At 37.5% G+C, this 144,179-nt stretch overlaps 2 protein-coding genes across 2 annotated transcripts; both read left to right on the forward strand.

The window, feature by feature from the left end:
• Window positions 1-13,670: 13,670 nt before the first annotated feature.
• Window positions 13,671-103,654, forward strand: LOC128502662 (vascular endothelial growth factor receptor kdr-like). The gene is made up of 30 exons (XM_053472539.1): window positions 13,671-14,291; window positions 35,565-35,664; window positions 37,227-37,453; window positions 39,648-39,775; window positions 47,758-47,911; window positions 49,085-49,221; window positions 50,720-50,879; window positions 52,472-52,589; window positions 52,707-52,882; window positions 63,738-63,888; window positions 66,722-66,860; window positions 70,753-70,864; window positions 74,502-74,792; window positions 77,572-77,718; window positions 78,383-78,511; window positions 78,674-78,780; window positions 79,150-79,285; window positions 80,537-80,641; window positions 82,140-82,253; window positions 84,939-85,027; window positions 87,114-87,267; window positions 88,617-88,714; window positions 89,670-89,792; window positions 91,566-91,677; window positions 94,870-94,969; window positions 95,105-95,210; window positions 95,317-95,441; window positions 99,221-99,299; window positions 100,506-100,618; window positions 103,134-103,654. The coding sequence occupies exons 1-30, from the start codon at window positions 14,234-14,236 to the stop codon at window positions 103,342-103,344; spliced, it is 3,999 nt and encodes a 1,332-aa protein (XP_053328514.1). The 5' UTR covers window positions 13,671-14,233; the 3' UTR covers window positions 103,345-103,654.
• A 35,399-nt stretch (window positions 103,655-139,053) lies between these two features.
• Window positions 139,054-143,709, forward strand: LOC128503840 (homeobox protein CHOX-CAD-like). Its single transcript, XM_053474034.1, has 3 exons — window positions 139,054-139,489; window positions 143,098-143,243; window positions 143,470-143,709. Exons 1-3 carry the CDS (start codon window positions 139,054-139,056, stop codon window positions 143,707-143,709), a joined length of 822 nt encoding a protein of 273 aa, XP_053330009.1.
• The last annotated feature ends 470 nt before the right edge of the window (window positions 143,710-144,179 follow it).

Raw genomic sequence — 144,179 nt, forward strand, 5'->3', positions numbered from 1 at the left:
TATAGGATTGTCTGAATGGGTTGGATTTTAGTAATTAAAGTTAGAATGAGTAAGAGAGTCTGCAGAATGAGGTGCAGGATTGGTAGGATCATTAAGACGAGTGGTAGAAAGTGAACAGTTGAAGAGAGACTTGTGGGCAGAGCGAAGAGGATGGTTAGGAGAATATTTGGAGAAGAGCAGATAATACCGTAGTTATACAATGAAACCTATGCATCATTATCTCTCCAGTCTTAATAAAAAACATGACTGCTTAGGCCTGGAGCCTATACCTATTACCTCTACCCAAACCCCATAAATAAAGACAGGCACCAATATGTGGGTAGGGCATTGGCCACAGCTTTATTGTCCCATGCCAGCATACACAACCAACACAAACATTAATCAACAACCAGCCAGCTGCAGGGACTTGCCAAGAGTCTTAATCCAGCAGGTGCCATGAGCCGCCCTCGTTGGTATAAGAATGCAATCAGAGAGCTTCTGTAGGCATCTTTCACTTTAAGTAACCTTATGCAAACTTTCTGTTGTTTTATTGCATACATGCTATATTTGTCTGCATGTTCTTCAAGTAAAATTGTAATTGCTGTAATTATTTTATAATTTCATAATAAATGGTTATGGTTTATTGTTTTTTTATGTATATTTTTCACTTTTGTTGACCTTTTGGGTTTATCACAAGGTGATTAAGTAAATGCTATAATAGATTTGAACTGTGATCATCAGTGATCAAATAAATACCAATGAGTCTTCTACTAGGTGGCCAGATTCTCAAAGTAATGTTAGTATATGTCACATAAATGTCATCATGTATGCTAAATGTGATACAATTCCCTGTTTTGATCTTTAACATTCTATTTATGTTTACCTGACCTTCAACTCCAGAACTCCAGGAGTGTTTTAAAATATATCATTATGGTTAAACTACACCCATTTCCTTTTAAGGCTATAGTATGACCAAATGTTGGATTCAGTAAAATAAAAAAAATGTATTTATAGAATAACCCATTACTACCCTACTTGTATTATAAAAAGGGTGATTTAACTTAATTATTTTAGGCTGAGGAGTTTATGTTTACGACCTAAAAGCCTAACTGCCTCTGTTTGGGTAAAATACTATATAACATTTTATACTTCTTCACAGCGTGTTTCACTGGGCTCTCTTCTGAAGATTTCGGACGACATCATTAGATTTCAGATGTTTTCCCAATGAATCAAAAGTGAGGATTGACAGATCTACAGGCATCACAAATGAGGGCTACGCCAAGGTGGATGGTGGCAGGGAGCTGAGGAGAGGGTCGCCATTCACTGCATTGAAAATGGGGTGAGAAAAACAAACAGAGGCCTTCTCAGAGGATAACCCTTAGAGAATCGATGTATTGTATCTTCAAACCTCGAAGACATTCATTGAAATTCTACAAATTCTGATGAGCTAGTGCTTTACTTGGGGGAATCTTGTTGTGCTAGAAGTTTCATCGGAGCTGGACAACTCTAAAATCTCTCAATCGGTCAACGCAAGACTTACCAGAGTTTCAGGGCAGATTGGCTAAAAAAAAGGCTGGGAGAACAAGCAAGAACACAGGGTAACACAAATACATCTGTGAGGGATCTATTAATCCATTATGCTTAGCATTAAAAAATTATCACCATTCCTTCAGAACCAGGAAATAAATTCATAAAATATCATGAAAAAAAATGGAAAATGCAGACAGATGGTGAGATAGACAGACAGACAGACAGAGAGAATTTTCATAGAACTCCTCCGTAGCCTGGAAGTGAATACCATCTCACATTATAACATTATATAAATATATGCAGGGCCAATATAAAGAGCTCTTCGGTGACCTGTTCATTAACAGAAATATACAAAGAACAAGAGGTCGCCCTCTAAGACTGGAAGAGCGGAGATTTCATAGACAACAAAGGAAGGGATTCTTTACAGTAAGGAAAATAAAGGTATGGAATTCACTGAGAAGGAAGGTGGTTTTATCAAATACATTAGATGCCTTCAAAAGGGCTCTGAATATATTTTTAGAAAGGCATGACATACAGCGCTATAAATAGAATAACATTAATATTTCATCTTGATCCAAGGTAAAATCCTATTACTTTATGGAGTCAAGAAGGAATTTTCCTGTATTGGCAATTTGTTAGATCAAAGCACTATTATACCCTTTCCCCAGTTATGTAAATCCTTTACCCTACCATCATCTGAACTATTTTCTTTTTTGAGGATGAAGAATCTTATTGACCAGGTAGGGATTGATAGAAACCCTGAATTAGAACATTGGTTAACAAAACATAAAAATAAGAAACAAATCTCAAGTTCATCTATACTTCTACTATCATTGCAAAAAGATGAGAAAGATCCACCAGTCCTGAAGTGGGAAAGTGACCTAGGTATTGAGTTCTCCTTGGACCAATGGCGTCAGGCCTTTGTCCATACAAAAAAGTTCGTCCACTCAATAAGTCTAATAGACACTTACATTAAGATAACTTATAGATGGTACCTGGTCCCAACTAGACTTAATAAAATCAGTACTGTACATTCAAATAGATGCTGGCGTTGCTTTTCCCATACGGGCACCTTTGCTCATATCTGGTGGGAATGCCCGCAACTGTTAAATTTAAGAAAAAATCTCTTGCAACTACTTGGATCACTTTTCTACAGTCTGGAACAACTAGACTCACAGGTGTTCCTCTTCCACCTGGGACTTGAGAATTTTTGTTTAAATTATAGAATCTTAATTATACATGTCCTTATGGCCGCAAAGATATGTATAGCTAGGCATTGGAGACAAGCAGGTTTATTTAACTGGAGATTAGTTATTAACCAAATTAACCATCAGTACCTAATGGAAAGAGGATATTACAACAAAATTAATAAACTTGCCAAATTTGACAAAATCTGGCGACCCCTGAAACAATTTTGTGATATCGACTCTCAGAATGTTAGAGATCTTATTTGAGGATTAAGATTTTTATCTCTCTTTCTATACATATATATATATAACTTATTTATTTACCTATTTATTTATTTATTTATTTATTCTCTCTTTTTACCACCCACTGTACCCCTGGGCGGACAATTTATTACGACCCAATTCTTGACCAATAGTTAGCCCCCATATGTCTCTCATCTCCTCCTAAGTATGACTGATGTATGAATGATATATGTGGTATTTGTCATTGATATTTGGCTGCTATATTTATAGCTTATGCAAAATATCCTGTAACTTATTCTTCTGTTGTTTTTTTCTTCCATTCGGTGGGGCCAGAAATATAGCGTCTGTTCGCTTATAAAGTCCTTAAACAAATATATAATTTATTGTAATACTAAATATAGTAATGAATGAGGATTGGACAACCTGTTTTGTTTTGAATAATTGTTTAAATGTATTTAAGGTTATATATTTCTTTGTTGGCAAGAAAGAACCGATATTGCAATACCTTACCGATGTACTCTATATTTGTGTTAAACTGCCTGGAAAATTAAATAAATACAAATATTAAAGAAGGAATTTCCCCCCCTGATGGCAGAATTTGAAGTACCTTAATTAGGCTTTTTTGTCTTCTTTTAGATCAAGAGTAGAAAGGTCAGGTAGAAGGGTTGAACTTAATGGACTTAGGTCTTTTTTCAACCTCATCTACTATGTTACTATGTAACATGCAAGTATGTAAAGTCTTCATATCGTGTGTTCCATCAATCACCTTCTTGTTTCCCATCAAATTTATAAATAACACTGTATCCTTTTTTGGTGCTTGTCACGGGTTCAATCACGTTTTTCCTTCCTTCCTTTTCCAAAGGGACTTATCCAAGAACATATTGGTGTCTTCCTGCCCCATCCTTACCAGTCCTAAATAAAGACACATCCAAAGTCCTTGGAAAGACTGGCCTTCCTGTTTGTTTGCTGAGGTGGATGATCCCAACAATCTGATATTGTTATTTCTTAGTGTTTACTGCAAATAATCCCATACTTGCACTGTTATTGTTGTATAATAAATTACTGAAATCAGCTTTTTTTGTTGGACCCAATAGATACTAATGTTTTAACAGACTGTAAATTGATATAATACCTTGCATCTTCAAATTCTTAGAATATGCTTAATTCACCAAATACCCTGACTGTATTGCTTACACATTTTAAGAAAGAAAGATATTCTAGAGATGTATTTAAGTGGACTATTTAAAAAAAATCTACTTGTTCTTAAAGCTTAGAAAATATCAACGTTAAAGAAAATTTGGTAGCATTAAAAGATATGTAGCTAGTTTTATACCTTGTTATTCTTTAGCCTAGTACTATTGATTTAAAACAGCATTTGTCTCTTTCCGATGCATTGCACAGAATACATTTGCTTTTGTAAATCCCATTTTCAGGCTTAAGCATGTATTTCAGATGGGCAGTTGGATGTACCTAAAGTTGGCAATGGCTTCCTTCACGTAGGGTACTTAAAGTGAACCTTTTCTTTTTTGGGCATTTTATGTATTATTTATTTTTCCCAAGTGTATCTTTTACAATAATGTAATTAATTATTATTATTATTATTATTATTTATTGTTTTACATAGTGCCATCATTTTCCTTAGCTCTGTACAATGGGGTAAGAAGCATGGAGAGCAGTTTGTATATATGAAATGGCTCTCTACATATAAATTTTGAACCAGGACAATTTCCTATTATATATTTTCCTTGAATGTGTCAGAGGAAAGCAATCTGTTTACATGTTACTTATTGTGACTTTGTTGGCTGAATTCATTTGCCTGGTTCACCTCCCAAGCGTCTAAAACAACATGGCCCCAGCCAGTCTCTCTGCCTTGGAGCTCCTGTGTGTGATTAGACTATATTTTATAAATAGAAATCTAGTATTTATGTTGTTTTAGTTTAAGACTTTTATATTTAAAAATATAAAAAACCTTTTATGACAAATATTTCTAGCTTTTCTTCTCAGAGCTCATAAAATATGAATACTCAATGTGAAATACATAAGATGCCTTTAAAGGGGGCCTGGGTACTTTTTTAATGAAGCAGAACATAGAGGGCTATGTATGATAGTATAGGAATTAATATTTATTTAGTGCTTGTTGGTTCACGGAGAAATCTGATTTGGAGTCAAAAAGGAATTTTGAAAGCACAATTCAAAATTGCTGACCTAAAGATTTTTTGCCTTGTTTTGGATCAACAGCGGTAAACATGGAATAGGAAAAGGGTTGAGGCTTGATGGACTCAAGTCTTTTCTCAACCTAAACTACTAAACTACTATAAACTATAAAAGCCTTGTCAGCTTAACCCTACTCAGCTGTTAGTATTTATGAAAATATGCTGTGGAAAAAAAACCAATTCTCGTATAAAGTTTAAAAAGCAGACTCATCACCTTAGCAACCAATGGAATGGCCCAATCAACAGGGACATTTTAAAGGTTGTTATAGTGATAAGGTCACTTTCCAAACATTGCAAGCAAATTAGTCTTTATAGGTAACCCTTATGTCACATATTTTTCCAGTCAGTGCAAGAACAATGTAATAAGGAAGGGACATCATCCATACGCCATGACTGCTAGATGTTTTTATACAGAAAATGTATACAATTCACATAAAATGTTAAATATTAACTTATGCACCTCTACATAGTATTAAGAACATGAAACTGTAATTGTAGGGCATAAATACATGACAGTTCACCATGGGTTTAGGTGGGAGACGAATAAGTAAAGTATTTGCCACAGGAATGTATTATGCTTAATTAGGCTCTTGACATATATGCTAAATACCCAACACCCCCAAGGGCCTAGCTCACACCACATGAGAATGAAACTGGAAATGGCAGCAAAAGTAACTGTAGCAACCCAATGCTACCTTCAAGGGGCCACGCAGGTATCTCACTGGTTGACCAGTTGACCAGTTCTATTCAGGTTTTCTTGTCCTTGAAGCATGAAGCATAGAATACTTTAAAAGAGAAAACTAGTTCATACATGATTTCCCATAAGACACACTAATTGCATTGTTTAATATGGGTGTGGGGATACTGAAGTACAGTATTTTTGTATTTTTAGAGTTAAGTGATTTTATGGTTTTCTTTTTTGGTGGTTAATATATTCCAGCCTTTTAAAATGATCTAAGCTTGCTGTGGGGGCTTACAAAAAATGTTAAGAGGAACAAGAAATGGCAGTAATGGAGACAATGAAAATAGTTACTATTATGACTGGTTACTAGGAGTGATGCTCCTGAAGGATTCTTAGCTTGGTCAGTGGCACTGGAAGACATTGACAGGGGTCCCTAGGTGACTCAAGGAGACAATTCTGCTTAAGACATAAAGCAAAATGGCAGAATGTTGTCATCTTAGGGTATTTACTTATGGCATCAAAATCAAAGAAAAGCCAGCACTCATTGACTGGATGTGTCAACTCTTGGATGGTTAAAATACGTTATTGGGGACAAAGCAAAAAGAGAGGTCATGTTTAGTCCATAGAATTGAGCCCACTTTGATATGACATTTTTTGATAAAAGACAAACTTTGTTAATCTGCCATGTATTAGTTTGAATACAAAGTCTAATGGAACAACATTTATTTTAAACTTATGTAAAAGACCTCGATCTGTTACTAGGTAAGTGGATGCCTTGCGTACCATTGGTAAATACATGTGACAGATAACAGGCTAAATGTCCAGTATCGAGATCTGTTCGATGCACACACGAAAGAGTTTGCATCGAGAGCCTATGTGAGTATGTCAAGGATTCACGCGGTGTGGAAAAAGTTGTCTGAAGCAAGGCTTAAAACTCAGCAAGAGTTTAAAGGACATCAATGTCTTTCCTTGCAACCAAGAAAGAGGCACTTCACCCTATGCACTGCATTTCAATTTTCATGGGACAGCAAAAAGCAAGAAAGGCTCCTGAGCCCCATGGAATTAGCTCTACGATTAGAGACCAAAAATCTCTGGCTTTTTCATTTACTCAAATGGCCAAACGACATCATGTTAAACAGATGAGAATAATTAAGTGGAACACTGAAAGAAAAACAAAACTCATATCTCAGAACTACAAGGCTTGGCCATGTCCATATAGCAGGTTGGACTTTCCCATATGATAAATTATCTTTTCTTTTGCTTATTTTGTGATTAATTATCTGAAGTCTGCCCAGGACTAATTAAACAGAGATGTGTCTGGTCAACCCAGTCTCATAATCTCATGTATGGAAAGCTTTTTTGTAAAATCTTGGCCATGTTCCTTTTTTGCTTTTTTTTTCTTGAAATTTATATAAACACAATGATTAGGGTACATGCTGTTTAATCAGTGCCAAGTACTAAAATGTAATACCTTTCACTTTCCTCTCAAATCGCCATGATTTTTCATGCTCTTGGCTCTGGAATCCAACGGCGATTTACCATGAGCACACAACATACTTGATTCTCTTATCTGTTCGCATAATAAAAGTGGATGCTTTAAATGTCTGGTAAGGCTCCTCTTTGATTTATATTGTTTGGGGAGCAATTTCAAAGGAGGAAAAAAAGTTTCAACTATTCATTTTCATTGGTCTATCATGTGTGACTAGTTTGATGTAGAAGGTGTTCCAGATGTGAACATATTTCCCACCAGTGTTCCGTGAGAGCTGGATAAGTGCCTACTTCAAGTATAGGGTTTGTTCTATTTAAATCCATCTCCCTGTGCTTGGCCAGAGTTTTTTTGTAATTGTGTGGAAGAGATGTGTGTATGTAGCTATGTCACAAATTCCCAGAAGCTTCCTGTGTAACTCTTTAAACACGCAGTATGCAGGATGCTCTAGACTGCACAAAGGTCAGACTGGCACCAGCCGTTTCTTTGTATTACACACCTACCCTACCTTGAACGCATGTCTCTGTGTTACACGCCAAAAGGGAGTACTTCATCCTGGATTATTTAATGCGTCTCAGACAGACAAACCCATCCGGTCACATTAATAAATTCAATCCTACGATTTCTTTCTGCCAGTGCAGGAAACCATTTTGGTTTCCTACTACTTGTAAGAGCAAAATGGAAATTTTATTATGGGATAATATTACCTTCACCTTATAAAAAGTATTACGTGTCAACAGTGGACCCAAACATAGTTATTTTAATTGAGTAGAGTTACGTTTATAAATATTAAGAATTCCCATGTTAAAAAAGTACCATTTTGCAAGAGTGGCAGATAATAATAATTTCTCCCTGTGTTAGGGGCTTTACTTGACAGTATATAGCTACCTCATTTGTGCTGCCTTTGTGAGTTGTGTTGCTTTAAGTGAAGAACTGGTTCAGTATGTGCTCCTTAATGATATAATTTAAGATAGATCACATTTTATTGAAATGTTACCAGCATTTATCAGTATAACTGAATCATTGACTGTTTTCCAATAGTGATTTTCGACGGTGGACCAGGGCAGATCGGGCAGGGCAGAAATGTCATGAACTGACTTGCTGTAAAGGCCGCATCCTATGACAGCGTCACATTCAAACTCACGGAGCACTTCAGTGTGACCCATTTTAATGTTGTTAATGTTTGTCTATAGAGATGGCTCCCTATATGATTGATTTTATACACCTGTTAGCAGTATGGCTCAAATACCTAAACTCAATAATCAGGAGAGGTGTCAAAACAGGGATTGACTTTGGTAACATCAGTTTTTGGGCCATTCCTTGGAGATCTTAATGAATCTGGTTCAAAATATATAAATATTTTGTTATTCATTGAATGAAAACTGTAAAGCTTCATTTTTGTCAAGTAGAAAACCAGAACCCAGTTTGAAATCTCTGGTACTAGTAGGATACTTTGTTTCGCCCAAACTGGATTTAAGGTATAAAGCAGGATATAATTTTAAAATACTGAGATAAAGGTAATGGAACCAATATATTTTCACATTGTCCAAAGTCTCTAAGCTGTTGGAGACAGTGTCAAGAGCCCCAGGACAAATAGGAGTAGGAAATGCTGACTATAGTATCTTGTATCTTTTTAAAGTTAACCAGAGGGCTTTTTCTAAGTACCAATTGGCCATTGGCGCAGTGGCTGACAGGTTCACATACTTACTTTTACTGCTGCTCCAGTGGCAGAGTGTGTATTGTAGCGTGCGACTGTGCATTGTGCAGCTTTCATTCTGATACATGCATGAAATGTTAAAAGGTAGAAGAAACAATCCTGTGTTCCCAGTAAATTTTTTCACTATTTTATCCTCCAGTGATATGCTTTCAGTCAATACATAGTTTGTGGGGGTTTAGGAGTAGTTCCTACATTGTTAAATTGTAAAAACAAAAAAAAAAAGTTTAAGCCACTTTGCATGCTCATGATTTTGGGGTCTTTTGTGACTGTGTAGCAGAAAAGGAAGAACTTCTAAAAAAAAAAAAATACCGGTATATACCCTGCAAACTCAGGGAACCATACCATAGGAAGTGGTAATGTACTGTACATGTTTGCCATGGATGTAGCTATGCATATCACATTTCAGTAAATAATATTTAATAGTGTGTTGTGAATACGTATGAAATACTCCACGCAAGTTCCTCTCTAATGTACCCCGGAGAGCGTTTAATGAAAGGGTGGGTTTCAGAGGTATACCTCATGCGTGAGACACAAATACCACATAAATGAATTGTGTGATCCCAGAATGTGGTCATCACCTATGATGCGACAGGATGTCTCAACTATGTCCAAATATACACCGTGTAGCCAGAGGAGCAAGCAATGAATTGGTCATCCCTGCAGCAACACACTTTGCGTAGTTAACAAAATGTTTACTAATGCTTGACTCAAAAAGGTGTAAACAATAAATAAACTCAATACAATATGCTGTTTAAACCTTACACTGCTAGAAGGTTCAGCACAGCATTTCTTTGATACACAAATAGATGAAATATGGAGAGGCTTGATTAATTAACTCTTCTAAAATGTAGGCTTTTGTTAGCAATTCAACGTCCAGGGAACGAAAATAAAAACAATCGCTAACAGTTAAAAAAAACGTACACATTTTGCAGGTCTAGCTTATAATCATAGAACATCATGCTCTGTTTCCGTGTCTAAACAACTGCGAGTTTTATAAATTTAAAGGAAAAGCTCTAATGAACGTTAGGACTGGTCATTGTCACAGCGTAAGCTCATTGGAGGCAAAGTGTTAAAGCCAAGAGTATGAATGATTTTTTTTATGTCTATTTACCTCTGTGTTGAATGAATATATTTGTTTTTGCCTTTGTAGCTGTTATATATAACGTATAAAACGCCATAGTTAAGTGTTACGAAATGAAATAATTATAATTGTGTCTAATATTGTGATCTGAAGCCACATTACTTTTGAAGGATATGTCCTGGGGACTGTGGAGTATTATATGTGTTTTTATAAGGGTGTTTTAGGTGTGTAAGTGGTATTTCCTTGTGTCTTTTGTCTTATAATTGGAATGTTCCCGCAAGTGGATATGAAAATAATCTCATAGGATTTGGATTAAGTGCATTATTATGTATTACCCAATCGTTTGTTATATTTTTCCGTTTTTTTTTTTTTAATTAAACAAAGTGTAATAATAAATGAATAAATGTAACTTCTAATGCAACATGATATCCTTTAATATAGGCTAGAATAGTGGCTTAATATAGGCTAGAATAGTTACTGGTACACTGTGTTTTTCCTCTCTGCGCATATGCAGGATGGATAATCCCGTTTTTAACCCCTTCATGACAAAGTCTGAACATGTACGGGCTCACAATGCATTGTTTTTAAAGGGTTTAAGGACAACCCATTGTCCTTAAGGGGTTAATAGTGTTTTCAATTTCTTTCAACGAGTTTTGTAGATCCTAGTTTTTTTTTTCTTTCTGTGCGTCTATTCACCAAATAGCCAAATGGTCAGTTAAGATCAGCGTGAACTCAAATGACCAGACTTGACTGAAGTCCCATAGCAACAAACTCGCATTTTTGCCAGATACCATGCGCTCATATCTTAGTGAATAGACCTCTGTGTCTGTAATGTAAAAATATATCAAGTTGTTCTAACACACTTAGTACAAATTGTTTTCTGCTTTTGGTTGTAGTCTAGAATCCACAATCAGTCTAGAATCCACAATGGCTGTTTGGGTTTATTTAGGGGATTGAATCGCAAAGCATGCATATTCAAACATGATTAACACTCCATTAACCTTGATGAATGTTTAAATCGGTCACTGAATTAAGCCCACCATGTGTACTTTTATGTTAGAAATTAATATTTTCCTAAATTTCTGCTATTTCAGCATGTTCAATATCTGGTACGTTTCATATTCGGGAAATTCTGCCATAATAATCTAATTTCCACGCACTTTACTTCAGTGTTTTGGTAATTATGGCTGTTTGTTCCGTGTTAAAAAGTGTATTTGATAAAAACTTTCATAATATTTTCTTTCTGTTACTGCTTCAAATGAAACAAACCCCGTCATGGCTTATATCCCAATGTGATATATTTGGGAATAAGTTTACGAGACAACACACTGATCATGATTCAGTAATGACCTTGTAGTATTCTGCTGTTTGCACAGAACTGTGATATGATCCGGCAATGCAGTCATTAAAACACTAATTTACAAGCCACAAGCAGGTTTCTGAGTCGCACAAAGATATACCATAATAACTATAACTATCAGCATCTAATAGTTTCTTCTGTGAGTCGCAGGGCGCTCGGGTTGGGGAGTATGGATGGAACTGTGGGACACCCAGAGCTGGACTGACGTTGACAGGTGATCCTGGCACTTTAAAGCCAGTGGCCACCTGATGACATAAGTGTGGCCGATGGCTATATATGCACAACCGCATGCTATGTTTTTATGCTCACATACTGTACAGTCAGGCATATCCAGCCATTGGCCCCACACTGCAGCACCCAATCCATTTGCCCATTGTGCCCAATGGCTAGTCTGGATAGTTTATCATCATAGTTAACCATGAAGTGGATTAGGTGTGAAAGTAAGCGGAGTTTGATGTAGTGGGTTGGCAAGAATGGAAATGGAGAAAGGGAAAGAGAAGGGTAAAGGACCCCCTCGGGTTGCTCAGAGGGGATCCCATTAAATTGCATATTTAAAGCAGCACTTTCTCTTGTTCTTTTAAAATACTTCTATCCAACATCCATGCTGGAGTAAGGAGGTCTGGCACTGTAACACATAGTGATACGTGTTACAGCATGAGCATTGAGTATTACGAGTGCAAATAAAATACTTGTGAAATAAGTTGATGTATGCTACTGCGGAGCTCGTGTAAAAAAACATGCAATTAAAAATGAACGTATTTGCATGGAGACGGAATCCATTCATATTGGTCTCCAATGTGTACATCACTATCAATTGAAGGCTTGAATTGGGACTCCTCCTAAATATTTATCCATTTACAATGCAAATCGTTTTGAATGTTTCACAATGCCTGTAACTTTATTCTTGCCAATAACACCTATTTATTAATGACTAGTAAAAGATTCTGCTGCATGTATGGTATGTTTCTTATAACTACAGGGGTGCAAATAAACAGTAATTGGAGAATCAGGTAAGTGAAAAGTATTTAAAAGCGCTGGCCTACTGACAAAACATTAATTGCATCCTCTAAGATGTTAAGCAAACACATTTTATTCCTTACGCTGAAGGTTAAATCGCATAAGAACAAGGTGTGATTTTAGGTATTTTTGAGTTTCTATTGCATCAACCTATCAGTCTTTTTTTAAAAAAACACATGACAGCTATGTTTTTGGTTAAATTATTTCACAGAAGGATTCAGCAAAACTAGCTGTGCCTAACTGCATTATAACCTACATTTGGTAGCGTAGATGGAACAGCAGCTTTAATTGTCATAGTCCAAGTTGCCAGTGTGGGTACGTATTTATCTCCTTTGACTAGACCACCATAGATTTCTTGAGGTACCCGATAACATGTTTTTGCTTGTTTTATTGTTTTAGTAAGTAACCCCACAATGATTAGACACCCTGGCCACTCACTACCTATCTCATGACCCTCTATTGGCATACTGGGCATATCAACCTGAATCGCACCTACTTAATCTGAATTATCACTAGTTCCACGTACCAATCTCTACAATATCACGTGAGGGATGAGTTCCCGGCTATAAATAAAATGTCAGTTTAGTAGCCTAGATTAGAACTGTAGGTGTGTTGCTGAGAAGTGGTGTGAGGCATGAGGGGAGTGGGTGAATGCTGAATATTTGTATTTCTGTGAAATGTGTAGGGGCAGAACATGGCGCACACACCACACACATGCACCTGGCTCTCTGTCGTGTTCCTTAACAAGCCATTACTGATTTATCTAATTCACTTGACTTTTAATGTTCCTCTATATCATATCCACGAACATGAAGGAAGCATTACAAACACCTGGAGTGCCCTGGCACATGAACATTAACCAGCGTTAAAGGAATTAGCAACCTCTCCCAGTCCAAGTATTGTGCACTAGCTGGCTATGGGTGATGAGAGTAGGAGTCCTCAGTAATCAGAAGCTGCCTATCACAGTGAGATTTGACCCAGTAGCAGGAATACTTCTGATGGGTCCAGCAGTGGATGAGTTAAACACCTTGGGGCATCAGTGTGTGTAATCTACCTGTCAGTGATCCATCTGTCTAAGGGCAGAAAGGGCAACGGGGAGGTTTGACCCCCCCCCCCAGCCGTCTTTGAGATCCCAAAGTCTCCAATGCAATCCGAACAATCTTTGGCTTTAAGAAAGTCAGCCTGGAAGGCATTGGTGACATGTGTGGTGTCCTGAGTGCCTCTGACGTACCTCCTTCCTTTCCTTGTGTGTATAAAGAATCTCAGCTCCTTCTTCCATCCCATTACACAGACACCAGGGGAGTGAAACTTGTGCTCATGCTATAGATTACTTTGATTGCTTTGGCTTCCCACTTACTCCTGGGCTTGGCAGCTAGGAATGAAAGGTTCTGCGGGGAGAGGAACATCATATGCTTTCTGAACAACTTGTTCTGTGAGTGTTCTGCTGCGATCGGAGCTCAGCACCTGAAAGCAGGACGTTCTCCCTCTCCCCGCACAAGCTGCAGGCGTCCCTGGATCTTATTATTCGCCTGAACACTTCCAGCCCTCTAGAAAAAAAAAGAAAGACAAATTCTGCTTGCTTGTTAAACCCACTGACCCAGGCAACAAGTTTATGGCCAAATATCCTGGAAGAACAGCAAAGGAATTAAGCAGATCTGTGATTTCTCCATTCTTCACTTTAAAGCTGGAGTCCTAATTCATTGACATCGCTGCTGACAGGAGGCAGAGGGACTGCACGATGCACTGCAGGCTCGTGGTCAGTGTGCTGCTTCTGCAGGGACTGCTCTGCTGCTCAGGTAAGTGGCTCTGCACTCGGGAGGCTCGGCTGTGGCTTTTATTGGATCGGGCTGTGTGTGATCTGCGATTGGTTACCAGTCACTGCAGGTGGATCAGGTGTGGATTTATACATTCACTACAGGGGATAGGTGATCTGAGATGCGTTTGGCAGAAATAACACATTTAAATGCAAACTTTTTACAATGTATCTGTTAAGGCCATCACATTTTGTTAGATTTGTATAAAAATACTTGTTACATGTAACCTGTCCTGCTGATGGGTAAACGATCCACTTGATACACTGATCCAGGATCTAAGAATGACTTGCCTTGGATGTTCATAAAAAGCTGCTGTCTCCTGATTCTCGTTTAGCGCTGAAGTGTTAAAGGATTAATATTTAGATTTTTGGGGGTATTTAATGTAGTAACAAGCAGCAACATGCTAGTGGTTGTTATGGTGACAGCACCACTTTTAAGACTTCTCACCAAATTTGCTCTTTATATAAAAAGGGGAGTTTTGAGCTAATATGTGACTAAAACACAAAATCGTAAATGAAAATATTCCATATGAAGTAACACAATTTTAAATGTATTATACATAAAGTCAAGAATACCATCCTTAATAAACAGTATATGCTACTGTTATATAACAGGTTGTATTGCATGTTGAATTGGGCCCCCCACACAGCTTTAAGGCTGACCCCACTTTTGAAAGCACCCTTGTGTTCCATCTTTGCTGTCATGGTCTTTATGGGACCACCTGCTCATCCTCTTACCTACCTGATATGTACCCTGCCACTCATTTTCTGCATGTATAAAGTGATACCAGCTTTATCAGTACCATTACCTGATAATCAATGGAATGGGCTACCTTTGTAAACTTGTATCAAACCTAAGTAAAACCTCCTTTTCCCCATATAGGGTACATAGCCATAATTTGTAATACTGTTTTGAGATTGGTACCCCCATTGACTTCAGTTTCTTACCTGTGAAGTATTGCTCCCATGACCATACAATTCACGTTTAGAGTATTTTTATTTATTAACCATTTTTTGGGGATCAAATAATTAAAGCCTCCTCTGAAAGATTTCCTCTTACTTAGATTTTACCCTGAGCCGCACATTATATGACATATGTTCAACATACCATTTGCTCCCAGTGGGAATAGCTATTTCTACAACGTTCCACATAGATGACCTTTCAAATACCTTCAGTGATACCCTATATTGTTACGTCATATTATTTGTTTTTGTTATGGAAAGAGATATTTCAGATATGTAATATTTTTAATTACTTGGCTGGTTTATATGGTTGAGTATGCTGGATATGTTTTCAATTACTTTAGTAACTTTACTGGAGTGAGGGGAATTGCAGTTACCCATGTCTGCCACCAGATGTCTCCAAATTGGCTCCTATTAAATGTGCCAGGTGCGGGCTTTAACTCATTATCATACAATTGGAATCGCTTTGTGGCAGTTATAGTGGTTTGCTTTAACAAATACAGATGTTAAACTATATGGTAAATCCACTTTGTACGGGGTTTTTCCATTGATGTAGGGGGTTTAGAGTTCATCAACAAGGTTTAATGAATTATACATATTATTTTAAGGGTAGGTAGGTCAACATAGAAAAAACGTAGGCCACATAAACTTTCAGATGGAAACTACATGGAGACCACAGAGTTCAAGACATATTTGGTGACTATTCACCCTCTACTGTGTTGGACTAATAAAATGCATCCCATTTGACTAAAAGCTCCATCTACTCTTGGGCCAATTTGCTTATTTTTAGGGGTCAAACATATCTTACAACAGTACCAATAGAACAAATTATAAATGGTGTTTGTATTTATCACGATTATTAATAATTTCATGTTGTACTTGGTAATCAAAGTTAGACAAAAGTCTTTTGGTGGACAGTTTAAGAAATGCACTGATTACCTTACATTTTATTACCAATTTATTAAAGGTTCTGGTGGCTTTGTGTAGAGATGCTTTACATACAACTGTTATTAATGATGATAACATTAACATCACAGTTATGCTAATTGTTTTCACTACCATATTTACTTTTTATTATGGAACATCTTTCATGCCTTGACCTTGTAATATATCTGAATAACATCCAGGTTAACAAAATATTAGAGGATTAAGGATTTAAAAAGGATTAAAAAGAACACTACAAGTATCAGCCTACAAGAACATTTTTTTTAATCAATTTATGTAACCGATAGGACATCTATATAAACTCTCACCCTACTTGACCCAACAAGGCATCTGGGGTAAATGATCGTAACTGACCCTTTAATTACAAAACTCTACAATTCATAGCCTGACCCTATTAGACACTTTATGATTCACCTTTAGTGACCTTTTAAAACTTTAGAAGATTAGCCTTTTTAATGCACATAGACCAGCATTATGGTAAGTAAACCATTACATACCGATGGCTGTCTACCTGACAAAGCTCAGTGGTTAGTTCTGATGTTTCGCTACCAATAAAATACAATACCAATTTTGATGGACTGGTTCTATCTAGTACATAGATTGTTAGTTAGTGGAAGTGGAGCTTTTATACAGACAGAATTGTATATTTTCATTTGCTGGATCTAAATGAGATGTTAAAGTTTTTGTTTTTATGAAAACCTTAGGAAAACCTTACAAACATTACCACCTGTAAGATTCCAAAAGTCCTCAAACCCCCTGATAACGCCTTGCATCCAGCTTGTCCTATATTTCCAGCAACAGTCTTTAGTTTGTGATTGGTATTTATCACATTCGATGAGATATGGACAACCAGGATCCCACCATCAGTTTTGGGGCTTAGGTTCCACCTGAAGATGATTTAAACCGTAAAAAAACTCATCACTCCAATAAAGGAGGGTAAAAGGCCATGTAATCCCAATTTACATGGTATGTTTTTTTTGTATGCAGATGTAAATTGGTCAAATGGGCTTATGTATAAGAAAATGGTGATGAGTGGTAAAAGTAAAGCATTATGCTTAAACAACTCAAAGGTATATTATATATATATACTGTATACATATGTTAGCTCCATGAAGTTCCAGAATATCTCTGGTGTCAGCGTGCCCCTGAAAATGCTGTCATCTCCAAAACCAACCATAATCTCTCTTGTTATATAACGTTTACATCAAATAACTTTCTTCATGATACTCTTAGGGAGTGGCACATGATGGAAGGTCCATTTGTTCTAATGGAATCACTTGCATCATGATCTATCACCGTACCACAGAAATAATTTAAGATCCTGAAATCCCATGCACAATTCCTTGTGTTTATAGCATGAATCCATCTCAATATGTCCATATCTGTATACTCTAAGTCAAATAGCGAATAGAATGAAATACCCATGCAGACATGGGAATGTCTTGCAGAGAGGTGAAAACTTAACCATTGAGAATTTTAAATTGAAATTAATTATAAACCAATTATTCATGTCAAAGTGGGAAACAAATTACATGTTGAATTGCTGTAGGGATGCTGTGAATGCTGTGAATGCTGTGAATTATAACCTTGTATTTACAATTTTTCAAAGAGTAGTTAAAGGTTCGTTAAGGTCAATTTTGGGGAGTCCATACATCAGTCTAAGATTATAAATCAGGCATGAAAAGGCTGGTCCCTTGGTGGGCTAAGGCTATGGGTTTCTTATCTGCTGTCAAATACACTTATTTATTGACGGAAGAAGTAAGTGGATAATTTAACAACCTAAATTCTCAATAAACCGTCTCCAGACCATATCCAAGGCACTTTTAGCGTTACGACCTTGAAATTAGGCTTTTATATCCTCTAGAAAATGAGCAGTGTGAGTGCAGAAGTGATACCTATGTGGAAAGAGAAAAAGAGGTGTAAAAGCAGACCTTAATATGTATGTATTTTGACTGTGTTAAACTGTCCAGGTGTCAGTATATGTTTGTATGTATGTTTGCATCTTTTAATAAATCTGTACTATGCAGCTACAGTATATGGTTGATGATTAGACATTCATTTCCACTATTCATGTTAATGTTTAACTGGAGGGGTTTATTTGAGCATAGTTATATATAAAAGGTTCATACTGCATTTTAAAATACAGTAGAGACACAAAGTCCATACAATTTTGTGTGTTTTTTTCTCTACAAAGCAATGATCTGAAAACCCAGGATTTTGAATTTCTTTCTGTTAGGTAGGGATTTTAGCGTCACCGTTTATTTTAGTGAATGACAGACCTTCAAATGCAGGGGACTGTTTGAAGCATTGGGCTGTAATGCATAAAAATATACCAGTTATAGGCATTAGCGGTAATGCTTAAGATGTGCTGAGCTTTTCATATAATTTCATTACTAGTTTATCGTTTGGGCTAAGACCTACTAAGAGCACCTCAAAATATATTTATTTCCCTTGTGCCGTTAAAGAGGAAAAAAGTATTTACGTACTAAGGTTTCCGAATATTTGATTTTGTTGTGCTGTTAACATAAAATGCAGCGCAATGTAGAGTGATGTAGGTTAGCAGTGTCAAAAACCTGGTTTTATTTTGTTTCCTTCCAAATAACCGGCTACTTGCAGACCTAGGCAATAGCTGTAAGTCATGTAATATTTGGGTGACATTCCCTGTCATAGTTTATGGTAAAGCTAATGAAGTCTTTTCCTTTATAGACTTTCATTAGTTAAAATAACTAGCGGCGTGATAAGCCTTAACCATTGCAATTCTTTACCACAAGGAGTCCGGGTGTTTATCTAGTAGATTAGGCTAAGATAGTGGAGCTAGTACTAGTATACAAATAGTTAATATGCAGTTGTGTGAAAAGATTATATTGTCCAAAAACTAGAACTGTTTCAATAAAAAAGCAGTAAAATGTTCTGCAAATGTATTTTCAATCTGATGCTAACAATAAAATAGCATGACAGGAATTCCCTTATATTATTTATTGTTTTATATAGCGCCATCAAATTCCGCAGCGCTGTACAATGGGTATATATATATATATATATATATCCTGTTTCACCCACATTTTGGTCTGTGCCAGCTTCACCTCCACATAAGGAGGAAGCTCCGGGACACCGGAACAGTTTGCAGATTGCTCCTGATAGTAGCTTTTCATAGCCCTTCCTGTGTTTCTGGTTAGTGTGGGAAAGATGCTGTGAAGGAAGTGTACGGGTGTTTGCACAAGCACGCTAGAATTGTTCTCTGTCTCAGGTCACAATAGCGATACTCCTACGATATTGTCCACAGCCAGAAGACATTATGGGGGTTACAAACACAAAAGGAGCTATTTATCATAGGGATCTGCTATAACACATGTGCATAAAAACAACATGGCCATAGAGTCATGATAAATACCAACCCTTTTCCTGCCAAGCTGGCCTAAGAAATATTTAGGGTAATATAGAAAACTACTTCTATTTTAACGTAAAAGGGATGTGTCAAAATTTTTTACTGTACGCTTTCTCTTCTTGCTGGATAACGGTGGAGTTCCTCTTTTTTTTCCTTCCAAAGACAACACATGGAAACCACGTTCATCATTGTGGTATAAATGCAGTACAGATTGTGTGTGTGTTTTTCATAAGTGTTCTCGGTTAAAGTGAAATTGTGGTAAACCCTAATTGATGGCACATGTTCCATTCAGAAGTCAGTGATGCTGAACCAATAACCTATTTGCAGAGCAGGATTACCTCTTGGGCCATATAGCAAAGTGTGATGGGTGCCATGTGACAAATTAACATAAAATTATGCCCCTCGGTTTGAAGGAACTCGTTAGAGTCTCGGGACTCAGGATGTAGTCAACAAAATTATGTAATATAGTTGGATATAGTGACTGTAGTACCTTTACAGGTGTGATGGTGCTATATATAAGGGGTAGTTAGAGAAGCTAGATGACACTGTGAACTCTAGGGTACTCTAGATACTGAAGAACATAGCCCTCCTAGCATATATTGTTGATTTACTGAAGACCAAAATGAGGTAATATCCTTTTAAAGTGAGTAATAACCCCAATGGCTTTGAAAGAATCGAGTCTAGATATAAACATATTATACTCTTGGGAGTGACCTGAAGAATCTTGTGGGTGGTAGTTTTGCCAATGACCAGGGAGAGGGATCTCTGCAGATGCTAATATGACATAAAACATAAAAATCATGATACTCCCTCTAGATTGCAACCTTGATTGAGCAGGCCCCTAATCACCTGATCACCTGTTGTTCTGTAAGTCAATTTGTTATGTTATATACCACTTGTTATGTCTTGTCTACCCATTGTACAGTGCTACGGAATCTGATGGTGCTATATAAACCAGTAAATAATAATAAGGGAAGAGTTAACTCAAACTATTGCTGATAAGTAGTGGAAGAACCACCTGTAGAAAAAAAAAAGATATAAATAATGCATACTTTCATGTATGCGGAAGTTATAAAAAAAAGGTATGAAGGTCGTTTTTTAGACTTCACATTTCAACACGCTACAAACATCTTGAAAATGTTATTGTTGGATTGTGGTCAATTATAAATTCCCAAGAAGTAAATCATAAAGGGAGAGAATTATACTATTCTGTCTACTGTAAAGAGAGAGCTTTGTAAAACAAGACACGGGAGCTACACCTGCAATACTTTAGTTATTGAACGGATGTCTAAAGACAAGTTTACATCAATCCACACAGCTTACAAAAATTCTGCCAAGATTCTGGCTTCATTTTCAAACTGTTCAAAAGATTTCATATTCTTCAGCTTTCCAACCTATATGTCTCAGAGTACATTTTGGAAGTGGAATTGGTATCTAAGCTAATGTCCCTTTACCCTGCTCCATAAAAGTTAGCATATTTTATGGATTAACCATTTAAACTAATTTTATCAACTTTTTAGCATACACCAATCAGCCATAACATTATGAGCACTGACAGGTGAAGTTAATAACACTGATAATCTTGTTATCATGGCACCTGTCAGTGGGTGGGATATATTGGGCAGCAAGCGAACATTTCGTCCTCAAAGTTGATGTGTTAGAAGCAGGAAAAATGTAAGGATCTGATCGAATCACGTTGTGGTGCCAGATACCACAGCACTCCTTCAGAAGTCTAATGGAGTTAATGCCTCAACTGGTCGGGGCTGTTTTGGCTGCAAAAGGGGGACCTACACGATATTAGGCAGTTGATCACAATTTTATGGCGGATTGGTGTATACAGAAGAACAATGATGACAAAGTTAGTGCACCTTTTTGAGGCAACCTACACCTATAGAAGGTTTTGGTTCTTGTGACCAGGCAATGCATTAACTCATTAGGGTGACAATGTACATGATTGATGTGCAGGTTTTTTTTTTAATTCCTTGAGTTCCTTCCCGTTTGAGGTAATGATGAAAGTTTGTGGATCCAGAAAACATTTATATGGTTTACAGCTGTTGATGACAAAAACCTAGAGAGAGCACATACAGGCTGTCAGAAATTATACATGTGCTGACTGTATATGAAAATGTGAAGCATGGGTTTTGTTTTATTTGTTTTTAACAATCTTTAGTTTTGCTTTTAATAAAAGCAAGTTGAGACTTAGATGAAGAAACTTCATTTACAATGTAATCATCCATTTTCTTGCTAAAAAAATAAACCTTAGTGTGATCTGCAGTGGCTTAATTGGACTGCAGCCTCTTGAAGGGTTAACATGATGTGATCTTCATCCTCAATGCAGCAATGACAGACATGTTGCCTGAGGGAACATCTGGCATCTGAGACAACTTCTTACGTGGACCAAAGCTTAAGCAAGGACCCCAAGTGTGCCAATGGAGCGTGTGAAACACTAGCAGAAAAACACTGAATATACTTTACTTAGGTAGCCAGTTTTAAAATTGGAGGAACTGCATGCACTCCAGTTTACACTTGGAAAACCTGTGTGTGTTTTTAACATAGTGAACGTATGTTTATATTTGAAACATATTTCATCGAGATACATGATCTTAGTAAATAAGTCTGCCCTCCTCACCGTAAAGCAGCATACCTGGTCCAATCTCAGCCCTTGATTCTCTGTCTCCAGCATGAATTTCACTTGCGGAGATGCAAAAACCTGCTTTCAATATCTAAATGATTAACGTCCAAGAACTGATTATGTATTCCCAGGGGAGAAGAAGAATTCACCAAATGTTTTCGCCATGGTGTCATTCTCTGATGTGCTGGCTGGGAGCTCCAAAGAAATACTTGTTACTGAATAGGGCAAACCACGCTACGAACGCTTGGTCATAGCTAATTTTACCCATTTAATTCTCAAAGTGCCAGAGGGAGAGACAGTGCATTGCAATAGTGATACAATCTTTGGCGCTAACAGATTTAACACATTCAAAGTGCATTTTTACCTACAATTAAACAGTTTGTCCTGTTCTTATTACTATCACCATTTATGTAGAAGCATAGCCTTGTGTAACTAGCTGTGATAGCCTTCTATTCGTGAGTAGTTTGCTGAATTCACACAATTACATCGTGTGTTGTTTTCCTGCCATCAGTCTACAGCTATAAACAAAAATGTTTGTTAAATAAAAAAGTATGGTTGTTGGGAAAAGTTGCATAGACACGCATGTCTGTGTTTACATATCTTTATGTGCCTTTACATTGTTCAGGTCACAACTGTGTTTGAAAGTCAACATTGTTCAGCACTGCAGAATATGACGGTGCTATCTAAATCAATAAATAATAATAATGACTGCAGAATATTGTCAAACCTAACTACTAAAATGAAAACAACTTCCTTTAGAATATAGTACCCATGTCTGACATAGCCCATTTTATTCTTAGTTGACAGTACTAATACAGTAAGGGAATTTAAACATGCATGGGATAGGCATAAAGTTAATCTAAATGGAGCCATGATCAATGAGTGATTGAAGTCTTACATCAGAAAAAACGGGCAGACTCCCAGAAGTCAGCAACCACAAAAAATGAGGTCAAAGATAAACTGAGGAGCCTGAGAAAGAGAACTGGCATATTGTGTGAAAAAGAATCCTCCTGGTCGCAGGACCGGGGTTCTGGCACGCCACGCTCCAAGACCATTTTCACCTTAAATAGGGAGGGTGCCCAGCGGCGTCAGTGGAAAGGTCCACCAACATCAGTGGGACCAACCACTAATGTAAGTGGGACCACCCGCTGATATAAATGGGACCACCCGCTGATGTAAGTGGGACCACCTGTGACGTCAGCGGGTAATCCTGGTTTTACTGTTATAAATATATACTATGGATTCTGGTTCTAGTTTACTTCTGAATTTGCATTTTGCTTTACTGCATAGAATCTATAGTACATGATACACAGTGTGCTCTTACAACATTAGTACATCACTATGGCACATGATGGTGCTATATAAAACAATACATGTAAAGGCTGTTTTCATCCAGTATTTGTGGAAGGGGTCTCAGGCAGTATTTATACTCCCTTCAGGACCCTCTCCTTCAGAGGGTTTCATTATAACTGTCGGGGCGTTTCGTTAGGACATTTTGTTGGCAGTTGCAGGGTATTCCGTTTGTTGCTTGCGTTTGTGTATTTTGCTTCACCTCGTCTAGTATTGTACCTCCCTGGGCGTTCCTCTCTGTGCTACCATCTACTTCTTAGGCCTGGGTAAGCACTTTCAATTCCTTTCGTCTGATCTTCTCGGCACACGGGCAGGGTAAAGGGGGGGACTTGTTAAGGGATCATATCAACAGCTGCTGCAGCTCTACTCGTTTCATGGGCAGGAAAGAGGGTCTCGATTAGGGGGGGAAGGGGAAGGTATCCAGAGCTGCTCTGCTCGTTTCATGTGCAGGGAGAGTGGTGCTTGTTTAGGGAAATCTATCCAGGGCTGCTCAGCAGCTCTACTCGTTTCATGAGCAGGGAGAGGGGTGCTTGTTTAACGAAATCTATCCAGGGCTGCTCAGCAGCTCTACTCGTTTCATGAGCAGGGAGAGGGGTGCTTGTTTAGGGAAATCTATCCAGGGCTGCTCAGCAGCTCTACTCGTTTCATGAGCAGGTTGAGGAGGATGGGTGGCGGGTTTAAGAGCGCTTAAGAAAAAAGAAAAAAAAAAGGTTCTCCCTAAATTTGGTTCTAACGTTTGACACCTTCTGCCACACTAATCTCAAACTTTCTCCCAACACATAGTGAGCATACAACATAAGGTTTCCCTACTACCCCCAGATAGGCCTAACATGTGTTCATATTTTACCTCTACCTCAAATGTAAGGGCTGTATTTGTGAGAGGGGTCTCAGGGAGAATTTTTACCCCCTTCAGGACCCTCTCCTTCAGGGTGTTTTGTTAGCGATTTATACCCCCCCATTTCACTCTTTCTGCTTCCCTTAGTCTCTATTCTCTATACTCTCTCTTTCCTATCCCTCATCCTTCTCCTTCACATTTGTCTTTTTCTTATTTGTGAAATTGTATTTTTATTATTACTCCAGTTCGTCAGGCTGTTGATGGGTATTATGCTGTACAGAAAGTATATCCTCCCTTCTTTAGCATGCAAGAAAACAATTTGAAATTATCTCTGCACCAAGATTCCCAAGAATAGCTGCAGGCTCAGTATCAGGGAGGAGTTGCTTTATCTTGGTGAGGAGCAAACGGTTTGTTTAAGACTAAGTGGCAAGAAAAAAAATCATTAAATGAAAAGTGCTCCTTAACCCTGTGTTTCCCAGAAGTATAATACACAGCAAAAATGTAACAAAACAACAACAAAATGTTATCCAGCTGTTTAGAACAAAGCAGTACTTATGGATTTTTTCAAACAAAACAACCTGTTTCAAATAGGAATTATTCTTTACATACATAATGATCTCATTTTAATGTTAGCTTTTTTGAGCTTTACATAATCAGTTTTCTAAGAAAATAGTCCAAAGAAAAAGTTGCAGAAGCATACAAACATAGAGTTAAATGGCATGTAACCCATTGGCCCTTCCAACATATACTACTTGCTATGAAGCCTATAACCTTACTTGGTCTTGGGCTTTCTTTTGTTCAATATATATACCGTATTGGCCCGAATATAGGCCGCACTTTTTTCCCCCACTTTAAGTCTTTAAAGTGGGGGTGCAGCCTATATTCGGGGTCTAGCGCCCGACGCCCGGGACATGCAGTTCCGGGGGCACCGGGCAGGCAGCAGGGTTAGGATACAGATCCCCCGCAGCGGTGCAGGGGACCCGTATCCTACTCTCTGATACGCTCAGACAGCCTCCCCTGCCAGCACTTTCTATTACAAAACTTTTTCTTTAAAAAAGCACCAAACTTTTAGGGTGCGGCCTATATTCGGGTGCGGCCAATACGGTATGTATGTTGCATTTATCAGAGGCAGACTGCAATGGCCAGACATCCCTGGCACTTTAAAATGGCGGCCGTCTGATGACATCAATGCGCCCGGCAGCTGGATTTGCTAGTTGGAGCTGCAGTATGTGGTATTGTCGGCCAGCAGCCCACCGGACATTTGCCCAGTGTGCCAGATGGCCAGTCCAGGTCTGCCATGTATGTTTAAACTCCCTCGCTGTATTAAACTCTATGGAAAGAGGTAATGCTAACATCATTATGTAAATCGATTTTTTATTGAAACATTCCCTTTCAATACAAAAATACTATATCAAATGAAAGATCATACATTACAAAGTAGTGTGATACAGCACAGGGAAATCCGAGTACAGTATAAATCCCAATTGTATAGTAATGACAGATAAAATAGAAATACTGAATTTGATGGCAGATAAGAACCATTCAGCCCCTCTAATGTGCCTGTTTTTTCCTGCTAGAAAGACTCAAACTGTATCCAGTCTTTGGTCTCATCTTAAAGTCAGGATAACAATGGGGTAAACAAGACTGTTTAAGAATGTGAGTGGGTCAGAAGGGGAGTGGGACTAGTCCTCAACCTCTATACTGTCCGTCAGAGAGTAGTCCCTTACCAGGGTTTTGGTTTACTGGTCTGGCCTAGTGAACGTAATGGTAAAGAATTTGGGTGACCATTTAACGGAAATTCTAAAGGTAACTTTATTAAAGAAATATTTTCATCTGATACGTCAAAAACAGCCAAATCATAAATAAGTATGTCTGACCCAAAAAAATGTAAATATCATTGTTTTCTATTGTGGCTAGCATTTAGCATAAGCAAATATTAATGTTTTTCTAAGTAAATATAAAAAGGAATTAGCATTTTAGCTGCTCAAGCAAAAACAGTATTATGATTATTGAACTCTGTGGGACTAAATACACAAAATGTCCAAGCACTGAAATGATAATGTTTTGGCAAGAACCCATTTTAAATAAATACAATTATGTGAAAGGTGGCAAGAACTTTGCCAATAGAACTCAGGGTAAACAATAAGCTTGTGGTATATGTAGCTTATTTTTAGTGCCAGGTATTAATCGGTCCAGTAAATATGTCATTCATAATAACATGATCATGTACACATGTTTATTGTGTCTGTGTTAGAATCATTATTGGCAGTGAAATGGACATCATAAAAAAGTACAGTTTTTCTGTAGTCTGAGTCTGGAAGTACATTTTGTTTCATTTTTGATGATGCTGTTTCACTAACTTGGTAAAGCTTCCATCTCTAAATTGCTTTGTCTTCATGTTAAAAAAAAAAAAAGTATATTGTACCGCAGTTTGGATCACATGGTAGGGAGCTCTTGGAATATCTCAAGTCAAACACTCAGAACCTGGGTCTTTACATGAGCCAAAGCTAAAGCTCATTAAGGTCAGATGTTTTACAGCAGGTAGGAAATGGGCAAAACACATTCTTATCAGCAATCAAATCAAATCATTTCTAGAAGTATACTTGCCAAAGGTTCTGCTTTGGCTGGGAAGTCCCAAATGCTGGCATTTATGGATGTCATGGTTCTATATGAGCTTACTGTGTCATGACATCATGACACATGTACATGTAGCATATATAAGGGAAAATATTTAAAAAAAAGTAGCATATTGGCCTACCATTGAAATAGTGTACCATTGTCTGCTTATTTAAGATTCCAATAGCTTTCTCTTTAATGCATAGAGCCTCAGCTGACGTGACCATTTATCAAACCCTATTCTCCATTCTTGAAGGTTACTAAGCTTTTCCTGTCAAGCGTATGAAGTATACTTGACAAAAGTGTTTATAAATTACCTGATTTCTTTCGGAGGCCTTTATTTCGGATTAGAATACTTAGTTTGGCAAGAGCTAAAAAGAGATCTTGTCACTGTATGGACCTCTTAAGCACTCAGGAACACCATGCAGGTTTCTCTCTTTCCCACAGGCTTCATTCTTTCAGATTTCAGTCCAGAAACACTGAGTCATTAAGGAAAAGCACAAACGCTCATGACAAATAGTTGACGTGCGTGCCCAGGGTGACAGAGAGCTGATAAAAGGGATCGCCAGTTCAAACAGTAATAGCCTTTATATGGCTGCATTACTTTCCACTGCATGATTCCATCTTCATCAGTCCTTGCCTAATACCAATGGGTAGATTGAGATGGTTAAATGAATTGAAGGTGTTATTCTTAATGTTCAACTATGATGAGACCATATACTTCCAATGTATAAAGAATTGTATATTATATTAACAGTGTGTGTCTACAAGTTAGTAGTCTGAGGGAAATATTCTAATGAGACCGTTCCTATTTCTATGCTGGGTTCGATTACATATGAAAAGAATGTATCTCTATTTAGATGTGTTTTTCTTATATGATATATTTTTTGTGTATGTTTTATTGACTAATTCTATCGAGCTAGAGGAAATACATATCTATATTTCCATCTATATTGAGATAGGGGCCTTAAGTATATAGCAACCATGTAGAAAATTACTAAAATCTTCTCACGGCACAATATTTTTCTAAAATACAGGTTTTTAAGCCCTCTGATTTTGTTACACTTCGTTATAAATAAATTAAAGGAATATATTTTTCTAAACCTGATTATTTTTTAATAAATGTCTGTGTTGTGTCATTTTTTTATAAGTCTTGTGTTTCTTCATCTTGAGGGGCATGCTCTTCTATATCTGTCCATTATATGCCGAGTGTTATAATTACAGGATTGATTGATTAATGGAGCCAACACAGTGCAGGATGGGGTCAGCGTGGTAGTGCATTAAATCTTTTGAAGATGACTGAGAAAGTCTTCTGGAACAGATCTTAAATGTAGATTTTGAAGAATGTATTTGCATTGTAATTTAGAATATTTGCTTTTAAAAACATTACTTTGAAATAATGCTCCTGGGATAGATAATTGGTTGTTTCCTCGCCTTCAATCTTCTGACTGACAACCCTAACATTGCTTTAATGTATATATAGGGGGGAAGTGGTTTTATTTTGCATCTGTACCTCTGATTATCGATTAGTTGGTACCTTATAAATCAGAGTTATCATAGAGCAAACACAATCTTTTCATCAATATTCTTCTCCGTACGTTGATATTGTGCAGCAGAACCAGTTCACATGCGGTCTGTCTTCGTTATATGTCGCTATGTCTGTCTATGTTATAAACTGCTTCTTATGTGTTGCGTTATATACAGTGCCAGGATGTTTGTTGCCTTAAAGTCATTTTTTTTAGTTTATTCTTGATATCAAGGGAATGATCAAATAAAATGACAGTGGATATTGAACATGTGTTTTTATATACATCTCAATAAAATGGAGGCTTGCTCGCACGTTTAAGGAGCCACCTATCTATATGTTTACTCGCTCTAAAATAAAATATATTTGTAATATTAAAGTAATGGAATTATCAAAATAAATACGAGACTATGTATACATCTTTACTTAACAATGGGCCTCCTTTTATATGCCACTCTGACCTTTTTTATATTCTAAAAAAATATTTCTATGTAAGAGTATGAGCCTCATTCAGGGCCGGACTGGCGATCACATGGTGGCCCTGGCATTTTAAGTCCATGCTACGTTCATGTTTGCCGACTCATTTTCAGCGCTTAGTGTATTATTTGACACTGCTCTGCCTATGGCATGTTGTACCTGCTGTTGCCAATGATTCAGTTGCTTATTGTTGTTCGATGGGTTGTAAACACTCCTGAATATTGTGCTTCCCTTCACGATAGTACCCTCCCAGAAGAGGGAGAGCTCCATGTAGCCTGCCCTGGGAAGTTCCTAGGTATGGATGAGTAAAGAAGCTGTCACTTAGTGCCTACGTAGAAGCTAAAATGAATGAATGAGTGCAGCACATGTTGGCGAAAGCTCTGTACTAAGTGATAGATACAGAGTTAATGCACATCAATGCTTATTATGTGGAAGAAGAAGGCTGGATGAATATTACATTTACACCCATCAGATGTGGAAAAAAAATAATTTTTCCTCTTATTTTGCAACCAATTTCAGTAATTAAACTTAGGGTTTTATGAAATTCATAAAAGTAATTAAATAGATTTCCTCATAACTAACAGGAAAAGCCTTCACATATCCTTACAGTACCTCCTCTTTTCTTTTCTCCAAAGGAATTTCCGAAGTAGTTACAAAGAGGAGGGGGTGAATTTTCATGAATATTTCATTCTTTTAATTTTTAGAATGTGCATTTATACAACTAGCATTCTAGCAGTGTAAGTATCGTGTCTCTAATGTCACATCAAGGCATTGACTGCTTACAATGTTGTAACTGGATAACTGTTTGATACTGGAGATCTTTGTATCTTGTAATGTAGCCATTTAAATCAGCATTGTCATGCCCGAAGTAGGGAAAATGTGACTGACACGAATGCAGAAGTGATGGGGTTTGTTTCGCTGTAATAAGTGACTCATAAGTGACCTCAACAATTTCAAAAATAATTAAAAATGTTCCCCTCTCAATCAGTTCAACCCTGCTGCATCGAATGGATTTGTCAGCTGGCTTAGTTGATATAAAGTGTAGCAAAAGAACTGTTGTTTTGAAGTAATACAGCTAAGAGGATTAAAAATAAATTCTACTATGGTGGTCCTCAAACCTATTTATGTTGCATTGGCTCCTCGTCTTGGCACCTACACACAACATTGCAAAACTGTTATGCCATACATTGTTATAAAATACACCACAAAAATCATTATTCTAACGCAAACAATGTTCGCCGCCACCACAAAAAATAGAAATCCTCTAGGTCCAGCCATGGTGCCCCATCAGGTCACCTTACACATACAAACCTTAAATGCAATCTGTAAACTTGAGTTATCACATTGAGTATGTATACATTTCTATGTTTTGTTGTATTCCACAGAAGGACCTCCACATAGCCAGGGACCATTCCTAGGAACTTGCTTGGTTTCCCCCAGAGTCTCTGGGTGAAGTGCTGCTTTCCCGGGCCCTAGGCTGCCTTATAGATGATCCTCTGATGTTAGCCACAGCAACCACCACATACATTATATTAATGGACCAAGCTATGTTTTTAAAATTCCTATATCTTTATAAAAGATTATAATCACAACTATTAAAATAGGAGAGTGCATTTTTATAGCTATCCAGTTGACAGGGTGTATAAATCAATTTGGACTCCCATATTTAGAGATGGAACTGTGTAAATGTGGCGCAACCACGAAATTCACAGGTTGCCCATATGGCACTAAACATACTACATTTTCCGACATGCCTCATACATTCTTCGAGATTGATAGCCAAGTTGTTTTTAAAGAAATTTCTTCCTCCTAAGGCCAAGTATCATCCTTTTTCCTGTTCCAAATGATGAAGCTTTACACATTTTTCAAGCCTGTTGAGCTTCTCCAAATCACTTAATACTCTCCAGCTGATAAACGATGTTATATGGTTTTACAAAAACATCAGCTGTTCATTTGTTTTATGTCTGTGGTACAGGAAGATAAGTTATGATATGAGGAGCAGGAACTCCACAGCTCTTCATTAATCAGTAGGTTAACTGACACATCTTAGCTTTGATTTCACTGCTACTCTGCCACAAAATTAGATAAAGTAATGGTATATTTCTAAATTCCCTTAAATATGGACCATCCCTCAAAGGATCAAGTGATATTGATATTATATCACTATAATATATATATATACACATTTATATACATACATGCTGGAGCTCATGGTGTCTAGTGATTGGAAGCACACATTCCCAAGCATCGGATTTATTGTTCACCATTTGTTGGGTTCAGTACTCAACCAACCATGCCATCACATTATGGGGGGAAATGCCAAGCAGCTCTAATACGGGGCTCTAAGTCGGGGCCAGGGCTTAAATGTATTTACATTGCTAACAGTCACAAAAAACATATTAATCGTTCCTTTAAACCATCTCTTCCCCAAGATACACTCTTCACTCAGCGAATGTTTCCATTCATCATCAGGCTATTCTCTTAGCAATTTCTTTTGTTAAAGTTCCCCTGAAGCTATTAAAAAAATAACATATCAGTTACATTGTCCCTAAAAGCAGAGAGATTAAATGATTAAATGATCTGAAATCTCTTCAGATGACTACCATTCTAAATGAATGACAGTTCTCATGTAGCTGATACTTTAACTAGATTGCTTTGTCAATTGTTTAATGACGCTTTACTTGACCTGCCCTGTAGATGAGTTACACTTTTGCAGTATGTATAATTAAATTACATTTTCTTTTCATGGCTTACAAAGTAAATTACTTCCCATTATAAATAAGCTTGTAAAAAAAAAACAGTCTTTTTTGTAAATTAGCAAAGATGCCACTTATTTATTTTTACCCTGTGAACTACAGTAAATATTATTGCTAGAAAAAAAATTGCTTTATTGGTAGTTAATATTAATCCACCAGCCATCAGCCTTCTCCTTCCTTGCCTAAGCCCCATCATTTATGGTCTTTGAATGATCAGAGGCACCTTTGCCTCTGGTCTTTTCTTACAATCAGGATAGTGAAATCACAATCCTATGTAAGTTTAAACACCCCTGCTATATTAACCCCTACCACTTTCCACTTATCCATTACCCTTTCGTTAGAGTGAAACACTATATCTAAGCTTCTGACTTTCTAGTTGTGGACTATGACCTCTTTTCCTCCCTCTTGTATAGAAATGTTCTCCAGACTGCGAAGAGTCAAACAAATTCAGTAGCTGCTGCCCCTGGGAACTACATTTTTTGACAATGCAGAGCTCCAAATGTGGGTTACTTTACTCTATTGTAACCCAGACTCTTTCCTGTGCCTGCTACCTTAGAAAACAATTAGATCCCAGCTGGGGACTGAGAACAGCTCCTCTATAGCATCACTGGAGTGACATGAGCCAGGAGGGAATGGCTGTGCTGGAATGTTTATATCAGCCGCACGATAAAAGTTCTTTAATTGTATCTCCAGAATACATATTTACATTAGATTCAACCCAGTTTGTTGTCTTTTCCTCAGAACTGAGACTAATGTTTTCTCTGAGTGTGAACTGATATGAGCTGACATCAGTGTTGTACATTTTAGATACCATGTTCAAAGGTAAGGCGCATATGCAGACCCAAAAAGAATATACAAGAAGATCAGTGCTTGAGTGTATTTGATTGCTTTAACAGAGAGGGAAAAGTGCAATGAGTTGTTTATGCATATTTAATGTACACATAGGTTTTTTACTGTGTATGGGCCGTGCGTTTTGTATATAATGTATGAGTGGTTGGTGTATGCTATTTATGTGGGGTAGGAATAGGGTCCATGTTTTGTGGTAAGAGTCTGAGCCCAGCCATGTCCTTGGTATTTGCAGAAGGACCAATATGTCACTGTGCTTAGTTAAGAAAATATTCTACAGCATAATAATAAAACTGTAGATTTTTTGTAGAGCACTCCATTTGTGGCATTTTTTATTGTATTTATTTTTACTATGGTGTTATTCACCTCAATAGCCTTTTGCTGTAGCTAGTATTTCTGTTTTCTTTTCATAAAACATCCTTCTTCTTGTTCTTGCACAAAGTATAATTTATGACATTTTACAGTTGAGGGTCTTCTCCATACTGTTTGCTGCTGTTTATGTGGGCTACATGGTCAGGGAAGGTACAATCGCATAAGCATAACAAGCAGCTGCTAAGGACCCCAGTGGCCGAAGGGGGTCTTTACAGGTTGATTGGCGGTCATTCCTGTTATGCATTTTCAGTAGAAAGACTTTGTGGTCATGACTAGATTGTAAGCTCGCAAGAGCAGAACCCACTTCTCCTTTTGTACCACTTTTGTTATTGTGTGGGATTTTAAATCATTTTACAGACTGTAACAGCACTACTGAATCTGCTGCCGCTATAAATGTAATATAATAGATACTGGGTTCCATAGTACTTGTGCAATTATGTATTTTTTTTTTACCTGTGTTAAAGATGGGGCTCAGATAAATAGTTTGGCTTAGGGCCCTTTAAAACTTTGTACTCTGTATATGATCAATAACAAACTAGGTACAACTATTTACCAGGCCCAATAAATTCAAATGCCCCACATCAAACTGCAGAAAATACAAATTATTTACTAGGCCGCAAAAGTATCTTACTAAATGTCCCCTATGGTTTACAGCACAATCTGTATGTGTAACGCATAAGGAATAAAAATATAAGTATAGTACACCACATTTTAAATTTATAATTGAAGACTACACACCGAGGGGTTGCTCAGCCATGTAGTGATGAATTGTTTGAAATGTGTGCATATCTGTAGAATGTATTATCATTGTAGACATGTGCATGCAGTGAATACGATAGAGAAAGACAATAGAAAAATGTCTTGGTAGCCAATCAAATACATGTCATCAACAACGTTAGATTCCTGCAGGTCATGGCTACCACTGCTTTGTGCCAAACATAACTGTAGACAGAAACATAGAAGTCAACTGCAAATAAGAATTTGGCCTGTCTAGTCTAGATTTTAGGCCAAATAATTTCACCGAATTCACTTCTTACTTCATTATTCATTGTGAATGGCTAACACTGGCAGGTTTATCTAAAAGATGGACTGAACACACCCTGCATAATTTAATCGGTGAGGAGACTGCAGTAATCTCTCACATTTTACTCTACATTCTAGAGGACCAAATAAGCTATCCTTACAGCAGAAGCTCAATGGAGTTTGTTCTTCAAAATGTATAGTCCACAACCTAAACCACAGACTAAAAGCCTTCCTGTAAGCTTTATCTTTAGTGTTTGGTGCAGGTTTCACTAAAACTGCCATTGTACTATAAAAATATTTCCTTATACAATGTATCAGCTGTCTGACCATCTGGCAAGCTTTCAGGTCTTTATAATCAGCAAACATATAGTCACCTGCATCACCGAATGTCAGGCAAAAACCTTCAAAAGCCCCCCCAACTGGACCAAACAACACCCAGTAAATCCCACACACAGAAATAGGATACGCAAAGGAGTTCTTTATTAAAGTGACAGAGAACATGTGAGAAAGGTTTAACACATTTTGTACTGGCACTTAACTCACAAGCATCCTATTTCTGTGTGTGAGATTTTCCTTTTGAAAAATTGCTGGATGGTTGTAGAGTTGTACTCTAATGGTCACGGTATAGTAGTAGCTACTCAGTTTGTGAGTCTCTTTGTAAAAAATTTAACTAACATAAATTATTTGTAGAACACTTTCCTTGGGTGTGCGAGGGTGATCTTTGCACTTAATTTGGGCGTGAGAGTTAACACGTCAGGCACACCAAAGACTATTGGTGTACTAAACAAACATACCAAAGAAAAGGTTCTTCAACTGGAAAAACATATGTAAGAACTTGACAAATGTCTTTAGCCAGAACAATAGATCTTGCTTAATCAGGAAATGGCTGAACAGTGTTGCTGTATATGATATCCTAAGAATTTACAAAGACAAAATTGTTTTATTACTTAGTTAAATCTTTTCAAAACAAAAAGTATATTTCTTAAGTTTACAAGGCTGAATAAAGGTGCTTATCTGAGCCGAAAATTCAGAATACAACTAGTTCATTGGAATGGTATAACAGCACATAGTTGATGGCAAATGAAGCATCCCATTTTTAATTTGGGTACAGGGCATTGTAGAGTATCCAGAAGTAATGCATTTGATGTAGTCCTACAATATGCACTTTTCATAAGCGCGCCCCATTAAAGGACTCATTCGGTCTAAGAACATTAGCATCGCAAGCCGTAAGAGGGGATATCACATTTATGGGAAGTTATTTTTATTATAACCTCTTGCTACTCTCTGTATATGTTACTGCTCTTATATCCCGAACACTTGAAACCTAAAATAAAGCAGAACCTTATGGAAAGATATTGTCTACTATACCCACTTTTATCCTCAAAACCCTTTTCAGACATTTATGCCATTGTAATTGCGGATGTGAACTGTTCACAGATTAGGAAAGTAGATATCATATATGAAGGTTAGAATTTGGGAAATTGGAAGAATAGACATTATTATTAACCAACTTTTTTTTTTTAATTTTCAGGTCATCGTAGAGATCGTGAGACTTTGCACAAACCTCAACTAAACCCACCAGGAAACCATTTTCAAATCAAAGCAGGGGATTCCTACACTATATCCTGCAAGTAAGTTCTTGGTTAAACTTTGGAGTTACTTAATGTACACCTAGTTAAATATAATTATTTAGACAATTGTAGGTATAATTGACGATTTCAGTAGAATGTCATTATAGTTCAATAATCAATCCTGTATCTATGTAATAACACACCTAGGAGACTATCTGTTCCACGGAATATTGATATTGTGAAATATTAATTGCCAACTAGGGCATCGCAAGAGATAAGCAAAATGTAGGAGCACTTGTATCTTTGTGAAGCTATTTATTAACAGTTGTTGCGTAACATATTGCTCAAAGATAAAAGAACTTGAAATTCAGTCAGATTAAGTGTTCTTTGTTCTGTTAAACGTGGAAAATATGGGCCAAAAACTCACCTATAATATTTGGGGTAATAAAGGCAATGGCGTTGATTGGTTACCTCTATTTGTTGGTGTATGGACGGGTTGTATTGTTATACATTTTCTTGGAAAGGGCATGCTGACTGGCCTTTTATTTAGATTGAAATAACCATACTTCTTGTCAGGAAATCAATTTAATTAAACTCAGTATTTGGAGGAAAGAGATTTAAAAAGCGGAATTGGAAGCAGCTGAGCTTCACCTTGCACTTGGGGTTAGCTGGCTTTGTTGGACTGACTGGGTCATGGAAAATGTGTGAGTTGTTTCTGAATGTCAGAACTTAGCGCAGCCGGTGACCACATCACTCAGTGGCTGGAAGTGTTTTAAGATGATCATCTCCGCAGTGGCATCAGCTTCAGGAAGGCGGCAGGCGGATAGTCTGAGCCAAAAAATACCTTTTTGGGAAGGAACAGGGAGGGAACAAGACCTTCTGTTTATTGCACATAACCCTACAGACTTTAAACCATAATCCATTTATTTAATTGCCTGAGTACAACAGTTTCCTGCATCACTATTGTCTCAGACCCCATGCTTTGGAATGTTCTACTTCCATATTCACTATATCATTTTTTATTTGATTTTAAGATTTACCTTGCATTGCCTAATGTGACCATTTAATTTAACTTAAGGTTGAAATTGTCTTATTGGGCAATATCGTTAATATTAGCTATTATATAAACATTAATGATGATTATATTATATAATGATTTAACTTTAAAAGTTTTTTTAAAGTTATTTCAAGTGTTGTTTTTGTTTTTAAAACAATAATAGTAATAAAAAAAAGCACAAAAGGGACAGAATAATAGTTTGTGGTTAGGGCATGATATTATGATATGACATCATGGCAAGGTTAGGATGGCTTAAGGATACCACATATGACATGTGAAATAAAGAAAGATTGTACAAGGTATCTCTTCACAAATATGTATTTGATGCATATATACTTGACTACCAATTTCACTTGTAAAGCAGAAGTGAAGGCAAAATCAAACACAGAAATATAACAGTAAGATCATATGCATTTGTCCCAAATAAAATAAAGAAAAAATAAATGTAAAAAAAAAATCAGTATTTGCCATTCTCAATTTCAGGGTTATATCCTCAAAAATGACAGTCATACATGAACATAGATACATACACACATATATTCATCCTATTATTTTTGTTTTACAGAGGATCTGCCCCACTCACTTGGCTATGGCAACAGAAACCCTTCTCATCCAACAGCAGGCTGCACGTGTGGGAGCAGCAGTGCCGAGGGCCTGATGAAGGGCATCTCACATGCAGTCAATTAACAATCACAGATGCCCAAGCTGTGGACACTGGCTTCATAACCTGTGCAAACAGCAAGCCCAACAGTAACGTAAAATACAATGCCAAGATCTATATGTATGTCAAAGGTAGGTATCTACAGTCCACAGGTGCTATCATTGTGAGCCAAGAGAATCCAGAATACATCATATAATATGATTGATTTCTGATTTTTTACAGCACAGGTGTTTTTGCTGTATTTATTAGAGGTATACAGCAAAGTATATTGGGACTTCTTCCAAAGCAATATAATTGTGAGCAAAGTTGTTTGAGGTGGGGCCATATATATTTTTTCAAGGTGTTTGCATAAATATATTACCATTTTAACAGTGCGGTCCAACACATTACTTTTTTGGCCCTTGACCAGGCGTGGGTGAAGTAGAATTTAACACTGAAGTTATATACAATTTCTATTCAGGCACTGGCATATTCTGGCTAGGCCAATAAGGCCTACGGTAGCAGGGTGTCCCTATGACTCAATACCAGGTGGTAAGTTGCCATGTTGCGTGGTCAGGTTCCCTAGAGTTAGATTAGAAATTGCTAACTAGCCCTTTACACAATGGAAGACTGTTGCAAGCTTCCACAGCATCTCTTGCCCTGAGCTTTTAAGATGTGATTATGTCATGTCCTGCTGCTCATCACAAAGGTTACCAAATCACCAAAAATGTGTTGTTGTAAAACCAGTGTAATACACACGTAGCTCATATGAAAAGAGACAGCAGTGTTATTGAAGGATAATCCTCCCGCATCTCCATTTCCAATGGCTGTTTGTGTTTCAGTGCAGTTGAATTTGTGCTAAGGAAAAACAGTTAGGATCTGTCAGCAGGTACTATTTTCCTAGTGATGTGTGACCTCTGCAGACAGTTCATGCACACACGTTTAAAAGAATGTCAGTGGTCTCAGATTCAGCGTCAGCCCATAAGCATCTTATAAAAGGAGTTCGCAATTCACTGTCAGGCCCCTGCAGTTGAGTACAAATGATGGTTGGAGTGTCCTTTTAAACAGATAACTAGCACCTCTTTCAGTGCCATTCTTATATTACGCCGAGATATTGTGCTGTATGCAAAAGAATCTCTTTGCCCTTTAAATACAATGCTAAATAAGTGAAAGACATGTATTTAATGAACCACAAGAATAGAACTGTAGGCAATGTTGTTATTAAACCTTAGTAAATCCACAAAATGAGAACAATTTACAGAGCATGTGAAAAGTAAAAAATAACATATCAACAACATAATGTTCCTGCTACGTGGATCATGGTTATTATGTTGATAGAACCACCGAATTTTGCAACTGAATTACTTTTTATACATAAACAGCAAAGTTCCTATGTATCCTCTAACATCAGTCCTCGTGAATACAGTGCCCAAGGAAGAAGCTGGCCTTTTGATGTTGCAGACATATCAAATGAGGAAGGACGCAACACTCACATACTTCTTCTAAGTTGCTTGTTTTTTTTCATCAAGTAGCAGCTGTCATACCTTCCCTACACAGTGTTTTGTAGAAATAATATAATGATACACTGAGAATTAGGGCCTAGTCTAGGGAAACATCAGAGGGGGTAACATCAACATAGCGAAGAGCACTTGAATTCTGTTTATTTCCCTTCATGGTTTCCTTCCAAGTCGTTTGCACAATAGAACGCACGTATGATTTATATAACCCTTTCATGCTTCAGAAGGCTACTGTGATTTAGGAATTAAAAATAATGTATTCGCTATTTAATTTTTTTATAGTTAGTTACCAGATCGCACATCTCTGGGAAATTAATTCAGTTGCACTGAATGCAAAAGCAATTTGATTTCTGTAAGAACTTCCAACAGTTGCTTGACAGCATGTCAGAAGGGAAATGGTACTCTGGATCTTTTACAGCTTTAATGCAATTAGTAGACTTCTTACAGGACCTGATATTATTATGTTATCCATGAAATGCCCTACAAGAAATACTACAGTGTATTAATGACAATTAAAATTACTATTAGCCAAGGCAAGAAACAGCAATTCCACATGGACCACCAACCAGCAGGAGGTCAAAGTGGACCAGTCTGCTGTTAAATCTACTTCCACATGATGAAATTATGATCTATGTTTTTTGCTGGTTAAATCTGATCATTATTGTGTATCTTAAAAGTAAACAGATCAACTCACACTTTTCACTATACAATATGAAGAACATTCCTTGCTTCACCAGTACAGAAAAAGTTAAAATCATGATGTCATAACCCAGATTTAACATGCACATTTTTGGGAATTTAAATCACTAAGACTATATTTGTTCTGTAGATGACAAGCAGCCCTTTCTGGAAATGAACATACTCTATCCTGGTCAAGCACTGATAATTGAAGAGAAAGATGAGTTGGTCATCCCCTGTCGTGTCAGCTCTCCTGACTACAAGGTCGTCTTAAAGAAAGTAAGTAGAAGAACAAATAGAACATCAACAGGTCACTAACCTGCAAGTATATTCAGATGTTGGAGACGTAACCTTGTTTTAAATAAAGGTCATTTGGTGCGATGCATCAATGCCTGGTATTCATTGACAATACCACAATAGGAAGGATCCCTTTTGTAGAAATATGTCTAAAATAAAGGCTATTATAGAATGGAAGAATTGTAGGTCTAGCTTTTGGCTTCAGGACAAAGTGTAACATCTAAATGTATAGGACTAATATGCCCTGGACTTGCATATCAATTAAAATCTCAGAGCACCATGTATTGGCATCAAATCTCAGAGCAACCTGCTTACCACTGGAGGGTAAGAGAATTAGGATTAGAGAACTGAGAATGAGGCCTGTAATTCACCTTTAATATCTGAAAAAGAGTATAGATCAAGAGTACATTATTTCTCAGAATGTATTACCCTTTCTTCTAGAAACAATAAATTATTTTCTCTAAAAACATCAGGAAATAGCACCAGATTTCCTCCCATTGCTTAAGAAATCTCAGAATTTTACCGCAGTTTTGTCAAACAATGAGCTCAATACAATCTGTTGTAATTTAGTTTAAAAAAAAAGTCAATTAACAATAATTTAACTGTAAACAGTTTTCTTAACTTTCAAAAATATGTGTATAAGAAATAATTATATTTCTATTTTAATAGTTTAATAGTAATCATATTAAGGGAAACATGATGAAGGGCTTCCCGGCTGTGTCCTTTACAAATCCTCCATAACATAAAAGCCTAATCTGCATTGCCCAAATATGAAGCTAAATCAGGGAAGTGGAGGGGCAGCCCCCACTGGCAGAAAAGGGCATGGAGAGTGGGCAGAATTGATGTAGAACATGTTAAACAGCATCCCACATCCAGAGAGACAACCTTTCAACATTGCCAGATGTTGTAGGGTTCAATTAGTTCTTTTCCCAAGCGTTGATAGTTTTGCAGTCAATTTTCTAGAAATCCAGGAAGGCAGTGATGCTGAGGAATATACTCCACAGACAGTTGTAGGTTTTTGCAGAACAATAAATAGTATTTATTAATGTTAATATCTTAAATAAGTGTTGGCCAACTCACAGATCATGTAGGAGAAATCCAGGAATAATATTTATTTATTTAATTAATTAAAAAAGAGGCTTTATAGAAGTAGCATGGTGAAGTGTTTTAGCAGATGGTTTAATAGACATTGTCTATTAAAGAAATTAAAGCCCTGATCAATTTTAATTCAGTGTGCTTTCTAGTATAAATTCAACAGTAGGTGGATCTGGAGATATTATAGCCTTGCCTTATAGATGAGTCAGAAACAACCTTTAACATGAGAGTTAATCCAAAGAGTCTGCTTAATTGAGGATGTGGTCATTAATCAGGAATCCCTCTAAAAGCAGCAGAGGATTTTTATGCACAAACCAAGTGTCACAATACATATGTGCATCTTTTCCAATACATCTTAGAAATCTAGAAAACTATGAGTTTTCTGTGGTCTCAGCTCTCTGTTCATAGCAGAGATCTTTTCTCCTCGTCTTTCTTGTATATCTACAGTAGCCATGTCTTTGAACTTGACCAGATTGCTCCAGAGGTTACAGGTATGGCAGCTGGTTACAGGTATGGCAGCTGGTTCCAAGCCACTTTTGCCAACCATTCACCTACTCACGCCCACCTATCTCCCATGACCTGGCTCTGCTCAACATATTTGTCCCTATGACAGCTTCCAGTTTAGGGTCTATATTTATCTGAAGATTCCTTTTTCAAACATTTAAGAAGACTGCCAAGGATACAGCTTGGAATGTGAGAATATAGAAATGGGCAATGAGTTAAAGCTTCCATAAAAATATGTGTTTTATGAGTGTGAGAAAGTTGTGTTCCGTACAGGTTAGTGATTCCACAGAAAGAGGCAATTCAAGGTGACATCACACCAAGAACAAGAGCAGAAAGGCTTGTTATGTAGGAAAAACAGAACTTTATAGAACCAATTGTATGTGCTGAACATAAACTGTTTCTAACTAAGCTAGGATCATTATTGTCCTCTGTCAAGCTAGTGTCATCATACGTATTATCTGTGCAAAATATATAATCTGTTTATTTAAAAAGGCAACATAGCACAGGCAACAACAATGTTGTTTTAGTAATACATTTTTGGTTTTGTATTATCTGAAGATATTTTAAAAAAGGTACAATGTGTAAAAAATGCAATAACTTTGTACTAGTATTTATGTATTTCTGATCATAGTTGCTCTCTGAACATTCGAAAGAATCTTTAATATCATCCAAAAGTAGAGAATCTGTGTAATGATAGTGATAGTGGGCTAAAAGTGGATCTGTGTAATGATCACCCTGAAACCTTATATCAGATGGATCTATAGTGGACATTTCCCACCTTGAGATCGCCTATATACTATAGGTGCTATACTACTAATATATTATAGTTAATATTTTTTTTTTTTTTTTTTTCTTGTTTTGACGGCATTTCCAGCCATAAATTGACTCTCATGTTTCATTACATTTTGGGCATGTTTCTATGTTTGTGCTTGTAAAATCTGTTGAAATTGGCAGGACATTCCAAGAGGAATTTTCAGCTGAACGATTACAATTTTCATGTTCTGTTGTTTTGTTAGTAGTGAGAATTGACTTAGACACATTAACTTAACTACATGTTTAACGATGAAACAACTCTCTGTTTTGCTGGAGGTTAGGCTATTTCTGCATTCCAACTCCAATATTCTTCAGCTTGGTATGTGTTTCCCATTTCAGTGATATTAAATGCACAATGAAACATATACAGCCTTGTTTAATTTAATATACTGTTTTTACCTTCATTAAATTGAAACTTTTACTTGTTTACAATAGCCCAATAAAAGTTAGATATATGTTATGATTATATTTATTTTCAGCAGATTTAATAATAATAATAATTTCACTTACCCCTAAGTTTTGTTAAAATGTGTTAATGTAATAGAGGTTAAACAGCCAGTCAAAATGTAGTGAGTTGTTGGAGGCACTTATTATGATCTAAGCATAGTGTAAACCTCAGTGGTTGAAGACCAGTTATTTTTAGTTACATAGTTACATAGTAAATAAGGTTGAAAAAGACCTAAGTCCATCACGTTCAACCCTTCTACCTAACCTTCCTACTCTTGAAGAAGAAGAAGGCCAAAAACCCTAATTAAGCTACTTCGAATTCTGCCATCAGGGGAAGAAAATTCCTTCTTGACTCCAAAAGGCCATCGGGTGTCAAATTGGATCAAGAAGCTCTAAAATATTAATGTAATTCTATTTATAGCCCTGTGTGTCATGCCTTTCTAAACAAATATCCAGACCCCTTTTGAAGGCAACTGTAAAGAATCCCTTCCTTTGTCGTCCATGAAATCTCTGCTCTTCCATTCTCGGAGGGTGACTTCTTGTTTTTTGTACATTTCTGTTGATGAACAGGTCACTGAAGAGCTCTTTATATATAGGCCCTGAATATATTTACATAATCTTATCATATCCCCTCTAAATTGCCGTTTTTCTAGTTTATATAATTTTAACTTTTTTAGTCTCTCTTCATAACTAATATTCATAACTAATATCTTCCAATCCCCTTGTTAATTTTGTAGCCCTCCTTTGCATTTTTTCTAGTTCCATAATGTCCTTTTTAAGGACCAGTGCCCAGAATTGTACCGCATATTCAAAGTGAGGTCTTACCATTGACCTTTAAAGAGGCAAAATTATATCCTCCCGTGAATCAATACCCTTATTGGCCCTTGCAGCTGCTTGCTGGCATTCCGCACTATTGCCAAGTCTGTTGTCTACCATTATTCCCAAATCCTTCTTATTGGTAGTTTTCCCCAGGGATATTCCATTCATAGTGTAGATTGCATTATTATTTTTACCATAATGCATAACATTGCATTTATCTATGTTGAACCTCATCTGCCACTTGCCCACTCAGTCCTCAACTATGTCTAAATCCTCCTGCAAAGAAGAAACATCAAGATTAGTCTGAATTACCTTGCCTAATTTTGTGTCATCAGCAAAACCTGTGACATGGCTCTCAAGTTATCATTGCCTTTCAATTACCACAGAGCTTGTCCACTTTGCTCTTGAGATATCAGTGATGTCACACGCATTTTCCTACAACAGCTCATACAATGTTGTTTAACAACCTATTTTGACTTTTCAAATATCTTAAACATTTACTGCAAAATAGCAATACACAATTACATGAACACGTTAAAACTTACTGGTAAAAAAGGAGAAGAGAGACGTGCTCTAGCAAGCTTACAACCCATTTGGAGTTTGAGGTGGAATTATATAAATGTTAACATTCAACGGTTGACAGTCACCTAATTTAGCAATCCTACATTAATAACAGAATGTAGACTGAGCACATTTGTAATAGTCAATCTACTAAAAAGATGTACATCCTTTTACTTACACAATAATAATAATTTAGTAATAAGTAAGTCAGATTCTATGGCTGATATTTGACATGGTCTGTTCTGGAAGTATTATGAGGTATAGTGTGTGGCCTTGGTTATCTTGGCGGTTGAATACTAAAGTATTGGGTTAGTTGCACAAGCAACAATGTACATTGCACACAAGTACAATACATTGTTGTCTTCTGTTACCTTATAGGATCTACTTCTTTGGTAAAATGGTTTTATTATTTCTTAGCATATCTGCAGAAAAACACATTCAAGCGCATTCATATTATATATTATATTATACTATATATATTCATAATATGATATATTTTAGAAAGTATTACAATAACTTCCAAATCTTCAAATCTGTGATTAACTTAATAAGTAATGTAGTCCAAAAATCCCGAAAACCTTCAGCCGTTGCTCTCTTGCACCTCTGTTTCCTCGTATGGATTTCCCTCCTTGACATTTCAGGTATAAAGGCCCATTGGAGATGTTTTTTCTTCTACCTCAGGAAGTGATACTGGGTCGTGTGGAGACATTCAGTCGGCTTCCTGTGTATAGAGGAAACTCAGGAAGGGGAGTAATCAGGGATGGGTAAATTTAGAACATCCGATTTCAAAAGTAATTTGACAAACATTACCAGACAAAAAAGGAATCGCATTATTGTACGTTTATATTGTAGTAAACAGGACAGAATACTACAAAGCACTACGTGTATGATAATAAATACAGTTTTAACTTTTAAACCATGGAGGGTAGTCATTCATGGACATGGCATTCCATTCTGTACATCAGTTTCTAAAGGATCTGTCTCGTGATTGCACCAGAAGTAGAGAATTCCCATTTAACCGTTATAAACATCACCATATAAGCCATATTTATAAAGAGTGAAGAGTATATTTACATACATATTGGATGTAAATATTGGTTGATAATACAAGCTACACATTTTCGGTAACATGGCATAGATGTTTCAGGCCACCTTTTGATACAAAAATAATGTTAAAGGGTGCTTCAGGACTCACTGACACATGTTTTGTAGGTTTTTGCTCAATGCATGGTGCCCTGTCCCTTAAATGGACTCACGCAGACAAGATAGCTTAATAAGCGTATAATGGAAAGAGTATGTAGATTTCCTAAATAGTTGAATATAACACAGCAATCACAACATGAACTAAATATTTTCCAGTTTTGAAGAGGCACGTTTTTAGAGAGGATGTTAAGAGACTCTGGACAATATGTTGGCACCTTAAGGTGGATTCCACGCATAGTGTATGACTCTGGAGAAATCTTACTGACGTTACTAATAGGAGGTTAAAGAGTGTTGGGGATCAGTTTTTAGAATTTTGTTTTTCATTTGTAAATTGTGAAATGTGTATATTTTTAGCCGTGTCAGATAGACCATAACGCAAAAAGTAAATTCCCCAGTCATGCCTATTAGAGAATGGTAGATGTGTTGTGTCCAGACACTGGCTTCGGTTGTTGTAGCTGTATCACGAGTACCCTACAGCTCAGAATGAAATTGATGAGAACTGTCGTGCTGACAGCTTTTGCTGAGTGACAGCTCCTTAGGGAGGAACAGTGTATTAGTTTTGGACGAAAACCTGGATTAGTAGTGTAAGGCTGCAGAGAGCCTCCCTATTTTCCCAATACACTAGTGCAAGCATAAATAAGGGAGGAAATATGGAATCAATTAAAGTGAGGGAGGTTAATGAGAGTGCTATGTGCTGTCACTTATAGACCTTTGCTTGTGTATTTGGGATAGAAGTGGAGGGAATTTCTCTCTCTTTATTTTAATAATGATACTTTGATCAAAAATATTTTTTCACACATAACCTACATTATATACTAGATATTGTTTTGATGTTATTTGATTAGGCATCAAATAACATCAAAACGATATCTAGTATATAATGTAGGTTATGTGTGAAAAATTATTTTTGATCAAAGTATTATCCGGTGTCTTATCACCATAGCAACCCATGCAATAGCTAGACTACAAGAACACAACATTGGTTACTATGGTGATAATGTCACTTTTGAAACACCAGAATCACTTTTTACACATACTGGTAAATCCGATTAAATGAAAACACAGGCTGTTCATCTTTTTTTTTTTGAACAGGACACAAGTTGTTCTGGCCTGTGCAATTCATAAGGGGTAATTTATGAAAAACAGTCAAAAGCCTGGTACAAGAAGAATTAATTTTCATATCAACTGTTAATATGACTTTATTATTGGGGGATGGCTGATGAAGGGGTAAGGTGGTTATTGCTTCTGAAGTCTTATCAATAAACTTCACAACATACTGCATAATTATACTGTAAAGATATAAATATGTATTGTATGGTTCCTTGCTATAGGAAGGAGGAGAATGATGAAAGGGTGCAGGTGTAGGCTGCCTACTCTCCCAAACCTCTTCTTTTGACCTCACACATTTTAACTCCCCTACCCACGATGGTGATCACATCCTGGGCCTTATTTTTTCTACCATGTGCTCTCTCACTAACTTCCCTTATCCCCCTTTCTGATCACTACTTCATATCCTGCTCTCTAACATTGCCCCTTACTCATTCCCTTTCCTCCCAACAGCTTTGCCTAACCAGAGACGCCATGTCCTAACCTTGCTACCCTCTCTTTAACTCCACCCTCACCTCTGCTCTTGAGGTTGTAGCCTTAACTACTGTTCGCTCTTTACGTCACTCATGTTTCCAACCCTGAGACACGTCACTAAACTGACACTTCCAACGTTGTTCCCGCATTCCCGAATGTAGTTTGCAGAAGTCTCATTCTAAGTCTGATTTCTTGCAATATAAATTCATGCTATGTTCCTAATACGCTGGCCTCACCCTTGCTAAGGAAACCTACTTCACCTCCCTTATCTCTTCCCTGTCTCATGAACCTAAACTTGTCTTTAGTATTTTAAATGTTTTGCCTCACAACTAACCCTTCCACTAACCATACTGCCTCTGACTTTGCCACTTTGCTGCTAGTATAATTAATAAAATTGAATTTATCAGATGTGAAATATCTTCACTCCCCCTGCTGCCCTTGCCCTCCCTCTGCACTCTCCCATACACTGAACTCTTCTTCCTCTTCTACATTAAACCAATTCTCTCTTGTCACTGAAGACGAGGTTCATGCTATTCTTCCCTCTTGTCCAACCACATGTCCCCTCGATCCAATCCCATCTTACCCAGTTTCTTTTTTCTATTCTTGTCTCTACATTATCTCATATCTTCGACCTCTCCGTCTCTACTGGATCTGCCCCATCCTCCTCCCCTGTACCCAACTGCTCTGTCCAACTACTCTGTCGCATCTCTCTGCTTCAATCTACTTCTTGTTTACCTGTGATTGAACCCTAGATCAGGCCTGAAAGTGAGTCAGAATGAAGGACTTGAGTCCTCAAAAAATGATACAATTTGCTGCATAGATATGACACATTATCTGCATATATGACTTGTACTAGCACTTACCTTGTCAAGCAGAACCTACAATTATAACTGTCTTTTGTAATCTCGGTATAATGAATTTTCTGTTTCCTTCTTGCACAGTTTAGTGGAGCAGAAGTACAAGAATCAGGAATGATATGGAACCCCAAAAGAGGATTCATCATATCTCAACCCTCATATGGACTAAGTGAATTGCTAAAATGTGTTACAGTGGTGAATGAAAAGGATTTTTTCTCCATATACATGCGAAATTGGGGTAAGCAACAAAAACTTTATTATTTGTTTTGTAGACAAAGCATAGAATATGATTTTATTTCTTGCAGATTGCTAGATCCCATAACAAACAGAAAAAACATATATCTATATACCTAGGGACTTTCTGGTGTTTCCCCATAGTCTCCAGGTGAAGCGCCACTTCTCTCGGTCATGGTAAATGTTCCAAGTTGTAGGTGGTACATGCGAGTTGTCGATCATTTATCATGTCCATGATGTAATCGAATTCTATGTAATCGAAAACTTGTATATTAGTACATTAATTAATGTAAGGGTATGCAATCTCAGTCTTAACTTGTTAGTGAATAGACCCTCTATGGGAAATTATCTAAACTAATTGGACATTTGCCATAGATTCCTGTGAATTATTCTGTAACATGATAACCAGAGATAATAATCGCAAAAAAAGCTTATAATGTGCTTGATACTGTGGTGCATTAACTAATATTTATTTAATATTCTTCCTACAAGCAATTTGCATTCTTGAAATGTTTTGCTTTCTTTGAAACTGGTAATTTCAAATGAGTTAATGGCATCTATTTATACAAAATATTTAAGAGACAGCAAGCAGTGAAATGGGACTAAAATGTTTCTAGCCTGTTATTACACAAAATGTTATTGCCAAAAGCAGTGATTGACATTCTGATTCCCGGCTGCTGTGTAGTACAACCCCTATCATTCTTAGTTAAATATAAATTTGAGCACAATGTGAGTTGTGGTCCCACCTAACTGGTGTGTCCTTCTGACTTGAGAAACATGAGTTTAGGCAGAACAGTGAATACTCCATGAAGTGGTCTTATTATTATTATTAACTTTTATGTATTTAGCGCCAACAATTTACGCAGCACTTAGATTTGTATAACAAGCACTAGCCAGAAAAGGTTGAACACTCAAACTGCTGAATTATCACATAATCTTAATTCACAGGATTTGAGTCCATGATTACTGTCTATCCTTTTGATTAGGGAGGTCAGTGAAAGTGTCTTTAGGAAATACTACGAATACGAATAATTAAAAATGACAGCATTAAGTCATCAATGTGAAATATGAATCAAGTAATCTCAACACAATTAGCTGTCCAGCCATGATATATATAGCTTGTCTATTTCTAAAGCCTGATATTCATGTCACATATGTTGCTTCCTTAACATTGCAGTCCGAACGAATACAGTGATTGAGGATGTGACAGCAAGTAATGTTAAAGTGTTGGTTGGGGACCCATTGACACTGAACTGCTATGGAAAGAGCACCTTCAATAATAGGGTGAACTTGGAATGGGTACACAAAGGGAAGGTGAGTAAAGACACATTATAGAAAATCAAAACAGACGTCCTTAACATGCAGAAAATGTGATACATGTGGAGGCATTGAGTTGGTTTTGAAAGTGTACATTAGATTCACAATTTCATTCTTCAAGCTTCTCTTTCGATTTTCTTGGTTCTCTAATTAGGACGCCTGAAAAACTGATTGATCTGCTTGCTATTTTCATACTCTCTGGGTTTGTCCAGGAGGCTCCAAGATTTAGTGGTTCTTATTAGGCCTCCAGAGAGCCCTTAAAGTCTGGTTGGGTCTGGCTGTGGCAACTTCCTTCCCGACGCCTACCTACCTTTCTAGTCCAGCCCCACCCCAGTTCATGGCTAGACTCACCTGTTATTCACAGGTCATTTTTTACATATATATTTGATCCTTTGGTGCCATACAAGAGAAACTATTATTTGCAGCATATAATAAAAATAATAAAATTAAATTGTACACACAATGAGAGACTTGGCTACTCCATAGACTTTACTGTCAAAGCCAGAAGCTGAGAACTTTGTTAACATTATGGATTTTTTAAGAGATTGACTAGAGCAGCAGGTCAACTGAGTGCAGATCACACACATATGGTGCAACCGTGCAAGTTTGCTTGTGGTCCTTCTGCCCAAGTAACTATACCTTTATTCCAGTTAAAATGTTTAGATGATAGTTTGAACCATTACTTCAGAGTTTATGAAACATGGTTTCTAGGTTTTCCCAATTATAGAATGAATGTTATGGAAATGGTGTATACTCACAAGGTGCGAATGAAGTACTGTGGTTACTGAAAAAAATGTAAATCAGTTAAGCATTCTAGTTGAAAAAGATGAAAACCAGACACTTCCTGTATCTATTATTGCTTGGCTTCTCTACACTTTGTTATGATCTGTGTATCCAGAATATCAAATTATTTTTATATAACATTCTGGGATTCCTCTGTGATGTGGACATTATAAACTAATCTGCAGGGCAGAGACATCAAGCACCATAAGAGATAATATTACGCAGTGGAAACAGACCTACTGAATAATACAATATATACTCGATATTAATTTTTATTTTGTCAACCCAGTGCTATATTTATGGGGGCCCTTGCCATTAGTTCTCATGGAAATTATAAAATGGAGGTGTGGACATACAGGTGAGATCTGAGCCAACTGACAGCTCTGGTGGATCAGGACACAAATAGCAGATTGACATGTTCAAGTCAGTTTTTAGTATCAACCGTCTGCAGGTTATGTTTGACAATACAGCTCTATTGGCTATACTCCATGATGGCAGCCCTGAGTTTCATTATGCCACAATATATTCAATTTACTCTCATCTGACAAAACAGTGTTATTTGAATGTTTACTGGAACTTCCCTTTTAAACCTTCTACGTCAATAAAAATGTATGTATTTAAAAAGCTATCGAACATATCTAACTGTGCAGTCAGAGAAGCTCCATGGTGCAATTTGTAATAGGATGGGTTCTTTTTTGTTTACGTTCCTCAGGGTGTACTTTCTAAACTAATACCGGATGAGACTGATCCTAAGTACAAGGCAAACCAAAAGCTTTATATTAAGCATGTTAAGATGGAAAACCAGGGTGTGTACACTTGCAGAGATTCTTTCGACCATACTGTGTCTAAGGATATTGCCATAACAGTTTTTGGTGAGTACCTGAGTCCCTCAACATTTTGATCAATGCACTTTAGCCTTCAGAAAAGTTACCGTTCTTAACTCAATTTATTTTAAATAGTTGTCCCTTTGGTATCACGGGTTTACTAAAGGCAGTGGTTTGAATCTATGTACAGAGAGGGAAAAGACATTGACCAGATGTCCCCATTTTCTTGGGACATTTCCCAGACAGCCTATGTTTGGACTGGCCATTAAACATGAGGCAAAAAGCCCAGGGCCCAGCTACACTAATGGTCAAATGCATGATGTCAAACATATTTGCACAGTTATGTCATATTGTCAATGCCCTGGCTGTTGGCTTAAACAATGATGAAAATGCTATCAGCTCAGACGGTTTGCTGGGTATGAGTGCATTAAAATGTTTTATAACCCTAAGAGTCACAATAATGTTGAGGTAAACAGCAAAGCAAATAAAAAGGTGAAAACAATTTGCTATTTAAAATGAACGGCAGGGATCTCCAAATAGTATTTTTGCTTACAATGTAATTTGGTGGCCATGTCTTGTCCAAGTCACTATCGTCTGCATCACATGTGTCAAATTAAATTAAAAAACCTTACAAATGTATCATCTTTACCAGCTTTTTTTATTTCCAAATCTTTCCAAATTTAATGGTAAGGCCTGTAATTGGGTTTGCACTAAATGTTGGCCTCCTACTGAAATAGCATTTTTTGCAGCATTTGTTGTGAAGGAAATGGGATAAACTAGATTTCAATGTCTCCTGTTAACAACTGAACAGCCTATTCCTGTTTTTCTTCATTTTTCCAGCGGCTCAAATAACCACATAGACTACATGACATTCTATCAGAAAGAATGGCGCCCTCCATTTTTACACATCCTAGAAAATAAAATAAATACGTTTGGAATTTTCTGTCTGGAAGATAAGAATCACATTAAAAGCATAAGAGTGGTTTCCTAACAGGTCACATCACCAAAATGTTTATTTTACAATGATGTAGGGAGACTGTAACTTTAAAAACAACAGTCCCTCAATTTTGTGTGGCAATTTGTTTCTATCCATTTTCAGATTTTATTTTATCACTTCCTTTCCCATTCCCTCTATATTTTACACAACTGTGGGTTGGCAGGAGAAAAGTATATAACCTTCATTAATGTCCGTAGGTAGCAGAGCAGTAAGCGCTGAAGAAATACAGCCTTCTCTTATGAAAACAGGAGTATTATCCAGCGGAAAGCAGATGAAAGCGATTGCCTGAGAAATCAGGTTCTAGTTTCACTGATTTATTTTAGCAAGCAACAGCATCTGCTCACATTATTATCGAAAATCAATGTGTGCTTTTGCCCTCTTCACGCTCAGCACCCTAGGCCGTCACCACACATGGCTTTAAAAAAACAGTACACTTGTAATTAGAAAATGCAGAAATATAGATAAGTCATGTGTGATCATAATAATATTTAACTAATACCGTCTGGTTAGGAGTTGCAGTATTTTCTATAGGGCTGTTGGTTCTGAACTGAAATGTTTTGCTGCACTTGTGGCTTCCAATTACATATCTGCTCAAAGAGTTATATTCAAAAAAATTTAAATTCGATTTTTATGATTTTCTTAGAAAAGCCTTTCATAAACATTATACCTCCAAAGAGGCATGTGCATGATGTTACTGAAGGACGCAAAGAATTCAAACTGTCCGCTCGAGTCCACGCATTCCCGCTGCCTACAGCTTCCTGGTAAGTCAGTTTTCTATACTGAAATTGTAAAATTGGTGATTTAGGAATGGGGGGGAAGAAGGTATCATTGAATGTCACGAATAAATCTTTTCCATGCCCCTCTTCTGTCTTGAACAGGTTCAAAGATGAGGAGCTAATAGGAATGAACCATACATGTTACAAACCTGACCCAGATAGGTTCAGTCTCACCATTAAGAACCCAAGAGAAAAGGATTCTGGAACTTATACCATGGTCTTAACCAATGATCGACATGGAATAACAACTAGCTTTAACTTCACAGTGGTTGTGAATGGTAAATGGTGATTTTATATATATTTTTTTTAAAAAGTGTATTACCACGTAATAGTAGTAGAAATAACAAAGTAGAAAACTCCACTATTGCTTTTCTTCAGATATTAAATAAAGCAGAATCGTGCTTACAAGAACAATAAGGATACTAGTTGAAGAATGCTTAATGCATTTTGCGTCCGTGCTGGCACTTACTTATCAGCTCATGAGTGAGCGCCAGCACTGGTGTAAAATGCGTCAGCCAGTCTCCTTGTTCCTGTAAGCACGATTCTACTTCATTAACTATCTGACCAAAAGCTAGTGCAGAGTCTTCTACTTTTTTAAGTTGACTTTCGGTTGGTGCTACTTTGGAGGCACCTTTTTTACTCCCTACACCCTGCAGGATCAAAAAGGCTTCTGAATCCAATTGCATTTAATTGTCACCTTAATGTTTGTTAACCAGCAAAAATACAAGATGACACAGAACACAGAAACTTATTATATGTCGTAGCTATTTGCTCTATATGTATTTAATATCACTAAAAAGCAGGTAGATTGTGATCAGAGTACATTAGCCATTAGAACAGTGTCTTCACTACACATAACACTACACTCAGAGCAGATGATTCTATATAATGGAAGGATGTTTCAAAATAAGGGGCTAGAGCGTTCCTTTAACTATACAAAACATAACCTATTGGCATAGCTCTACCCACTAACAATGTCAATATTTAAAAAAGTCTCTGCAGGGTTAAAAGAATATAGGTTTACGTCCAAATTACTACTCTGAATGTTTTTATTCAGGCTTGACCTCTTGCTGCCTTTGAGGATATTCTTCTTTGAAGTTAGCCCTAGACTTACTCTTTGCATATTCTTCCTGTCTATCTTTAGCGTACCCTCAGTACTAACTCTTAAAATGCAACATATGGTTATATTAAGTCACTGGAACATAAAATAACAAACACTAAATGTGTATGTATACGATAAGTTCAAATATTTATGAGGAAAGTGCAGTACTCCTGAATTTCTGTGCAGGGAATTGTGTATTCAGAAAACAATCATCTTTTTTTCCTAAGTGGGTGATCCAGTGCTGATCTCTATATATATTGGTGACGTTACAGATAAGGCCAAGTCTGAGAATGTACAGTACCTGTTCTCTTTTAACTGCCACAGATGGGAAAGAGGGGAAAACAGGCTGTGGCTGAAACTGCCAAGTTCCTGACTCCCAAAAGGATTATAAAAACCTGCAAATTAACCTGTTTTGTATTATGCCTGGACCTCATCATCCTTTTTAGTTCCAGCAAATGTCTTCAGCATTTTACCCTTTGAGTGCCTGAGCTGGATGTTTTCTAACACAAAGGAAGTTCAAACGTATGAGTCAAAAATGGCTTTCAATATGTTGTTACTCAATTTCCTCCCTCAATGGCCCCATGGCTTCATGGAAATCATGAAATAAGATGAGGTCAAGTAAGAAAGGAAGGAAAACATTCTTAACCTTTTTTGAAAGTGTTTTCAATAGATTATGTGAAATCTTAGAGGGATAAAGTGTCATAAATACAGTGGGTGCAGCCAGTTCCACCCTCTCTGCGTGTCCCGTGACCCGTGTATCTGGTGATGTGCTAAGGAGCAAAGAATTCTGTACCTTCAGCATAGGTCTCTCTCCTTCTCCTAGTCTTTGTGCTTGTATAGGAATGTCATTACCCAGAAGGGGTTGTTCAGTCCCCCATCCAGCATTGCTATCTTTATGGAGTGCATTACAAGAGAAGAGTGCAAATGGGCCTGCTACAAAAGAGATCTGTGACCTCCCAAACTGGCATTATGAGAAATCATTATACTGGGAAACCTGATGGCCCAATAGAGTGATCTGTCCCTAATAATGTTTCAGTACTGGACACTCAGCAGGTCACACCGCTGTGAAGACACAAATTCATTTCATATTTTACATCTATGTTAATTAAATAGCTGTGTTTTAGAGGACATCCTAAAAGCTTGTACTGTTTAGGAGTAGTTGTCAGGGAATACTTATCAGGTTCTCGTGAAAGCTTTTTTTTTTGTATTTAGCCAAACAGGGTGTTATAATGTATTTATATTTTAGAAAGGTTGTACGACCTAGGATACATTTTCCAGAAAGATTCCAAATAGGAATTTAGAGGAACAGCCATGTTAGCCAGGAAATATAAAGCATGATCTAGTATGTGGTATTGTTTCTTTTTGGTACAAAAAAATTTGTAATGTGATCATGAAAATATATTCACCTTAAGCACAGTGGCTCCACCTAAAACTGTATAACCTTCCACCCCGAAAGGATGTTTCATTATTACAGGAGGATGTTTGTAAAGGAATCATTTTGTGATGATAAGAAAGTTTGCCAGCTTAGTCTGTTTGTGCGAACAAGACAGGACTATCTGCCTCTTCTATTTACTTCTCATCTCCCTACGGGAGTCAAACCCTAGCTGTACTTGGAAAAGGAAACTGTTTACTTTCCACTTTGGAATATCTGTTTTTAGAAACAGACAAGTGGATGCATTTTATCCGTGAGGGATCATTGCAAAGGTTTCATTCACTTTGACTGAAGTGTCAGTTCAACTTGTCTACCTGCTGTTTCAGTATAATTTGGGATATTGTTCTCGTTTTGGCTCTCCAGCCAGTCATTCCTTGGATGGGTGGATTTGTTCCATGTGTTTGTCCATTTTCAAATATAACCAAAAGAACAAGTGGGTCTAAAAAATATGTTCAGATATATAAAAAGTAAAATATATAAAAAGATGAATGAGGATTAAAAGAAAAAGACAAATAGAGGAGCACAACTAGTATGTCTTTGGTTATCTTCCTCTAACAGTAGCAAAGACATGTAATTAACTTAATTGGGAGGTATAGTAAATAAAGTATCCTCTAGGAAGATTGCACAGTTTGTTAGCCCAAAAGAGAATTCATGGCTAAGTAATCAATGTAAACCTTGATTAATGAATCCAGCTGTGTGGCAATAAGAGCATAAGATATCTCCTGGTACCATTGCACCATGACCTTAAACTTTGAATATAATTTTGATTAATAATTGGTGGGGCTGTATACAATCTTGATAGTGATCATATATTGTCAACTGTAAAAGAGAACAACATTAGTTTTATTAATTGTTTTTTCACTCCCATGAAAGGCTGGGATGGAAATACTAGCATATGTTTTGCTGTTTTCTTGGTGGTGGAGTGCCAAAGAACAGGAGGTGAGCCTGAAGACACATAGCAATACTTTATGCCTGGCAATGGATACTCCCAATCCAATCTTGAGGACAAATAATTGCAATCCATCTAGCTCCAATGGGTCTCGGATTCACAGCGCATACCCCCTGCCTTGGAAAATAATAAATACATGATTTTAAAATCATCCAAAGCCTGCTGCTGCAGAGCTCTGGTTAGCACTAAGGAATGCATACGTTGTACTAACCAAAAGCAGAAGAGTCAAAATATGTGTGGTAACGCTTAACTGTTACCATGTTGATAAAACTAAGCACTTCGCAAAATGATAATCCGTTAATAATCCATTACAAAGACTCTATGGAATAATTATCCTCTTGGAAACAAATTAATTAAGTACTATGTTTTATAATGAAATCACTTACCAAGCGGTGGCCTGTTCTATAGAGGACTATGGAAGAAATCACCAATCCACCAAGACTCTAACCTGTTATTGCTATTTGCGTAGGGTTTCGTTAGTTATATTAACATTACAAAACTAATATTGTTATTATTGTCTCAGTGATTTTACAGTAAATATTAGAAGATTGGAGAGTTTGGTTTCTCTGTCAGTATACCCATCCATTGGCCACGTCTGTAATTTTTTTTTATAATATTTCAGTAGCAAACAGTATACGGAAAGTATAATTTTTCACCGTAGAGTGTGCGATTTTAAATTAGTTAGTAGCGTTACAGCATCCAGACCTGTATTTTACACTTTGACGCCGAGAGCTTTCTGCAGACAGAGCTCTCAGCGTTGAAAGGCAGATGTTCAAAATTCCTGGTGACACGCCTGTCCCGGCTGGCTTGTAACAACGTCAGCTTTTAACACATCTCACAAAGGGAACAAAAAAAATCAAAGAAACGTGCCATGTGCAGACACCTTCCAAAGTCCTAATTAACAAATAAATGACAGCAATTTTCACTCTGGCCTCTCAAAACATGGGATGCCTAAAGGCAGATCTCTGAGCCCTGACCTCTCTCTGTCTCTCCCTTTGATGTACAGACAGTTTGTATGGAAGAAAAAAAAACATTATGGTTTCATTATTACAAACATATCTGTTCTGAAATTAAAACTATTCTTCACACAATACACACACAAAAATCCAAAGAATGCGACTGAGTTTATTTTTAAATTTCCTCCCTTTGGGATAATTGTCTGCCATAAGATAGAAAGCCACTAACTGACTATTATGCGACTACATCTATTAGAGGGTCGTAAATGGTTATAAATTGATTTAATACAAAGTAGCACACTAGCAGAGGTTCAAAAATATGGTGGCAAAGTTATTAACCATAAGAGATTAGTTATTAATCATAGACAGGGGGGATACTAAATTTGGACCAAAGCATCAACACAGATTTAGAATGTTTTCCCTACTACTAGTTATTATATATATATATATATATATATATATATACATACATATATATATCTACATACACTGTTTATATACTTGAGCTATAAAAGCAGTATTTGATCTATGCGCGCACTCTCTGGTAGGTCATATACGTGTATCTGTCAGGTATATCTACAATCTCGCTACTTCTCAGTACGCTGACACAAAAGGGTTTATCTGACTTACTGATGCATTGCTTGGCCATCACTATTGAGTGGATAAACCATGCCGCAGGGCTGATTTGAACTGTTGAACCTTTAATTGAAAGGTATTCTCCCTAAGGAAAACATGTAGTTATTAGGTTTTCAGCTGCCTTTTGCTTTCAGTTGTCTGTGAGTTCTTATAGGAATAACTGAGGATCTTTTGGCTTAAGAACAGCTAATTTTGCTGATCATTTATATAACATGTCTTGCATGGGATCTGTGGATTAAAAGTGATTATAGAGGTATACCTGTGTGCTAAAATGGGCGTTTCTGAAGGGCAATAGTTAAAATGTAGTTTATATATTCAGTGTAAGACAGCTTATGATGATTGTAGTGATAAAGTTTCAAACCCATTGCTGAGGACTTTTCATGCCAGGAACACCTTAAGGCTGCCCATCTTCTAAACATTGAAACGTGTTATTTTAGTAATGCAACTTTTTGTCTATTTACAAGAGTAAGTGGGGTGGTTTTTGTCTCTTGCTTTTTCTCATGTTCTCTTGGTCTCCCAACTATTTGTTAGTTTCTCCCATACAACGTGAGCAACTTTTTACCATAATTCTTTGGAAAGAGAAGTAGCTTGCCCCCACTTTAAGACATCTAATAATATATTTTTCAGTTGAATAACATATTACATCCTGATTTTTGGTATATTTTGCTGAACTGGTTCCATTTTCTTGTTTAGATGTTTTTTTACTTACAATACCAAGGCTGACACTTTCTAATTCCATAAAGATGTAAATCTTAAAGACATGCGTTCTGGGTACCCTGACAATCAGCACTCGCCATCACACCAAACACAGTACTAGTTTGAGTTAGTATTTTACAGGCGTTTTAACCCTTTCTAGCACCTTTTATACAATCCCTGTGACAGCATTAATCATTTGTGCCAGGGGACAAGATCATATCTCCTATGTGCCCCCCTTTGGAGGGTAAGCCTTTCTTTGATGCCTAAATTCATGTCACACCTCGTGGCCATTTGCGTGCAAGAAAACTGTATGTATGTATGCATGTGTATGGTTGTTTATATACCTATGCATCTACCTATATACAGGTATTTTATATAGATCTATTTACTCTGTTATGGTATATAGCCTTGAGAAACTAAAATAATAACAGCAATGCTACAGGATCCAAGTATGTATATAGGAGAGAAGGTCCCTACCCTGTAGAGCTTACAATCTATGTAGAAAATGAAAGTCTTCTCTACAAACAGGTGGAGGACAAGAAAGACCAATCAATAACAATTTTGACAGTGGAAGTTAAATCTGCAAAGTGTCACACCATCTTTAGTGTGTTTTAAGTGCACTTTTTTTTTTTTTAGAATGAATCAACCGGTATACCATGGTGAATTACTTGATATGCCTCCAAAAGCATATTTTTAGTCCCATTAGAAATGTCTAGGTTATTGTACTCTGGGAGTTAATCAATTGCTGTCTCATCCTGATAGGGTTAAATGACAGTACAGGCGTGAGAGTGGAATGAAAACTGACGTAACGCAAACAAGCCATGCTTATTAAAGCATTCCACTGCAATACCATCTTCTATCCGCAGAATGGAATGAGGGATAAGGCCAGCTTTCTCACTTTGCTTCTGCTTTTAGTTTCCAACTATTTGGAACAATCTCTAAAAAATGCTGGGGTCAAAATCAAGAGTCTCATTCCACCTAATATGCAATCCCAGATTTGGTCTTGTTTGCATCTCAGGGTCATTCTAGGGTCTGGGAAGAGGCACACTTTAGATTTTTGGTCATCTGCATGAGAAAGTGATTTTGGATTTAAAAGGCCCAGGTTTTTGTTGCTCAGTCCAAAATAAACTAGTTTCTCTGCTTCTTAGCCTACATATTTTTACATTGAGATCCAGAAATGCTTTTCTATTTTGGGTAAAGATAAAAAAAGAAGGAAATGAAAAACAAAAAAATGCTATGAATGATTTCATATGTTTCTTTACCCGGAATACTGATTTTCAACTCTAAAGTATTGCATTATAAATAGCAGATAATTTGCATGTTGAATCACATCATGAATTGTCATCTTTCCCTACAATCCAGCTGGAGATTGATGGCATATGTCTTAGACTTTAGTAAGCATGAAACAGTGAGCAAAAAAGGGACCCAAACCTTATCATTGCTCTGTTATGGCACAAAATAATGTGGTCTGTTGTTTTAAAAACTCAGCCCTGAATTAGGGGTTCAATGAGAAAAATTAAAACATTGTTTTAAAAAATGTAGTTGTTGGGGAACTGCATAACCTATTATCCAGACAACCAGGATGCTGAAAGAGAATCATGACAAATATAGCAAGATTTTGTCAGCTGATGTATATATTTTAACATTTTTAAATATATGTATAAGCATAAAGCTATCCTGAATGTAAGACAATACCAAGGCATCCGAAGGGGGGGGGGCAGAGGGGTTAACACCTAGAAGTCAAGGAGAAAAGCTTTTATTAAATTCTGCACAGCCCTGCTGTCAGGGTGATTTGGTCTGCTCCCTCTCTCTCTAGCTGGTTTCTCCCCTTCACTCTGGCAGCTGCTCCTTCACACGCACAGAGTACCTGCCTGGGCACAGACACAGTTTGTATGCTCCAGACACAAGGTAGTTTCATTCAAACATGTATTGTGGCTAGAGTTAGTTAATATTCCTGCTGTTGAGATTACATTTCCCATGACTCTCAGCTAGGATGACCACACTATGTGTCACATACACATTTTTTATAAAATGCATTTTATATTAATTATTAAGAAGCCTTGGGAACCATGTTGATTTCAGATTTAATACAATGTGTATATTATAATATACATACTATCATTACCAGATATGAGAAGTTTCAGATAGTTAATCTCTCTATTATCAGACATAGGTAGATTCAAAGAATTAACCCCTCTATTACAAGACATTACACACACAAACAAACAGAGCCACATATACACACTATTTCATTTTTAATTATCCTGAGTCCTGAATTTGTAGTTACAAAACTTTCTAGGCCCAGAAATCAGTGAGAGGAAAAGCAAAGTTTTTGTGTCATTTACTTAATTTTAATATTTTATTAAAGGCCATATTTTCTCACAGTGAAAAATTAGTGCGGCCCGCGCACGTATACAATTCTGATGAAGTGGCCCACTGCAGAAAAAACTTGGACACCCCTGGGGTAGACAGTGAGAAGGGGGGGGTAGGAAGAGGGTAGCTAGTGAGAAGGGGGTAGGGGGAGGGTAGCTAGTGAGAAGGAGGGGTAGAGAGAGGGTAGCTGGTGAGAAGTGGGGGTAGGGAGAGGGTAGCTAGTGTGAAGGGGCGGTAGGGAGAGGGTAGCTAGTGAGAAGGGGATGATAGGGAGAGGGTAGCTGGTGAGAAGGGAAGGTAGGGAGAGGGTAGCTAGTGAGAAGGGGGGTAGGGACACTCAGCCAATCAGTAGGGTTGAGAAGTCTCTAGTTCTGCAGAACATCTGATACTTTAGTAACTAGTTGTTAAATATTGCAAACTGTATATTTAAATTTTAAGTCCCTCATTTATACAATGTGCTGAAGGGGTATAATCTAGTCCTTGGATCACAACAATTATTTTTAATACAAATATGAACAAGGCAGATTTAAGAGCTTTTTTTAAAATGATGTACTATGTGTTTGTGTGATTGAGAAGACTTGTTCACTAATTTGTTATGTAATCAGATCTATAGTGACTCATTATAGGAAGGGAATTTCTAAAGCCAAAAAGATTAAGAAAACAACATAGTATATAGGTCTGTATTTTTTTGCCCAGATTATCTGTTTCCCTATTGAATTATTACTATGCGTTCATTCTTTCTACACAATGAGTGAAATGGTAGCACTTCCTCTACATGGGTCTTCATTGAAGTGTGTTGTTTGTTTAATTACTGCAAGTAAGATGTTCATAGGAAACTGTTTCTCCCTTGACAACCATCAGATGGCTTGATATAACATTGCCAAAACGGCTTCTTATTCCTTGATGCCAAATGATTAATCCCAAATCTCCTGCTTCCTTCTCGGATCCCCATGTATGGTGCTAACTTTGATTATGATATATTATTACAGGATTTTCCATAAAAGCAATGGTCGGAAATTTCCTTCTTTACTAGAAGAGTCAGGAATAGATCAGGAAAAGTGGATTACCTTGAGAGTGTTGAATTTGGATTGAATATTGAATTGTGTGGATAATATCATTCTGTTGGTTCAATTTCAGGTTTCCATCTGTCCATATAGGAATAGTATATTTAGCAAATGCCCTATAAGGTTTATTTCTCCATTTTTTACACTTTGGAATGTTGTTGTGATCTGTTTAAATTATGCAGGCAATATTGGCAAGAACAGACAGAATGAACAAATGTACAGTTTGGGCATTTTAATTGTGTAGAAGACAAGGAACAAAAATATCAGGACCAATTTCCAAACAAAATGTATATGATAATGACAACATTTAATGTTTATGTGGTGAAAATATAAGACACTATTTGGTGAGGGTCCAAGCTACACGCTACACCTCCACACCTAGAGATCAAAGAATATCCTTATTCTTATTATACAATAAGATGCCCGTAACATGAAATTAACATCCCCAAAGTTCCTTCTGCTGTTTGTTTACTAAAGAGGGCCACATCATTTTATCCTATATTTTATTTATTTTTTCTATGAAATGAGGTCTGTGCGTGAAAATAAATCCTAGTGCACAGGTATAATCATGGAGCGATCTGAAAGAACATTCCACCACTTTTATCTCTGTGCACCAGAATTCTTCTTTATGCTCATGTGTAACTGTGTGTTCCTTATGTCTTAATTAGTATTGTTTAGATAAACTAATCCAATAGCTTGATAGCATTCGCCATACCATTCTTCTCATTTCCTGTTTGAGCCTCTGCTGAAGACACCTGCTCGTCTAACAAACAGAGAGGATGAGTTCAAACATAGGAATGCTCTGAGATCATATTCTTTAGGGATGGTCATTGAGAAACCCCAATGCTTATACTTTTTATGCAGAGGCTATAAGTTTGATGAGTTATCTTATAGTGACAGCCTAAGAAAATCATTGCCACATGTGTTGTGTTATTTTTCTGTTTTTCAAAAAGGTCAGATTACTGAATTGGATTATATGGTTGATAAGGTAAATCCATGGTATTCTCCACTAATCTATATCACTTGTGTTATAACTAATTGGAAATGTTTTCTGTTAGAAACGGGCAGCCTATGGTACTAATTGCTTTACGCAGTATGAGGTATGACAAGCTTGGATCAATCTGACTGATAAAATAAAAAGGGTCCTGATCTCAGTTCTACAGTTAATGTGTTTTAACACTGACTTCAGTGGATGCCTTCATTTTCTAGGACTAAGGTATCCTTAACTGACCCATGTTGAAGCAGGGTCTTCAACTGTAGCATGACATTGCTAACTGGAAGGATAGAGTATCATCAGATCAATGTAGAATGTTACCATTTTTTTTCTTAAGCCCTAGAAGCTCCATGTGCTCAAATGGAGACTAGAACCCAATATCTTCTGAGGAAGCACTCTCCGAAGGGATAAGCCTCTCCTTCCTTTCCTGCCAGATATTAGCCTGAAGGAGGGGAGGATCTTCTTTGTCCTCCTCATAGTGCCACTATAACCTCCAGGAAGAGGCAGGAGCCACAAGGCATCAACCAAAAAGCCGAGGCCCAGCTCCACTGCAGCCTTTCGAGAGTCCAATCCGTGAATCAGTTTTCTTATCTGTTTCTTTCAGCATGCAAAAACTATTTACTAAAATCATAGGCATGCGTGCACATAAACAAGGGCAAAAAAAGTACCATATAAGGCTCCAGCCCTTCGGCCGGTTTAAAAATGTTTTCCTCACCAGGCCAGGAAAGTAAAAATAAAGCCATCTAGCATTTGGGTGATCTTCATGCACTTATTTGTTCCACACAGTGATGAATGTTACTACGTTGTAGTTTGTGACCCTAAGAACCTGCCCAGCAGACTCTCAGATGGGATTAATGCATGAGAGTTGACAGTAGGGGTGATAATGTCTTCTTAGCAAAAATAACTGTGATTTCTCTTAATTTTATTCTAGTTAAGCCCAGCATTTTGGAGAAGGAAACGGACTTTAAATGGGTCGAACCTGTGGTTATGGGACAGAAGCAGAGCTTCCACTGTACGGCCTTTGGAAATCCTCCTCCCACAATCCACTGGGAGTGGCAGCCATGTCTACATGCAAATACAACGTAAGTGAAAGACCCACTATACATTTCATAGCTTCCAGAATATACAGGCGGACCTCCAGAGAAAAAACAGACACTAAAATCAAGTTATAGTTTCTTTGTGTAAACATTTCCCTCATTTCCTTCTTCCTGCACCATGCAATCAAAAGGTCTATTGGGAAGAGCATTCCCCTTTAACTCCAATTATTCTGAAAAAGCTTAAAACAACATATATTTAACCAATAAGTATGTCATTATGACGACTATCATTAGCGTTTGTAAAACTGTGGATGGCTACACTCTTTATGGTTCATGTAACATTATAACTGACATCTTTGTTATTTTTTGCTAATATGATATGAACTTTTATGCATTGACAGCAGCTGTGTATTAATTGATCCCTTTGATCTATTTTTGTTACATATGAATAAGAGAACTTTGAGATTGTAACTTGAATGTATATATATATATATATATATATATATATTTTTTTTTTTCTTTCTCTCTTTCTTTCCGAGTATGCCACTAAATATGATCCACTAAAAGTATAAAAAACACATATTCAAAATCAGTCCATATTTTGTAGGCAAACATGTAGGCTGGGGATCATCTGTGTTGCTGTGTCATGCCTTAAGTTGTGTAGCACTTGTACAAAAAGAACACTGTGATATCCTTGTACACACTGCCTTGTGTTGGTACCAAAAGCTTAGAAACTTGCTAATATCTTAGGTGTCCTGATGTTTGGTAATGGCTCTGGACCGGCAGTATAGATGAGGACAAAACCCAGGAAGCCTCCAAGCATCTCACTGCATCTACCAAAACAGTCGTCTTCCACTGTGTTAATATAGGATTAAAGGATTTTAGCTCCCTTGTACCCACTAGGAGTCCTGTTTTATAACCCATTAACCAAAAATAAATCACTGCTATCATAATAAACATTCTAGGCTGTTTATGCTGGAATAACAAGTGTAAGCACTTTTTTCATTTATGTAGCTCCATGTTGAAAAAAATAATCACCCGTGTAATGAAATATAAAAACAGAGATGAACTACTGACTGGTAGTTAGTAGTATTATTTACATATACAGACTGTTACATTGAGCAAAGAGTGGGCAGAAAAAGCTCGCAGGGACAGATTTAGCTAACAGAAAACATATGAACAGTTTGAGAAGAAGCTGACTCGAATTTGACTGACCTACTTATACTTACTTCGGAATCTTTCTAAAAATCACAAAATACTGTTTAACCACTGGAACTCTCTCATCCTTTTCATTAAAGTCAGAAATACTGTTACACCAAAAACTGTACTCAAATGCCACTTGTTCTTATGGCTCTATTAGTAACAACTTCTTCTAGTGAGGTGGTTAAGGTAATGCAATATGCCCACCAAATTCTATGATTATACTAATGCTGTCTGTACAGTAGACTCAGTCTGCCACTGTGTGGCTTGTGAGGACACCTCCGTTTTGTTTTGTCCCACATCATCCCTTAGTCTCCAATCCCCCTTGCTGTCATCTGCAAAATAGTGTGGACTTCATGCATGCTGAGGTTAAAGATGGTGCCCAGGGAAAGGCAGCAATGTCCTCCCCTACCTGCCAACCTGACCATGAAACAAACTTGGTAGTTAACCTGGCTTGGCTTCGTAGAAAATCACCAGATCATAACTCCTGAAGCAGAGCAGTGTCCCCGAAGGAGTTGCCGTCACAAACCCTGTCTAGTTACTTCCTACACTGTTCCATATGACTGCAATCAAACCTCAATCAAAGACATTTGTCTTCTACCTTTCCTCCCGTCCTGCTATTATCGTAACTTATGTTTGACAGTCAATGAATTCACTAAACAGGGAGTCTGCAGGCTGCTGAGGTGTCTTGACTATTTAACTATGCATCAAGCATGATTCTACAAGTCTATACCATTTCCAAAGTTGGATATGTGTGGAAAAACTAGGCAACAAACTGCCTTGAATGTAGTATTATAAATAATGAGATGTGTGTAGATAGAAGGTGGATCTTGGTTCTCGTAGGCTTGATTTGGAGGTTATACTCTTATCTTTTTCTCACAGAAGCTGCACAAGGATTCCTGTGTGATATGACGCATGGCTTTATTTCCTGCCCTTGTCTGGTTTCCTCTCCTTCGTTCTGCCTCTTTTAAAAACCCAAAAGGAGATTTAGATTGTGCCTATTGTTCTCTGTCAACTTAACAGCAGTGTGCTTTGCTTCCTCTCAAATCCCTGACTTGCACTTAAACTCCTAAATATCGCAGCAAATCTTGCACTTTTTCCCCAAACCCTGAAGTAGCGGGAAGTCATAGTAATCAAACCCTATATCCCCACATGAAATAATTAAATGCCCCTGATGAGAAACTGTTTTTCTCCTATGTTGTTTTAAACTCCGGAAAGTGCAATCAAAGACAAGACATGATATACGTCTAGCTAAAGAAGTTTAAAAGTGGACGTGATGTCCAGTGATCATAAACCTACACACTGCACCAAGTGGGCCATTTCCTTTATTTAAACAATCAACTAGTCCTTGATGATTGTTGAAAGCATAGACATAGAATTGCTCCGAGACCTGAACATATTCTATTCTGAGCAGTGAATGAAAGACAAGTACTATTCAACTTGTGTATGGCAGCCCACTTGAGTTTAACCTTTTAAATTCCAAAAATACAGTTTTTTTCCTCCCCACCTTTTGCAATTCACATAAGGTTTTATGGAAACCACTTTGGATGAGAAACATTTTCTTGTTATCTGTATATATGCAGAGAGATTAGTCATGCTTAACCGACTTGCTCTTCAGTAACCATACTTAATGTGTAGGTGAAGATTTTTCATGCATTTCTTTTTTCTGTTGTATCAGGTGCGAAGTGGATGACATGGCAGAAAGGATTCCTGTTTTGCCCAAAAACAAAACAGATGCGAACATTGATGAGATTAGTGACAACGCTAATACTGTTGTGGTGGATGGAAGGATTATACATGATGAAAAAAGTGTGAAGGTATGGGTTTACCTGTGAGTTGTGTATTTTTGGGACAAAAAAAGGGACAAAAGATAGTATTAACCCCTTAAGGACAATGGGCGGTCCCTAAACCCATTGAAAACAATGCATTTTGAGCCCGTACATGTACAGGCTTTGTCATTAAGGGGTTAAATAATCATCAACTTTACCTAGTAAACCAAATAACACATGAAAACGCCAAAATCAGAACTTTTTTTCTGATGAAAGACAACTACATAGTGTACCCTACACACTGCAATGTTTATTAAAGTCCTGAAGATCGCCACTGGTGGCCAAGTTAATTACACACAATTACTGTAGCAAAGTTTATTTTGAGATAGCCTAGTGTTTTTTTTTCCCCTGAAATACAGATTAAAAGAATAATTTCTGCCCTGTCAACTAAAGATCATTTATTCATAATAATAAGCACTAGACAAGAGGTCTATTCTTTTCCCAAATTTAGAGTAGAAGGCAGGGAATTTTCAGTGACTACAATATATTCTATATAGTTAAGTTGCTGAGTCTCTCTACTCATTGAATTAGGCATTATACAGGGCCAGCTAAGCCCTTCAATGGGAGGGTGCATATAATAAAGAATATGTGTGAATGAACTCTGATAGTAAAGACACACTATAAAAGATGAATTGAATGAAGCAGCATATACAACAAATACTATGTACTATATACAAAAATAAAATAGTTAAACATAACAAAATAAAATAAGTGTATACACCTAAGTACAGTCAGAGCCAAATAAATGTAAATAGATTCATGTAGGATGTCCTAGCAGTGCAGGCTGGAAGTAAGAGAATTTAAAAAACATGTCATTAGTTGTCATAAAAATAATCTATAGGTTTGGCTAGTAGAACGTATGGACCAAGTATTTTTTGAAGGAGCTGCTGCTGCTTTTAGTTCAATAATAAAGACTTCACAAATAAAGATAAATACACCAGCCTGGGGCAGCCGTGTCCAGGCAAGCAGCCCACCATGAATGAATGAGAAGAAAACACTGAATTATACATGTTATTTACTGTGTAAACATGCATTAAGTTTGAGGGTGCCCCCCATGAGTTGTGCCCTGTGAATAGGTCCAGGGCCAACCTGTTCTCAGTTGGTAGTTGTACATGGTGGGTGGCTGAACCATATAAAAACAATATAAAAGTAATATAACAAAGCTTATGAGGTTTGAGTAAAGCTAGATTCCATGAAACGTGCTCATGGCCACATTGATGCAACCAGGACTATAGACATCTGTCAGAATGTTAGATTCAAAAAGTATTCTAGTGAATATGTAACACGATCTTTAATCAAGGGTAATGATGCTGTAACAAAATGTTGGTCAACAAAAGCACTTTAAATAAAAAAGAGATACAACTTAAAGTCAGCTTAGAATTCAACTTTTTTTTCTATTGGAGATATTATTTTAACTCTTTCACTTTTGCTGCCATGGGTTAACTCATAAAGTGTAAAGCAGGCCTTTAAGATATCAAGTTGGCATGATAGATTTCAGAATGTATTTTTCCCAGAGCTCTACAAACTATAGCATCATCTATTGCACTTCAGGCATCAGAAAACCTGCTCCAGATGATAACATATCTATTTCCATTTTTTCTTCATGTCATGTGAGCTAGAAAAAGAGAAAATATGATATAAGTACAATTCTACAAACCTTCTTAACAAAACAATCGCCTTTTCACCTTGCCATATTTTTATCATGTCAAATAAATTGATACAAGTCAATATATGTAAGCCTGAAAGTTTACAATGGTAAAAATGAAAGGTCAAAAACAATAGAAGTTGCATGAAAATATCCATGTTGGAATAATGAAGGCTTTCAAATAAAAGAAAAGTTGCTTTCTAAATGCTAAATATTAAGAGAGCAAAGGAGGCGATCAAGGCACATTCCCTTTGGCACTAAAAGTCCTTTTTGCACAAGTCACATCTGACTAACATCTGGATAGACATCTGCATGTTTTATTGGCAACATTTTTTGGGTTCTGGAATGCAAAGGGCATCCATGGTTCTGCCTTTGCAATTGATCCAGCAACTGAACGTAGCAGTCCTTGGTCTTATACATGCCCTCTGCATGCACATTAGATTTGGAGGACTTACCCTGGAGATGATAGAGATCTGTGCATGTGAGGAATCTGCCCATTGTCTGTGTGGTTCTGGCTACCCATGGCTCCCACAGCCAGGTGTTCTCCCAACTGGCTTCCATATGGAGAAGGAGGAACATCACCTTGATAGCATTCCTAACCAGTTATCACATATGGACAGAGGAACTCTGTAGAAACCATGACTGGGTACATTTAGTGCTAAAGTTAAAAACAAAAATCAGATGATCTTTCAAGATACCTTAAACCTATGTTTAACTTCGATACAATATTATATCACACACAAAGATAGACATTTTCACAAAGTCCATTGCAAAGTGAAGACTAATAAGGACAAATGGTACCAGTTAAGCTAGGAATATTAATTATCGGTTCTTAGAATAAAACATTGCACAACTGGGTGACATAAAAAAGAGAAAAGGCGGTGAAATTAGCTCATTTTGCAAAATCCTTGACACTTTTTTATGTCATTATACCTACATTGGAATTACTGCAACAAATTAACCTAATTCAGGATTTACTACCTGAAAAAAAAATGTAAAGAATTTACTTCCTCGGAGCAGGGTATTTCACAAGATTTAATGCTTCTTATAAAGACTTTCACTGAACATAAAATATAAAACTCTATGAATATGCAGACAACCTATTGTTTATTTGGTATATTATAAATAAAACAGTAAACACATTTTATACTCATAATAATTATTACAGCTGCTATATTTTCATATTTAAGGTTCTGGTTCAGGCAACAATTCTTAAACTGCCAATGCTTCTGCTCATAGTCTTTAGTAGTGTTACATATAGTTAGTATGTGAATGAATGCAATTATTGAAATCTTAGCTTGATCTTGCGAGCTATATATTTTTTAACCATTCAACTATGTAACTATGTAATAATATTCCGTTAAAAAAACATACAAGAAGTGTGTGGGGATTGCAACCACTACAAAATAACGCAAAATTTAAAAAGTTAATAAATTACTAGACATGCACATAGTATTGCTCATTAGCTAATAAAGTAAGCCTAAATACATCGTGCCTTTGTAGCTCAGGATTGCACAGAACAGTTCTGCTCCTCTGGGGCAGTGTTTTTTTCTCTAGAGAGGTCTATTCACTAAAGAGGGAGTTGTCAGTAGAGGTGTGAAGCCAGACCCAGACAGTAGTACAGCATAACTCTTATTACTATATACTCAGCGTGACATTGACAGTGGGACAGCATAACTCCCATCACTATATACTGAGCCTGTCGTGGACGGTGGTACAGCATAACTCCTATCACTTTAAAAGAGCCAGATACAGACAATGATACAGCATAACTCTCTCACACTTTCTCACAATGTCTCCCTACCTTTCTTGTGTCCCTTTTCTTTTCCTGCAGCTCCTCTTCTTTCTCTTCTTCTTCTATCTTCAACTTTTGAATAAAGGCGGTGGACGTGGCTTCAGTGCTGAGCACCGGGATAGGACATCATATCCCAGTGCTCAGCATCAGAAGCCATTGCGTATCACAAAGGAGCACGATACAGAAGTCTGTATGAACAAATCTCCCACTCCCTTGATTTTGGGCCAGCTAAAGGGAGATCCATGACAATCTTGTCCTTCTTTGGTGGGTGCACATCCTGGGCCTCCTCTGGTGACACCGCGGGGCAACCGATGATGGAAGGCAACTGAGTTGGGCCAATAATAACTCAGTGTTCTCAGATATGATTAAATTACTCATTACTCATTTATTTACTTGCTGTCATACTGAACCATGCTTAATCAGATATATTTTTTCTTTAGGTCGTAAGCACCTTGACTAGTTCTCCAAACAGCAATCAATCTGGTATTTTCTTCTGTGTGGCAACAAACAAGGCTGGTAAAGAAGAAAGAGCCATGCATTTCATACTTTCAGGTATTATTGTCAGTTCATGTTTAATGTATAGATTCTGTTATAAGGTATTATATAAGGACACTGTCTTGCTGGCATTACAGGGTCTCTTTATAAAGTGAACAGGTTATTGCATACTTTTATTGCCCTATATCCTGCCGTGTGACATTGTGAAGGCCATCACAAAATCACACATAAATCCTAGTTTTAGGATATTAGTAAAATAATTTAACATGGGTTCATATAATAGTAAGCAATGCACAACCCGAACCTGTCTTCAATGAACAACTCCTGTTGTGCTCCAACTTAATCCCTGTTTGAACCCTTGCTAAATTGCAAAATCATTGTATCCCAGCAAATGATTGTAGTTAAAAAAAATATTTTCTAAATTTCATAAACAGCTTTTCCAGCTGTGACTTACAATTCCTACACTGCAGATGTTTGTTTGGTTTTTTTTTTCTTCTAATAGTAACGATTTTGAAATAATGTTTCTATTCAGAGATATGACACGCTGATATTTTGTTCTGCGCAAGAATGTGCTGTAATATGTATATTTTTATGCTGATTCTACAATACTGGCCTTAGTACATGCAGTGCAACCTTAAACAGCTGGGACGAATGATTCCTTTAAGTATTTTGAGTTCCAGCTAACCAATTATTTTACCGCAATGCATCTGTTATAATCTGAGGTCTGTGTTGTTTCAAAATGGCAGCTATACCATCTTTCATCATCAGGCCTGTCAGTGATCTGCAGAACCTTATAGAGAGACCATAAGAGACGTTTTACAGTGAACGTGCGTTCTGAATTATAAATGTAATTTTTGCATCGCTTAGTAAACTGAGGATAACTAATTCCTTCTATATATGAGTTAACACAGATTCCTCTTTGACTTATCCTGACCTCTTTATTTCATGTGGCTAAGGAGGAATACTGGCTTATTTTATTAACTTTAACAGACATTCTGTGTATGTATTTGTAGTAATAGTATTGTTCTTTCGTGTCTTTACATGTGTGGTAGACATCTTTTTCCCCAACCACTTCCATCTTTCCTTCTTTGAAAGGTCTAAGATAGATGGGGTGAGCAAGTGTAACCAAATTGTGTAGTTAATTGAAATAAACCTCTCGTTCCTGTAGGGAATTATTCCTGTCTGCTTCCATAATCTATCCTGCACACATTTTCTTTAAAGATAAATACATTTATTGTCACACTATGTGGATCATCTAAAGGACCACCTTATAGGCCCTGCATATCGTTGATTATATTTTGAGGATAAATGCTAACAACAAGAATTACATGGCAGCTTGTGGATTCTACAGGAGATGGAGTGTTCACAAAATACACAGCTTGTCTGCTGCAGAATGTATATTGCACATCTCTTCGGGTTTACTGACTATCAATCTTATCCATCATCAAGTATTGAATGGGTTGTTGTCCTTAAAATTGTGTAGGAGCTTTTTACTTATGGGTTTTTTTGCTAGGTATTCTCTCTTTGGTCAGACCTAGAACAGCATCCCCATTCAATACATCACTGGCACTACCTCTACCTGCTCTGGAACACAGGGGTACTTTTGTTTAAGGGGGAGTAATTTTAGGCATGTGGGGATTTGTCAAGGGGGTGAAGCTTTACCAAGGCCTTTTATTTGGCCATAATGCCATCAAGGATGCTCAGATAGCTGACATACAAGTGTAGAATGCGGTGGCATGTATCCAAGAGGTGAATACACACCTGTGATCGGTGGGCTTCTGGTCTGAGACACTCACATCAAGCAAACAGTTCCTAAAAAGGGGGAAGAGGAAAGAGGTATAGAGGATTTGGGTCCCAAGGAGGGTATATTATATAACATTACACAAGGCTAGTGCATAACATTGCCACAGATATAATGGAAAAATAGGAGCATATGAAAAATGTTTGATAATTGTTTAACCCAAAGGGCAGCCCACAAATTCCTCAACTCTTCCCGTGCACATCTGGCCAGTTGTAGAGATGACTCTAACGTAGTTTAACGAAGAGCCTAAGGGTTATGACTCAAGCTGACACTTCAATAACCATGAACAGTGTCATTGAAAATTGGTTCCAGCTTTCAGTATTTGCATGAATATAAAATAATAGGTGCAGACACTGGGCGGAGGTTTTAAAATGGCAAGACAGACACAATATCAGTATGTTGCATTCTAGGCATGTACATCAGCCCACTTGTACAAGGATCAAAGATCATGAAAAGGTTTGACGTAACACCCATATTAAGCGCATTAGCTGACTCGTGAACATATACATGATGCACAAAACCACTTGTCCAATATGATATTTCTTGGTTTTGGTGCCTGTTTCCTTTTGAGCGCAGTAAAATTACTACCTTCTGTGTGAGGATATCGTTATCATAGTAATAGGTTCCAGGCTACAGTAGCTCTGCCTGAGCTTCCTCCATATGGCTGAAGCATACAGAGGTATGTGATTTCCACGCATGCATCACAAACACATGCAGGGGGTGGTATTATAATCAACATACAGCTGCAGACAGAATTGCTTAGTATGCCCCTGCGTAGCTGGTGTTTTTATCCGCTGTGTGTGGGTTACTGCTATACATAGAGTACTGATAGATACAGGCATTCAATATATTGGGTATGGTTCTCAGAAAAGGTATTGTAAGATAAAATGATGTTGTCTCATTCTTAAATAAATTAACCTATATTCCTGAACTATGATCAGATACCAGTTTTCATATATAACACGCATACAATGACTCATATTATATATTACCAGCATAAACGATATGCAGTCCACTAAACTTATAGTTACATTTATAGTTACATTTTTTTGTTCCTTCAGTTCTTAGAAACATTGAAAGTATCACAAGAGACTAATAATTCCCACGTGCCAATAGAAGACCTTCCTTGACACTTGTAGCTTACATTAGTCTGTTTTTAGGAATATTCTATAGAGATAATTCTAAATGTAATAATAAAATACATTCTTCTTCTTCTAAACGTCTAAATAGCTATTAAAGGGTCATAAAGTCAGATAATAAATCTTGTTAAAGTGCTTCCCTTGCCGGACTACCTTAAAAAAGTGTTTCCTTCGGCCATTTGAAATTAGATGTTGCCCAAACATGAGTTTATGCTATGTTCCTTCTTTGAAATGCTTAATCTTACAGTATGATTACAAGATGACTCCTACATTTTACCGTATCCATGACAACTCTACTCTATTAGTATTTTTTTCATTGCAATGTCTTGAGTAAGATAATACTACTATTTGATTGAGAGGAACCTTTTAACATTTTGTTGGGTAGTTCCACCTATTTCCATAATTTATGACATCTTTGTACTATATTACTGAATCCAGATTGGAAACGATATGAAACAGCAAGTATATTTTTTATGAGAATTTTACCATTTGAAATTTCCTTTTCACTTTTGGATAACACACATTTCCTGATTGCTTCTCTAAATGCCATTTTTTGGTTTAAAAACCCTATAATTATCTTGAATGGAAACTCCTGAAAACATTTTCTTTTTAGCTTATTTGGAAAAAGTTATGACAAGAAAAGTTTCTGTTAGAAGAAATAAGCCCAAATGATACTTATATAATGTGTATATATATATATATACTGTATGTAGTAGAAGGATAAATAGGCTTAAATTTACCTGCTCTGTTTCAGAGGTCAAAAGTGGGGTATTTACAGAAGCTGAGACACCTGTTCTGGATGGTGGTGATGTAAACCTGCTCTGCAGGGCAGATAAATATATCTACACCAACCTAACTTGGACCTACCCTTCAGGAGAACAAGTCCCAGAATTTCTTACAGAGATCCTGTATGAGACACACACAGTCTATCTATCATTGACTTTGAAGAATGTCACACAGGAGCAGGCTGGAATATTCAACTGCTTGGCATGGAATCACTACAACAAGGAGGTGGTGCGACGCTTCAATCATCTTGTGGTTCTAGGTGAGTTGAGTGCATATGCATTATAAAGTATAAAGCAGGGTTCTCCATCAGGTAGTTCACAAGCTATTTAGTAGTTCTGTGGCTGTCGCTGAATAGCTCCACACTCCATGACTGGAGGAGGCTGTGCGGTGTATATGTGTGTATATTTATATATATTTATATATGGCAACATTGAACCTCAGAAATAAGTACAGTTAAAATGAAACACAAACTATAAAAATCATGTTAAACAAAAACATTAATCAGATATACACGATGTATCCATTACCGTGGTCTAAATAACCAAAGTATCAAGATCGATAATATTGTAATATACCGCAGGGATGTATACCAACACAGCTATTATTTCACACAAAAAGAAATAGCCAATTCAGAGCACATCAAAAATAGGGGTCAGGTTTCTACATGTGACAGAAATATGCTCTTTGATCTCTGTTGTAAACATTTTCCAGCTGCACAACCCTGAAATATTTTCCTGTTTACTGGAAATAATAACATCCTAATTAATTTTTGTTTGAAAATAATATAGAAGCATTTCTATTTAGTTTAGAGAAAATTATAAAAATCACTTCTCTTCATGTTTCATTGATTCCCACCAGTCCTCATGTGTTACTCACCTGTTACTCGCCATTAGGACCATCTAGCCTACCTACCTCTGACCCTCTAGATTTAGACTATGACCTCTTGTTCTAACATTTCTCCTTATAGTTATATAGTTGAAAAAAAGCCATATAGTCCACCAAGTTCATCCAAAGGCAAACGAAAAAACACTGAGAAAGTAATGTCATCTCAAGAGGAAAAATCTTTCTTGACTCCAAGGCAACCGGACTCACCCTGGATAAAGATAATCTTATCTAGAAAAACATCCAAACATTTTTAGAATATATTGATCCTCCTTTGACATAAACTTCCCTCCCCTACTTTGTTTATTTAAATGTTTAATTTAAAATCCATTTGTCTATCACATCTCCCCTCTTCTTTCCTCCAAGCTATACATATTAAGGTCCCTTACTCTTTTCTGATCATTTGTATCCTTCTCTGAACAATCTCCAGAATACATCCAAAATCTCAACATCCTTCTAATCCCATGTAATATTCCATCATTGATCGTTTGATTTGTAGCTGATAGCTGAGGCATTGAGAGGACTAAAATAACCATGCCAGAAAATGAGTCAATGCTTTCTGGAAAAATTGTGGTCAGAACGACGCATGCATGCAATATGCAACACATAGTTAATCGTCACAGACCTTCTCACAGCGAATGAATGAGCTGTTAGAGGAAAAACACATTGTAACTGCCATATCAGCCTATAAACATATCTAGCACACTGTACCAATGGTGACAGAGCAAAGCCAACATTTCAGGAAAATGCGTACTTAACCTCAAACCAAATAAAGCTACATCTGCAGCATCAGAAATTATTTCTATAATAAATTAATTATTAATTAATATTATATATCAATTTCTATATAGTCTATATTATATATTAATTTATATATAGTCTATATTATATATTAATGTATTATTTTTTATTAAATAATGGTATTTACTTTTTTTACTCACTATAGCATAGGCAAGATATCAACAAGGTTCTTTCCACTTTGGGGAAATTTTGATGATAATTGGGATTAGACCTCTGTTGAGATGCACTCAGATTTAATTTGGCTGAACTTGTTAAATAAATGTGTTTGCGTTTTTTTGTGAATTAGAATACCTTGTGGCCTTTTATGCACAAGTGGATTTATGACCGCCTATGTTAATTTTACACACTGAGCCACATTTAGTTGGGGTTCAGAATATAAATGAGTAGACGGATGGGATAAAATGAGATGGCACATTGTGTCAATTAATTTTAATTAGGTTTAATGTCCAAACATAATTCAACGTTGATCTCACACTATAACAAGCAATATATAAATGAAAGGTAATGGTTTTTATAATTGTAGAATGGAGTGCCCTGCTTGCCTATCTTTCTATGGGACATGCATTTTATGTCTGCATTCTTAATTGGAGGTTATAATAGATTTAAAAAATATTTTGTGTTTTTAAAGTATAGAATTGTGTGGTTGCAGTTTGATTATTACCCAAACTGGATGGGTTCTGTAAAATGGGATTATAACTCCAGCAGAACAAGAATGTAAGATTTAAACATATAAGAAAGTAATTTAATAGCTTTTGTCACTAATCATATTTAAAGGGGACATAAAGGGGTATATGACAATTTCCTGGAATACTTCTCTTACTCGCAGGGCGCAGTGACAAGAAAGGTTCAGCGTGCCCTTTTTCAGTGATTATGTGACAATAAAACAACAGTCTAAGCCATCCATGCTCTCATCACACTGTAGCAGAGGCAGTGCTCAAGCACCACTCTTCAAAACCCACAAAGTTTTCTGGATAAAACATAACATGTTGCTTAATGATGCACTCTGTTAATTGTTTATTATATGATCATTTCAAAATAACCCAAACAAATTACCAAACATAACCTAGAAGAACCCTTCAACCTTTCTAGTCTGTCCATTTTTCCTGATGTAAACAATCGGACCTTAATCAGTTCTTGGTCTTATATTTATGATGGTGCTATGCATATCCAATGCATATTTTAAAAATTCCACTGTTTTAAATGCTCAGAGGTTGTTCTCTTTATCTGCTACCCTTTAGGTAAAGTAAAACTTCCATATTAACAAAATGAGTGAGGAAGCATGCAAACAGTAGATAAATGGATTTGTGCAGGTCAAAGGTTTTTTCTACATGACACTCTTCTGTGAATTCTTACAGAGAAGAAGGCTCCACAGGTAGTACAAGAGCTCGAGGAACTTGTGGTGAACAGTAGCAGCACTTTGTTTCTTGAGTGTCATGTGAATGGAACTCCCACACCAAACGTCACCTGGTTAAGGAATGGCTATGCAATTAAACCTGCTTCAGGTAATGTCAGTTGAGTGCAACAGTCCCTCCCAGGAGGTAATCCACTAACAACCAATACTTTGTATATTTGTAACATGTTGACTTCACAATGATTGTCTGTTTACACAGTTTAGTTTGTAAACACTATAGAACACTGTGATCCACTCATACCCAAAGAATGATCACAATTGAGGAAAGGGGTACATGGATATGAGTCCCAATAGGACAATCTAGCCATAGTAAACCAGCTCAGGTCTGCCTATCAGGTTGTCCATTTAATCTGCATCATTCTATTTATCTTGTGATCAACTGAATCACTTAATCTGAATGAATCTCTAAACAGTAAAGTATTTATTTACCCGTTACACAGATGGCAATATGTGCTATGGCCTTGATTTGACTTTAAGGGTATTCAGATGCCTGGTTTAGAACATGGTCCTGTCTTACTAAAGCGCTGGATGCAACATACTTGTATAGATATTTTCTGTTAAATCCTTCCCGCTATACAATGTACAGTTTGTGGAGACGATAGAAGAGACATCAAAGACATAGGAGGTGGTTAAAGGCTGAGTATATAAAACAGCTCTGTGTAGTCTAATAATAATAATAATCGAGCCTTTCCTGTCATAAAGCCATCGTCACTCTGAAAAGTGAATTTATTTTGCATAACATTTTCCAACTGCAGGAATTACTCTTCTTAACAATAACACCTTGATTATTGAGAGAATGAAGAAAGATGATGAGGGTTTGTATGAGTGTCAAGCGACCAATGAGATGGGGCAAGTTACAACATCTGCAGTCATCACTATTCATGGTAAGATTCTAGAGAATAACTGAGATTGCATGCTTCTTCACATATGAGAAGTTCCTGTACCCAGAACTTAGTGTAACCATGTCACAGAGCAACACAATTAGGGATTAAACAAAGTATTTTATACCTGTTAACTCTCGGGCTGTACTTCATCATCCTACGCAGGTGCTGAGGAGAAGTCTAACATAGAAGTCATCATTCTTGTCTGCACTGGCGTGGCAGCCACTTTGTTCTGGCTCCTTTTAACTTTATTCATACGAAAAATGAAAAAGGTGAGTTATTCCACAGCAGCTGCAACCTTAAGTTCTAGGTCTCCTGTCTAGTATATTAAGCATTAATAGAACACAGCTGGCTGTGGATAAATGTCATGCTTTGTTTTAAATGCTGGTGTGTGTGATGCCACATGGAATCCTTCCTTCTCTAGCACTAAATACTTTCATATATTTACATACATAAATCCCCCCCTGGGATCCCTGCTTGTATTTTATTTTTAGATTTATTTGTAGATGTTCTAAAATAATCAAAAGTTTTAGTATCATATGTAAGATCTTACAATAAGATTGTTCTGTTATATTTGAGTGGCTGGTGATCTTGCTGCCCTTCTACTCATATACGTTGACAATACTTTATCTTGTTTATAGCCACATGCATCAGAGCTGAAGACAGGTTATCTGTCTATAATCATGGACCCAGATGAGGTGCCCCTAGATGAGCAATGTGAAAGACTACCTTATGACAGCAGCAAGTGGGAATTTCCTCGAGATCGACTCAGTTTGGGTATGCGCAATTATTTTCTTGGTCACACTGTGGTCCACTACTACTTCATCATCTGTCAAAGACCATAACTGTGCAACTGTAGCTTTACCACAAATGGGATAAGCTGTGATAGTGATTAATAAGTAAGAGAACAGTTTTGCCTAATCCTGCAGGTCGCAGACTCAATTTATCTAGACACAAACTGTATAAGAGATTTATTTACTATGGATACTTGCATGATATTGTGGGTTGTGACCCACAGTCTTAGTGCAAGACTAGAATTTTATACTATATATTTATTATTATTATTATTATTTATTGATAGCCCCATCATATTCTCCAGTGCTGTACACAACATAGATTTGTAACAGTTAAAATCACTTTGCATTTCACTAATTAGAGCTCGACCTCTCATATAAAGAAGAAATAAAGAAGAAGGGATCTACGCCCTTGAACTAGGATTGTCTATCCCTGACCGGGAATCGTTAGAGGCACTTTAGTTTACATGAGACATGAAGTCCCCATACCATAACTGTTCTTCATTATACTTTCTAAGGATGGGATATTATACGTTTCCATGATTGCTGTTTTTTTTTCCGTATAGCATGTGTGTTAAATGTTTCCCTGTCTCTCACCGCATATTTGTCTTATATTCCAATCTCGTGGTGCATGTGAATCTCTGTGGGAGCTCTCCGCACACAATGAATGTCCTTATCTTTGTGTTTCCAAAACTGTGCTTTCTGTCAGAAGGGAGTTTTTTTCCTTAGTGAACCCATCGCTGTGAATTCCATAAGGAACCCTACACATTCTTTTGCTTCCAAGTAACTGAAATTGGTCCTTTTCATCTATATAACAAGACATAAATATTGCACTGATGCATCGATGATAGAAACGCCCGACCAAAATTCTTACGGCAGGTTTATCTGTGTTCCCAAGATAAGAAAGAATCCACGGACTTACAATCAAGCAATCTATACCGCCTGTTCAATGTCAAACTAGCCTTTATATTTCTTGATAAACTCAAGGAAAAAACATACTTTTAATTTTGTGGATTATAAGGATGAATACATCATCCCGAGGGCTAGCATGTTCGCATTGTTCATTACATTGGTCTGCATTGTAATGCAATGCTTATTTAACTCCCCATATGTATTTTGAACATTTCCCTTTAAGCTCATGCTTTCACAGTGTGGTTTTACTAAACGAAAGTCTGACTGTTTCTCTGGTGTTCCTCTTAACCCTTGCATGATTTCTTTACTGTTTTACCTCCAGGTAAAACGCTGGGTCACGGTGCTTTCGGGAAGGTGGTGGAAGCCTCTGCTTTTGGCATTGATAAATATTCAACGTGCAAAACAGTTGCTGTTAAGATGCTTAAAGGTATTATCTTCAACTGGATCTCCATTGTTGATGTACGCCTACAAGAAAAAGCCGCAGGCGTCTTAATAAATAGGTTTTCTAGAGAAATCCACAAGTTTATGTAGTCACTGCTAGAAGTCTACAAGCAGAGTAACCAGTTACAGTGAATTTTTCTGCTCTTTATAACACTAATATTTATTTGTTTTAGTGTACTGGAAATATATCCATTAATTATGCTGGCATAGATATTTCTTACCCAGAATCCCTTATACTCATTGGGTCATAGACCTACCTTACAGCTTGAATTACATTTTTATTGAATTTGCCCTTTTGGAACAGGCTATAAATGTATATCAATGTAAAATATAAAGCCCCCCCTTTGCTCTTGCTTTAAAAATGTAACGTATTATGTTATCGTTGTTGTTGACAGATAAGGTAAAGCCTGTTACATGACAAGATAAAAATACACATGCCTTAAATATTTATTTCACTTTGATGGATCCAAGATGTTTGCTATATTGTAATGAAAATTATTAAAACCGGGTTAAAGCCTGGTTTCCATCTTAGTGGTAGTTTTTTGAAATTCTTACAACTGTATTCTTAAGCGCTCATTAATCTTTTGGTGACAGTTACCATTTGTAACGCCCCATTCTTCTCAATAAGTCTGTGTGGGGTCCTACCTTGCCTTAGACTGGTGGACAGGTATCACTTACAAGCTTCAGTTTCTTCCGAGCACCGTTTCTCTTTTCAGGTATCACAGTAACAAGTTTTCCAAACAAAAAAGTTCAAAAATAGTTGGCGTGGAATGCCAAATATAATTGTCTATAGATTTCCAAGCCCTTAATTCAGTAAAAAAGCTATTTTGTTACATTACTTTGTATGCTACGTTAACATAAACGGAAATTGAGATTGCTTTCAAGGTGCTAACATTCGGTTTTCCATGGAGTCAGGACTTTAAGTGATTAGACTGTGCTATAATAATAATTTAAAATAAATGCAAATTCCTAAGGTTCAACCAGTACTTTCAACATTATCAATGGTAGCGCTTAAAGCTCTCGCAGCTGTTAAATAAAACCAATACTAAACATATCACTACATCTGGTACAGCTCTCTCTAGTCTAGGGGAAATCATTTATTCTTCAACCAAAAATGTCCTTAATTCTGATAAACAAAGCAAAATATTCCAAATTCCGCAATTGGATCTCTAATGTGTGTTTGTTAAGAGGAAAACGATTATCTAAAGTCACAAACGATCCATCTTGTCTCTTTCGTTAGCATAAGGCAAATTTCGGCTTGTGTAGGGTTTTTTTTGTATACTGTCACCAAATAAATTTCGTTGGTGGGGTCAGGAAGGAGAGGCTGACTGCAGAATGCATCTTGTGTTTGAGATTCCTTACAGGGGCCTTGGTTGTTTTCCTTTGTCTCTTGATGTTTCTTCCCTAACCTAAACAGGATTTTGTGTGCCCTGTAAAAATATCCCATTGTGCCGAAATGACTATGTCCTGTTTATGTAATGCAGAGTGTGCAACAAACAACGAGTGCAAGGCTTTAATGTCCGAGCTGAAGATTCTTATCCACATTGGACATCATTTGAATGTGGTTAATTTACTGGGAGCTTGCACCAAGCCAGGAGGTGAGTCAGAAAGTGTCCAGCATTAACCGCTTGCACGCTGCAGAAACACCACCCCGTTAAGGCGACTGGGAGCAGTCGTGCGCGGAAGAGCATTTAGTGCTCAGGGAGCCGAAGATTAAAATTCCAAACAAATAACTTAAATAAAGGTCTGCATTAATTGTAGCCAATTACTGGATTCTTCAGTAAATGGTCTCAGGTCAACTGGAAAACAAACATTAGCTCATCAAAGTGCGTTCCTGTGTATGGCACGCACAACAGAAAAGCACCATTGAACTATGAGGTGATCAATTTTGGACACTCCTGAAAGGTGAATTATGACTTAAATAGAGAGTCCAGTTTTTTAAAGCCCAAGATGTGTGTGATCTACCCGCAGCACCTGCTTTGCTCTGCTCTATTAATCTTTCATAGTAGAAATATGAAAAACAGACAAGGTGCGCTTTGCTCTTGATTGATAAAGGTCACATCACGCTGATTCGCTTCCTCATTACTGATTTGACCAATAGGTGAAGCATGCGTAATCTTCTGTCCTAATCACCACCGAGTGTGTGCTACAGTCAAAATTGGTGAGACAGAGAAGCCATAGATATTCAGAACTATTCAAAAAGTTATGTTGACCTATTGATGTGTGACCATTTAGTATATTGACCACAATGGATTTAACAAAGTACAGGAGGGAGGTATAGTTCAGAGGAGAAATGTTAGGAACAGAGTCATATTCTAATACTATGAGTCTGAGAGGGTTGCAGATAAGTGGAACAGACTGCCAGCAGTGGTAGAGATTAAAACAGAGTAGGGATTTAAACATGCATAGGATAGTCATAAAGCTATCCTGAATCAAAGCCCGATTAAGGTTTGAGTCTTTTAAGCAGGAATAATAGGCAGACCAGATGGGTTAAATGGTTCTTATCTGCCATCAAGTTCTATGTTTCTAGCGCACTCATAGATGTTTCCTTGACATTCTGTAGCAGCAGACACATAAGCGCTGAAATGTACTTTAGAGATACCTTTTCCAGCTTCAAGGACCTGCTGTTGTATAGACCAGTAGTACATAAGTGGAGCATAATCCTCAAGACCCCACAGCCAAAGTTTGGAGATTAAGCATGACTTTGTGACTAATGCATTACGCCCAGTGACAGGTCCATTTGCTTTAAACCTGACGGACACGTGAAATGTCTTATTGAGCATTAATCAGCAGCTGGCATAGACCAGTGGCTGTTACACGCCACCACTCGTGTAACCATTTAAGTTTCTGTTTGGCAAGAGACTTTATATCTATATTTAAGCTTTTCAGGGTAATCACAGCTGTGCTTTATGGCATTCAGAAAGTTATCCGTGTATCTCTGCAACACGTAGAGGTTAATGTTTCTAGGGGCCATTCTGAGTTGCTTCATAGCTTGAAGGCTTATAAAAATGTTGCTGTCCATTGATAACCGCAGCAGTGACATGGCAACCCTACCAGCTGTGCCTATGTCTCTTTATCTTTAGACATTATTGTTATGTATATCCGGGCTTTACTGCTCGAACCCTCTGTTGATTTATTAAGTTAATACGATAACAAGGAATTTAAGAGCCTGCGTCAGAACAGCAAGAGACGGATGAGGTGAAAACAAGATAAGACATAGTGTGGCAGCCAATTTGTGTGAACAGTTAAGTTGTATCTGCGGCACGCTTTCTGTCATCGTTGGAAAACATGAAGGGAGGGCTAAACTAGAGCACTGTATGCACGACGAGGATCAGGGGATTACAGAGAAATTACTAGGAAACCATTAACATCCTTCAAAGAATACATGCAATTATTAGGGACATATGAGCTTTCCTTACCGCTCCCAAACAAGATCAGACAGACCTAAAGACAGAATATAAAGACATGTAGATAGATAGATAGATCCTATTATTGTATAAACGGTGACCTATTTCGTACTGCACTCCTCCTATTTCGAGGGGTTTCAGTGGAAGGATGGTTAATGCTATTGTTCCTTTAAATTCCCCATCCTATTCATCTGTTTTACTTCCTATTCTACAAAGACATACCAAACTGTTGATACAAGAGAATAAAGCATCGGTCAATAACTCCAGTAATCCTCCTGGATACAGCAAAGATGGCTGTGAAGTTTGGGGTTAAAGGCTGCCAAATCCTTGGTATGGAGGAAATAATGCAATGGTCCAGCCACTGTTAAATAAGGAAATAAACCGGATTATTCATATTTTAAAGTTAAAGTAATAAGTGATCGATCGTACCAACACTGTTAAATTAGTTTATGATTATTCATATTTTAAAATGAAAGGCAATTTGCAGTGAAATCCTTGTTAAATTATTATATTATTATTGCAAAAACTCCAAATCAATGTTGCTATAACATTTCACGTAGAGCCGTGAGGACCTTATCTCTCCAGACCAAACTGGCACAAGTTTCGGCAAAATGACAATTCTGCAGCATTCAAAGCAGAAATCAGTGGAAAGTTTTGACTGGTTGTAGCAATTGTAGCATCTTGCCTTAGAACTGTCCCACTCACAAAGACAAATCATGCCTACTTGCGTAGAGGCGTGAAGCTACAAATACTAATTTTAGGTCAAGGCACCTTGTTATCATCTCATTCCCCTCCCAGTATGGATTGCATTCATTAAACTCGCCAGGGCACTGTTGATGTTGTACTCATCTGTACTCATCATTTTCTCACCTATAGGTCCTTTGATGATCATCGTTGAATACTGCAAGTACGGAAACCTGTCCAATTACTTAAGAAGCAAACGAGGGGATTTTATATCACATAAGGTAAAGGATCCCACAATATAAGGTTATTCTTTTCAACATAGTACTTCTACAAATGTTACTGCACTAGTATTCAAAAGCTTTGCCAACTGCATCTGATGACAGATAAGAAGCTTTTGCTTTTTTAGAATGCAAAATGCTGGATGTTGTTTGGCTAAAACCACTGAACCAGCACATACTGTACAGTCATTAAATCAACTGCTTCCAAACCACTGCCATATCTCCCACATCAAATACGGCAGAGCTCAAGAAACCTGACAGAAAAAGCATATCAAATTATATAGCCTTTGATCTTCTATTAAAGGACTGTCTTTCTTGGGAATGGATTAAGAACTGAAATACCACAAGACACAATTAGGGAAAGATTTATGACCCAGGACCCCCTGGGACCAAAGGGTATTCTGTAGGCATATACTGACATATATCACTGCTAAAGGTAAAATGATCTCCCCCATTACCGATGTGACATTGGAGTAATTTGATGTAAACGTATATAGCACCTGAATGTTTTGATTGTATACTAGGTGATCCTGAAAAGCTGAATGGTAACAGTTATGGTGACATTTCTGAATTGAATTGTCTAAGTTCCCTTTTATTCTATTAAAAGCCCCATAAAGCATGTCAATCTAATGGCACGCATTGACATTTATCCACGAAGGTAGCCAAGTTTTCCATGGAAAGTATTGGTTTTCCTCCAAACGCCTGCTGGGGCTCGCTGAGAATTTCCAGATGGCTGTGGATAAGATAGCTAAGGCTGCTATGACTTTGATTGGTGCAACAATGTACAATTTGACAGCCTGCATTTAGAAATCAGGAAAACATTGTCTAATTTATGGAACACCCAGTCAGACAAGAGAAATCCCCACTGTTATATCATCAAAGCTCTGCTGCCCTCTATAGTAATTCAGGGATGGACGCTGACATTCCAGAAATGGATGCTGCCATCTGAATCAGATTTAATGGTTATGTTGTCATTGATGACTATTGGTGGGAGTTGACCTCACTTCCTGTTTCTTGGAACCAGAGCAACAGAATATAATACACTGAATTGGAGAGCTTTGACACTATATTTCAACTCAGTAAGCAAGTGCTTATCAAATCTCCCCCAGTCCAAGTAATCTTTCTTTTACACATTAAAACATTGAAACTGCATACATTGATAATCATGTTCATGGAACTTGTTTTGGAACCTTTCATTCTAACACCAGTCCCTACACACAGATTTCTTGTGGACAACCAAACCGTGATACATTGATCATTTCAATTTATTGGATTGGGAGTGTGACCCTGTTAAAATGGCTAGCCTGCAGAAATCTGTTTTAAATTTGGTTTTATTGGCCCAAACGGTCCATTTTTACAGCTGTAAAAGCTCCAGAAATAAACACTAATTTCCAAATGTTTGGGGAACTCTCAAACAAAAGAAGCAACAATATTTTAATGAGATCAAAGATTCATACTCTTCACTGGAGCATGTCTGGTTTTATGTGGAAGGACATATTCTTCTTTCATCGGGTTCTGTGGCATTAACCCTTTTAACTCCAAAATACAGATAAATGACACTATGGAATTAACTTCCCCTGTGTGAGTGAAACGGATAAGTGCAAGGGAGCCTCATTCTGTCCAAACAACAACCCTGATGTTATCCTTTGCATAATAGAAAGGCTTGTTTTTACATGTCACTTAATTTGCTTGTTTTTGAATGTGTTGCATGAAAGCAGGGGTCATTTAGGAGTAGGCAATACTTTCCTATATTTGTGTCTGCTGACTAGTTCAGAAGTTGATGCACTAAAAAGCGGTGGTTGTCCTTTTTACGAAGTATTTTCAAAAAAGAATTAACCCCTTGAGGATCTGTGGTTTGTGATATGTGTTGATAAGCAGTGAAACATGTTGGGTTAAATATAAACAGCACTTTAAAAACTGGTAGCAATTAGTCTTGCTATCACTTTGAGAAAGGTATATTTTGCCAAAACATTGATTAGAAGCAGCACATCGGAATAGGTATCTTAGATCATCTTTTGGTAATATGTATTGAGATTGTGGTTCTTGTACATTTCTGTGTAGCCTAAGATGACATTTATCATGTATTCAGTCCCAGGAAACAGACAAATCAGTAGACAGCACAAACAGTGACCTCTCCGAGCTGATCAAAAGGCGACTGGAAAGCGTGGCCAGCACTGGCAGCTCAGCTAGCTCTGGATTCATAGAAGACAAAAGCTATAGTGACTCGGAAGAGGAGGAAGAAGGTAAACAACTCAACTGATTACACATGTTTCATATAGCCATGCTGGGAAAACCTTTAAAAGTATTCTGGTGTTATTAGACTGAAAGCAAAAGCTCTGATGTGATAACATATGACAACTCATGGGTAATCTGTTGCTTGCATATTCGCTCTGTTACCAACCACTGAAGGCTTGATAAAAGCTATGCAAAATAACAATTTCTGTTCGGTCAATGGGCATACAATATGGGCCTATGGCTGGTGTCAGGCAGAAGACACAGATTTATTACATCGCTTATAGGCCTTCTTAGAGATTTGAAACTTCTGGTAGGTGGTGAAATGTGACATGGAAACCTACACACCTTGGTCCTTCCTGAGACATAATAAATGCTTCTTTAGGTAGTGGAAGGGCTACGATAATAGTCTTGATCTTGACACTAAAATTAAATTAAGAAGACTTTTTGGCATATCAGCTTTGTTATCAAATACCCCATGGCAAGATGTCATAATGCCTACTTGAAATGTTGTGTAGACTGATTGCGGTGACAGCATTCTTGCACACAATTGCTCTGGGGCATGGGGGGTGACAAACATCGATGGGGGATGAAGAGTTTGGATCTGTTTGCTTAGGGGATAGCATATTTATTTTTTAGCTGCGAGAATGTATTCTATGTCTATAGAAGATTTTTAGTTTTGTTTATTTATGTTATGACCTAATTTAGGATTTCTCTTTAATTCAGATGCACTCAGAAGATCAATACTTTTTGTACTTTACATCATCTTTTTACACTTTTCAGCACGTTTGCCGTTCAACTGTTTAACATTTAAGTTACACTTATTATCTTAAGGAGTGCCTGAAAAATCCCTTACTATGTAACAGTGCTCATTTCAAGTGAGAGGCCAGCGGGAGACCGAAGAGTCATCAGATCACTCTGCTCCCACATGCATCCAATCCATCCCATTTGCATTGCCGTCAATGGATAATACCGGGTTACATAATATAATTTCATATTTTTGTAACATGTTCTTTCGTGTTTGCATATAATACCTTTTTTTGCACAGCCTCTGAAATCATTATCAGTGCTTTTTTGTCTGCTTGAAAGGGTAGAACATTTTTTTCACTTGAATAGGTCCTACTTTCCCATTTTTTTACTGCCAAATATTTCTCCGAACTTTATATTCATCAAAATGTAATTACAGGGAGTAATTATTATTAAGAAAATATAAATCTCAGGACCTAGAAGTGGGCTAGGGAATACTATGGGGCAGTTTGAAACTTTAAATGTGACCATGTACCCAGAATAGTTCTCAATTGTACAGTCCTGGAACAGTTGGGCGTTTTTAGGTTTTCAGTCTAATTTCTTATTGTTTTAGATCCTGAAGATGTGAGCAAGCGACAGTTAACAATGGAAGACCTGATTTGCTACAGTTTCCAGGTAGCAAAGGGCATGGAGTTCCTGGCCTCAAGAAAAGTAAGCCTTTCACAAATGTGCCATCTCAGTCAATGCTTTCTTTAAATGTGATAGGGCAGAGGTACTTACAATGTAAATCAAGAGGAATGTAGGAATTAGAAACATGCTTTATATATGTACTAGAGAAACAATTACTACTTATAATTAGCATGATAATTCTGTAGATGTGAATTCTGTAGAACATAAAAACGAACATGAAGGGTGCTTTCTGGTAAAGGTACTTGGGGTTCAGGAGCTTGTACAGCCATGGCTTCTACTACTGGAGGGGCGACGGCTGGTAAGGGTGCAGGTACGTCTGCTGGTGGAACTGCTTGTAAGGCTTGCACTAGAGCCCTTAATGTCTGTTGGTTCTCTTGCATCCCTTGCACAGTATGAGCCAAGGCGGCTATCTGTTGTATGAGGGCTAGTATATCGTCAGCGACTCCTGCAGGCTCCATATTGACTTTATTGTTTTGTAGGGTATGTAGGGTTGGAGCGCAGCGCAGTGAGACACCAGACGTGCAATAGAGGCAAAAGGCAATATAAGGAATATCAGCAAGGTTTTATTCCACTGAGTAGTAAAAGGCATAAACGGTACCGTACACCAATCCCAGGTCTTAGGTAGGAGAATAACATCAAAGTCCATAAACAAGCCGAGGTCAAAAGTCCAGTAAATCCAAAAGGGTATCAGCAAACAAATGTAGTGGGGGCGAGTACATTTGCGCTTATGCCAGGTACTACTATTATCCATGGTAATTAAAAAGAAAACATTGATACTCTGTAAGACTGAATTAGAACTGGCCGAAAATGAAGCAATTATTTATGGTATGGTTTAGCAGTCCCACACTTCAAGTGTTACAGGAAGCTGAGTTATTGATGTGAAAGGAGGCTATTCTCCAAAGGTTTATGGAATGAGACATTATTGTTTATACAGTATATCCTGTAAATTTACAGTATTTTGTGTTTTGTCTTACAGTGTATTCATCGTGACTTGGCCGCCCGGAATATCCTTTTGTCTGAAAATAACGTTGTGAAGATCTGTGACTTTGGCCTGGCACGCGATATATACAAAGATCCGGACTATGTGCGCAAAGGAGATGTGAGTTCTATCAATCCGAAATACTCTGATTTGAAGAGGTGTATACAGCTGTTGATTAGACTGTTAGCCTTGGTTAGACTGTTCAGGATGCACCCTTTGAATGAGTTACAGTACCTCTTGGGTGAACTCTCGCAAATGCCGTTGCATCCTATATATCTAATGATCAAAAAGGGACATTTGGCTACTCTGCAACGGACAGATGTTACATTTATCACCAATTCATTATGAAGTCAGCAGAATAGGAAAACATATGTCACCTAGTGCTATGGTGTTAATACCATGGCATTTATACATATATTTGAAGCTAAAAACTAAAACAGGAGGATTTATAAACCTGGCTTGTAACGGGCAATATCCTTTATACTAAAACCAACGTGTTAGCAGAGGCTCATGATTACTGCAAACTCCTTTTGGCACAACTTCCAAGCTTTTAGAGAAATAAGAAATAGTTTGCTAATATGAAAGTAATTTGGCTCCAAAAATAATATATTTGTGATAAATATTTTTTCATATTCTATCCTACTCATGAACTGCAACTTCTTCGGTGGCAAGAAGACATGAGAAGCTTGACAGCCTGAATTCAATTCATGCATGGATTACGGATATAAAATAATACCCTGTTTGCTAATCATAATAAAGAGTCAGTAGGGATCAAACTGTTTCTTCACTTACTGGCTGCCCTTACAGAAAACCCATGTGTGACAGGCGTGCCAAGGTTAATGAGAGGTGCTGGTGTTCTTAGCACAAACCACAAAATGGGCAACATTAGTCAGCATCAGGAAAGAGTATTTGAACACTGATAGAATCTGAAACCTCACAGCCAAGTGAAACTAAGCAAAAGTTGCCTCCTACAGAGATGTATTTCGGGTGTATCTGTGGAACATTATGATAATGATGATGTCACTGTGCTCCTAGTTTCACTTGAGTTTTTAACCACTTTCTGCATTGTGTATGTATCTATTTTTATTTATTGGAACAAATGTATTATTCATTTTAATGAACAGAACAATTATTTGAATGATAGCATATAAAACGTTTGCTTGCTTGTCACTTATACTGCAGTATCATTCCTTGATCTTAATAAACAACTTTTTGTTGATGTCATACTATCATGATTCTTCACCAGACAAAGGGTCCCAAGAACTTAGTGAACTACAACACCCCCAGTAGCCTTACAATCCTACAATTATATGTATCTTGCTAAACTGTTTCTCCCATGTTTCTGATATAACTCCCATGGCCATAGAATATAAGATTCCCAGTTGGTGCTTTTGCTCTCAGTATGTTATGGGTGATATTCCTGCTTGAAATGCAGGTGCATCAGTTACGTGTATCATTAAATAATGACAAGTGAAAGTTTCCTTAAAGTTCCTGATATTGAATAGCACATTTGGTAAGTCACTACATAAAAACACTGGGCTTTTAAAGGGTTAATATTTCAAAGGTCTCAGGGTCACCTCATTTAGAGTATGCCCATGGACTTTTTCATTGACAGGTGCTCATGTTTTTTCATAGGTTACAAGGAGGTCTTTATTAGCTGAGGAACCCTAGATAGAATGCCTGTCTTCTAGAAAAGCAGCAATGAGAGTGCAAAATCAACCAACAATATATATTTAGAAATTGTCTGGAACCCACAGATGAGAGCGGTCAGCTCTGAAATTTGTTCCTGATAGCGTAGCATGTGGTAAAGAAGACTTTTCTCTTGGCAAATCAAATAACGTTGAGTTCCAGGTGTGTCAGCAGATTGATCATATGTGTTTACCCTACTTACAGGCTCGGTTACCTCTTAAGTGGATGGCGCCTGAAGCTATTTTTGATAAAATCTACACAACGCAGAGTGATGTGTGGTCTTTCGGAGTTCTGCTGTGGGAGATATTTTCATTAGGTAAGTTACAGATCATAATTTACCATCCTCAGTATGCTTTTTGGAATTTCAGAAACAATTTTCAATTAAATGTTCTGTTAACACGGAAACATGGGCTGATGTTGGTTCTTTTGCTGACCTTAAAACTGCTGTACTCAAAACTTCAGATACCTACAAGTGTATCTATCTGTGTCATGGCAACAAAAAAAGAACAACCTTTTACAATACTAGGAAACTAGCCGACATGGCCACCCATCACCATTTATTTAAACAACTTAAAATGAACGGATAAAGATGTAATCATTAGCTGTGGATCATTGCCACGCGATGCACTGCGAGTAGTACTCTTTGGCCCCAATCATTAAGATCTTTCTCAAAGAGATATTGAACAAGAACACTATAAATAATGTGATAATATAACAATCATTTAAAAGGCATTCCAAAATAAAATACAAAAAAGAAATGCAACAACACATATTTATAAAGAGCTGTTCTGCAATTATCAGCAGGAACATTCACTTGATTCCCAGAGTTAATGCTTCACTTGGCCTCAGAACTACTTCTTAATAATATGGCTCAATGTGTAAGTTATCACTACTCCCAAAAAGCAATAAAGTAAAATAAGCATTGCACATAACAGAAAATGGTTACGCATGCATTTAATGTATTATGAGCTGGTTATTAATGTGAAATCACCATGCACACAATTTGGGGTTATATTGGTTGTGTTCATCTTTTATCATCTGTGTTTATCCAATTAGTCATAAAACCGATGGTCCATTATTCAAACTTTACTGTCCCTAAAAATGACATAAATGTTTTTAAAAAATCCTGTAAATTCACCCTCCAATTCTCTAGAACAACCTCCAGTCCATGAGGTATACCTGGTCTTATTAGAGCTTTAATGCAAAAGCACCTTCTATACAGTATGACAATAAATATAGCTGCTTCATAATAATATTTTATGTCGTAGTTATGTTTATATGCAATTTGTAGCCAACAGGGGTCTAAAATATTTTTTATGCAACATTTGAATGATGATTGGACGCTATCAGCTTTCTTTTTATGGAGTCCCTGTGGATTCCCCTCCGGTATATGTGATTGGACAGGGATGGATAGTGCACACGTTACTAGAAATAATTCGTACTACATTATTACCTGTCTTCTGTGGAGGAGTTCTGAATGTTCATGTCAAACTCTCTGTTCACACATTGGCATTACTTGTTTTCAGAAATCATCTACAACAAACAATAGTTCCTCTTTTATTTTTATTACGTCATACTTGCAATGTTGACACCCAAGATCCCACTTACCACTGAATTCTCAATCTGTCAGTTAGGTATGTGCCACACAATTATTCTAAGCTAGCTACTTATTGGCATAACATGAAATGATGTGGTTGACGAGAGAATTTCCTTTTGGATACCACTAGCCAATTGTGGATTTACATTAGTTGTTCCAGCCCTGGTTGTATTGATTACATAGAAAAGGGCTTACTAAGTGCATGTAAATACCCACAATGAGATGTGTGGTCAGCTGGCCAGCCCATGATTTACAATTGAAACCAAAAAAGGCCAATACAGATTACGGTATATAAAACATTATTGCAGTGGCCAAGCCATAGGTATGAAGAGACCATAGTGTCTGCGAGAAGAATAAAAAAGAGAGTCCAGGCCAATGGAAAGTTTTGATAATACTACATTATTGAGTTCTATTTCATAAACATCACGTGTACCACTGTGGTTTCTAGTGTGTTTCTGTATACTTGGCTTTTTCTATACCAAACTCTGCCAAGGAGTGTTGGCAGGGTTGTCGCATGACACTGTTTTGGTGTGTTATTTTGGTATTTGATCTTCTTAGAAATATAAAAAAGTTTATTAACCATTCATTGCTGTCACTTAGGTCTTCTTGCTAGAGTTGTTAATAAGCTTTGCTGTATATATATATATATATATATATATATATATATATATATATATTTATATATGTAATTATATATATATATATATATATATATAATAAATATTAGATGTCCAGTACATAAGCTAAACACTTTAAATTCCATACAGTATTGCTATATTTAATATGGGGTCAGGGCCTCATTTAGTAGATTTATCAGCTGTGATGATGACCCCTGTGACATATTGGTGAGTTCTCTGTGTCCTCTGTTCTTTATTCTGACAACCATTGTCTGTCAGTTGCAAATGCTTTACTATATGGTGATGTAATTAACAGTCAGATATCTAATTTAGGCTGAAGTCAAGCTGAAAGGAACACAAGACAACAGTTAATGAAACACATTCCATCCAATTTCTTTTTCACAAATAAAAATATCTCCCCAAAATAAAATCTGATCGTTTGTTATGATCTATAAATTCCCAAAAATAGAATTTACAGGACCCAAGTAGAAATAAATAACGTTTCAGAAAATTGTGATTAGGACTGAAACTATTCACTCCCGCTGATATATTTAGTTATAATATTCAGGACAGCAGATCTGAAATTTCATCTTGGTTGAGCTCTCGGTTCTAAGAAACGTTTGCCTGAAAGTATATTTAATTTACATATAAATGGAGTTTTGATAGGTTGATCAAAATAGTGTTTGCACTTATTCCTGTGAAGGTCAGAAACCACTGATGAAACTTTTTATATGCTAATGTGAGGCGTAGGTTAGGCCTGTGGCTTGAGATATAGTTTATCCACAGCATCATAACGGTCTGTAATACAGGGAAATCCTGAAACGGTTGATACCGTGACCCATGCATTTACAGATCTAGGAAATCTCTGTTTAGTGAAAGCTTTATAGTTTTTGTATTAATCTATGAATTCTATGCGAAGATCTTTGCAAAAAAGCCGGTTCACAGAAATTCATAGGGAATTGGAGGGATCCTTCTCACTGAAGAAGAATGTCTCATTTTGGTGCAACTGAGTTCATATGTTCATGGTCTACAAAAGCAGGTTTTTGTGATAACACAGAACTCCATGGATTCTGATGCACAATAAAACTGCTGGATTTCAGGATAATTAGTGCTGTTATGAAAAGCATTGAGAAAAATCTTATTATTTTCTTGTTCAGATAATATAACTTAGTTTGTGAAATAATGAATAATGTGGCATTTCAAACTGAGGTATTTTTGTTGTCGCATAATATGTGTTCGCCCCTGGATCAAATTATGATGAAACGTATTAATAGCTTTCTTTTTTCTCCTTTAGGTGCTTCTCCTTATCCAGGGGTACAGATCGATGAGGACTTCTGCTGCCGACTAAAGGAAGGGACCAGAATGCGGCCTCCAGAATACTGCACGCCTGAAATGTAAGAGCTGCATTTTAATGAATTTAATGGTTAGGAACTTACTACAAGGGGAAAAAACTTATTGTTATATCTGTTTTCATGAATGTTCTGACCTAATAAGATCACCTTAACTGCACAGCATTTGTTCTCTCCTAGTTACCAAACCATGCTGGACTGCTGGCAGGGTAACTCTACAGACAGACCTACTTTCACAGACCTAGTGGAGCGTTTGGGGGATCTTCTTCAGGCTAACGTTCAACAGGTTGGATATTAACATTATTTTACAGAGTTGGCATCTTAGCATCTGTTATAGGCATTGTTACACGTTATTACCATTCATCCATGTTTTCTTTGTGTTATACTATTAGGAAGGGAAGGACTATATTCCACTAAACACAGCGTTGTGCCTTGATGGAGAAGCAAACATGAACCCTGGAAATGAAGAACAAAACTTACGAAATTCTGTCATACGATGGAGCACTTTGGAAGCTGGGTAAGAAATATGAGATACAGACGACCATAAATTAAACAATTGGTTGTAAAAGCCATGGTCAAACCATTGACTGATCGATAATCATATGTTAAAGTGAAATTTATAAATGCCCACAGTCACATATGTATTGTAACAGAGAAGGAATAGCTGCTACTCCATGAGAAAAATCAACCCCAGAAATCAGGTACACTATATGACCAAAAGTATGTGCACACCTGACCATCACACCTTTATGACCTTGTTGGACATTCCAAAACCATGGGCATTAATGTGGAGCTGCTACCTTCTTTGCAGCCATAACAGCCTCTACTCCCATGGGAAGGCTTCCCATAAGAGAGTGGAGTGAGTCTGGGAGAAAAAAAGAGCATTTGTGAGGTCTGGCACTGATGTTGGATGAGAAGGCTGTCTTCCAATCCAATCCATACAAAAGGTGTTGAGTGGGGTTAAGGTCAGGGCTTTGTGCAGGCCACTCGAGTGCTTGTGCCGATGTTTCTTCCAGAGGCAGTTTGGAACTTCGTAGTGAGTGATGCTACAGAGAACAGGCAATTTTTACGCACTATGCTCTTCAGCACTCTGTGAGTGGTCTATCACTTTGTTATCAATCCGTTGTTATTCCTAGACGCTTCCACTTCACAATAATAGAACTTACAGTGGACTGGGGCAGATCTAGCAGGGCAGAAATTTAACAGGCTTGTGGCAAAGGGGGGTATCAAATGACTGTGCCACTTTAAAAGTCACTGAGCTCTTCATACAACCCATTCTACCGCTAATGTTATGGAAATATCTGCCTATGTGCTTGATTTTATACATCTGTTAACAATGGGTGTGATTGAAACACTTAATAATTAGGAGGGCTACATACCTTGGGTCATATAATGTACATCCATTTATGAATATATCTAATCCTCTTTAACCTAAGAAAAAATAAAATGAAATGAGGAAGAGACCAGCAACTTTCTTTAAGTTAAACATGGAAAAGAAGCTTTCAATTGCATCAAAAATTAAATGCACTTGAGAGAATCTAAATGTGACCAAGTAGTGTGAAAAGGCCAGAAGGATATCAACACAGACAGGATGAGATGTACAAATGCCAGTTTATAGATTTATCAAGAGATTAGAACAGTAAATCCAGCTGTGGAGGCCATGTATTCCATAAATAATCTAAAGAAAGAACTAACATAGTGATGGGCTCAAACAATGAAAGGAAAGACAGACCTTAATATTTAGACCTTGGAAGAGGGACAAGACATGTTATGGGATTAAATAAAGTTCAAGATGGAATATTTTTTAAGGGAACGGGACTGCTACCTCCTGGCCAGCATACAACCTACAGACAAGGAAAAAAATAATCTGGATTCATTTAGTGTCACCAGTCACCTTTCTTGTTTGTTTTGTTTTTAATAGTTGTTGACCATAAGCTTGGGAAGGAGTAGAAAATATGCAAAAGTTGTACATTACACCAGGCATAGCAGGTATCTGGAAATGCCTTTCTGAAGACTTACTAAAGACTGGGACATAACTCTAGAATCCAGGGACAGCCATTGGGTTTCTAGTGCTAACACATCGTATAGATGTTGGGCTATTGGTTTCACTGCGGTTGAAAAATAATAACTATGCAGAAAAAAAAAAGAAAGAATAAATATTCAGTTGCAGACTGCAACCTCTCTATAAGGCTGCATTGAAGCCATTTTACTAAGCTATTCATTCGGGCGTTCAGTTCAGTGTGTATGTTTGACTTTATAAGGACACAGGCCATAAACTTTCTCTAGAATCAACAAGACATATCTAAAGAAATTCACCCCATAAATCGGAAAGAAACACCTTGTACACGCCTACATATGCACTGTAGCATGTTATGCTACCCTATGTAATGTTTAAGTGTCCGAAAACATGGAGGGACCCCAACAAGAAACAGACCTCCAACATTGACACATAAATGTAATTGTGCTATTCATATTAATGCATATCTCTACCAGTTGGTAAATATTATTGAATATATAATATATATATATATATATATTGTGACAGAAAGGCTGGTTTAGTAGCCTACACATAAAATTGAAGCCACAGGGAAAGATAAGCACAATAAATAAATTATAAGTGTGAGTCTTATAAATTGTGTTATGGGTCCCTGGGGTGGGCTGGTGCTCCAACAGCCTTATAAAATCCAGACCAGGAGTTACAGGAGACTAACTTCAGCTCACCTGCTCTAATTAGGAGGGTTTAGAAAAGCCCAGTTTGGTGCAATTCACTCTCCTTCTTATCCAAGCCAAGAAAGCTGCTGGGCAAAAACCTTACTGGATTTTTTTTGTTTGGTTGCAGTGTTTTGTTAAGAAGTGGGGCAGCCACCCCAACCTAGAGTGAAAAGGCCCTGTGTTTAGTTAGTGCTCCGCAAGGATTGATTTTGTTTATATTGTATTTTGGTTCTGCTGCTGATTTACAAAAAAATAAATACTTCAGTCAACGAGGAATGCATATTAAAGTATTTTGTAAGCATATATAAGTAGTTTAATATGCAGTCATTACCTATAAATAAATAAGACTTACCCATTGAGAATGCTGCAGCTCCAGAGCTCATGAATATCTATGCATTTGCATTTATGGAACCAAAACAAACAAACATTAAAGGTGACGTTCATTTCATGGCTGCTGCCGTGTCTCCTAAATTTGGATAAGCAGACATAAAAAAATAGCATACTACTATTCCACCGCTGGGTGCATCACAGTGCCTGTAATGAGCTTCAGCTGTGGCAATGATCTGCCCTGACCTCAATAACAAGTTTTCCTTTGATGTTTTCCAGTGCACAGTGATTTAGACATGAAAACAATACACACTGAGATTATCAGATAGTACTCAAACTGTGTACGTGCATTTCATGATCTTTTTGGATTTGTGCCCTTAGAGTTCAGTTTCTGAATAATGATTTTAGTGAGCAATGTTTGTTTGCAATGAATAGACCCCCTTATGTTGCATATTAAGGTGTTTGGAAGGATATTATACTCATCTCTAAGTTTTTTTTTACATATAGGTCAGGCCATTCTGACTATACAACACCCATTGTGTGTTTTTTTTTAAAATATACTCCAAATAATAGTGGTTATGAACTTAATTGAAAGAAGTGTGTCTATTAAAACCATGCATTACAAAATTGTGCAATGTACTAGTCATTTAAATTGTATTAAATGCATTGAGCTATTCAATTGTCTTTGATGGTTACAATGTCAGACTTAGAAATGCAGCCCAATTTCTCTTGCAGCTAACTTAACAAATGGTTACCTTTTTCATACTTTGTACATACATTGTAAATTGTACATTGTAAGTGGCTAGCATCTTAATTTATTACTTGATGTAAAACACCCATGCTACCTTTCATGTATTCTGTAAGGGAAGCATCTGGTTTCTCTGGGCTACCTTATGTTCAGAAAATTGCAACATCGCACATTATTATGGCTTGTTTCAAGACATGTAGCATTTCATAAAGATATTGCGAATATAGATTAAAGGGTAAAACGACCCATGGGTCTGTATAATTTTAGGGACCCGTATGAATTCCATATAAAACCGCTAATTACTGGTGTATGATGTAATGGAGTTGGGTACAACACCAATTTATGCAGAAATTCAACCCTCACTAAAAACGGTGCAATTGTACAGGAGTCGTACATGTAATAAAAAGCACAAACAATTCATTACTGGGGTTCATATGCATGGCAAACTTTGGAAGAGATTCAAGGGAATCTGGGTGTCAGGCTCACTCTGTGGACTTTCTTGTTTTCAGAAACAACAACAAGAACAGACCGCTGAGTGTGAAGACATTTGACGAGGTGCCAGTGGGAAAGGACAATGTGCTCAATGAGGTAAAGAGGTTTTTTTTCAAAAGAAAGGGCTAGAGTGAGCACATTCTCACTGTCCAGGGGGATTTAGGACATATCAACACGCCACTCAGTGCAAAGGGATCTCCTTGGACTGATAGAATTATGATTAAGAGTTATGTTACAGTGGAAATCCCAAGGCCTTCTTAAAGAGACAGTATTTGTTGGGCTGCCACCTAGAAGGTATTCCACTTTTTTTTTGTTCTAGAAAATGTGGCAACCCTATTGGAACCTGAGAGATTACTCTGTAACAACGATACCCAATGTGCTGACCACTATTCACAGGGCCATGAGCAGGGTCCTATTATAGTAATCTATGTCTCGTAACTATTTACTATATCTCAACAGGTTAAATGTTTCTATTTAAAGGTGCTGTTCCCCTAAGACAAAACATGACTGTAATGTTGCATTTAATTAAGGTGTTCATTGTTTCACAATGGGCAAAGGCAACAATTCACTGCTTCCAGGGTCTTTGATGTGCACCAAGGGAATACCCAATAAACAACGATCCACCCCTTATATATAAAAAATAAAGGGTTTTTTTTTCCCAAAGAGGCAATTGATAGCTTTTACAGTATGGCTGGGCCAAATATTAATTCAATGCACTCCATGAGACCCCAATTTTATTTTTGTGTGAGCAGCCATAATAGGTTGAACTTCATGTCTTCATGTTTTCAAGATTTGTTTCTATATTAAAATATTAAAAGGGGGTGATAATGCCAATTATTAAATATTGTTCTTTGTGAAAAATAGTGTTGATTAAAAAATCTAAGCAATTAATGGTTGGCTAGCCAACAATACGGCATTTCATCCAGGAAACTGTGTTTCGTTATTACAAGGGCTGGGGAAAATATCACTGATATGCAGCATTCAGTGGTAAACCCACTATGGTGAAGAGAAAATGTATTATAGACCACCCGTTGTTATCAAGTATTTTTATTTACTTTTTTTTCTGCTGGGAGTTTTTTTAGGCACAGAATACTGGAATTTTGGAGTCTTGGTACTAGGCTTCCAAGTACTCAGATTAAACCGCTATGTGGCTATTTGGTGTTATTTTCTTAATGCATACTGCAGATTTTGAGTATATTTCAAAGCAGTATTTTGCTTAATAAACTTACCCTTCAAACATCAGGGAGCATGAAAAACACCCTTAAACACCCATAAACATTTCTTTGCCTTTTCCTATCACAGGAGAGTGAATCAGTGGACAGTGGGATGGTCCTGTCCTCTGTAGAGATGAAAAGCATCAAGCGACAAGAGACTCGATCATGGCCATTTGGAATGATTGCCCATGTTGCTCATGCGTAAGTCAGAGGCCAAAAGCGTGCTTTACTAAAAGATACCAAAGAGATGCTTCCAAACAGTTTAAACTTTACTCTAGTACACGTTCAAACTCTTACTCTATGAAATAACCCAACTAAAATCCAATATCAACCTGTGCTCAATATCACGGTATTATAAAGTGTGTGTGCTGGAGTCAGTTCATAAAAACACCAAAGTACCCTTCAAGTATGGCAAGAGAATGCTGAAACAGCATAAAGCTATGTAAGGGACTCTGTTTTAACACTAAACGTCATATTGCAGCACTGTGGCATGTACCACAAGATGATGAAAGTGAAACCACCTAGGGCCCTTGGTAATGCATGGGCCCTTGGTAATGCATGGGCCCTGGTATACCTACTTCTCACATTAATTATCCTCTAATGGCTCTGCCCCCATACATGTAGTTGAAAGTTAGCATGTTTTTTCCCCTGCAACCAAGCCATAGTTAATCGCGTGCTCCTCAGCATGCCTTACTGGCATAGGTTACCAGTGATCAAGCAGGGAACTTAAACTCACACAGCTCTGCGTCATGGCCCAAAGTTGGGTGAGCTGCAACCTTCTGGGTTTTTTTTATGCCATAAAATCACTACATTGAGAACAATTATGTAGCTAACTGAAAAAAAAATATTTCCCTTGAGGACAGGAGAACGTATTCTTAAATATATATTTGGTTTGCTGATATGGTTTTCCTGGTATTCTGTATTTGAAAAAATAATAATAATAAAACAGTGGTTAAAATGGATAACAATAGCTATCACGTGTTGACTTTAATAACAGCCGTGAACTAATATAATTTTATTCACACTGTGTCCAAAATCTACAATTGAGAAGAGGGCGAGTTAAATTGGAGAGACGAAATAGCCCTCTGGAGTTTTGTGTGTTATAGGAAGATCTGAAACATTTACACTGGATGCATTTCAGACATAATCTCTCTTTGACATAAAGGCGTCTTGTGGTTCATTACATTGTGTTTTCAAATGTGGACTGTTGTGTTTGTCATTTTCCAGCCAAATCCCACTGTTCCTTTGAATTTATTGGGGGGGGGGTATTCACTTTCTAGGCCTGGCAATCTTATTAAACATCAAGTCACAAGGTCTTGGCCAAGAAAAAAAAGATCCCATAGCGCTAAACTGTATGTTAACCTTTTCTGTTTCAGAAGAACAGTAAATAGTTTGTTGTATATTGCCCTGGTCTCCAACACTGAAAGGCTTAACCACTGCATTAATGTGCAGCATGGGTGATATTGGGGAGGTCAATGTGGTACCTATGAAAAGTTCACACATTCCTACTAAAGATAAAGACACAGTGTAATGCAGCACACTGACACCAGTTCTATATGTTCCTTTTCACTTTGCCATAGTTGATCACATGTATTTCTCTGTGAAATGCAGGGGGTAGTAGAAGCATTATTAAACCCTCATCTACAGACACCAGACAAGCCAGAAGGCTTGTTTTTCCCACAGAAATCTCATGGTGCCGCCACAACAATTCTGGATAGGCGCATGCAAATAAGGTCAACAATAATCACCTTTTGCCTCTATATCCACTGTATACATGGATCCCTTTAAAGTAATTGCCCGCTGTACAAGACAGCCTTTAGACAAAACTCGGGAAGAGGTGCAGTAGCCAGATCTCCACTCATGGACAGCTGTTTCGTCCTTAATGGGACTCGTCAGCATGAGGTTGTGATACTGGCTTAATACTTGAGGCTTGGGGTAGCATAAGAAATACCATTACATAAGTTATGGTGGGTAAAGGTGATGGAAAACCCTTCAAGGGATCCATGTATAAAGTGGATATAGAGGCAAAAGGTGATTATTGTTGACCTTATTTTCATGCGCGTACCCAGAATCCCTTGTGGTTGTGGCAGCACCATGAGACTTCTGAGAGAACCAAAGGCCTGGTACATGGCATTACATTTCAGTCCCAGATCACTCAGCAATGCAGAGACCAGAAGCATGGTAGAAAGAGCAGTAAGCAGCGGCAATGTGGGGGACTGGCATGGGAGCCCCACATGTTCTTTCTTAAGGGCAGCCCTGTATCTATCTTATACGTATGCACATTTAAGTCATATGAAAGATTTTTCAGTGATTGAGTTTGCAATGAGTGATTGATTCGACCTGTGCAGTTGAGTGGCTGTCAGGAAGTTCTAACTATTTAGTTTAACTCTGCCAAACTGAGCTGAACCTTGCCAGGATTTACAGGTGCGGGCTGGGCGTCTTCCTAGAAATTCTCTAAGCTATATTTCAGATGAAAGGTCCAGTGGCATTCCGGAGTCAGCTCATGTGTATTGTGAAATACATGCCTCCCTGGCACTGAAAAGGTTAAAGCAAGACTTAGGGGCCGTGTCCTTATTTCTGAACTGTAATTTGACCTGATACTTCATTTGCTCCACACACCACATCTGTAAACCAGTAAATATGGCCTGTGTGTAATCTTTTACCTGGTGGATTGTGTGTAATACTGATCACATAAAGTAGATTTTACTTCCCACAGAATGAAAGCTGTCAGCAAGAGCAAGGAGTCTGTCTTAACAGAAACTGAAAAAAATCATGTGAAATACCAGCCAGCTGCCCAAATTGAAGAAGATCCCGTGGACTCTATGCTCGACGAGATTGTCCACATGAACAGTGTTCTGAACCTAGAATGCCACAGCCCACCGCCACATTACAACTCCGTCTTCAACTATTCAACTCCACCAGTGTAACAAGTCCAGCGCTGCCTTATCCTTTTGCTGCTGCTCCAGCTAGCAGCTCCTGGTCGTCTAATACAGCTACATTAAAAAAATAATGACTGGTCAACCAAACCTTATGAAGAATGAATACCTGTCAGTGTCGTCTCTTGACCTGACCTTAAGAAGGATAGACTGTTGCGCAGGGTTTCCAGAAGACGGAGCCAGTTCCAGACTGACACGTGGTCTTTTATCAAAGCACAATGCCAATGCAACATTTTAAAAGATTGCATTTACATTCATGTATGCCTTATATGTTGTTTGAATTAATCATTTTGTAAACTAATTTGATTTATTTTTAACATTTTATTTTGTCAGAATGCACTGCAAGGTTGGGGTAGTTTGTTTAGAATGTAGCAAAGGATGGTTACTGTGCAATGTACCAGTCCCACCACAGATTTAATGACAACGGCAAAATGTTCTTTGGGTGCCCCCCCCTTCACACCATAACAATGTGTATGCGGCGTGTGCACAGAAACTGGACAGAGCAGGAGAAAAATATATGGGGTTTTGCTCAAAGTTGGGTTGAGCTAACATAGTCCTACTCCTCCTATTTGCCTCCTATTTGCACCCCTAAAATGTGGTGCTCAGACCTTTTACCAGCTTGGAATTGAAGCTGGAATAATGATTGACAGCTTTCACACTACAACGTTTTACCTCATAGATTTTGCTATATGAAAACATGAGCTTGGACACAAATGAAACTTTTGATGCATAAATATATATATATATATGTATATATATATATATATATATATATATATATATATATATATAACAGTGATTCTGGTGGATTCAAAGTTTAAGACATGGTCCTATCACCATCGCTAGTGTAATGTCCCTGCTGACTAGACCATTCCATATATTGCCATAGTGATGGGACCCGTTTTTACTTTTTACACATAGCTCCATTGACAATTTGATGTAAGAGACATAAAAAATGCAGTAATGGTAAATGGCGATGAGACTTTCAGTGTTTTTGTATCAATGTCTGATATATGCTTCAGTGTTATTCTGTTAATTCAGATATGCTACTACAGGGACATGCCTCTGTCCAGCTTTGCATTATGAGAGTTGTTGCCCAAAGCAAGTGAACAGCCAAAGAAAGTATATTCCTCCTTAATTTATTAAGTCTTCATGAGCAGAGCAGCAGCGGTTCCGTAAAACACTTCTTCAGCCAGTAAAGGGTATGTTAAGACTTTGTTTTTATGTTAATGTGATTATTTTAAAGGTCAGGAATAGGTTCATGGAAGGGGCTGCCATGTTTCCATTGTTCCTCTGAGTCTGAGCCAAACATACTTTTGTGGAAATTGCTGTGACGCAGGGAATGTTGAATGGTTTCTGTATATTCGTTTAAAGTTTAAAACAAAATTGTAAGATGATGGTAACCTAATACCAACAGTGCTTTACATCTGTAACACTTCAAAAACAGTTTCTCTATTGAATTGGTGCCTTCATTTATCAGAACTAAGTGCTAGCATGAAGACCACTGTAAGGCGCTAATGCATTTAGGGGTCTGCATCAGGAGCAACTGGAGCCAGATGTCTTTCTGATTAATTATACCGCCTGCACAAATATACAAAGTGGTCTTGTTTTTGCAGCCAGTTTGCTTTTGTACCACAGTAATTCAATCAAAATCTGTATGATAGTAACATGGAGGTGTTTTTTTTTTTTCGTAATAGTTGGTCAATTCTTGTCTTCTCTCTTCTTCTTGGACTAGTATCATATAATCAGAAATATTCTCACCACTTACCCCTGAGTACCCATACCCAGGGCCGTGAAGCTTCATTACAAGTGTCTCTAAAATTAGCAAACATTTTAAAGTCAGAGACCGATTGATCCACCTGACCTCAACCGAGCAAATCCTGAACCCTGCACTGTTGGGTGAGCTGTAAGGGCCGACACTGAGTAACTTCATATTAGCTTCCTCCTAGAACCATACACAATAGTTACACATGATTTATTAGTGAGTTTAAAGGCTGTCTGAAGAGTACATTTTATGAATGATGTTATTTTCCGTCACTGTTATTTAAAATGTGTGCATATCATTACTTTCTCCTACAAATGGGTCTACTCTGCTTTATAGGTATTTGCTGGGAACCCTGGCTGTGTGACTCCGTAGTACACCTGTAATCATTAGAAATGGGTGTTCCTGCCAGGGAAAGTAGATATTTCCTGTTGGGTATTGTGTGTTTGCCAGAATTTGGGAACAGCGGGGTGTTCTCACAATGCTGTCAGTTTTCCTGTAATTGGCTGCCAGCAGCAGCATTATCTGGGGAAAAGTAGTTTCTCTTTTTCTGTATGAAAACCGTATGCTTGGGTAACTATTTTTAGCACTGTATGGTGGCAAACTGCCAGTATGTGTAACCTGTGGTTCTTGGCTTTTATTTTGTAAGCCATTGTGTGGGGAGTTTAAAAAGAGAAATGCCTTGATAATGGATCCAAATTACATCCAAACGAGCATCTTGGTTCACGTTGCACCATTAAATATGCCAGATAAAGAACTCGATAGAATGGATAGGAAAAATTTACATTTCCAAAGAAGATGAGTAGGCAATAAGGTTGTTCCTTACAAATAGGCAGCTGTCGGGTTTGTTTTGCATATGTCCTCCACCTTTAGAACTCATATTGCCTGGCACGTGGACTGTAGTAGGAAATACACCTGAGATATCAGAGCTGCAACTTGGTGCACGGGGCAAGGTCAGAGGTCAGAGGCAATGCCACTGGGTGATTCAAGCATGCCCCTTACCCTCTTCACCCATGGAAGTTACCACCCTGCCTGACATCCCGGCCAACCTAGGCTACCTATGAAATGTAACCACAGTGGCCTATGTGGGCTATTTATCTGACCGCCATTCCAGACCTGGTTGTCCCACATTTTCCTAGCAAATTGCACTTTAGTACTGGCCTGGAATTGTACATAGGGCATATACCACTAATTGTACTTCACTGTATACCAGCGGATGCAGGCTAGTCAGGAACTTTAGGATTTGAGTTACCATCAAATGATCTATGCAAAGGAAAGTTTTAGCAGGATTTGTCTCAGTGCTGTATTGAGAAAGGATTTGTACACCAGTTCGGACACATTCCAGATTGCTTTGTTTTGGATTTATCTTATTTTCAGACCACCTTGGCAAGTTAGGTTTATCTGTTCTTCTCTGCTGTTAAAGATAATTAGACTTTTTTTCTGTTTTATGCAAAAAAAGAACAAAGAACTAAAAAGTGCCTTAAAGTATTATATGCACATTGATATATGTAGTTTTGTATTTTTACTAATGTGTTTGCTGTTTATTCTAATTTAATTATTGACTTCTCCATAGATGTATAAAGTTTATATGACAAATATATTTTGCGTTATATATATATGGTATTTTGTTTATTTTGTGTTACATTTTAAATATCAAAATTTGTTACTCCCTTGTTTCTTTAGTTTTTGTTTTAAATTATTTACATTACATTTCTTAGACATCAAACTAACTCAGAGCCAGTAAGCATTGAACAAAAGGTCTCCAGGTTTTTTTTCCTGGAAATTCTGCATTATCATTCTTAACCATTATGTGATGTCAACAAGCAGAACATTGCTAACAAAATCTTTGCATCAACATAGTAGTTTAACGAGTATTTTATCGAGTTTCAAAACTGGCAATTAGCCTAGTATTTTATGATTGATCTTACAGCTGATACAAAAAAACTGTTCATTTTCTGCTCAGAACTATGCAAATGATGATGGTAATTGTTAGGTCAAAATAGTAAACCTATAAAAAAGAAATGTGTTGAAGTGCTGCTATCCTCTTCTTACAGAGGTGGTTGCTGAAGCATAAGATGGATAGGGCTGTTAACAGGCTCAGAACGCACATACTGGTATAATCATCGTTATCACAGCCTACTCTGAATCATCAGTGAGTTATAATCATTGATGTTATACCAGTTCTATCTGTATTATAGAGATAGAAGAAGTTGGTCTTATGTCCTGTGCAACCATAGTTTGGAGTATGCAACCACATACTCCATCCCGTTAATGACATTAGAGCAAACCAATTTTTCCTGCGGCCTTTTAGCTGTTTTATGCTGTTTGGTGGATATCTTCAAAGTATAGCCTTATTCATCTTTTTTTTACCAGAACCTTCTCAGCAACGTACCCAATGCCTTCAGTTAATTCTTTTTCTTCTTAGTGGACATGTATTTCTTACATTTCACTCTCTATTCTGTATTTAGTGGGGGTACTATATGGGTAAGAACATTTAAGCCCTTAATGACAAAGCTCGTACATGTATCGGGCTCAAAATGCATTGTTTTCAATGGGTTTAGGGACCGCCCATTGTCCTTAAGGGGTTAAGTTTTGGATAAGAAAAGTACAGACAGTTGATACTACTAAGTACAATTCATAGCATTGCGAATGACTGAGATTTAAGGACTTGATATTGGTTTAAACCATTGTCCTTAAGCAATGCTTTAAGAGTCCATACCATATGCTATATGGCTTTGTAATATTGTATTGGGTCACTGCATTGCACCGTTGTTCATGGTGCACATGTTTAAGGGGTCATTTGAATGTTTGATCTTATGGCTTTTAGACAAACACACAGATGTTATCTGGTTTGAAAAGATGTTTCTGATATGTGTAATTTCTCAGGGATTCCTAGTTATATGTGCTAAACATCATTAGCATTTAAGGAGAATGGGGGATCCAGTGACAAAGCTGACAACGCAAAAACACTATTAAAAGGGTATTCAGACTCTTGAGTTGAATCCCAACATTTGTGTTTGGATGGAGAAAGGCTGGTATTTCTGAAAATAAAGATCTCCACAATAGTCTAACCTTAGGTATACTGCTTTTCAGGGGATTAAGAAACTCATAGGTTTCTCATTTATTTTGACAATATGCCAGTGAATAACTATCGATCTCCATCTATAGTTGTAGTATGATTGATTTATTTTAATGGGCTCTAATTGCTAACTGTTGCTTTAGTACCTAATTTTTTTACACAAAATGATTACATTTTGTATCAATATTAAGATGCTATAACATGAGATTATACTTTAATTTTGTATATATGCTAATACAGAGCATTTTATTAAAAAAAGATTATTTTATCAACAGGAAAAAAATCATCACATTATTATATTTGTCACTACCTATGTATTATTTTTTATTATTAGTAAATGATAACTAGGTTAAATAGGATATGCTAAACCTACAGCTTTCATAATCTAAGCACAATACAATATTTTATTTCTATATTATTCATGCATTTTATTTCTGAATAGCTAGCCTGTGAGTTCTAGACAAGCGAAGTGACTTGTATGATCACACATTTCTCCACTTGTCTTGTGTGTTTTTAATCAGACCCCATTAGGAGATGAAGTATCATTCAGTAAGGCCATTGTAGTAAACCTCACCATTTTTATAATAATCTCTATGATGGCTACAATTCCTAAGACATTCTATAGCAGTAGCAATTGTGTCTGGCCTTTGGGACCTATTTTTCCATTATTGCTATTCAATAAAAGTGTGACTTCTATTTATGTAGTAAAATATGAGATACTTTTATCTGCAGATCCACTGTTTTCCATTGATTTAGAGGCTAGCAGTCAGCCATTCAGAGATTGAGGTTATAACTGTACAGTAGTAGCTTAAGGGTTCATAGGATTTGCTTAGACATGGCTATCCATGAATGGGGGCTGGTCTCATGTTCTAAAAAAATTCAAATGTTTCATAATGTCCCTACAGAGGCTTAAAAGAAACGAGTAAAGGTCAAGAAATGAAAAGTGTAAAAGTGGAGATGCATGAGGGAAGGGGGAGGTATTACATGAAAGAGAGAATGGAAGAACTTAGTGCAGAAGAAGAGAATGGGTCACTTTGATTTTATTTCCACCCCTACCTCTTCTAGACATCTCACATTTTGAATGTATGACCTCTAATATTCCGTTAAAAGATTGAACCTGCAATGCTACATTGGCTTACTTTGTGTATCTGGATCAAAATGTATGCACTGAAATTCAATGTTTTCATATATATATTATTAACAGTGTACTTTTATAACCAAGAACTCAAAAAATAAAGATTATTTATTCAGTGTGGTTGTTCATTAACTTTGTCATTTTTAGAATTTTTTTCATAAGTTGCCCACCGCTGATGAGTGAGAAGAAGGGTACAGTTTTATAGGTAGTTAAGGATTAGGTGATACCCATTAAAGTGAATGTTGAAGCCTTATCTATTGGCGTTTTTCTTGACACCATTTTACCTGGTTAACAATAGTCATTGTCATACATGCTCAGTGCAAATTAAGTTGAAATTCTCCCCACGTTCATTAACTCACAATATTTCAGCCAAATACCAACTTCGGCCACTTGGCAAGTAATTCTTCTGCAGAGGATTTCTACTAATAGGTGACAGGTGGTTTCATTCAAGTTTGGTAGCTTTTAGACAAAGGACACCAATAACATATTTTGGGCTGATCGGCTCCCTGTATACATACATACATAATAACTTCATCCCTTGGGACCATCAGTGTTGATAATTAATGCTCTTTAAAAGCTTGGGTCAATTTAGCAACACCTTTCTACTCAGTTCATGGTTAGATGTATTTGTATTGTATCAGCAAGCAATGTATGTGTTTACTTTTGCCTTGTGGCACTTTGCAGAACCATTCATCAACATCTATGATTAATGGGTCCAGCTCTCAGCAGAGAAACAGCAGTACGCTCTATGCCAGGATAATACCCCGGCACATATCCATGTCAGCCTACAGACATCGCATACAGCATTTAAACCAAACATCATGTAATCTGTAGAGGTGCACCCTGATGGACTGGCAACAAGGAGACATCACTTGATCTGTGATTTTCAATCACCTGTGTGCTGTTATAACAATTAGTATTACCCGGGGAGCTCACCTCTGACTGCCCTCCAGTGCTCTGACATTGGATTTGCCATGTTGTGGACATAACTTGTATGAAATATGATTGACCACCATCTTGCTCCCTGGCTTGTACTTTGTCCTGTATGGCTACCTTCTCCCATGGATTCCTTGCTGTTGTCTTGTACTACAGATTATTGCTATATAAACTTATATACAGGCATACTAGGTAGGGGTGACATCAGCCATGTTTTCCAGGACACACATCATTTTTACATATTGCTGACCATCTCAGATAAAATGCTGCCCTTTAGTATTTGTGATGTATAGACTCGTGGAAGGGAACCAATTAGTCAATTATACATCCCAGTTATAAATTCCACTGCAGGGCAGGATTTTATCTGGTCAGCAATATGTAAAAATCATATGTGTCCTGGAAAACATTACTGATGTGGTCACTGTAAGACTAGGCATAGCAAACTATTTGCCCCATACCTGCAAAACATACATTCCTCTCGCTCTCACTCTCTCTGCATGCTATACATCTTTCTCTGACAGTTACATGAAATAATATCCCTCATCACAAGGAGGCTCAGGGGTCATTTAAAATCTCAGAGATTCTACATTCACCAGTGTAATTTTTGCCATATGCTGCCATATGGTGCTAATTTGATCTATACATGAGCTACATGGGAGGGAGAGGTGTAGAGCAGTGAATGAAAGGACAAAGGGTGTGAGATCAACGCAGGGATCACAATGAGGGCAGGTCATGTGTATGATGTGCTCGAGGCCAGGGATCAAAGGGGGCCAGGGCGCAAGGGATGGAGCGATGGGCACGGCAAAACAAGGTTAGCCTAAGGTGGCAAAATTCCTTGCACCAGTCTTGCCCCCACTCTTCAGCTGAGTAATTTCTGTGGGCAGCGCTGCTCAGTAATGTTCATGGGAGGTGCCGCTGGTGCTTCGAAGCCTGGAATTTGCCGTCATGTGGAGACCCCGAGGTACAGACTGTCTCACGAAGTTGGTGGGAACAAATGAGGAAGGGGTGGTGTTTACATACATAATTGTGGATCATAAACAGGAAAAGGTGTGGCCAGAAGAGGACGGAGTGGGGCAAATCAAGATTTGGGTGCATGTGTTTAGTCAGGCCTAGACTAGCACTGGGAATGAAGTAATGCATCTTTAAACCAGATGACCATTTAAGTGTTTTCGGTTTAGAGGCTGGGGACGATATAAGTACATGTAAGTAACATAATCACATATGCTCTGCTGATCTGGGCTTTATTGCCTACAGTAAAGTGTTTTTATAATCATTATTATTATAAAGGCTGGGTGAGAAAACAGAGAGCTATATTTGGGGACAATATAAACATTTTTCCATAGGGCTGACTACTTTTTTTAACATCCATAACTGATTACAGAAAACAGATATACAAAACTGACTAATATGTTAAAAATTCTACTAAACTTTTGAAGCTAATATATGTGCCATATTGGATCCCAGGAATTTAGAACATGAACTCTCAATTGTCATTTCATTGGGGAAGGTTTGCACAATAGTTTGCAGCGAAAAAATGCCAGCAATATTCTTCTCTGTCCTTGCTGTATTGATTCAGTGAAATTGACTTGCTGTGAAATGCAGCCATTCACTGAAAAGCCAATCATAAGTACAAGCAAAGAGAGGGCGACTGCAGGAAGAGTAATAATAAGAAATTGACAGCAGGGGCGCAGAGTTTGGAAACTGAAATATGATTAGGTCATTTGTTTTATGAAGTTAGGAAACACGGACTTGCTGCTACAAAGAAAAAGAGCATAAAGAAATATTAATCGAAAGTCACGTTTTAAATTGTGACTCGAAACCTGAGCAGCCTTCCCCCGAGTTAACAGGCAAGGAGTGCAGGGCAACCACCAGGGTAAGGGGCAAGGAACTGCTGTGCCAAACAATTGAACACCTTGCAAAAGATGCCAAGTGCTTAAATACTCTAGGATACTACAAGCTCATTTGGTGCAGAGCCATTTAAAAAGGACTCCCTTTCCTGTATTACTGGTGGTTATCTCTAGAGGCGCTGTTCCACAAAACCTGTTGCCATGCCGGCAAATATGAATGCTGCTGAGAATACACCACCAGATTGACGATGCCCTGCCTTTCATAATGAGCTGACTTTTCATTAACTCTTTAATAGCACATCACAGATATTATATTGTAGCGACCCACTGAGAGTTCTCATTACATTACATATTAGAAGGTGTCGCTATTTGAAATAGATCACCTGTATTCAAGATGGGATCGGACCAGAAATACACCAATAAGGAAATCACTAATTGGGATGCTCAGATACATTGAATAAGTGATATACATTACTTTGATTACCCATTCGTGGTCACACTGCTTTTTTGTACCTTTCTTGACAATGTTTTAGCATTTCGGCGGTGTTTGAATTCATTACATATAACCAAATTCCACATTCATTGGAAATATTTAAGTCGTATCTAAAAAGTGTTGTTATTTCTTAAATTGATCATTCATTTAAGGTTTTCTGTGCATACTATCAAGGAACTAATAAATTATAACTATTTGATGCAACGCTCTGGAATGCTTTTTGATGTTTGCACTTTGACATGCTTTTCTCTTTACCCACTACTTTAAAGTTATGCTAATGAGGGACCATAGCACCTCCTTGTTAGAAGAAATGTATTGTAATAAGGAATGTGGGTATCAGCAATTGGTAGGGAGCTCATCTCATTATTCTAATTTGTAGTCATTTCACACCCTTAATTTATTAAGGGTTAAATATTTTACTGTTAAAAAGTTTTGCTAAATTTGCTGTCTGTTTCTATAACAAAAATGGGAAGCACCAAAATCATATGTCTAGCGACATATATCTTGTGATATTTTACACTGTAATGTTCAAGATTGTTCTGTATACACTTTTTGTGCTAAATAACCCCGCCTCAAATATACTATAAAAAAGGCTCGATTACGCATAATAAACAAAGTAAGGTTTATTCACACACTGTGTCTGAGTCTTGCTTCCCTATCCATCGTAGCAGAAAGGTGTGGTCCCCAGATTGGTCAATTCTCCCCGGGTCAAGCATATAAGGAAATAAGCAGAACACTTAATTTATCATCTTCTGCCTATAGAAAATACAAAAAATAAAACCTTAAAGATCAGTGATAAAATATAAAGTCTATTAGTCCAGTAAGGGTGCCATTTGGGGCCACTGTTACACAGTATATAAACAGTATATTTACATGGAACCTATAGAAACATCAGCTGTTTTAGACTCCACTGCCATTTGGGATAGTGAGAATAACACATTTTTGACATATTTTAGTTCAAGATTTTAATTCTCTTTTTTTTTTTGCATGGCCCTTTTCCTTAAACCAAAGATTCAAATACATCACTGATTGTTGAAGGATTGACCTCACCTCTTAATGTAAAAATTCTTAATTCCAAGAGGTTGCTTCCTTTCAGTGCTAAGGGTGCTTGGATGGGCCTACATGCCTTACATTGGGAAATTAAAGGTATGAGGTAAGTAGGGAATTTATTTGTAATCATGTAACCCCCCTCCTTACTACAAGACATGGATGAAAGTAAGCTTCCGATACCTCACTAAACCTCCTTTACTATGAGTATATCATAGTTTTGCAAAATGAATTATTGAAGCAGAAACATTGGTACTTTTTAAAGAATCATATAGTTTATCTTACCCCCAATGTATTCTGTAACAGAAGCTAAAGACCTCCTTTCTTTGTATGTTGTTGCTAACTGTTTGTCCCCTTGAACGTTACCTAAGGGGCCGCTATAATAAAGATTAAGCCTGACTGCTAGGACATTCTATCACTAAAATAGGCAGCAAATTAAGCCATTTTCCCATTGGCCACGATGACCAAGGAACACTCTGTGCCTTTGGTTCACGTTACACATAGCATGGAACTATTTATTCATTAAAGTTAAAATGAAACTTTCAACTTTCAAATGTCTTAAGTGTTATATAATTATTGTTATAATATATTTATTATGCATGTTTTTGACTTTTTAATAGTTTCTTTATTTTTGTTTTTCTACACAATATAGGGCCTACCCTATATACATGCCCCCAACTGTCCCGATTTGGCCGGGACAGTCCCAATTTTGGGACTCTGTCCCTCTGTCCCGCCTATCCCTACCTCTTTCCTGCTTTGCAGGGGCAGAGGAAGGGTGAGGCGAGTGAGCATTGCTCATCTCGGGCGCAGCTGCGAAGGGGTGCACAGCCGCCCGATCAGCAGCTGCAGGACTAGTTGGGAGATCACAAACCCCCTCTAACCGTACAAACATTAGGGAGCGCAAAGTCACTTCAGACCTCGCTTTACTGCTCCCTAATCACTACGCGCCGGCAAATTATGCCTTGTGTAGGTATACAACGTCGTACCCCCTGCGCTCTGCATCAATAGCCGCCGCGGAGTGATGAGGGAGCAGTAATGACAGACCTCTTGCTCCCACCACAGTATGGTGGATGAAGAAAGAAGGATGAAGGAAGAGGTAAGAGATGTGGGGAAAGGGGTGTAAGGGCAGTGTATGTGTATATATGTGTGTGTTTGTAAGCTTGTGTGTGTATGGGCAGGTGTGTGTAAGATCAGTATAGGTATTTGTAAGCTTGTGTGTAAAGGCAGGTGTGTGTAAGGGCAGTGTATGTATACATGTGTGTGTAAGTGCAGTGTATGTGTATATGTGTGTGTAAATGCAGGTGTGTGTAAGGACAGTGTATGTGTATATGTGTGTGTAAGGGCAGTGTATATGTATATGTGTGTTTATGGGCAGGTGTGTGTAAGGGCAGTGTATGTTTATATGTATGTGTGTAAGGGCAGTTTATGTGTATATGTGTGCGTAAGGGCAGTGTATGTGTATATGTGTGTGTAAGGGCAGTGTATGTGTATATGTGTGGCCCCAGCAGGCTACCAATAGAGTCGGTCGCATGGCCCTTAAACTCCTGAAGCGGAACTTGGCCAGGGGAAACCATTGGTCTCCCCACTCGAAGAGTTAAAGGTCTGCACGAGCGACTCTGTTGGTTTCCGGCAGGGAGCTCTTCTTCCATTGGTTAATGGCAGATGAGCCCCATACCAGCGACCAATAGAGTCACTCGTACAAAATCCTGGTGCTGCAACTTGGCCGGGGGAGACCTCTGGTCTCCCCGCTCCAAGAGTTAAAGGTCGGTACAAATGACCAAAAGAATCCCACGTACAGACCTTTAACTCTTGGAGCGGGGAGACCATGGTCTCCCCAGGCCAAGTTTCACCGCCAGGAGTTAAAGGGCTGTGCAAGTGAGTCTATTGGTTGCCTGCAGGGGCCTCGTCTGGCATCAACCAACTTGGCCTGTCTCTCCGCTCCGAGACAAAGGGAAGGGGACAGGTACGTGCCAATCTAAAGGGTTAATAACTTTTGTTTAACCACTGCCTCAGTGACCACAGGATGAGCTCTGTGCTTCCTTTATGGTCAATTTAATTTTTTAACTTCCATACCACTGAGCAGGGGATTGGATAGTGAGGGTGTTATACTTATATTTAAATACTTTTTATATGTATTTACCCCATCCCCATGCCACTTCTAATAATTAAATTAGTTATTAGTTCTTGTCATTAAGTATTTTGCTAAAGCAGATCTGCTTCTTAAAATCATGAGTAAACAGGGTGAGCTTTGAGCTTAATAGTTACTTATTTCCAGTGAATATGCCTCTTGCACAAACATGTCAAAGCAACCTTGGCTTACAAATAAGTACTGCAGGTTGTTAAGTGAATAGTTCTATAAAGGCTTGCCCATGAACATCAAGCAAATGTGGAGTAAAAAAGGTTTTATTCATTTGTAACATGATGCCACAATCCTGCAATAAATGTATTTGTGGTAAATGTCTCTGGTATGAAATATTTCAATGATCCAGAAAGTAAGGAATGGAGCAAAACAGTTTGTTAAGGAGATCTTGCAGGTAAGACAGGGAGTTAAAAATAAACCTGGTACTTTAGAAAATATCTGAAATGACATACTTAATTCTGGATATAGTGGAATAATAGTGATTTGCTTGCGTTCCACACTGTATTTTTCTGAGGGGAGTCCAGTTTAAGATGGTTGAAACGTTGTGACAAAATGTATGGTGGCACCTATACCAAGTTAGGAAAGGTTGCACCAGACTTTTTGGGGTATTTTTGGGTATTTTAAAGAGTTCAGAGGCATCTGCATTGGACTCTTGGTAAGACACAAAAAGGTATAAAAATACAGGAACTGAAATGGACTGATTTGAGGTGATCTACCTCTTTAGTGCCTGAAAACATTCAAATGTTTACGTCTGCTGTCACTCAACATACAATAGACCTTTTGTCTAAAATCAGCCAGACTCTCAACTGTTCTAATATAGTTTTGAAGCTGAAGTTGTAAATTCAGTAGCATAATCTTCATCATTCAGATTTCCCCGCTCGGATATGACAGTATGAAACATGTTGGAATGTTGACTACCTTTTAAAATGCTTTTGTTTATTTTGTTCTAGAGAACCGGTGCTACATCCAAGAACCTGTTTATCAACTAGCTAATTATATAACGTACTTCGCTTGAAATCAGTCAGCTATATCAGTCTGATATGGAAATTAAATTGAACAAAGGATCATCACAACATTTCAAAGGAGGAGAATCAATAATAAAAGTTGTGAAGACTGCAAAGAGATGTTTTATACAACATTATAACGGATGGCAAAAATAAACATATGGAATGTCAGTTTAATTATAATGATTTGTAGAGTCAAAGTGTTACTCTACTTTTACTTTTAGAAAGTGTGCCTCAGTAAAATCACTTACTTTATTCACCAGGCATAAAAAAACACAGTACTATATCAACAAAGTGGCTTTGATGTCTCGGATATGCAGAGACTGCCTTGCGCATTTCTCGCTTACTGGAACACTTAATAATAAGTCCATAGGTTTCCGGGTGGAGATGCTCCCTGCTCGGATGGAGGAGTGTTGAAGACACCGGCAGAATCACCTTTTTTAAAGTATTTTTTTTCCAAGGGGTAAACAGCCCGAGGTTATTTTATATTATGAGGTCACCGATTCAAAATGTGATTAGAAATTGGTAAAAAATGAGAAGATTATTTTAATACAAACAAAATCGCACACAAAGCAAGAAGTCACTTTTTGTAGTATAACCCTATGACCGATTCCAGCTATCATTTGACCCAAGCGTGTCCTGGTTCTACAAATAGGGCCTGCAGTGTGACATGCGCGAGCCGCACTAAAGACAGGTTGAAGGTTTATGCATTTTAGAACGAGTAAGTCTGTATGCATGTGTGTTACAGTGAGTGAGTATGTTTGAGTGTGTGAGTTAGGTTGTGTGTAAATGTCTTTACAAAGATTCTTGTGGGTTCGTTATTTTGACTGTTTAAATGTATGCAGAAGTTGGTTCAGAGTCAAATCTCCTTAAAATAAACCCCAAATTTGAATTTCTTAAAAGTCCTCATTTTGTGTTCTGTTCTTTGGTAAAGGCTGAATTTGATGGAGCTATGTATTTTTAAAGAAAAAAAATCATATTTTCTCAGCTCAATTAGGCGGTACTAGTATGTCATCTATGTTGTTTTATTTTCACCGCTAATATAATATACATAATTCACATGGGATAGTACTCAATTGTAATTGGTCTTGACATGTTTTTAACCTTGTGTCATATCACGTTAAATGTGTTGCTCTGCCCCTATTCAGTTGGAGATCATTTATTTTGGCTTGTCAGAACAAGATTACACTAAAAATGTATCTTTTAAAAATTTTGGAAAGCTGGAGACTTTATTTGGTCTTAGAAAAACATAGATTGTAAATGTAATGTCATAAAGAACAGAATTCTAGATAAGTCTGCCACAGAAAAGAATGGAGTGACACAGATAAAAGTACTTTGGCCATGGTTCTTATTCATTAAGTGTTTGCCATGGCTGGGCCCTGAGTGGTAGAAGGATAAACAGCATTCTGCCCAAGGAGCATATCTGGGAACTTCCCAGGCTAGATTACCCAGAGATCTCTTTTTTGTGAGGGAGTGACTTCATTACTGGAGGAGCTAGCCCTGTATGTGGTAGGGACAGCGAGCTGTGTGGGCCCGGGCTACTGCCTGTCTTACGTAGAGGGGATATGGACAGGGTTGGGCATAGCAAAATAATACTCCACTGCGCAGAGAAGGCAGAAGGTGACCAGGAGAATCAGGGAAGCAGAACTCAACCAAGAGAGCCTGGGTCATACCTGGAGGGTTTCTAGGTATGCCAACAAGGTGTCAACTGGCAAATTATATTGTTTTGAAACAAACTTTTTCACTGTTAGAAATCTGTATGGGATAGTATATGTATATGAACAGGAGACATAAAGGTTAAAAGGGAGGTGTAGGGAAAAAGGGAGAAATAAAGAGAAAAACGAGAGATGACATAAAGAAAAAGAGGAGAGATAATGCAAAGGGTGAACCAATACATAAAAGTCTCTGTTGGTGTAATGGTCAAGTGCCCTAATACTTTTGTCCATATAGTGTGTGTGTGTGGATAGATAGATAGATAGATAGATAGATAGATAGATAGATAGATAGATAGATAGATAGATAGATAGATAGATAGATAGATCTTTGAAATACTGACCATTTTTCTAACTACAAGGGCAACTACCAATGAATGGATACTTACCAAAATCATAATAATTAGGATTATTCATCTGGTTTAATAGTTTACCAATTTATGAAAGTGACTACCATAGTAAACCCTACAGAATGGTACAAATCCTACATTATACAGTCTACTTAATGTTTACTCAATGAAGGTATGTAACAGAGAACATAGACTAGTTACCTATTTAACACAAGATATATGAAGTGACGTTCGATAATAAATGTAAAGAAATATATATAGTATATAGTTTTATGAGAAAATAGGGCTGTGCCCTTTGCAGACAACCTGAAATCAGGATAAAAAAATATGTATAAAGAAATATATATTTAACTGAATAAAATACTATTTAAATGGTTATTATTTACTATTATTTGACAATAACGCCAGGTTCTTTAACATTGGCCTTCACAAGTGGACCTACTGGCTCCAATACTGGCTCTGGAGCATGGAGGGCAAGTCTGGGGATGCAGTGGTAAATCTGGGGGGGGAGGGGCACAGTGGCATATAGGGGGGTATACAACATATCTGGGGTCAGATGTGCATAACTGGGGGGCAGGTTGGCAAATCAAAGGAAATAAAAACAAGAAATGCATTTTTCTCAATCATGGTTTTTATTAAATATGAAAAAAATTGTTTACATGTGAATTAATATATATTGGTAAAACGTTTTTTTCCTATAGGGTAGTCAGGCTTTCTTTTTTCTTAAATTAATATTCAAATATTGGGGGGTTGTCTTATAATCAGGGTTTTCTTATAATCAAGCAGATATGGTATGTCCTCTCACCAGCCAAGGATTTTAGCAAAGTGTGCCCCTATATTATAGTATGCATACTAAGAGCTAAACCTGAACTAATTAGTGTTATTATACCAATCTCAGCTTGATTAACCGACTAAATTGCTCCACTACGTAAAATAACTATTTTGTTTTGTTCTTAATGTACAAGTTTCAAGTTGGTTTGTCCATTAAGGTTGTGTTAACTGAAAAAACTAAAATTTCCCTTTAAGTAACGCTATAACCATAAAGTAAATGTGGGTGCCTCTAGTGGTGATGACTGTAATGACACAAACACCTGCTGTCTTAACTTTGCTGTAGGTGACATCACGCAGTGAGACGTGCAAAACGGCAGGGAGCTCCAATTTTGCCAACCAGGAAGTAAAAACTTAATCCATGTAATTTATACACTCCTACAGACAGAATACGCCACACTTACAGTAAACCTCTGGCACTAAAACTCATACCAGCCCGGTTCACTAGAACTATTAACATTACAGGTATATTTACTGCTGTGAATCATCATAGATTTATGAGAAAGAATAGAAACTACATTTTGCAGGCTCATGTAGCACAATAAACAACCTGGGGCAGTTACTTTGACAGGACAAAAAAAAAAGACTATAAGGTTGTACTGGTCATGAACAGAAGCACATGAAGCACAGGTACATGGTGAAATCGACAGCTCAACAAGCCTGGAAGAAGGAAGAGGATAAATATATCAGTTGATGGGACATATGGAGATGCAAAATGCAAAGCTTAAAAGAACAAAGGCTTAATATATAGGTGCGGTGTAAATATATATTCAGGAAGTAAAGATGATAAAGACTAGATCAGAGAGGCCTCTAGGCAGTCTAACTCATGTGTTAACCACAGGAATGCTGAGGCATAGTAGGAAGCAGGTCAAAAGCCATCACAAGAGAGCATGGGTGACCTAGATGAGGATTTGTACGCAGAGAAAGAAAAGAAAATAAAGGAAGGGTTCAGGACAAAGTGGTGAAATTGAGAATAACCAGTCTTAGATATAATTACACAAGATTAAAAATGTTTTTAGGTAAAATGATAAAAATACCAAATATTGTGCACTACCTTTTTATTACCTATTATGCCTATGTAAAAGAAAAGATACAACATAGAAACATTTTCTCTACCAGCAATACAAGTTGTGAAAGTGACATGTATTGGATGCGTGTAATAGCCTTCCAGCAGGATGAAGCTTACAATGAAAAAGCAAAGGATATGAACATGTATCCTCGGATTGGAGGACTGGGTCACTAAAGTCTCCACCATTTTGGCAGAAGTTTGCACAAGGCTATGTCTGGAGAGATACGGACAAAGATAGAAGATAAGAGATAAAGGAGAGAAGATGAAAGACAAGAAGTAGAAGAGAGAAGATGAATGTATTCAAAAATTGGGTAGACTAGAGGGGCTGATCTATTCTTAATGTCTTTAATACCATACTTTTATATTTTGAAGTGGGCCTACCACAAGTGTGTGTAATTTGTGAGGGAGGTCAAGGGGCAAAGAAGGCACAGGCCAGTTGTGCGGGTGGAGTGAGGGCACAGACTAGCTGTTGAAGTTGGGGGGCAATTTTTTGCACCAGGGCCCCGTGGTTTCTAGTTATGCCCTTGAGAACAGGGGATGTAAATCTGGTTCTGTACACTATTTCAGCTCTATTCATAGCCAGTGCATGTGAGTTGGCAGAAAATGCGAGTTTGCAGCAGCAAACCATGGAAAAACCAACCCTCACAATTCCAAAACTGTGTAACCAGCGGATAAGACAATTGGGAAAATGTAAGTTTACGCACACCTAGAAATTCATATATGCACCTAGACACACACGCTAACATAACCAGACACTCACATTAACACACATAGAACCAGATACTCATACTAACACAGTAGACTTGTCTATTCAGATTTGTACAAACTTTTTTAACAAAAATTGCCTGTGCATTTGAATGAATCCAACGAAAACCAGGGCAACCCCCAGCAAAACTGCCAAAAACAAATTGCAAAAGAATTTGGCACCCCTTGATGAAAGTGGGAAGGGACTGTGTGCGGTAGGATACAAAAAAGGAGAGGTGGTCTCACTGATGGGTCCAACAACCTGTAGGGTTTTTCCTTACCTTTTTCATTTACGAGGGACAAGCATTAGAGATATAAGCATGCTGACGCCTTGTCAGTAGCAGTAGTTACAGACTGATGAGAGTTGGAGTCTGTGACAGCTTAGCAGAGGCTGAGATTGATGCTCATTGAGCATATACAATACTGCAAGTTAATTAATAACAGTATATTTGTGGACAAGTTCATTTTTTTATTATCTTTCCATCATATATTATTTTTTAATTGATAAACAAATATTGGTGACAAAATCAGGCATTATAATATGTATTATATATAATATTGGGGGAAATCCTTCCAGCTCCAAGGAGTTGCATGTGCCAGTGCCTGCCCATACCCAGTGCCCTACTTCTACTGCTGCCATATCACCTTCCGTACTCTGAGGGATTAATTCATCAGTCCAATTGTTTAAGAAATTGAGTCCCATAGCATGCTGCTGGATGTGTGTATCCAATAGTGCAGTGCTGCTGGCACTTTGGGAACACCTCCCCGAATAGTGTTCCCCAATTCCTGAAAAATGCCCTTGAATTTCATCCCAGCTGAACAGCCGGGAAACAAAATTTGCTGCCTGAAAACCAATATGGCGAAAATGAAATGCAGTTACATGAGCCTGCTTGACCCTTCTTATTCATGTTAGATGTGGACAGTATTCTTTATCATCATCCGAAAATAGTGTGGGATAAACGCTTAAATTGCATTTAATATTTGGTACATATAATATTAACAGATACAGGTATTTGGTGTTAGTAACAGAAAAACATCTTTGACTGAACAAAATTAGCTTCTCTAGTGGCTTAGTTAAAGATAATATAAGAATAATTTTCCTGAAATGGTACAGCACACCATGAAAATTCACTCATGCATTATATTCCATTCACTGTAGGAGTACGGATATAATAACAAATTCAAGGCAAAGCTCCAAGGTTAATTGAACTCACTGGCAAGAAGTAATGCAACTAATTGTCCAAGTAAGTAATATGAACTCCCATCAGGTTCAGCAATTTTGCTACTAAATATAATTATGTGGGTTTAGTGGAAAACATTATTTTGAGGCAAGTAACTCAAAATACAAAATAGTCTATCTATCTATCTATCTATCTATCTATCTATCTATCTATCTACCTTCTGTTCTGCTTCTCCATTTATTGTGAACAAAGCAAGTGAGTCCGGAGCTGTGGTGAATCCAAATATAAAACTCCTAAGTGAAAGAGTTACAAGCAAAGAAGTGGCATGTTTAATTTTATTACAAGGGGAATATTGTGTTTGTGGACTGTGTAAAGTTTTGTGGTAAAAAGGGAATGGACTTGCAGGTGGGTTTCATTAGCAAATTAATCTTCTCTGTGAGTTCTGCTTGGCTTTTGAAGGCACTGGTACATTTATTCTGATCAAAGCAAGCAAATCCTGAGCTGGGCGAATCCCATTGACAACTCCTAAGTGAAAACTCTTAAGTGAAGGAGTTACAAGCACAGATGTTGTTAAAAGGCAAAAGGAAGCGAAAGCGCTAAAATTGATAAGGGCTTGTAAAAATGAACACGTATCTCCAGCATTAGGTAAATGGGAGAAAGACTTAAATATTAAAGTAAATAACGAAGATTGGAATAGAGATTTAAACTTAACATACAAGAATATACATTGTTTAAATCTAAACGAGCTTCAATATAAAGTGATGAACAGATGGGGGTATTTAGTCCCCAAATTATTAACAAAAATGTTTCCCAATAACTTGCCAAACTGTTGGAGATGCAGAGCGGATATGTTGCATATATGGTGGAATTGCATGCCAATAAAAAGATTATGGCTAAAAGTCTCAGATAGATTAGTAAATAAACTAGGTCCTCATTGGAAGTTGACTCCAGAAAGAGCACTACTTCATTTAAATCTACCTAATCTTGCAACTAAAGATACTCAATTCCTTTTACACCCACTGACCGCAATAAAAATGGTAATAGCTAGAAATTGGAGATCTTCCGATTTAATCATATGGACAAAGATAAAATCTCAACTAATATATCAATGTCAAGTGGAAAAGGGGATTTTGTCCCAACCAGTATGGAGCAGTACAAAGTATGCAACGTGGGAAAAGTGGTTAAAATTTCTTTCTGATGGAGAACTGGATGATTAGAGGTAACTCATTACCGATTGGAATCCCTTCCAAAGAAACTCAGACACCGGACATAGATATAACAGTATGATCGAGACTAATGGAATCCTTGTATGTATGTCTGTTTTGTATGTTACTGTAATGTTAAATCGTAGTATTGTTAATTATTTATGAATTCTTTTGCCAGCTTGTTGGATAATGGTACCAGATAAAGTGCTGCCCTGCAGTGTGGTGTATGTACAGTATATCAACTAATTGGTTCCCTTCCTTGAGTCTATAGAGCCTGCATACTGCAGGGCAGAACTTCACCTGTCAGGGTTAACGTCATTACCATAAGCTCCCAATGCCTATGACAGGTGGCCATGTCTATCTAGCAGCACCTTTAAACCCGCAAAAAATTGTGACATGACTTGCAAGTTTAAAAAATAAAGATGTAATAATATTTTAAAATAAAAAGACCCTAGCGATGTCTCCATCACATCATAAGAGGAACCATCCAGTGCGAGAAAAATATGTACAAAAAATGAAATGTTTATTTTTTATGAGCAAGTCTTAAAGTTGGCACTGTATCTTCCCAAAAATCCTTGTATGGAAAGAGTTAAAATACCAGCATTTGAAATACAATTGAGTGTCTAGTTTTTAAAAATGTATTGTTTGATACATTGGCAAGGTTGAAAGATGTGATGTCCCAAACATGGGCGCAGACCGACCAGATGTCAAAGTTAAAATAAAAATGTGCACCTCCCAAATGTGCACCTCCTTCAGCTACCCAACAAACCTATGCATGGGTAGTATCCGATGCTGAACACATATTTGAGTATTGTTTGGAAGTGACATGTACCAGGAGCTGTAAATTTACACTTTTAGGTTAAACATTGTATTTTCAAGAGACAGGGCTTAATATGAGACAGAATCTACAAGTTTAATAAATAATGTCAATAAAAAATATATATATATATCGCCAATATATATAAAATATGCAAAAATACAGGCAATATCAGAAACAATACAAACAAAAATAAAATAGCAAAAAAAATTTATGAAACAAACTATTAAGATAAAAAAATATATCTCAGAATATGCTGATATGATAGAGGAAGTAAATATAGGAGTTGAAAACTCAAAAATGAACTATAATACTGCTGTAAAAAGGGGCTCCTTACCAAAAAGTAAATTGTGCCTGGCCAGGCGAACGCCAACAGGATGTGTTTCAAGGAAACTCTTCTTCAGCTGTATATTTTTTAGAAAATATATGATCTGATGGGGTTAAATAAATTTTCCGGCTTCAAAATTGGCCCAAAAAGGACATGTGGGCAGGATGACCAGAAGTCAAAGCTGAAAAATGTGCACCCCCCAAATGTGGCATTTAGCCCCCACACTACCCCATAAACCTATGCATGGGTGATATCACTGTACTCAGGAGATATTAGTGGAACACATATTGGGGTGTTGTTTTTCAGTAACGCAAACCAGGAGCTGTAGAAAACGCAAAACAATTGTTACCACAAAGTTTGACAAATGCTGGTAGCAGAATCAGTGCATGACTAGCAATCACACTTCAAAACACACTGTATATGATTTGAACTGACCGGCTTCAAAGATGTCCAAAGTAGGACATGGGCACAGTATGCCAGATTGGAAAAAAATGGTTTTAAAATAGTGTCAGGATTCCACCCATGTCATATCAGAGGCAGCCCCTAGAGGCCTCCTGTGTGTACACAGTACCCTGTAGGCTAACAAGCAGACCAGCTGCCTCTGCTTACCTGGGTGTAACCCTTCTCACTCTGGAGCACCCAGACCTAATCAGTGCAACCAGCTGAGCCTCGTTGACTGGACTTAGCCTGCATATTTCATCCTGCTCTGCCCTTCAGTCAGGGCCTTTGCACTGAATTTATACGACCGTTTTGTTCTGGCCCTGTACCTGATCTTGACTTGTTCCTGGCTTCCTGTGTACCTGATCCTGTAGTGTTCCTGCCTTCAGCCCTGCCAGTGGGCTTCCTACCTTCAGCCCTTCCAAGTGGGCTTCCTGCCTTATGCCCTGTCGAATGGGCTTCCTGCATTGTGCCCTGTCGAGTGGGCTTCCGTCCTTGCGCCCTTCCAAGTGGGCTTTCTACCTTATGCCCTTCCAAGTGGGCTTCCTACCTTGTGCCCTTCCAAGTGGGCTTCCTACCTTGTGCCCTTCCAAGTTCTGCCTTGTTTTACACATTGGCTTTTTATTGCAGATATTATATTATATTTGCTTAAGTATAGGGAAAAGATGCCATGAAAACACTGCTTTTCTGCAATCCGGGGCTCATACAGAACAAAGAATGAAAACATTTTGCTCATTCAACAAAAATGTTTTGCATCACAGAGACCACTAAAGTCACTTTAAAACTATTCCACATAACACAAAACTACAAGGGATACATCGCAAAACAAATGATGTAATCAGCATGGGAAAAGGGACTAAATAGTGATTTGAGTCAGAAAGTTGCAATGCACCTTTAATGTCAAGGCTCTTCCTTGTCTCAGAAGAAAGCTTTAACTAATTGATTGTGATGCCTATCTATTCACGGTAGAGATTTTATTATACCCAGTAATGCAGTTAGATAATTACATAGTAGAAGCAAATACCAACTATATGATGCATGTCTTGATTTGATGTGATGGGTACATCTTATGTAGCTCAAGCTCCATCTAGTTCTTTCTATGCTGACAATTATCTTTCTAAAAGGTTTTTTTTTTACAGATTATTAGAAGAGGTCCATTCAATCGTGTTTTACAATGTAACTAAAATGTGGAGGTGAGAGTGGGTTTCAACATCTATTTTGTGACAGCAATGTGATTCTGTAGCCTTCATGAAATAAATGTGTTGTTTTCCAAAGAAATGCCTCCGCTCATCATTAAGCTCTCTCTCCTTTGTTTCAGTCTGGCCCTCCCTGTCTCCACAGCTTTCTTTAATGTTGGCTTCTCTGCAGAGCCTCTGTTTTTAGGAAAACATTAATTTCTCATATCTTACAATGTTTAGAGGATGGGGTAAAACTTTATCATGCAATGTGGTATCAAAGTAACATGGTGGCACCAGGGTTATGATCAGGAAAGAAACATTAAAAAACATTAATGAGAGGCAGATATTAAGACAACTAGATACTTAACTTGTAACTATTTTATGGCACTGTTTGCCAAGATCTGACCATTGTTTTGTTTTCTATTGTATTTCACTACACATAGGATGTCCTATGGATTAATCTCTTGCCCTTTCCCTGGTATAGGACTCTCTGCTCAATATCATACTAGGTACGCCATCATACAGCTCACAAAATCCCATTTACAGCCACTGTTCATGCTAATACTGTGAAATTGCCTTATGTTTCTTTCTGTGATCCTCTCTGACTGTCCAGTTTTGCTGTTTAGTTTAATTTTCTACATCATTATTTTTCCTAAGTATGATATCATACAATGGCAAGGCATGTGGCAGAAATCACCAGTTTCTGCCAAGAATATGTTACATCTAGAAAATGTTTTACCAATATTGAGGAATCATTGCTTAATTTTGTATCTTAATGTTAAATATTTAGCACTGTACACAAAACACAAGAAAAATTACAGGTTGGAAATCGAGTAAATACATGCCTCAAAAACCGCAAAAGTGTTACTGTGCAAAACAAGTAAAATTCATAAAGAGTATGAAATGTTTGCATTTCGTGTGTCATTTTTGCTACATATTTTGATACTGTGCAGCCCCAGGGAGATGTATCTTGTGGATTCTGTGTAGGGAATGAGAAAATAACAATGGGACCTAGAAAAGGTAATGTGAACTGTAGACTAATTTAGAGAGTAACATGGTGGATATACGAGATGAATACTCTAATGGTCTTTATAAGTAGATATTCACTAGTGATAGGCTCACTACAATCTCCCAGGTATTGTTGTATAGTTTTTGAAGAAATCACATAGGTTCAGCCAGTGTATGTGTCTTTCTGTATGGGTTTAATACCATCATGCATTGCTGTTGCTTCCCTTTTCATTTGCAGGAAGTGTCTGTTGTGTTGATCTTCTATGGGTAACTAGGGGGCTTGTCCCCCGAATAACCAGATTCGGGAGGCTTGAATTCCATCTAATCAATCAGTAACATCCTTGACTTAAGAAGGGAAAGCAAAGCTTTAATGCTGTTTTGGGGACTTTTTATGCCTAAAGCTTGTATGCATTACCTGCCTGTTATGCCAACTTATTTGTAAGTTTTCCTGATTTTACATATTAAATATATAAGAAGATACTGAACCGTTGGTCGTTTTTCATCTGTATTTCAGATCTTCAGTAGAATAAAAGTATTTTACTCTGATGAGCCACTTTTTCATGTTACACTTATGAGTGCACTTTACACGATTACATATCACTTGTGGTTGAACTTATTACACTATTGTGTTTTTATTATTTTTCCCACATGTTTACGCGCCCCACTTCCGATATACGTATTATTTGAACGTTTGTGAGGAGTGTTGACTGGGAGCTGCAGAACGTGTGACTGGTGGTTTCTTTATCTCTGATAGAAAGGTGTCAGAACACACAGCGTATCGCAGTTTGTTGCGTATGGGGCTGCATAGCCACAGATCAGTCAGGGTGCCCATGCTGACCCCAGCCCACTGCTGAAAGTGCATACAATGGGCAACTGAGCATATGAACTGGACCATGGAGCAATGAAAGAAGGTAACATATTCTCTCTCTATATATATATCGTATTTGCTGATTATAAGACAACCCCCCAAAGTCGGAATATTAATTTAGGGAAAAAAGAAAAAGCCTGAATATAAGACGACCCTATAGGAAAAAAGTTTTACTAGAAAAGATTAATTCATGTAAACAATTTTTTCATATTTAATAAAAGCTATTATTGAGAAAAATATTTTTTGTTGTTTTTATTTCCTTTTATTTGCCAACCTGCCCCCCAGTTAAGCACATCTGCCCCCAGGCTTGCCACTCTGCCTCCCTGATATGCCTTATACCCCCCCCCCATATGCCTCCCTGATATGCCTTTAACCCCCTATATGCCACTCTGCCTCCAGAAATGCCTTATACCCCCTTAATGATACCAATATGACAAGACAAGAATTGACAGACTATGACAAACCGATACATTTGGTGGAGAGAGCCCTGCTCGCAAGCTTACAATCTAGAGGGAAATGCCTTATACCCTATATTTGAGTTACTGTTGCCTTTCTGTAGAACCAGTCTGTCCATTCTCCTCTGTCCTCTGACATCAACAAGGCATTTCATCCACACAACTGCCGCTCACTGGATATTTCTATTTTTTGGACCATTTTCTGTAAGCCCTAGAGATGGCTATGCGTAAAAATCCCAGTAGATCAGCAGTTTCTGAAATACTCAGACCAGCCCGTCTGGCACCAACCACCATGCCCCGTTCAAAGTGACTTAAATCCCCTTTCTTCCCCATTCTGATGCTCAGTTTGAACTTCAGAAAGTCGTCTTGACCATGTCTACATGTCTAAATGCATTGAGCTACTGTCATGTGATTGGGTGATTAGCTATTTGTGTTAACAAACAATTGAACAGGTGTACCTGTGACCAGTGTGTATATGTATGCTTGTTTTTATTTTGACTGTCATTTTTCTAATATATACCAAGTATGTATGTATATATATGTATGTATATATAAATGTGTGTATATATATATATATATATATTTTTATTATTATTATTTTTTTTTTATTTTTATTAGTATATATATATATATATATATATATATATATATATATATATTTTATTATTATTATTATTTTTTTATTTTTATTAGGATATATGTGCCATCTGGATATAACAAATATATTGCAGCTTTCACGTCCCAGCTGCTCATGAGAAGGGATTGTTATGGAGAAGTGTAAGCCGGACAGCAAGTGAGTCTTACATAAGCTAAATGATGCAAGTGGGTGCCAGTTTTCTTGCCATCTGTTTGCGCTTTCACACAGAAGATAGTCATGCTTTATGAAGGGGAACGCTCTGGACACACACAGAACCAAATGTTTTGTTGAATATTAAGCTGGAGGAAAATAATGTCTAAGGTTATTGAAAAAAGTGAAGTACTTCATGTGCTTGTATTGACAAGGATATTTCAATGCAAAATGACCACTTGTGAGACAATAAGGTGCAAAAGCTATGTATATTTTATCACAGAGAAGGAGAGTAGAAAAAAATAGAATCATTTTAATCCATTTCTTCAAAACGTATCCCTAACTGAAATATCATCTGTATATTTCTTAATCTTTGCTGAAAAAATACACTTAATGTTAGTTAAACATTGTCATATCTCTACCATTGACAACACAGGTAGAATCTTTATAAATGTGCATTACATTTTATTGGCAAGTATTACATTCTTATTGCATTTGAAAATCCCACTTGGTAGACTCTAAAGAATAGACTCCAATAGTGTAAAATGTGATCTTTTGCATCACCATGAGATCAGAGGAAACCCAAGGAGTCTTGGTTGGAGATATTGTGTCCATGTGGACACATGTATTTGGATACATATAAGATACACAGATTAAAGTGAGGATAGCTTACAGTACTGTTGTTTTAAGGCAAACTCACAAAGAAACCAACAAAAGAGTAATGCCTGCTACATTTTGGAGACTAAACAAAGATTTACTGTCACTAGCACTACTGGCCATCATGCGAAACTTCCTTGTGTTCTCAATGAAGGCGAGAATCCATTCATGGATAGTGGCTGCTCCTGATTGGTCGGAGACTAATCAGAAGCCTCAATAAAGTAAAAAAAAAGAAAAGTTATCCAGCAGTAAGCTGGATAGCTGTTAATGGAGGTTCCCAGTGCAGTTCCCTGGAACTAACATTAATATTTTGTGGTATTTTTTATTTTAATTTGTAATTTTAATGTATTATTCATACTAAATGTTGGACTTTACACCTAAAAATGGTATTAAAAGAAAGCTCTATCTGTGCTTGAAAAAAACAATGAGTAATTCCTGTGGGTGTATGGGGATACATGTGCAAGAGAGATACCATGTACATTTAAAGGAACCACTCAGCTATTGTATGCATTAAAGCGCTTGTGATGACTGTCCTTTTCATATGCATTTGCCCTTTTGGCCTTAAGCTTCTACTAAAATCTAAAGTCATTAATATTATTAGTATTATATTTTATTTATCAAACACCAAGAATTAAGGCAGTTCTTCTTACTACATATATCCAAAGGGCATGACAAAACTAGAACTGACAGGCTAAGACAAACTGCTAAATTTGGCATTTGACCACCTACAATCTCTCTCCACTCTCAACAAAATGCCTTCAGAGTAGATTAATGATTCCCATCTGCAAAGGCTGAATCCAGACTGTTAACCCACCATCCTAAGCATACAGAGAGCCCAAGCCTTCTATGAAACGCATCTCTCACTTTGCCACATTATATATATGTATTTACACACACAAATACATTTATATTTGCATAGTAAATTTTGTGGCACTTGCAGTTAGAATGTTTAACCTATAGATGGCACTAACAAATCATTTAATGTTTGTCTTACATTCCATGATGTTTTCCATTCAAGTTTGCAACACATATACCCAAATTAGTTTAGTAAATATAAAGTATCTATAGCCTATGAGAACTATCATGTAAATGTCAAGTTCCCAACTACAAGGAGCTAATTCTTGCATAAGAATGATCACTTTGGTTAATACATAATATTTTGGCTTTCTCTTCAAGATTGACCATCTGAGGTGGGTGGTGCTGAGCACATGTGCGTAAAATTCTGCTGTCTGCTGCAAAGCTGCTTTGCATTTAGGCGCTAAAGTCAACACAATTTGCCTATTGGCAATGTTGCACAACACTCCATCTTCTGGTGTACATAACAAGCTTACCCTGTAGTGTTATCCTAGAAACAGAACAATACATTTTTCAATTTTACAGCAATAGAAAAATGTGAACAAACCCCAGGCAAATATTTTAATTTAATTTCAAGCTGAGTAAATATTGTCTTATTTTGTTGTTTTCATATAAGTAATAGGCAGGGCCGGAATGGGAATGAAAAGCAGCACTGGAAACATTTGGACACCAGCCCCATATATTTTATCTCTTGTACCCACACGCAGCCCTCATACATACCTGAGTCACACTATTTGCCATCCAAATAACTATAAATCATTTATTTTTATCACATTATTTGTGTTAAAATCCCAGAAACCAAAAATGTTAAAAAGCCCAAATTAGTTACAGAGATTAGACATAATGGAATCAAAACATTAGCTACTGCAAAAACTTCCAGTTCTGCCAATGCGTATGTAAAAGGTTCTCCCTTAAGGGGGAAGGACAAGGAATTGTCCCCTGTAGAGCAGAATGAAATCATGCCTTAGAATTAAATTGGGTTTCACAGACTCTGAAAATCCCAACCACCATCCAAGTTCCTGCAACTAAACCTTTGTGATAAGATCTGCTTATTGAAATAGAGTTAATAACACAATACCTTTACTTTTCCTCTCACTGATTTCTGGGCCTAGACTGTTTTGTCCCCTGAAGAGACTACAACTTCAGGAGGGCGTTTTATCTCTGGATACGTAAAAATTACATAGTTAATTTTATTCCTACAGAAAGTTAAGTGCCAGGAAACAGATGACCAAACACACACCAGGACAGGCCCTGCCATACCGACACCCAAACACATACACACACCAGGACAGACTGTGCCACACCGGCACCCAAACACACACCAGGACAGGCTCTGCCACACCAACACGCCAAACATACACACCAGGACAGGCTCTGCCACACCGACACCCAAACACATACACACACCAGGACAGGCTCTGCCATACCGACACCCAAACACATACACACACCAGGACAGACTGTGCCACACCGACACCCAAACAGACACACCAGGACAGGCTCTGCCACACCAACACACCAAACATACATACCAGGACAGGCTCTGCCACACCAACACCCAAACACACACCAGGACAGGCTCTGCCACACTGACACACCAAACATACACACCAGAACAGGTTCTGCCACACCGATACCCTAACACACACCAGGACAGGCTCTGCCACACCGACAGCCAAACACACCAGGACAGGCCTTGTCACACCAACAGCCAAACACACACCAGGACAGGCTCTGCCACACCGACACTCAAACACACACACCAGGACAGGCTCTGCCACACTGACACCCAAACACACACACCAGGACAGGCCCTGCCACACCAAACATACACACCAGGACAGACTCTGCCACACCGACACCCAAACAGACACACCAGGACAGGCTCTGCCACACCAACACACCAAACATACACACCAGGACAGGCTCTGCCACACTGACACACCAAACATACACACCAGGACAGGTTCTGCCACACCAATACCCTAACACATACAGCAGGACAGGCTCTGCCACACCGACACCCAAACACACACACCAGGACAGGCCCTGCCACACCAACACACCAAACATACACACCAGGACAGGGTCTGCCACACCGACACCCAGACACACCAGGGCAGGCTCTGCCACACCAACACACCAAACTTACACACCAGGACAGGCTCTGCCACACTGACACACCAAACATACACACCAGGACAGGCTCTGCCACACTGATACCCTAACACACACAGCAGGACAGGCTCTGCCACACCGACAGCCAAACACACCAGGACAGGCTCTGCCACACCGACAGCCAAACACACCAGGACAGGCTTTGCCACACCGACAGCCAAACACACACCAGGACAGGTTCTGCCACACCGACACCCAAATACACACACACCAGGACAGGCTCTGCCACACCAATATCCTAACACACATACCAGGAGAGGCTCTGCCACACCGGCAACCAAACACACACCAGGACAGGCTCTGCCACACCGGCAGCAAAACACACACCAGGACAGACTCTGCCACACCAACACCCAAACACACACCAGGACAGGCTTTGCCACACCAACACCCAAACACACACAACAGGTTAGGCTCTGCCACACCGACACCCAAACATACACACCAGGACAGGCTCTGCCACACCGACACCCAAAAACAGACCAGGACAGGCTCTGCCACACCGACACCCAAACACACACCAGGACAGGCTCTGCCACACTGACACACCAAACATACACACCAGGACGGGCTCTGCCACATCGATACCCTAACACACACAGCAGGACAAGCTCTGCCACACCGGCAGCCAAACACACACACACCAGGACAGGCTCTGCCACACCGACACCCAAACACACACACACCAGGACAAGCTCTGCCACACCGACACCTAAACACACAGGACAGGCTCTGCCACACTGACACCCAAACACAAACACCAGGACAGGCTCTGCCACACCGACACCCAAACACACACACACCAGGACAGGCTCTGCCACACCAACACACCCAAACAGACACACCAGGACAGGCTCTGCCACACCGATACCCTAACACACACTCCAGGACAGGCTCTGCCACACCAACAACCAAACACACATGCCACAATCCACAATTAAGCATAAAAACTGACACCCAAACACACACACACCAGGACCGCTCTGCCACACTGACACCCAAACACACACACCAGGACAGGCTCTGCCACACCGACACCCAAACACACACACCAGGACAGGCTCTGCCACACCGATACCCTAACACACACACCAGGATAGGCTCTGCCACACCAACAACCAAACACACATGCCACAATCCACAATTAAGCATAAAAAAAATATTTTCTACACTTCTTTGTCATTAACCCTTTTATATTTTTGCCCCTTGTGTATTAATGCCCAAGCCAAGCCCCCCTTTTGTATTGATTAATGTCCTCCCCCACAACCTTGTGTATCACCCCCATTGTGCATTTATGCCCCCACACCCTTGTGTATTGATTTATGTGATGCCTACCAGCCAACCCCCTCCCTTGTGTATTGATGCCCCCATCCCTTTGGTATTGGTTAATGTGATGCCCCCACTGCCATGTATATTACCCCCAGTCACCCCCCCCCCCCCGTTTATATAGATTTTGTAATGCCAAAACCCAGCTCCCCCACCCCTTAGTATTATTTAATGTTTAATGATGTCCCAAGGCAATTCCCCTACCTTGAATATAGGTCTCCTTTACTCTTACCTCTACTTTTTGCTTTTCTGATGTTTGCCAACACTCTTATTCCATATAACAGAAAAGGTCTTCTTATTTACTTCGGCCTTAAACAAAGGTGGAGGTTTCACTGTCCTTGGTAGACTGCACTACATACTTGGTAGAATATTTTTTTCAATCTGAGACTAATCTGATTCAGTCAAAAATTATAATTAGGATAGGCATATGCCTATCCCATATTAACCACCTGCTGGAAGGCTGTTCCACTTAAATACATCCTCTAACTGAAGTAAATCTTCCTTGCATTGTATCTACTGTAAGCCTCTGACGCAATAGTTTTAAATTGACATCTTATTCTAACACTTCTCCTCCTTTGGAAAGAACTTCCCTCCCTTTAAGTATTTAAATGTTTCCACAACACACCCTCTTTGTCTCTACTCCAAGTAACACATGTTAAGCTCTTTAAGTCTTTCCTGATATTTGAGCCCTCCTCTAAAGCACATTCACTATCCATTCTGCCCAAAGGTTGAGTGCAAGATTATGCCAGCCTGACACAGGCTGCCTGTTGCCACAATGTCCGCTAGGGGGCAGCAAATGCCTGCTTAATGAATGTGAGACCATATGAGACAAATGTCTGTATGTTTTTTGTTTGTTTTGTTTTAAAATATATGCCTTACTTTTATGAGACAATTGCCTTAACAATAAACACTTCTGATTTGGATTGTCAATAACGCTGTGTTTTAAGTAAGGGCTATTTATCTCTGTAGCCCTCATTAAACTTTAGTACAATCCATGCGGGAATACACACGCTTATGGCAGTAAATGTGTATTTAAGAGTGGTTTTACTTGAACTGTATATCAAAGCTTTTTATTGACATACGGTTAAACCAGAAATTTAGGAGTAATAAAAAAAGTTAGAATATAATCTAATCAATAAAAGTTGGACACCTTTTCTGTGTCTATGGTGAACCTATCAATGTATGCTTTCAGTCATGGAAATGTTCTGGCAAAAATTATGAATCATTAACTTTACTTGATTAAATCATTATTTCTGGGAGGGATTTGGACATTGAACACCACTAGGAATTATGCTTCCGCTGCTGTTTTTAGCTACAAACAGAGTAGGTTGAACGTACATCAACCTTAAGGGACCGACCATTATTATTAACTGGGACACATAACTAGAATGCACAACCCCAATAAACTGTGTCACATGTACGTAACAAATCAATTAAATGGGTTTGCTTGAAGGTTCCAGTCTTTGTCTCTTTTATAAGCAAAATTTGACAAGTTTACATCTATTTACTTAAGTTTGTGAATGTATATTACTAATTATATGCTCCTGTTCTTTTACAATACCATGTGCCTTTGTGTGTGTGTATGTGTGTGTGTGTGTGTGTGTGTGTGTGTGTGTGTGTATATAATATAAATTAGCAGCAGCTAAACATGGCACACATTGGGAAATCAAGATTGCTTATAATAATATACATGTATGGTGTTTTTTGTAGAATACGATTCCAGTTATTTTGATAGCAATTTCTTAAAAACCATATGGGAACAAATATGAGTTGCTTTTTCTGTAAATCATGAAAAAAATTTGAGTGAGAATGAGTTTTCCAAACTAAAGGGTACAGACTGTATTCAGGAAAAGGTTATATTGAAACCAATATGTGTTGAGTTTTTGTTTTCAGCTACTAATTTAGTATATTGTATCGACCACAGATCAATCTATCTATAATTAGATTTTAAAAATTGAAATTGTTATTTTGCATGAATAACCAGAATAAATGATCGTGTTTATATAAATGTATTTTATTCCTCCAATATTTTAAAAATAGTAACCAGAAGAAAAAAAAAGTCAATTTTATGCCATAATATGTACTCGTTACTAAGAACCATGTCACAAATGAACCCAAATATATGAATCACTTCTCTGTGGTGAAGGGACTAGTTTATTAAAAAGCAGTAGTAATAAATTCACCCATCATTCTTATTATACCCACCAATAAAAGACAAATTGCACTATGAATAAATCTTTCACTTTTAGCCAACAATCATTTGACCTTATTATCTATATCTTTACCAATTGTCCTTTTTATCAATGAAATAGTCAGTAAATTTATGAAATTTTGACACAGAAATATGTATAACAACTGAAAAATGTTGCAATACTCAGTAATTGTATTGACATTTCTACCACTTGGCATAATTATATCATCATTAAGTATTAAAGGATGGAAGTTAGCTAGCAGTAACGTGAAATCGCAGAACAAAAGAGACAGCAATGGTTTCCTTTCAGCCTAGATGACCATTATTTAAACACACGCTTGAAGCTACAGATCACAAGGGAAATAGTTTTGCCATGTTCTGCACTTCCAAAACAAATTGATATTTATTGGACTTGTGCATTCGGATTTGTATGAATTAAAATTTTAACTAAATTTACCAATTTCGTTAATCGTACAAGCGTCTGAAAATGAGGAGGGACTACCAAAGCAACAACTTTAGCGCCATCATATTCCACAGCACTGTACAATGGGTAAACAGGACATAACATATCAATTTGGGTCAATAGGACATAAGAAAGTGAGGTCACTATATGAAACAAACAGTGAGGCCTGCACTGCTCAAACAAGCTTGCAATCTAGGAGGTGGGTGTATTACACAAGAGTCACCAATGTTTTATAACAAACAAAAAAATGCACACAAAATGAGGGAATGTGTTGAGTATTTGAATCTAACAGAACACACAGGCACATAGTGAGGTACTTTCAGGATTATACAACCCAAAAGATTATCTTTTATTGAATACGATTTAGGTCCAACAAAACAGGACAGCTCTTTGGTAAGGTCACAAAGAGTCAAATCCAGAGAGATTGAACACAGGGCAGGTCAGAGAAAGTGTGAACTACACAGGGATTAGTAAAGCACAACATGCACTGACCCAGGTGAAAAACACAGTCAATGTGAGTCTGCACCTATAAGACCATATTACCCCATTAAATACACCCTGTTGTATTGTACAATGACTCGTTAAAAATGCATAGAGCGACAAAGTCTTTTGCCAAGACAACGTTCTACATGTGTGATGGCTTTTTTATAATTGTTTATCTCTAAATTATGAACATTATACACAGAGCGACATGACACAAAATGGTATAATTCCAATAACTCATAACATCTGCTGATGAATAGATCTTGATAAATAATAAAGCTTATAATATATTCCGCAGCTCCATGCAGTTTTATAATATGGGGTGGTTAACAAGTATGTAACAAACACACATACATTGACTTGGTCTAAAACGGAAACATTTTATAATATAAGTGTATATATCGTGTAAGATCCATACTATATGGAAATCTCCTCAGCCACCACCAAATCAAGGATTCTAATCAGATTATTTACAAATCATTGCTTAGTAATATTTGCACACAGGACAAAATCACTCTGCTAGGTCATAATTTGTGCGGATTTTGAATAAGGATGTTAAAAATGTTAAGACAGTGTTTAATAAAAAGTGTCTGTGGTTGGTTCTCTTACAGTTTTTTGTTATTTTATTACCCATATGGCCGGTGTATACTATAAGAAGCTTAGGGGTAAAGCTACAAGTCACATCTATTGATGCCAAATTAAGGTTTATTCAAGTTAATGGTAATGAATGTTTTGGGGGGGAGAATAATTTTGTGGCAGACGCAACATAAAGAAATTGGTCTGGTTTTGCTCAGGATACAGTAAAACAGTAGTCTAATGGAAGATGTGGGAAAGTTTACATTTAGGCTCCGGACAAAAAGGAAGCACTGAAAGTAGCAACAAGGTGATGATACTGGGATGTCCAGCCTTTCATTTGAATGCAAATGTATTTGGGGGGCAGGCAGTTATCTCTGACATCATACAGGGCCTTAGTAAACTGTTACTGCCAGCACCTTGTCACACCATTGTTAGTAATGTGAAGCAAAGAGACACCAAGGCTAGCAGGGGTCATTTATATGCCCAGTCTCAGATAGGGTGAAAGAAGGAGAGGTTGTCTTCACTGAGAAGAAGATGTTCGCTGAAGGACTGGCTCCATAATGAATATCTCATGTGGCCGCTACACTGCACATAAAGAAGCTAGCATGTATCCACTTTCTGTGAGATCCAACAACAACCATACTGGACAGAATTATGCACCAAGTCAATCATATTTCAATTATGTGGCTTATCACCATGTGCCGAACATGGAAAACCAAGGACAGTCTTGTGGAGTTTGGGGGTCTCAGTATGGATCACCTCGAGAGGACTGGAATTCTTACTCTGCTCCACCATCCAACCCATGTGCTGTACAATCCTCTGATTTATCACCTACCCAATATGCTTATAGCTCTCCTGGCTACAATTCTCCACATCCTGCTGGATCTGGGATTTTACATTCAGTGGATTCAAATCACACCACTGCCATTTCACCTATTAGTCAAAGCCAAAATTCCTTTGACTGGATGAGGAAAACTGTTCAATCTACCTCTACAGGTACGTGAAATGAGGGCCACAACATTATTTCCAGATGCATACCTAACTATGAATTTCTTAAAAATATATATTTTGTTTGTTAATTACTTTGTCCATCATTATACCTTACAGACCAAAACTGTCAAACATTTTTCTTCTCAGTGACAAACACAAAAACATGTAATTCTAAATGTTTTTCAGACTTGTGTGAAATGATCTATCATTCATATTGAACATGTACATTTACAGATATTAACCGTGACATAAACTAAAATACAATTGGCCAATGCAACCTCTTCTACAATGCCTGGTTCTTCTTTATATTAGAGGTGCTTAGTTTATTAATCCTATGCTTCTTCTACCTCCATTTCAAGACATGTTTAATTACCTAGAACCTTCCCCTGTTAAAGGCTACTGTTTTAAGTTTTCATACTTTTGATACCCAGCACAACTCCTGAAATGTTTCTGCATTCCCTTTCAAAATGTATTATGTTTCATATCATTGAAGAGTTCTCTCTGCCCTTACATTTGTATTTTTTACATCTATAATCATAGAAATAGCCCAAAACTGGTTTCTCTTTTAATTCTGAGAACTTTATTATCATATATCTAGATAAATAAATCATGAAAATGATACATTCAACATTAGCTTTTATTTAGTTATTCAAGTAAAATTTCTAGTATCAACATGAGTGTGGAGTTATAATTAATAATGTAGAAGCTAAAAATATTTTATAAATGAAAATAAAACAAACCCTCTATATTGAATGAAACAAATCGGAAATTAAAAAGAATTTTGATGTATTATTCATAGATTCCACAGTAATATATTTCTGTAAGAAACCTCAGATAGCAAAAGCATACAGAAAATAATAGCATTATATAAATTAAAAAATAATAATAGATCCCATCACTGTGATGTTGACACCCGAAGTCTTTTAAACGGGCTGTCACGCTGCATAAATGGGAATATACTTGTTTCAAAAAGATTTTCTGGAGAAATGCAGCTCGTTCTCGTACAATGTGAGATATACTTTGCCAAAATGATCCATCATGATATATATATATATATGATATTTGAATGAAAAGTCTTAATGCTAATGTGCCTTATTTATCATGTGATTTAGCTAAATGAAAATAACCCATTGAGAAATACTCTGGTTTCTTCCCGCCATTACGTGTGCCACTGCACTGGGTTTACCAATAATCCCACAGGGTGCATGAATCCATATTTTAAGCAGCGTGGCTTGCGTGTTGAATAGTTAAAAGCAGTGGATACAGTCAAACACCACTTCTTCTTTTAATGCAAATGCCGGTGTCTTTGTAAACCAGTTGTGAGGTCTCGGTTTTTTCCCCCGCTGGCCGCATTGTCTGTGGTTTTAAGGCCTATCTGTCATATTGAGGTAGCAGGCTTTTTCACACCTCTTTCCTTTTGCTTTGATATGCAGCTTTTGTCTTTCCATATCCCTCTATTCTCCCGAGGTTATACTGCAGGAACAGAGTGCCGATTTTCACAGCAAATAAAAAAGACTTTACCCTTTTATTGCCTTTGAACACTTGCCCTGTCTTTTATGACCAACATATACAATAATGCCTCACCTTTCGTTCCTGTGGAGGGACTAAGTTGTGTGGCAGTCTCTTGTCCTATTGGTACCTTTTTATAATCTTTATGTAATAATACAATTGAAGTTACTTCATTTGATTTGGGATTTATTTCACGCCCTTTCTTCCAATAATCTACCTTTTATAGACAAAAGTCATAAAGTTGGGGGTTGTGCATGGGAAGAATTGCTACATTGGCTCTACCTTACAATGGGCATAGAGAGAGGGACACAAAGGGCCTACAGGTTTTTGGAAATGATACAAAAGGACCCTTGAGTCTAACAGTACTGACAACGTGGGGAATGTGTCATAAATAAACAATAAGCAATTGACCCTTCTGGAAGGATATTTCCCACAGGATGGAAGTTGTTTTTGGTAAAAAAAAAAAAAAAACAACAACAGGAAACATAAAACGTTGGTTCATACCTCTAACTTTAATTACAATTCAAACCACTGCTCGATATCTCGCTCTGCTAAATGACTTTTTTTTTCTTATTACATGTTTCTTGTACCGAAATTATTACTGGTCACAAATGCTACTCATTGTTTGAGCTTGGGAATGGTTGGCGGATGTTTTTGTTTGTTTTAATCATCACTGAAAACAAACATAGGGCATAAAAGGTAATATCTCATTAAAGGGATTACGCCATAAACTAGGAAAAAGACCAATTAACAAATGAATCGCACATAAATAACACCTTTTTGTGGTGTTTCTGATACTCTGTTAGCTCCTCAGGGTTTCCTTAGTTGGATTAACTGTAACTGAGCCAACCCCACTCAATGTCATCAGCCGTGGGCTGCAAGTTCTATCATCCGTGGCCAGCCACTTTAGCCATGAACATGTTAAGATTAGTAGTACATGACATCTTAAACTTCCGGGTACAAATGGTAGAAGTGAACATTTATAGTAGGTATTGTGCTACGTGGCCCTGTCTGTGGTGGGCACTAAATTCCATTCCATTCCAAAAGCAACAGTAGCAGCATGGAAGTGTAACCACTTGCCGCAAAACCGGCAGAGGCTATAATAATATTTCTTCAAAAACATTGTTAACATAACCATTTAGTGTACGTTATTTATTTATTTATTATTTATTATTCATTTTTTATTAAGATAAGTGAAGACATTACAGTGGAAGTACGCTTTTCACCTTATTATATGGACTAGAACTATGCAACTTGAAAAACAAGCTTTACAGAATTGCATATAAACATAAGAGACATAAATGCATGTTATACCCACAATTAGGCGTCCGCAGTGACATTATTTAGCAGTTTTGCTACAAACACTTCAAGGATGGTCTCTAAAGCCCAAACATGTAAATATGGCTTCAAACAAATCACGGTGTAAATAGAATGCATGTAAAGTATGTCTGATTCAGTCCCTGCTGTCTCTCCTTATACTGGTATTTCTGGAACTGTTACCTTACTTTTTTCTACAAATAGGTCTCACTGTACTTCCCCTGACATGAAAGGGGATGTGAGCAATACTTTACGGCTCTTGCTTGTCCAAGTCGTTCATTGATAAGATCACCTTGTAGCTCCTTGTCTTCTTTTAGCTTTACATTAGCACCTCAATAGAATTTGGAGAACCAATTTAGTGATCTTTGTTCTTCTGTATGATTCCGAGCTCACATCAAAGAGAATTAGGAAGGATCAAAGGCAATAGAAACCTTGTGGTAAAGTACCACAAGTGGGTACTGTTTGTTTGTTATCTTCACAGTTTTGTTTAGGTTTGTTTCTTGGTTTTTGATTTTTTTTGGGGGGGGAGTTCTTTTTTTTCAGTCTACAATTCAAGAGTGGCACCTCCCACAAGCAGATCCATTTTATACATATTTATTTAACATTAAATATGTTTACAGTACTGAAAAAAAAACTAAAATCATAGTATCACATGTAAAACAAATGAAACGTTCCAATATGTTTAATATCTTCAGTTCCGCTAAACTGTAGAAATGCTACAATATGTACTAGTAAATGTCGTCGCTCATGTGAGCTGAGATGTAATGCTTCAATAACTTTTTTTGCAGGTAAAACAAGAACAAAGGAAAAATACCGTGTGGTTTATACTGATCATCAGAGGCTGGAGCTGGAGAAAGAATTTCATTACAGCAGATACATCACAATCAGAAGAAAAACCGAACTGGCTGCTAGCTTAAGACTTTCCGAGAGACAGGTATAATTAATATAATATTTCAAAATATCTTAATTCTATTTCAAATCATATTTTTGAAAAGTAGTGGAACTTGGGCTTTAGAAGTTGCACATTATGTAAGGTGGATGAGTATATCTGTTCCACTAAAGGCCCTTTGCCTTGTCTCCTAATATATAATTTAGGAAGATCTCCGCAAATACCATTTGATAAGGATCAGCTACTTCATGACTCTGGTTTCCTTTTGTAGGTAAAAATCTGGTTCCAGAATCGCAGAGCAAAAGAAAGGAAGCTCTTCAAAAAGAAGATGAATCAGTTTGATGGCGCAGGTTCTGGGCAAAGTGATTCGGGTTCGGCCAGTCCAAATCCAATCTGTGACTCTGTGGTACATACAGACATGCCAAGCTCTTTGTATCAACCACCACCTCTTGCACTCAATGGTCTGCAGCCCAATGGCATCTTACATCAGGTCACTATTGAAATAGACTAAAATCCTCAATAAACCATAACAAGCGGTACGATCTGCAGCTGATGCTGATGGAAATGAGATGCATCCCATGGAAAGACTTGTCTGATGCATTACCAACAGTGGAATGGGAGGAATACGGCACAAAGCAAATATATGCTACTTATGGCATGATCGGATTCCATGATGTAACAGAAATGCATTTCCGTTTTAACGCTTTTGGCTAACTGTCCTGTTTGTGTGTGTGTGAGAGACCACAGACAATTTATACTTGAATGAACTCAGAAGAAGCTCTAATTGTGTACATCTTCCCCTTCACATGCAAATTGCTCTTTTGTGTTTAAGGTAAAATCAAATGTTATGTATTGGTATTATGTCCGTTTTGTGTTTTTCTAGGATATATGTAGAAATTATAGTTGCTTCAAAGAAAATGGTAGTTACTTAAAAGAATGAAATACATTTATAGGACTAAAGTCAAAGTCAGTTTACTTAAA

This window comes from Spea bombifrons, chromosome 8 (assembly GCF_027358695.1).
Source record: "Spea bombifrons isolate aSpeBom1 chromosome 8, aSpeBom1.2.pri, whole genome shotgun sequence".
NCBI classification, from domain to species: domain Eukaryota; kingdom Metazoa; phylum Chordata; class Amphibia; order Anura; family Pelobatidae; genus Spea; species Spea bombifrons.

Excerpts from the sequence above, each read along its gene's own strand:
- LOC128502662 (XM_053472539.1), top strand. The coding sequence starts at position 14,234 with ATGCACTGCAGGCTCGTGGTCAGTGTGCTGCTTCTGCAGGGACTGCTC. Across the intron at positions 78,781-79,149 it reads TCATACGAAAAATGAAAAAG|CCACATGCATCAGAGCTGAA; the intron begins GTGAGTTATTCC and ends TCTTGTTTATAG. Across the intron at positions 82,254-84,938 it reads AGCTTGCACCAAGCCAGGAG|GTCCTTTGATGATCATCGTT; the intron begins GTGAGTCAGAAA and ends TCTCACCTATAG.
- LOC128503840 (XM_053474034.1), top strand. The coding sequence starts at position 139,054 with ATGAATATCTCATGTGGCCGCTACACTGCACATAAAGAAGCTAGCATG. Across the intron at positions 139,490-143,097 it reads TGTTCAATCTACCTCTACAG|GTAAAACAAGAACAAAGGAA; the intron begins GTACGTGAAATG and ends CTTTTTTTGCAG. Across the intron at positions 143,244-143,469 it reads TAAGACTTTCCGAGAGACAG|GTAAAAATCTGGTTCCAGAA; the intron begins GTATAATTAATA and ends TTCCTTTTGTAG.